The 121896-nt window shown below is 37.5% G+C and overlaps 2 protein-coding genes across 3 annotated transcripts; both read right to left on the bottom strand.

The window, feature by feature from the left end:
* Nucleotides 1-2176: 2176 nt before the first annotated feature.
* Nucleotides 2177-21822, bottom strand: CPB1 (carboxypeptidase B1). The gene is made up of 11 exons (XM_058844032.1): nucleotides 21752-21822; nucleotides 21581-21656; nucleotides 19861-19985; nucleotides 17462-17561; nucleotides 16803-16904; nucleotides 15449-15550; nucleotides 13042-13152; nucleotides 12869-12959; nucleotides 12390-12592; nucleotides 4197-4281; nucleotides 2177-2364 (listed from the first exon to the last, which is right to left on the bottom strand). The coding sequence occupies exons 1-11, from the start codon at nucleotides 21820-21822 to the stop codon at nucleotides 2177-2179; spliced, it is 1254 nt and encodes a 417-aa protein (XP_058700015.1).
* A 16768-nt stretch (nucleotides 21823-38590) lies between these two features.
* AGTR1 (angiotensin II receptor type 1) lies at nucleotides 38591-65388 on the bottom strand. 2 transcript variants are annotated; one of them, XM_058844388.1, is made up of 3 exons: nucleotides 65120-65388; nucleotides 60443-60560; nucleotides 38591-46758 (listed from the first exon to the last, which is right to left on the bottom strand). In XM_058844388.1, exon 3 carries the CDS (start codon nucleotides 46703-46705, stop codon nucleotides 45626-45628), a length of 1080 nt encoding a protein of 359 aa, XP_058700371.1. In that variant the 5' UTR covers nucleotides 46706-46758; nucleotides 60443-60560; nucleotides 65120-65388; the 3' UTR covers nucleotides 38591-45625. The 2 variants fall into 2 exon arrangements, with proteins under 2 accessions (XP_058700371.1, XP_058700370.1); XM_058844387.1 differs by lacking the exon at nucleotides 60443-60560.
* Between the last annotated feature and the right edge of the window lie 56508 nt (nucleotides 65389-121896).

The raw sequence follows: 121896 nt of genomic DNA, 5'->3' as shown, positions 1-121896 counted from the left end.
TCCCACATATTCTTTGACTTATATTCCAAGTTGCATGGATGATGGTACCACATTTGTTTGCTCTTCTCTGCATCTGTGTAATTTGATCAGCAGTGCTAGTGAGTGTTTTCTGGGGAGAATTTAACTGATAAAGCCAGATTTGCCTGCTGAAAATGAGGAAAGCATAAGGTGACCTAATGGGAAGTTAAGGCCAAAATATGAACTTCTGGGGAGAAGGCACAGAAAAGCTGCAGATCACTGCCTTGCTGTGACTTGATTTGTGAATGTCAGAGCCACCAAATGTGTACCATACTCTGCCTCAAAGTCACACATTTAAGTTAACTGGGGTAACTGTAATGTTGTTGGAACTGCTGGGTGCTGTGACCTGGCCCTCAGCTGCATTTGTAGCTGTGTGTTTGTTTGCCTGCAGTCTTACACAGTGCCTGCCTGTTACTGGATCATAGAATGGAATCATAGAATTATTAAGGTTGAAAAAGATCTCCAAGTTCATCAAGCTGATGGAACTTGTCGACTGCACCATAGTACAAAGTGCTGAGTATCAAGAATTCACATTGCAGTTGGTGTAAAACCTGTGACATATTCCCAAATAACATAGTTACAGCCTGGGCAATTGTTAATACTTAGTTAAAATTAGCAAAATATTTTATATTCCGAGAAATTTATTTTCCTGACCTTTGTGACATGTTTGGCTCTGGCCAGTATGTTCTGTTCACATCCTGTGCTATTTTTAGTAACGTTGATTATCCTTCCCCCCACTTCTTTTGCAAAACAGAATGATATGTCTTTTTATTGGTATGTGTTACTTTCACACATGGGTTCAGTTTCACCAGTGATCAAAACCAGATGTGTGAGGAATAGTTTAATCTGAGTGCTGCTGGGCTAGCTGGAGTGGGCTAGTGGATGTGTGTCTTTCTTTCTCTTATACATGCAAATGAAAGTGGAATTTTAGACTGTCTCCCTGTTTCCTTCCACTGAATAGGGACAAAAAGGCAGAACATGTAGTTTTTGATAGGTCTTAAATCTGATGATTTTCTTTGGAGACTCATTTTCTGTAAGATGCAGTTCTGGGACTGTGTTGAGTGGATTAGCTAAGGACCTGCCAGACATGGGGTTAATTGCAGGACTATCAATGGACAGTGGAAGTCTCTGTTCAGAGCTTCTGGCAGTGGCAGGGAGATCAGCCAGGTTCTGTGTTGACATAAGGTTTTTCCCTGTCACTGTGCAGAGTGTGTCCCATATTAGCCCAGCTCCAAACAGTATTAATAGATGCCAAACACATTTTCTGCAGCTCTGTGGGAAAGATGTTGAGTGGCCATTTATCACTTTCACTCACTCTCACTCAATCAGACCCACATTACCTGTACAGAAAATTGATCAGGAGGGGATAATTCTCTACAGCTGTTAGTGAAAGAAACAGTTACTCATTTATCACCAAACTTAGTCTTTATGGCGGTTTATGATTCTTCCACTCATGACAATAGGAACATGTGGGGCCCCAGGAAGTACCAGAACTCTGAGAACACTTTGGGAGATGCTACTGTAGTCAGCGTGAGAGCCTAAAATGCTGGGTAGCATGATTTATATCAAGTTTTGGCCATTAATAGTAATTATAATTTTCATAACAGTCCAGATTGGACTAGCAGTCACTGTAGATACAACTTATTTTTCAGTGATGGGACAGATCCAAGGTAGGTTTTGAGAAAATTCACAAGAACACATCATAGCTAATATAATTTAAAATGTGATGTGAGCTTCCCATTGCTGCTGTTGCCATTGAGGCAATGAATGTTTGGCTGAAAGTCCATCTGTGTGGATCACCTGGTTGTTTTCATTCTGGTTAACAGTCAGGCTGTGTAAGCTCTAATGCTCAGCCCATCTCCTATGTGTAAAGATAATTTTAATCAATAAGGTGACCTTTACCTTAGGTTGTTTAATCTTGTGCTCCTTCTTTTTCAGACCCCCAACTATGTCAGTTGCCTAAATAAAAATGTTTTATTTCTCTTGAATTTCTGAAATTTTTCTAGAAAAACTTGTAGTTCTAGTGACCTGTAATGGACTAAGAATATGAATAAGAACATTAAGTATAGAGAAATAAAAATATAATTTTTAGGGGAGAAAAAAAAGGAATGCATCTTTGCATAAAGCTACTTTAATAGTTTAATTAATTAACTCCATTCTAATACAAGTGCTCAAGGACATAGTTGGCAATGTATTTAACAGCAAGCAAAGTCTCTTCACAGGTTGGCTTTATCTGAGATTCAGGGAGAAGGAAACCATATCTCCCGGTGTCCCGGAGCTCGAAAGTGAAAGAGTACTTGATGCCTTGGTCGTAAGCCCAGTCATCAGAGCCCCCTGCAGCAAGGTCTGTTGGTAAAGAAATTAAATAAAGCTTAACTGGGAAAGAGTGGCTACATATCAAATGAGAAATACTTTGGATTCAAGTCACACAGCTGTGAATATAGAAAGGACAGGAAAAAATACATATTCAGTGAATTGATTGGTTTATCCTGCTCATGGGAAAGCTGCTGTGATTTTAGGCCATTTATGAGCTTTGGTCTAGCTGACTCATGCAAGCAAATGTAAACAAGCTAAACTGCTTCCTCCCAGTCACTATTGTGGGGAAGCCATAGGAGAAATGTCTAAGCAACAGGAGAATGGCATGGTTGCATGGGGGTGTGTAGAAACACTTGGTACCAGCAGCAAATATCCTCTCACGGGATGGCTTTTTGAGGTTCACAGAGTTGGGAAAGAACTGCTTATCTGGGATTTCAGTTCCATCTTTTTCAGCTGGACAAATAGTACCTTCCCTTTTCAGTAGCTGTGTCTTGGGTTGCAATGCAAGATGTAACCAAAAGTATGTATTCTATTTGCATCTCTTAAAACCAGGTGGGGCAGTGTTCTTTATCTCTTCCACGACCCATCCCTCATAACTCCAGGGGCATATCTTCTGTTAATGGGCCATTGAGTCTCATAATAATTATATATATATATATATATATATAAAGATATAAAGATATATAAATTTATAATAAATAAAATTACATCATCCCACTGTGAGATGCTCCATCCAGGGGGAGGAGCCAAGCATTCCTGCCTGGATATAATCTGAAACGTGGAACACCACAGTCAGCCTTTCTCCACTGGATTCCCGGAGGAAGACCAGACCCCTCAAACCACCACTGGACCTTCAGGGGGAAACTATACCCTTCAAAAAGATCATTGCTTCAACAGAATCACATCTGTCACTCCATGAGGACTGCAGTCACCACTTAATTAGACTACCAACACCCTGACAACAGGGTGTCAGGCTGTGTTCTCACTCTGTCAGTGGTGATTTTTTGTACTACCATATTTTCCATTTCAATGGAGGTTCCTGCCTTCCTTAGCAGACACCTGTCTTTTCAAACCAAGACAAGCTGGTACAATAGAAACAGTCTCTTTTGCAAAGGAAGGAGCTTCCAGAATTGCCAAGCATCACCAACACATTTCTAAAGGAAGACTCTCCAAAAATATTGCAAAAATTGGAAGAAACTGTTTTTTAAAATGTTTGGGATGGGGTGGTTAACTATTTGAGGAAGAAGAAACAGGCAAGAGAAATTAGCTTCCATATTTCAGTAAACTTAAGAACTCTTATTAAAGTTCTATAAATCTAGATTTGTCAACCTCAGTTTGGCTTTTGGCATTGCAAAGGCTATATCCACAGCTGAATTCCCAAGAAGGGTAGAATAATTAGTCATTACAAATAGGATTGTAATTAGTATGTGTCTCAGAATGTAATGCAAAGTAAAAGAAATTGGTTGGTAGAGTGGTTGAAAGATTCACATTACACAGTGGAATCAAAGGATTCACATAATCTTTGATTTGGAGATACTGGAAATGCAGAAAATCTCAGGTCAGGGTTTTTATGTTTAAATCTAAGCTGTATATGATGTATGAATTAATGTTTTGCACATGAATCCATAAACATTTTACTACATCTCTTGACTTTCCAGGGGCTCACACACTTCCTGGGATCCCTAAGGAATAAATTATCCCATAATTTAGAAACTACAGGTCCCATATATACGTCTTAGTATATGTATGTGAAGAAAGAAGGGGATTACTTAGAAAGAGGAACGAGAATCACTAGAAAACTGCATTTTATAGTCCTAGTAGCACTTAATATAGATTGTCAGTGTATTCAGGTCAATACTTACAGATCGTTGTCGCTCCTGGACCATATGTATAATCAGTGTTGTACAAACTGGCCAGCTCTTTGGAAGCAGCACGAGCTATGGAGTTCTGTAAGAAAAGAAGAATGTTAATGCAGATTTTCAGAAGCTTTCTGAGTAAATCTAAGCAATTACACTATTGTATGAACTGAAAAGTCATGCTGGATAAGATTTTATTTGAAAACTCTTGTTGACCTCTCAGTATGACTAGGTGTCAGTAGCTGACAAGGCCCAGCTTGTCCTGTTGCTGTGAAAAGATCTTGTCAGCAGAGAACTTGTTCTCAAAGGTTTCACACTGGAGTGTGCTCCAGTCTGTGTATGGTCTGTTGCAGCCTGGTGTACAGTCCAGGGGGGTTTGGACAGATAAGGGGACAAGAGGTAATAGTACTTTCTAGACTTAGAAGAAGCTTGTACAAGGTTAAAACTAAATAAGGAACGTTACTTAGAGGTAAGAGAATCTTAAAGAATAGTAATAACTTGGTGCTGTAAATTGCAATCATAAAATAGCCTTTCTTTCCCTTCTGTTCATGCAGCTATAAATTCAGAGTAGAGTTGGCTCAGTCAGGGGAGTTGAACATTGATACAAGTGGAAGCAGATTAAGGTCTTATAAATATTAACAGCCAAAAAAGGCATAAATTACCCTGAAACCATATGTAGTCTCAATAATTTCAATTCATTTCCTCTGCACAGAGGGACTCATTCAACTCCCACTGATTCAGTGAGGGTTGGATCAGGCCCATCAATAGTACTATGAAACTTTGTATGTTTGCATTAAAGAAAATTACAGACTTTCTTTGGAACATGTGGCTTTTCCAAATCTTCATTATACAACATGTTGGTAATAAAACATGAAAACTATTACTAACAGATGATAAATATGAATGATTTTTGAAAGCATATCTTCAGTATAAGAATAAGCAATGGGTTGCCATCTATTTCTTTATAGCTTGCAGCTGAATGGCTTACTATTCCAGGAATTTCCTCAAGCCCTTTCCTTCTCTGTAGGTTACACTCTGGCTTACTTCCCAGTGGAAGATATATTGTAAAATAGTCTCTGTTCATCTTTATGCTTCAAGTGTTCTTCTGAATTACTCAAAAAGCCATATTAAGCAATGTATTTAGAAAATTTCAGTTAACTGAGAGAACTTTCTCAGCTTCTCAAAAACAACATCACAACATGTCTGCATTATCACTGGCAGTCCATAGTAGCAGAATTGCAAGTGTTTCCCCGTTCCTGTATATTTGGTTTTGAACGTTTTAGAATTATGGGAGTTTGTGGTCCTTTAGCATATGAAGGATATTTAAACAAGGCAGACCAAGCATGGTTGAAGCTTGTCTTTCCACCTATAATGCTCACTGTGTCTGAACGTGGGGTTTGGTTTCTGGCCTCTCTATCCCACAAAGACAAGCAATTGCAAGGAAGAATGTTGTAGCTCTGCATTTCACAATCTTGGATCCAGAGCAAAAGGAGTAGCTGGGCTCTCTCCTATGGTATTCTTTTTGTTTGGTTTAGTTTGGGCTTTTTCCTTTCTTTTTTAATCCCTCAACAAATTGATTTTTCTAAAATCCATAATAATTTTTAACACATGTTGAGGGAATTGTAGAGGTTGGAGTCTGCTATTTGCTAGTGATGCCGTGTTTTCTTCAGCCATCTGTTGTTTATAATATACACATTTAATCAGCAGCTTGATTGAGATTGAGTCAAATCTCTCAATAGCAAATTAATTTTTAAATGTAAACTGATTCTTCCTCTCTTCAAATATATTCAAAGTGGAAATAAAATTTGGAAAGATTGTCTGGTACAGTCTTTGCTCTCTTTAGTTAACTAAAGTAGGGACAATAGAGCTGCAGAGCTTCTCTGTGGGGCTGTTTGACCCAGGGCATTTGATCTGCCCAGCAGACAAATGGTGGCTTTAAATCATACCAGAACAGATACTGGAAAAAATATGTCAGGAAATCTTTTTAGCTGAGGGATTTTTTTATTGTTGGCCAGGAAGTTGTAAAAACAGAGATTTGTAGAAAGAGCAGTTGAGATTTCCAGCTGTTTAGAGGCTAGAATCCAAATAAACAGCTTCCTCAAGCTATCCAGTTTGGAGATAAAGGTGGTGTTTTAAATGACTCTAAGTGAAAAACATGCCTAAGCATTTATGACTTCATCATAAAATGAAGCTTTATCAGAAGTTTTGATATCTTTTTGTTTTCCTTTAAATGACTTTCTAACATTTATTTTCCTAATAGATTTAGAGTCCAAGACCTAAAAGTAAAAAAATAAATTTCAACTTTAGAGGAACTAATGTAATTTCTTAATAATGTAATATAAATCAACAGGAATATTATGTATTAAGTAAATACTTGTGAGTATAAATACAAAATATGTGGAAAATTGGTTTCTTTTTCAAAATAGCTCAATTACTCAAAGCAATCCTTAAGAAGGAAATAATAGGAAGGTCTATGCAGAGGTATATAAAAAATGCTCGAAGTTTTCCAAAAGGGTGAAAAGTAGTTTGCGTTTTCAAGCCTGTAAATTATTTGGAATACACCTGCAAGGAGAAACATTGTTTTCCTTTTGACCTTTGAGGTTACTCTTTGTTGTTCAACAATTTTCTACATCTCTTGACATAATGGGCTTAACTGAATTGTTGTGGTTTGTTTGTTTGGGGTTTTATACTGTTAAGAATCCCTCTTTTGCAAGGAAAATTTTGTTGAGATTTATAGTAGCAGAGAAACAAGTGGCGTCCTGCAGTCGAAGAAATAACTCCAGAGTAATACCTTGTAACTGGGAGCAGAAATGGCTTTTCAGCATCTGACTCCCAGCTGAGCTCTCAGAGCTGGTCATTTCAGCAGAAGGCAGCATTTCCTGCGCTCATCACCCATCTGTGTTTACTTTGCAATTACCAATATTTCCAATTTGCAATTACCAATGCTTGGTCCTGTGTACAGAGTGGGTGAGCCAGGGAGACAGCAGAGTTGTGATCTCAGTTGTCATTATCTTACATAATTAACAACTTTCAAAACTAGTTTTTTTCAGTTATTAGTTTTTAATGAGATATATGGTACTGGTGTCTCTTTCTCATGACACTGGAAGTTTGAACTAACAAGATAAATTATCAGGCTAAGCATATTTTGTGTGTTAATAGGTAATTTTTATGGGAGCATCTCCCTCATTTTAGTCTTTAGTCATTTTCATCATCAGGGTGGATTTGCCAGCAAGCTGTGACCATTTAGAAGCACTCCACAGATGTTGATATGCAGCTGCTGTTTGTGGACAACTCCCTTTGCCCTCAATCTGAGAGCAGTCTGGAGAAGCCTTTTCACTGCTTGACTGGACCCCTTGCTCTCTTCCCTCACTGGACTGCAAACTGATTTGCCCAAGGCTGAAAAATGTATTTTCCCTTCACATCAGTCTTGCACACTTTACTTGTTAAGTAAAGGGACCCTCAACTTCCTTTGTATTGGAAGTCTGAAAATGCAGATTTGCTGAGTGAACTTAAGCCAAGTGAATTGAAACTTCTGCACCTTCTTGTTTTGCCAGTAAAAACAGACTCCCCCCTCAAGGGTCCATGATGATGTGCAATTTAGTTCACTGTTCTGTTGTTGCTCATGTGCTCCAAGAACCCAGGGAATCTAGCCAGTGAGGACTTCAGTGGAATGATTATTTTTTTTTTTTACAAGCCTGTTTTTCTGACAGTTTCTACAGTTCTTAAGAAATCAGTCCCTGGTGAGAGGGTTTCCACCAACTCAGTTGCGCCCTACACCTATTGGAGACTCTTGTATATCAGCCAGACTCACACATGAACTTCATCTGGAAGGTGCTGTTATTAAACACATCTTTTTTACAATTTTAAGACTGCCAGTACAGAACAGTTCTGTTGTGGTAAACTCGGTGGAGGAGCTGTGAAGCCAATTTCAAATATTGCTTTGCTGCCCACTTTCCTGTCTGTTGTGTTTCCCAGTTGATTTTAACAATATTTACTGTAACAAGTAGTGCAATCACAGTAATACAATCTGTGCAATAACACAAAGATATAACAGCAGCAGATTGCAGCTCCTCATTGGCTTGTCTGAGCCTCTTAGATGTAGAATTTCTGCTATCCAACAATTCTTACCCACAGGTCTTCATATATCTTAAGCATATTCAGATCTTCACAACCAGGCACTAAGTTAAATAATCAGACTGACACTCACAGTCATGCTATATGTTTGAAGTTCACTCTTGTAGGATGCACAGACTCTGGGTATATTTCCACTTTCTAATACGTCCTTTTTTAAGCACTCAAGAAGTGGAATGCTAGATTGACCCAATATGGAAGGTTAATTTTGGTGAGTTGAAACAACAACCCATGCAGCCAGTATGCATTCAAGTAATACAGACTGGAATTATTTTGGGTTGTAAATAAATATAATATTCTGTAGGCTGTGAAACTGTAATAACACACCTACATTAACGTGATAAGTGAGTATGAGCTGGCTGTACACATGTATTTGGTGCTGAGTTTAACTGAGAGATGGAGTTGAACTGGAAAGGAAGGAAGGGCACAATGCACATTCCTCTGCTGCCTCAAACTACAGTTCAGAGCCAATTCAAATACAAACAAGAATTGATAAAGCTAGATTTGTCTGCTGAAAATTAGGAAATCATAGGGTGACCCAATGGGAAGCTAAGGCAAATATATGAAGTGATTAAAAAATATGGGCCGAACTGTTTATCAAAAGTCTGATTAAATACATAGTTCTTTACTGCAAGAGGACAAAAATGTGAATAGTAAAATAAAGATGAAGATAGTCTTTTTGGGGTGTGGAGAGATACTGGCCTTGCCAAGCATATTTTGTTATTGTGGAAAGATAATGCTTCTGTTCCCTGTGGGAGAGGGATTCAAGTATGTATTCTGTGTTCAGGGCAATACGCCAGGGTATAGTAAAGAATGAGTCATGAGGATTGTGAAGCAGACAAAATGTGATTCTCCAAAAGGAGGACATATTTCTTTAAGGGTGTCATCACAAGAATATTGTGTAACTTCTGAGAAATTCCTGACCTAGATTTTCCTGTCTTGGGTGTTTTTATTTTTGTTTTTTGGATAACAGTGAAAGTTTTGTGCAACTCCTAGGTTGCAGGGACGAAACAACAACCCTGAATAAATGGAAACAAATTTGGGAAAAATCCTTGTGAGCTGTGGGGTTTATAACCTCACAGACCCTCCTGCATCTCAGGGGAAGAGTGGGAAGTTGTGAGAAGGAAGGGACATACATGACTTTCACCACATTTTACACCCCAAGACCAGGCATGGCTGCGGGACAGTTCTCATCCCTGGCTCTAAGTAAGTTACAATAACTTTGAGTTCTGATTTGCTGAACAATACAGTGGAACATAAAGGGGTTCTCAGAGTGCTCTGTCCTACCCGACAAACCAAAGCAGTTTTTGGCTTTCTGGTGATTTCTTGGGACAGTAAACAGAAAAAGTCTTTTGAGCCCCAAGGACACACTATTCACTACATGCTCAGGGAAGGAAGGTACAGGCATTCTCCGGACCTTTCTCTTCTGCAGATTTAGTGTCCTTAATCTCAGATTACTCAAATTTTGCACCCTTCTCTATCTCAGACACTGGAATGCAACATAAGCCACATGGTATTATGTTACCTTTAATTAAATACAGTGGAACAAAACGTTATTAATGAGAAGCAGACATGCGAGGTTTTGTTTAAACACATGTCCAGTTGCTCACTGAAAGAGATAAGAAATTGCAGCTATATTTCCTTTAATTTATTAGATCTGTCAGGGTAAAAATAATATCTAAGATAAGATAATGGCACTATAAATTTTGCTTCTTCATTTAAAAAATGATTTATGATTATTTTATTTGCCAAAAAAATATCTATTTAAAGTTAAGATTCTCATTCTTCAGCATTTCTCCAAATTCTAAATTTAGACAGAACTTGTAGACATTAAACACAGCAATTTGCATATAAAGTAATTCCTCTTTTGTAGCTATCTTGTCTCAAGCAAGTGTGGTTGTTGGTTGAAAACGTTAAATTTTCTTTAGTCACAGCTTAAATGAATGTATCTTAGTTATCTGAACAAATCCAAAAAGCTGCACTTGTCAATCTGACCCACAGCCTGTGGAAGTCAATTTTTCTATTTAGTTCACTGACACTGGAGTGCATAAGGTCCTTTCTGTTTAATTATCTCAACTACAGGTAATGTTGATTAGGTGATATTCTTGTCTCATTGTCCAAAAGGACTTTTGGCAACAAGTTTTCCCATGTAAAAATCAGATCCTGCACAGGTTGAACACCTCTAGGATTCTGCTGTCTCTGTTGGGGTCACCAACGGAGGAAATCATTTCCCTCAATTAAGATGTGAAAAGTGCTCATAAGGTCACCTTGTCATGATGGTGAGATTTGTGACTGCTCTGTAGAAGAATATAATGGAACTCCATTCACACCAATCAGACAACACACAATCAGTGTGACTGATTTAAAATATAGGATAAAATGATATTGGAAAGACTAATATACAAAGTGAAATCAAATGGCTGGAGAGAAATATATGTCCTGTGTTACTGGGCAATTTAGTTTTTATGCTCTGTGGTAACTGCAGAATTCTTTTCTATAGCAGGAAAGGGGGGGTTTAAATTTTACTACTGTATATTAGAATAAAGCAGCGACAAATTTTAAAATTTTAAGAATTTTAAAAACTAGCAAAGCACATAGGCTCTTCCTTACTGCTAAGGATTGTTTTAGTAATGAGTTGTCAATACACTTTTTCCATTTAATACTGTGAGAAACACACTGTACTTTTAGTTACATTTCATCACATTTGCTCTTCATTCAAAAACTGGAGCCAGAATTTCATGTAAATTTTTGGCAAATAAGAACTTTGTGATCTTGACAACAAAGCATTTTCATGTTTTTAGTGCTATTTATTACTTTAGACTGAACTTTAATGTGTGAATTATGAATCTCTTGTAAAAAACGAAGGCAAGACATTACTACCACTCCCTGGAATAATTTCAATTACAAAATTCCTGGAATATAAATAAAGAAAACAAAATCTTCATTTTAATTTAATTTCTCTTTTAGGCTGTAAAAAAGTCTAACAAGAAACTTCACTCTTGGCCCCAGTTTGTATTTGTGCTCAGAACCAAGACATGTATCTGGGAGCACTCATAAGTCTGTCAAACCTGCAGAACAGAGCAACACACAATGTTGTTGCCTTGGACTTTTGGCAACGTTGAGGAAAGAGGGGGAATCAAAATGTGTTTGTTTTGTCTTGCTGTGTTGTTTTCCCTGCCAACAGATTCTAATTGCTAATATGCCAGAGAACTGAAGTAATTTTATTATTCATGATGGTTGATTCTTGGCCTAGCAAATGTTTACAGCTTTTACACACATTTAATAATTCTAAACTCTTTATCTCTTTTTAAGGATAAAAAAAAAATTCTTAAATGGCATTAGGGTGTGGCTTTTCTCTAGAATTGCTAAAAGAGGCATTGTCCTTTAAAATATCACGTTCATCCTCTCCTAAATCAAATGTTTGACTTTAAATCCAGGCCTCTTGGAAAAGGCCTCAAAACTGAAACTTTTTACGTCTTTTGTATCTGTTTTCAATTATACTTTTGTCAAGAACTGGCTCATTGTCTTGACCCTGTACCAATAGGAGTTTCACCATTTTACTTCAGCAAGAACTAAGGTTCAGTAGAAAGTGGTAGACAGAGATCCTTGCCTGCTGTTGATACCAGTTGAGTTATTTCATAGTTATTTCAATCTGTCAAGCTGCTAGCTTGGCTTACAGGCCATAGTGCTTTTATGTAAAATATTAAAGGTACACATACATAGGTATGTGTATATGTAAGGTACACATAAGCCACTGGCATCAGCAAGAGGCAGTGTTGCACAGCAGAGTGCATTTCTGGATGGCATGACTGGAAGACAGAACTGACATTGTGTCAAATTCATTGTGCATGTGGAAATTAAATAAGGCTCTGAAGTTCATCCTGTGCTTGAGCTAGCTAGAAACCATTATGATTTCCCTTGATCTTGCTAAGACTAAATATTTTAAAAACTGGCAATATGGATTCTTTCCAGATGTTAAAGAAACTGCTTGAAGTTAAAGGGACCTAAGTAGCAACTGATGATTTTTGCCTATTCTTTTCACCAAGACAAAATGACAAAGAGACTTACCAGTTCCTGGTAATTCGGTGGCAAATTGTAAGTGTATGAATAGGGAAACAGTAGCAGCTGGGAATAGGAGTGAATTGTCAAGTATGCCTTGATTGTAGAAAGATGTTCACGAATAAAATCAGCCAAAGCCTTGGTCTCCTTTTCAGACTCAGGTGCAGAGCCACAGTAAGTGGAAGAACAGGGGGATTTTGAGGCCCCAACAGCTGAGAAGAAAGATTAATTTAATGAGTAGTTAGTAAAGAAGTAGATTGTGAGGAGAGTCATGTTATACCACTTTCATATGGCAGCCTTGGAAATCCTGCTACAACACATGCCATATCAGAGGAAGGAATATTTTATGGCATAGTTAGGATGCTGGGAAATATCCCATAGCAATGAATACTCAAGCTGAACCATCAGGTAGGGGAAATCCATAATTAATTATACTGGCTGTTGCACTTGTGTGTAATTACTTGAAGCTCTTTTTAGGAGACACTTACTGCACCAGCCAGCATTAAAATTCCTGTTGGGATCTGTCCCAATGCAAGTGGTCCCAGCATTTTTAGAGCGCGTCTTTCTCCACATGCGGTCCTGTAACAGCATCGTAGATAAAAACCAAGAGTAAGTTCTGACAGTTGACTTTTCCAACGATAAGAAAGAGGAATGTACTTACATTTGTCCAAGTGTAAACGTAACCATCAATGTTAACAACAGGCAGAACATAGAAGTCCAGCTTGTCGAGAAGTGTGGTCATGACTGTATCTTTCCCGTAGGTCTCCACAGCCTACTTGGAGAAAATGAGAAAAAGCTGATGGTGCCTTCACAGATGTGTATCTCCTGTGCGTATGTAAAGGCCTGGGTCTGGGTCAGGAGTTAATGAATGTGGTAGAAGAAGTCATCCAGGTCACTCCAGCATGTAAGATTGCACCCTCGTGTTATTACATGTGCTTAGATTTGCACTGACTCAAACCACACTGCTGTTAGAAAACCACCTTATCCTGCTAGATAAATTATAAGCTGAAGGAATGTTGATTTTGAACAGGATAATAAGTCACTGGAAAGAGATTTCCATCTACTAGCTTCTTGATTCATGAGGCAGAACAATATTTCTGTCCATTCCTACATCCTAACACCTTAAAGGTTTGAGTTTAGTTTGTGTGAGAATGAAAAACCATTATTTCCATTTTTTGTATCTGTTGTGCAGAAATTTCATCAACAGCCAGAATTACAGAGAATATTTCTAAGTAGCATCCTAACACAGTTCCAATCATAATTCTGTGGATTCATTTATTCATAGGGCGACAGATTTTTTCCTGCACTTTTCCAGACACAGACATTGAATAACAAACAGGAACCCCTGCTATATCCTCTATATCCTGATTGTTCATGGTCTGGCACTTGCTCTGCTTGTTCACAGATTCATATCAGTGTGGTGAGACCATACAATGATCGTGGAAATTTACACTAAGTGTGTTGCACCCATGTTTTGTTTACACAGCCATAAAGGGCAACACAAGGGGCAATGCAATGGAAAAAAGCATATTTTGTCCTGTAATTGACAAGTAAAAGGGTAGGATATAAAATTTAGGAAAGCAGTTTCAGATCACTTGAAATTATTTTTCCTGGGTTTTATTTTATGCTTGTTTTGTTTTTTGTTGTTGTCTTGCTGGGTTTGTTTTTTGAGATACCTATAACTATCCACCTTGCTCATGTTTTTCTCTATTGTTTTTACTTTTATGTCTAGAAGCAACCCCAAGTGAAATTCTGATGATGCTCAGGATCTGTGCTTTTAAAGCACTTCTGCCTATGGACCCACTGAGCAGAGGCACTGCTGGTGTCAGGTACACCCATGAATTAAGTGACCAGGCAGTGAAAATGACAGCTGCAGTGACGTGAATTGCTGAGAGAAAAATGGTACCACATACTGTCTGCAGCCTTATTAGGCACTAATGAAATCATATTCCCATTGACTCCACCGAAATGTCACTTCCAATTTCCACTGCTCCCTACACAAAACCGCATGCCTGTCTGATAAGACTGAGATTATATTTGCCACCAAGGCCTCTGCCAGCATGGCTGGCACACGTAGATTGGCTTTCTTTTTCTTGGGTTTTAAATTCCAGCTGCTGCCTCTGGTGTGGCTTTATTTATTTGGTTGTTTGGTTTTTTGGTTTTTTTTTTTTTAATCTTCCAACAGAAGTTATTACAAAATTTGAGAATCAGTCAGTAAGTTGCTCTGCTAAACTGATTGATCTCCACCATCTGAGGAGTCATATACCTGTCTCTGTGAAAATGACTGTGCATCATTTGATAACCCCTGCCTGCTTTATATTGGTGGTGAGAAAGAAAATATAAAGGACATAAAATTGTTTAATTCAAGACCTAAAGTATCCCAGACTGAAGTGAAGCTAATTTCACCTGTACAACTCTTCCTTGAATATGATTTCATATTTTAGCACCTTTCTGTACTGCCTGAGGTGGCAGCTCAAAGGGATGTATATGCATTTCCCTCTTCCTGACTGGAGCTTAGGGAGCTTCATTTATAGTCTTCCTCCTTTCCTGGGTACATTTCCTCAGTGCTGTCCTGAGGGTAGGTTTCCATCCCCTCTGTTGCCTTACTGAATAAAGCTGGTTGCAAGGAATCCACCACCTGGCACTATAGCAAATCAGCTGTTCTGAAGTGCATTCAGGTGCCTTCTGATGTGCCCCTGGATTTTGTTGTTCCTTGTCAGTGTACAGAACATGGCTATGTTTATAGTGTTACTAGAGCTATCTGCTTTTCTCTCACCTTTCTCTGACTATGGGTGCAAAATAGAATTTACAAACTCAGCAACTGTTGTAGTTGTCAGTACCTCTTAGGTATGTTTCACATTGTCTTCAGCTGCTGAAAGATTACAGGTCCAAGCACAAAGGTCTGGTTTAAGTAGTTACACCTTAACCCTCTGAGGTGAGAAGAAGGCATGTGCAGACACATATTTAGAGGGGAAAAGGCAATGGCCTGAGCTCTTGCTGCTCATTTAAGGTTTTCTTAAACATAGTTGCATTTTGTGAAGTATTTTTTTATCGTTAAGCTTACTGACCTCTTTCACAAACCACTGGCAGAAAGCAGGGCTGATCCACTCTCTTGCATGGAAACCACAATCCATAAAGATGGCCTTCTTATCTGAACCGCTTTTTCCCATCTAGGAAAAAAACCAAAACAACAAATCCAACACTCCAGGGCTTGAAATAGTATGCAGAACAAGTCAGTCAGCTTGCTGACCTAAAAAGTCAAACTTAATACAAATATAGCATGCCTTGTTTAAATGGAAATCTATGGAGTGCTCCCAACTCTAGCTGACCATGATATTCAAGGTAAAAATATAATCTTAATAATTTAATTTTTATTAATGTATATAAGCTTCCACCAATTCTTTGATTACTCTTCACTGTTGATTTATTTCTTGCAGTGTCTCTATGAGTTTATCTTGTATGTTTAAATGATATATTATTGTAAATACTTGTGCATTTTGAGGTAAGTACTCGTTATTCTTTTGCCTTTATTTAAGCTATTGTCTTATTAATTTATAAGAGTTATAAAAAAAAAAATAAAAAATTCTGTGGTTTAAACCCAGCTGACAACTAAGAACAATGCAGTAGCTCACTCAGAGCAAACTTGTGGGCTGAAGTAAGCATAGTTTAATGAATAATAATGATGATGATGAAAATAACAAAAACAAATAAATCCCAAGAAAGGCAAGTGATACAAATGAAAGCCATTTCCCAGCCAGTCCCTATGCAGTGTCCCTGACCCACCTTGCCCCTAGTTTGTCCCTAAGCATGAGCCACATGGTTTGGGATTTCCCCTGGGTCAGTTGGGGTCAGCTGTCCCAGCTGTGTCCCCTCCCAGGTGCCATGGCCCTGGCTGGTGGTGTGAGGAGCAGAAAAGGCCTTGGCTCGGAGTAAGCACCGCCCAACAGTAACTAAAACATCTCTGAATTCCCAACACTGTATCCAAATCAGCGTGAGTCTGAAACAGTCCCATACAAGCTACTGAAAACAAAATTAGCTCTACCCCAGTCAAAACCAGCTCAAAATTATATATGGTAAGAGAGAAATTTTGTTTTCTGTTGGCAGAGACTGACATTTATAGATGCTTTTAGAGCAAATGGGTTTACAAACAACAGATGGAGAGAACAGAAAGGTAGATGATCATTCAAATAGCTCTCAGTAGTGTGATTGAATGTATGTCTGAACTTCTAATAATTCATTACACCTCTTTAAAAAAATATAATTTTTTTAAAAAATCATAGTAGTAGTGAAATATATTAGATTTTCTGCAAAATATCTATTACTTTAGACATTTTGTTAGCATCATTGATGTTTTACTACACATCATAATCTTGCAGAGTTTAATAAGGAAAGGGTCTGGCATGAAGAAATCGAGGCACCTACTTTGAGAAGGTACATTGGCCGTCCTTCATATGTTTTCCCAATTACAGTACGAGAGACAAGGTCTGGGTTCTGAGCAGCAATATCAGCAGTCCAAGCAGCTATCTGTTTAATAAAGAGGTTAAATATATTGATGTCTCTGTTCTTCAGGTCCAGACTGATTAATTTGCAGAATTCCAGCCAGAACAGTCTTTCTGAGCATCTAATGTGGCCTAATATGTAATACAATTTGTAGATTTCCAAGGAGCCACTGCAAAGATGTGAAGAGTAACATGGCCATGATTACGTGTCAGAAAAAAAGAGCTTGGCTGTGGAAAAAGAAGGAAGGGGTCTTAGGACATGAAGAACTAGAACTGAGGCAGGGAATGGAATCAAGTTGTTTAGCAGAGGAGATGGGAGAACTAGTGAAAAGGAGAGAGGAAATTAATAGTGAAGCGTCTCGGCCTGGTCACTGGATTTCTGCCAGAGGTTCTTTGCAGCACTGGGAGCAGAAGTAGAGGAAATAAGTGTAGGTTACACAAACTAGCTCAGTAATGAAGAGGAAGGAATGATTGGAGGCATTATCATATCAATGGATGGAGCAGAAGAGAAAAAGGCTGGAAGCACTTTGACTACAGAAGCTAAGGTAGCAAGCTGATAATGTGGTAAATTCTAGACTTTACCGTGTCCCAGTTGTTGTACTTGTCATAGCTGTGGCCACCAGTACGAGTTCTGCTGTCAAACTGGGCATCCAGAGCAGCCTGCAGGTTTTCAATCAGAACTCTGCAAGAAGGCACCATGAAAAGTGTGAAGAGAAACATACCGCAATCCAGCAGGAAAATAAGGCATTTCAAGGTCTGCCCAGCATTTGGGCTGCATAGATTGTGAAAGAAAAGGTGGAGAGGTTGAAAATAAGGTTGAAAATATTAGTTTCAAGTTTCAACCTATGTCCTGTCAGCCTTGCCACCAGAAGGACCAGGGAACAATAGGCTCCTGCCAATTAGCACCTGCCTCACTCCCATACTAACAAACCTCCAGGGTGGCAACAGTCTGGTTTCAGAAAAATGGCAATGCTGAGACAGGCTGTGCCTAAAAATGAGCTCTAGGCTGATCTTATATTGCCAGTTGCTTCTGCCTCAATAGGAAAAGGGCCCTCTTGAACTTTTGGCACTGGAGAAGAGTTAGACTGCAACAATATTTCAAAACCAGGCAGCAACCCAGAGATGTTTGCTTGATGAAATTCCCTGTCAAACCAAGTTTCCAAAGGTTAGATGTGGTTTGATATCTCTATTGCAGGTGGCATTATTCATCCTCCAAGCTATTTGATTGCAAGTGAGGTGAGCTATTAAATAGAACACACTAAAAAAATCTCAATGTCCTGTCTGGATTGGTTGGATCACTTCTGTTCATTTTTCCCTGGGGCTGACACAAAGGCACAACTTATCACTGAGCATGCTCTAGAGGACCTTTTGCTTATATTTCAACCTTGGCTATCAAAAAATAAAGTCCTCTTGTTTTTCCAGTGCCTGTCTTAAAACTTTTACAAATCTTATTCATCCAGGATATGTCCTTGATCATTTGTGATTTGGATAGAGGAACAGGAGGCCAGTTTATGAGGCACCAGCAGCCTTCAATATAAACATTGCAAGTGACATGATGTCATGGCGCTGCAGCTGTACTTCAAAAGAATTGTAACAGCTAGGGTTTTAACAAGGACAATCCACTCAAGTTTGTCAGGGACAGCTTCCAGACATTCTGGCCTTTTGTTGCAATCAAAAGATTTGTGTATGGACATGAAGCAGCTCATGAATATTATAGGAAAACTAACATATATAGAGTTTTCCTTTGCTAAAGAGGAAATTCCACTGAAATGGGATTCCTGTGCTGTATGTGCACTGTGGGATTATTGAAAACCGTTTATACTAGAGTGTTTTCAGATTCTGTTCCTGCAGAGGCATCCAAATCACACGAATTGACGTGAGGTCAGTAAATATACAGATGGATTAACTTTGGATTTAGCAGATCATGAAAGTTATCCTAAGAACTGTGTGAATGAATGAGTTTGGTCTAGTAGCAACAAGAGTGGAGCTGAGACACAAAAACTCCGTAGTCAGTCAAATGAAATAAAAAAACGTTCAGTGTCTGAGTACATGATGTTGACAGACTATACTTTGCACATCAAAGAAGCCTGATAATGAAGCTGGGCAGAGCCATCTTGCAATGTTTAAGTGGAGTGAAAGGAGAAGTGAAGACAGACTACCCCACTTCACTCCAGCTCAAAGTCAATTTCTCATCCTCAGTTAATGCTTACACAGGGATTGGAAGACATGAGGTAAAGAACAGGATCAGGCAATTCCTCATTCTCCTTATTCTTCCATTAGCGCTACTCACTGCAGTGCTTCTGTTCTCAGTGATGTGTAATGTGGCAGCATGCTCTTTTTGCTCCACTGGTGCTGCAGTCATATTCAGTCAACTCTCTCTTTGGAGACATCCTTGCCATGGATCTGCTATGTGACTTCAGTCAGCCCAAGACTGTCCTGGGAATCTGTTTTCCGCACTTCCTTGGCCCTTCACCTGGCAGCTGTCTTCTGTCTGTCACCTGCTGGTGTTTTTTGTCTCTCTAGCTATTGTTCTGCAACTCAGTGGGGACCTGCTCATGGTAGCCCCTGAGGCTCACCATTTTATTTTCTGGCTTCTGTTCCCTATCCATTTCCCTCATCTTGTGGATTTTCTGGCTCTTTCTAGACCTTTGCTGCATTTTGTCTGTAGTAGGAAATATTTTTATTCCACTCTGTACTCCAGCCTTGTGTATTGCAGTGAGTTTGCACCTCAGGGAAATTTCTGGTACTGCATCTCTGCCTCCTGTCTCTTGCCTCTATCAATATTTCATCTCATCCCTTCAATGCAGAGTAGTTACAGTCCATTTGGACTGTCATAGGAAAACTGAGCCCAGTGGAGGCATCCACAGGAGGGATGAAGTTTGTGACAAGAAAATCAGTTGACCAATATGAAAAGCTCAAACACATCCTCCATGATATTTAGTCCCTTTCTATTCAAAGTACAGGAGTGAGAACAAACTTACTGATACTCCATTCCATTTTCTTTCAAAAGATCTTCAACCTCAAAGGACTTCTCAGCTTCAACTCGGAAATCAACTTGCATTTTTGGTCTTACCAGTGTGACAGAGTCTGGCTGCCAAAAGTCAACCTGAAAGAAGACCAAATGAATACATAAACTAATAAATACATACGTGTGGCTGTGATTTTTAGATTGGTGTATGTGTGCTGGTAAGGTTGTGTTCAATATGCTGAATTTCATGCCTATCCTGTTACACTGATTCAGCATTGCTTCCCACAAGTATCAACCCAAATTTTAAATGGAAATTGATTTTCTTAGGCCCTGCATTTTATATGGCAGAATTCTGGAGATGACAGTGACAATTTTACAAGTGTCAAGAATTCTCCAGCAACTACATTCATATAGAACTGTCAATATTATAACTATATTTACAACTTCTTTTGTTTTTACAGCTTCTTTTGTTTTTTTGCTCATGTTTTTGCCTACAAGTGTTAGAGAAATAAAGTCAATATCAGGGGTGAACTGTGTGAATATTTTACATAAATCAGCTGAAATAGACTATTGTCTATATATTGTCTGTATGAGTGTTTTTAAAAGAGACCACTATAGTTGGTATAAGGAACCTGTGCCTTTGAAGATGTTTCATTCCAAGTGGACAAACAGCAGTATTATTACTACTTCACTTGGTTTTGCTGAAGTAAGCATCCAAGCCTCTGAATTTAGTGCCCTGCCAATTGGGCATTAAATTGATTGAAGGCCAGTGGAAGCAAAGCTGATTTGCCAGCCTGATGCCTTTTCACCCTTTCATCTCATGAAGGTAAAAGAAATTTGGGCTGGTTATTCATGAATAATGTGTCATCAAGTGAGGTGATTGTTCCAGAATATACAATTGCATCAGTCCTGACTGACTGCTTTGTATAACAATGGTATTTCAGGGATCTTTTCTTAAAAGAAAAAGAAAACAAACAATCCTTTGATACTTCACACTTAAAAGCAAGCATGGCATGTATTAATTTCCTTAATATTGGCAGAGCCATTCCAATAGTATGTTCTTCTATAGAAAACTGTTCCAGCATGATGTAGTAGCCTGGTGATGATAGGTCTCCACATCTGTACTTCATTAAAAATACCATCCTTTCATCCTACAGCTAATGGTGTCTTTTTCACCAACAGCTATTTTACAACATCAAAGCTGAACAGAAATATTGAAAACACATTTGCTGTCTTTATTAGTTTTCATAGTGTCATTGTGTCATCATATATCTACATCAAGGTCAGTGAGAAACATGCAGCTTAGAGAGAAAGGAAGCTTTGAAGGAAAGTCAGAGAAAAAAAGAATGACATGAGAGACTAGAGGCCAAAGAAAAATTCATTTTGCTGGAAGTATAAATTTTTAGTTTATTTATGTGAGGAAAATGTTTTGCCTGTAATGGTAAAAGTTCTGATAGTTGGAATTTCCTGATTTATCTAATACATTCTTGATGGGCACTTTGACATTCAGATTGGGTAAACCAGATGTTCTTGGAGGGTATTTGAATGTTTTTTATAACTCTAGTTTTATCAACTTGTCTTATTCCTTCAGAAGAAACAATACAGCTGACTTGAATAAAATCAAGATTAGGTCTTTACTTCAGTAGCACAATTTAAAAAAAAAATCTGCTATTTAAGCAAAAGAAGAAATATTTCTTTCAACTGCAATATAACCACTTCCCCAAGTCTTTTACCTCTGTGATGCTGGCAAGGAAATTGAGGATTTCCACCTGCTCATCATTCTGTGGAACCACACGAAACACCTTCTGTCTGTAAGGGGAGAAAAAGGTTCGATTTGAAACAGTTGAAAGCCTTTTGATCATGCAGAAGAAATCACAAATATAAAATTTGATGTCTGTTCTTACCCATCAAAGGAAGGACCCTGCAGGTTAGCAGAAACAGATGCAACACCTATGAGAACCAAGAGTGCCCACATTTTTGTAAGTGGGTTTTTCATTTGTTTTGTGCTGCTTTTATAACTTGTTTTGTCCTGCTTTTTATCAGTTTTTATCAATACACCAGAACAACCCACTGATCAACTGATAGTTTGTTCCCTTGGCCTTGTTTTATTTGCATACTATTTATAGTGTGTGTTTTCCTCTACACCTGTGAAAACAGCTGAAAGTCTCACAGGGGTCTGGCTAAAGAATCTTGCTATTTGAGCTGGATAAACTCTTGATATGAGAAAGTAAATTTAATTTACTTCGTTATTTTCTGTTTCATGTGAATTTAGATTCTTTTTTAATAACCTGGTTGCTGAATTACAAACAACAAAAAAAATATTTTATTGTTACTTTATGCAATGGTCGATGTCCATCAGATGTTGTTGCAGTGTGCTTGGTCTTAATCACAATGTTCTTCTTCCTGAATGATATAGGTTTGACTTTGACATTTTATTGTCAGAGTCTACCAATGGGATATACCAATTAGTGGTTTTGTTTCCCAACAGAGAAGGAAAGTACTGAACTGGTTCTTTTCTCACTTCACTGAAATTTAAGTCAGGCATCTGCAGAACAGAAAGCACAGAAATTTCTAGTAGCAGTAGGGTTGTGCATATACTCCATGTAGTGCAGCTGCTGATTCTCGTACATTCTCTGATTTTGTCACATGCAGGTTGGAGGTAAAGATCTTACAGGTTAAGCAATATTGTGGAATTTACTAAGATCAAATTCAATGTAGTCATACAAAAGCATTTTTAACTTTCATGTTGTGCCTACTCTGAAGAACAGTGGTGTGTTTGCATCAGTGCACTTGCATCTGTTTAGTTTTCATTAATGAGTACTTGGCATTGAATGCAACATTAATTGTCTGTTGATGCTGTGTCCTGATGTGACTGATGTTTCTGACAGGGAGCCCGAATGAATCAGTGTACAAACAAATCAAAAATGGAGTTTATGAGCTCAGTTCTATCTCCTGTTATGCCTAAGTAACCAGGCAAATTAAAAGAGTTCAGACACAGATAATCTCTACATATATGTGTACTGCATAATATGTGACAATTTACTAGAAAAATAATTAATCTCAGATTAAAAGATGTAGTTACAGTTTCAAGGTACAGAAATTTTAATTGTCATTGAGCATTTTAAGAATGAATGTGGCATCAGACTTGATACCTAGTTTTTTATGAGGTTCTCTGAGTCAGCTCACTAAAGCAGCCTTAAATACAGAATAGCTAGAAATATTTTTTTAAATCAATGTACAGTTCATGCTTATCAATATGACTCATAACTAAAAGGAGAGTCAAAAAGTCTACCACGCCTATTTATGGATAACAGTCTTTGCCAAATCATAGGTTTTAAATTTAAGTTACAATTAATGGCCTAATTTGTAGCACTCTTGCCCAGTAATAATCTTACTGAGAGACAAGCCTCTGAAGACAGAGGACATCAGGAGCCGTTCTGACAGTGTCAAAACAATACTACAAAGTCTTCAGAAGTTTTAATTTTATGATGATGAGCTCATCACTACAGATATCAGTATCGGATAAAAGGGTCTGATCCCATAAAGACAATTGCAAACGCAATAACATGGAGATGATCAAGCACAGATCTTGCAATGAATAAATGATCACGAGATGTAATCAAACAATTTGCAGATGTCGTCATTCCTTGTTGAGAAGCATTTTGGAAATAGAAATTGCCAATCTCAAAGTCTGAGTTTATGTTTAATGAATTGCTTCTTTATTCATGCAGTTGGAGATGATGGGGGTTTTTTTGGTTTTATGTTTGGGTTTTTTTCTCCAAACAATCAGTGATGCAGCATTGACTACTGAGTTGGCAAGCATCACTGAATACTAGAATTTGTAATGGCTATTTTTGCAGTTTCCTTCCCAGACTACATCAGAAACAAACACTGACCTGGAATCCTACTTAAGTGATTTATTTTGCATCTCAGGATGGATATTTGTCTGGTTATTTCATAAACTAGCTGTAAACATTGTCTTGTTCTTCTGACTATATAGCGTAAATGTTTATACTTGTATGATAAAGGCGCAGCATAAGGATAAATAAAATAGCAAATCAGATTTGATTAAGCCATCTGTTCATTTTAGCATCTGATTATGAGCCAACACCATCAGTTGGCCATGATTGAGTAAATCTTGGTCTATCACAGAGAGCAGAGCATTACCTATCTCTGCATAGATTCAGAAAGAAAATTTATTTTTTTTTGTAATCAAGGAAGTAACAAAAGCCAAAAGGAGAATGTGTGGTACTTTCCTTCAGGACATACATTTTTTCTTATACTTAACATAACTGAAGCTAAAAACAGTGTCAGCAATTGCAATTTTGTTGTCGTTTTTTGCTTTTAGATGATTATAAAATACAGCCTCCTATGCTGCTGTCACTCACAAAGAATATTCCCTATAAATAACTGGCTATGTTCCAGCTGAAATTAATCTTTGTAATAATTTCTTATTTCAGTTTTTGGAATAGAATTACTCTGGTACTCCACTTTGAAAAGCCTATGAAGGCTAACCACAGATGATAAAAGGAAAAAATACACATCAGTGTTAGCATTTCAGAAGCATCCTGTATCCTATGAAGCCTTTCATCCCATTTGTTATCAAACTGAGTCCAAAAGTCTGAGGATAAATAAGGTCTGTTTTATAGGAGTTTCAGTAAATAGACATTTCCTGAATCCGATAGCTTGTTGATCTACATTTTTCAAAAGTCCACCATCTTTTAGTCACAAAATATTGTCAGTTCTTACAATCCCTGATTGACAAACTTATCTTCTTAATATTGTTTAATATTTATTATGTTCCAAAAGATCAGCAATGTGCAAATCATAACACTGCTTATGATTGTTGCGTAGCAAAGTTCTAGTATATGCCCCAGACTAGGCACGTGTATTTGATGTATGGGCACCCTCTTATGATCATTTATTTGTTAAGGTAATGTATTCTAATCTTAGTTTTGAAAAGTACTACTATTGAATATATTCTGAAGACCTTTGAGAGTACTTTGAAGAGGCCGGGATCAGCAGAATCTGCTATCCGGCATATGATCCAAGCTTTCTTGGTATTTTCTCTTTATTTATATATTATTAATATTGCATCTTTTAATTCATCAAAGGCTTTTTCAACTTTAGGGCCCTGGGACAGGCTCATATCCTACTGTTTTGGTGGCTATGTGTAGGTATCTTCTTTTTAAATTTTTTTTCCCCACATTTTCAGATGCTACTTAATGGGTGAACAGGTACAGGATAAGAAGATAATGGAAGTGATGAGATCAAGGGTATGGAGCAAAAAAAGAGGGAACTCTCATGACTTTGGGATGTGTTTGTACTTTTGTTATTGACTCATTGTGTGAGAAACAGCAGAACTTGTAACTTGTTCTTTCGTAGAGTCAGTAGATTCTTGCCAATGTATCTCCTGTGAAATAAGTATCATATTTTTACTGTTGACCTCTAGAAATCAGGACTGACTGTAGTATGGCAGTTTCATTGCATGATCCATGCACAGCTTACTTAGGATTTAGAAAGTGTTTTGTTACCCTAGATAGAAGTTGAATATATAATATGCATTCAAATTCCCATTTTTTTGAAAAAAAGTGTGAAATATACTAAAATAGATGCAGTGAATAAAGGTGTTTGCAGTACCAGAATTCCCAGAGAGCAGTGAGAATCTGTTTAGTGCCAAACAGAAAAAAGATGTTTAATGAAGCAATGAGAAGGACTGAGCTCACACCCACTGGTTATGGACATCTGCTTAATTAGCTGGTCCTTGGGCTGAGCTTTCTGTCATGTACAAGACTGTGGCCAGTTCTCATACTCGAGCCTATGCCATGGTCTCCATGAGGTTGGCAGGGTCATGGCAGGACTCTGTGACTGCTCAAAGACACGTACAAAAGCATAAGGCTCTTCCCCTTACAAATTTAAGGGACTGAGATCAGCATGTGGTGTGAGGTGAGATGATAGCTACAGCAAAAAGTTCCTACTCCAGAGCAGTACAGGAGTACACAGTCACTCAGTGCTTTTACTAATAGAAGCCACTTTCAACTCCCATCTTTGTGCAGGTTCTATCTGATGGGTCTAGGAGTTTCCCTTCTGGGGTGGATCAGCACATCATTCACATCCATACATTTCTCCAACAATTCCAGAAGCAGATGCTGCTTCTGCTGGAGGTGGTGCTAGAATTATTCTGTAACAAGACGCAGGAGAGTCTGCCCACTGCTGAGGCCTCCTCGGGGTTGTAATTCAGATTTTTAGCCTGTTGTCTTCCTCAGTATTCCCCTAACACCCATTCTGGGCTCTGCAGGGGCTGAAGGTAAAGCAGACTGCAGGTGTGCACTCATCCATCTCCAGTTTTAACAGGAGGATTTTGACAGACAGATGAATCTCCATTTCATCCCACTAAATATGATCCAGATTGTGATGCTCTATTGGTGTCAGCTGAGCCCGGCCGGGTCACCATGGGTGGGAGCAAAGGCAGATCACAGTAAACAGGAGAGTCCAGGTTGCATAAAAAAACATCAGCAGGAAAGGTTCAAGGAAGAGAGTGGACTGAGCAACTTGATTCCAACCTTAGGCCTAACTGAAATTTCTTTCTACAGATTGCTGGATAATTTACTGTTCTGTTTTGCTTTTTGTATGTGATGGCCTTCATGGGGGATGTAAATCATGAACATTTTTCTCCTGCATAGCTTGTTTTTCATCTGCAGGCTTGATAAATCTGAAGCCTAGTGCTTAGACAGTTACCTTCAGCTCTGGATGATTTTGAAATCTGGCACCCTTTGCTGAGAGACAGGTTATATCAACTGGTGTTATACCTGGGCAGAAGTCAGGAAGTTCTACCATTTCAGGAAAACAAGACTATTTAGAAATTAATAAAGTTTTCTGTTCATATCTACTGAAATATTCACAAGCTACAGATGAAAGTAGAACTCTACTATAATCAAATAAAACTTTGGCTAATTCTCTGGCTTCCTTCCCAACAAAACATAGATGAAAAGATAAATAAAATTCGTTCCCTTCTTATTTTCTAGAAGAGTTTGGAGTTAGACTTCAAAAAACATACGGAAAAAAAAAAGGAAAATAAACCAAACCCACACTGAAAGAAACATGTGAAAAATACCAAACAAAAAAGTTCAAATAGATTCTGCATATGAATTTGTTAATGGAAGCATATATTTCTTCTTAAACAGACTGACAGTTATTAATTGATGAAGAGTATTTATAAAACTCTTCTCAAAGCAATTTATTGGACTAATAACCTCTACTTGGACAGCTTTATTAAAACATACTAATTGCAAAAACTAGTGAGAGGTCACACATTACAAGAGTATGGGGTAGCAGATTAAGTTGAATGAATTAGTACTGGCACTCTTTGCTCCTCTGTGAACATGTAAGTAAACAAAACTCAAACTGAGCAGAGAACCTCTCTGACTTAAGTGAGTGTATTAGTTATTTGTGAGATATCATGGGGGAAGAATGAACAACAAATCAAATGTATGCTACTGAAACCAAATCTGACTGAGGTATGGATTTTTTCCTTGGTTCCTTTTATTCAAAGAAGGAGTTCAACTACAAAAGATAAAAGTGGATTTAAAAAAAAAAATAGTAATTTGCTATTTTTAGTAAGCAGTAGGTTTCAGCAACAAAGGAGGAAAACACAGAGTGCAAACAATTTAATCTTGACACCATAGTCAAATCTCATTTCCATTAATTTATCTGCAAATAAATTCAGTTGAACAAATATCTGTTAAACTTGTATGAAAAGGGCTTCAATGAAGCAAAAGAGAAACAAACTTCAAAGCATAAAGTACACCATTCTTGGGAAATACTTTTGCCTGCACACATGGAAATATTAGGCATCATAGATAAGATAGATGCTTTAAATTCAATATCCATATTCTTCTGTATTACACCCAGGCAATTCCAGATGTTTAAATTATTTCCTTTTTTTTCATTGGTAAAGCACGATTGAGAGAAAATATTCCTTATACCAAATTGATTTGAAACATTTTGTAAAACTAGGTTGTAACACACAAACACTGGGACTGAGCAGGTCCAGTTTTAGACACAGGCTTTTTGCTACTAATTTATCTCTGCTTCTTAGTTATACTTTGGTGCACTTCTCAGCTCCCAACCCTGAAATCAGATCTACTAGGAAGGAGTGAAGGAGGAGTAAGGAGAGAAACCATGCTTTGATCCACTGCCTTCTGAAACATCACAGCTACCTGAAATCCTTATATTTTCTGTGAATTATTTAAAACATTTTCTGAAAAAAAAAAAAAAAGAGAAAAAAAAGTATTTTGATGTGGAAATGTTGCTGTTGTAGTGCTTCACAGAAAAGGTAGAAAAAGCATCCTGAGGCCCAGTGCTGTATTCTGCAGCCAGTATGTGACACCCATGATGTTCTGTGACTAAAGACTTCAGCCATGGAGCAGCTCAGCTGTTGGTTGTGTGCAAATGTCATCAGGAAATCTGGTCCAAAAGCCTGGCCAGATAAAATAATAATTAAAATATGGAATATAGAATCTTTAGGTATAGATATAAAAATACTATTTTCTGCCCCCAGAACTCCATAATACTCCTACCTTACCTTGAGAAGTTTCATACTGAAAGGTGATTTTCCTTCCCTGTTGTGGCTAGATTTTTACTACTATGTAGCTTCTAGAAGGGTTGGGGAATCTTTTCCTCTTGGTTTGCTGCCAAAGATTTTCCTACCTAAGCAAATCTGCCTCTTGGTTTGTTCAGTATGTTGCTTACATTTGACTTTGTTTTCTCACTGGAAGACTTAGAACAGAATTTATGAAGTTTGTAATTTTGCTTGGTTTTGATTCATACAGTTTTAAATTAAATATTTGGCTTCCTTAGTGCTGCTTTTGTCCCAGTGTATTTTCTGAATTAGGTAAATTGCTGAAACTTCTCTCATGTTTGAAGAAACTGGTAATTGTTATCCAGTGAGGAAAATGAGAACAGGTCATGATGTTCAATACCTCCCTGTCACTGAATAACAGGCTTCTGGAACTTGAACTAAGAGATTTTGTCATGAAACAAAAATGATTACTTTGTTGTACTGGAAATAATTTAGAATCAAGTTAAAGATTTATGCAGAATAAAAGGTGAGAGAATGCCCTCTTGATCAACTTTCTCCTTCATTATGCTCTAAGATGTGGCCCTAACATCCACAATAGTTAGATTTGTGGCCTATCTAACTTACATTTCACTAAATTCTGATGGCTTGAGGGGGGGGTGGAAGGTGGATCACTTTGTTCAAGGTGGATTTGTCACATTGTGCATGGGAATTGCTTGGAAGAAAAGCCATTCATTTTAAACCATTTTGTGTCACTTCTCCTTTGATGCTCATTCTTGTCTCTTCATAGCTAAACCAAAACAAAAGAGGGGAAGCACCTGCTTTTACCTTCTCCTCACACACCTGACAGGAAAGCAAATCCTGCTTTAGTCATCAGTGCCACTTTAGTCACTTTGCTGTAGTTGCACAGGAATGTGTAGTGGAGCCTTCCACTTAAATGGCTGGTTTCTACTTCTGCTTTTACTTCTATTTTTCCTTTTGGCCCAAAGAACCACAGAAAATAGTGAGAACGCAGATTGGAAGTCAGAGGTATTCCAGACCTATTAACAAAAAATAGCATAATGAAAACTGAAGACCTTGAGTGATAAAAAAATAACTGAGTTGGTAAAAACTCAACTGATGGAGCTCTCATGTGGAACATATTGTGTCTACAATGTCACAGGTAATTTCCTTTGCCTTTTTCAATAAACATGTTTTTCAAACTGGTTTCAAGTTGGTCCAGCTGCTTCAAGCACAGTAAATTGAAAGCATATTCGTATGACAGATAACCAGCAGCTGCTGTTGGAAAATGGACAAGGCGAAGGGTAGATGTTGCTTGGGAGGATGAACTTGTGCTTCAAGGCAAAACATCTACCTCAATATTTTACTCCTCTAGGCGTTTTTCATTGCAAAGCTGGGCCAGCGACACCAAGAGGCCTCTTTCTTTCCAGGTACAGCTCTAGGAAATGTGGCAAAGAAAGAAACAGACGTCCTGGTGGACTCTTTGGTCAAGGCACTGAATGACAGAGAAAACCTGTTCTTAATCTCTCTGGAATTATTTTCTCTGTTAAGGAAGATACTGTCATTTTTAATGACAGTTAATCCTGGTTCTGATTTACTCCTATCCATAGAAGTATTTTGTATTGAAGACCTGGCAGTGGTGTTTGTGACAATACACATACCTCTATTCCAGAGGCAATGTATCACATTTAACTGTGCCCTATCTTCTATTTCTTTGATACAAACTTCCTTTTTTCCCAACCTTTTTTCCCCCCTTCAAACACAGTTTAGTTAAAATACAGGAAACCTACACTTTTAATGACTTAAGAAATATAATTTTCATTTCTTTTGATTCTTGTTGAAAACATTCCATGCTTGTCCTGAGAAGAAGAGAAAAACCCCACAACCCATTTAACTGTTTACATAACATGCATATTTTGCAGTTAAATCCATCAAGATACATACTGCTGTAAGTTTATGGCCATTTTGATCCTACAAGTTCCACAAAACCACTTCTTGTAGCTGTCAAATACTGCACATCTTCCTTAGTAAGAGAGAATAAACATACATGTACTTTGATCTACTTCATTGCTTCGAAGTTTGAAATGAACTCAGAGCTTTTAATGGAATTTTGAAAAACAATTATTGAAAAGAGTAATTATGAAAGTAGTGATTTTCTCACTGATGTTATTAGTCTATAATTGAAAGTTAGGCAATAAGAACATTGTGTTTCTCTCTATTTTTTTCCCTATAGTGTAATCCAGAAAAAAATTTGATTTATAAAAGTTTTCTTTTTTAATTCACTCTGCCCTGAGGAACTGCAGTCAGGCAGAAGGCTAAGAGACTGCAAGAATTGAAGCTTATATATGGAAACAACTGTGAACCATCTGACAAACACAAAATATTAAAAACTCCATAAAAATCTGCATTTCAAATAGGCTTACACCATGAGTCCTTAAGCTAGTGGGTAAGGCCATATGGCTAGAGAAGGACTGATTTGTGTAGCCTGTATCTGTCCACTCAGAAATTGTGCTGACCTTCATTCCCTTCATAATTTTCTAGCATTACAGAAGTGGTAGTTTTCCAATAACTTACATAGACAAAGGGTTTAATGTAGGTTATATTTCATATAATGCCAGGAAGATGCTTCCTGGAGACCCCTTTTTGAGAAGTGCTCAAAGTGAGGCCACACTGCAATACAGCCACAGGGACACAATATATGGAGCTCTTTGCAGATCATTACAGGGAGCTGTGTAATGTTACAAGTTGGTTTTGTTTTTGATATTGATATTATTTCAGGTACTTATTAATTTTCTTTTCCATTTGTAAAAAATTGCATATTCATTAAGTAGCTGTTAAAGCATTATGATCTTTCAGGAAAAATGTAATAATTTAGGAAGTAGCCCAGTGCTGACAAAAAAAGGATTTTTTTTAATTAAAAAAAAAAAATAATTAAGTTCTCTAAATCACAGAAGTGAAACTTTGATAACTTTTACTCTTTTTTTTTTTTTGTCTTAGCTCTTCTGAAGTCTTGTTCCAATATCATTCAGAAGTAAACTCTCTTGGACTGTTGTTTTTAACTCTTGTATGGGTCCTGAATGGAGTAATTTTTCACTTGTTTGTCAGCTAGATAAATTTTTTAAGGCTGGAGGAGAGAAGGGAGTTATATTTTACATGTAGAGTCAAATAGCTCATAGATTTTATAATCTAAACCCATGTTTCATTGTACGGTTTGAAGAATTTTTGTATTTTCTTCAGGTCTCTAGTATCAAGGTTTCCAAGGGGAAAATGATGAATCCTGTAAAACACATACATTCACAACACAAATGGTTCATCATAAATATAGGTCACTCATGGCTCATTCAGAATCTACAAATAACAGTGTAAAGCAGAGGCTATCCTGGCACCTTTAAACTGCATATCCTGATATCAGTGTTTGAAGGCTGTTTGGTGGGAGAGACTGCAAGTTCTGAAAGAGTCAAAAGTAATTCAAGAGCATAGATTTCAAATGGTGTCCTGCGAAACAACACCTGTGGTAGAGGAATGCCATCCCAAGGGACAAGAAACCAAAAAACATTATGCTGAAGCTCTGCCAAGGCCTTTTTTAATTCTTCCAAGCTTATCACAGGCTGTATTTGTCTGCTATAAATTAAAGTTAGTATCATGAACCTTAGCACAAGGCCAGTGCTGTTTATAGTGAAAGGCAGGGGTTTGCCTGCTGGTTTGAACTGCAGCAAGAACTGAGGAAGCTGATGTCCAACAACTGAATTATTCTATCAGCTCATTCTCTGCCTCAGAAGCGTCTCTAAACCCATAGAAATTGTAACCAATTAGTTAGTCCATGGCTTTGTCCCAAAACTGGCTAATCTGTGTCATTCCTGATAGGTATCCAGACTATCTTAAAATTTTCCACTGCTAAGGTGCCAAAATTTCTCCTTATCTGTGTCACAAAAAGAAGTGGTTATATTTGGAAAAAGCTGTTCATGGATGGATTAAACTGGTTTAACTTTGAAATGTGGAACCCAGGTTTGGTTTCCCATCTAATGAGCCAAGAAGAAAATGGTGAAGGAGTGTAGCTGCAAGTTCAGGCTGCCAATACAATACCTGACATTCCTCCTCTAAACCTGTTCGTGCTGCACATTTCTTCCTTACCTATTTTTTAATGCTTGTCAGGTGGACTGCCTAGGTTTGGGAAAAACCTTTAAATCACCTTAAATATCCAACAAAATTCAAACTTGTCCCCAGGCTGAGACTGAGTCTTAAAAAGCAGAGAGATGATAAAATGAGACTGAAATTATTTTGACAATCCTAACTAGTCATTATGAATTATGATATGGGATTTGTGCGGGATGCAATGTTAGTATTGAGTGAGCTTGAGTGGAAAGCTTTTACATCCTGATCTCTTCTAGGCACCCCCTTGGCCCCAAAGACCACTGCCAGAGTAACCTCAAAGCTCTCAGTGCTCATCTTTTGGGCTTGGTGAGGGGCACCTGGGTGGGCACAGCATGGGATGGCCGAGCAGGCCCATGGAGACAGAGCCGGGCTGGGACAGGACCAGAGCTCAGTGTCCATCAGCATCACTGGGGCTGAGCCACAGCCCAGGCTGGGCTGCAGTGGGCTGCAGTGGGCTGCAGTGGGCTGCAGTGGGCTGCAGTGGGCTGCAGTGGGCTGCTGGGCCAGGGCACTCAGGTGCTGCTCCTCAGGCTCATTGAGGCACCAAGGTGTCCCCAGAGGCTGGGAGCGGGTCCCTGAGGAGCGCGGCAGCAGGATGTGTGGGCCCTGCCGTGGGCCCTGCCAGGAGCCAGGCGGGAAGGGCGGCCCCCAGGAACCCTCTGGAGTGACAGGGCACCCCTGTTTGGGCTGGGGTCTCTGTGGGCCCTGTGCTGCATGGGGAACAAAGTCTCTGTGCTGTGACAGAACGATGGAAGTGCTTCCCCTGGAGCGGGACCAAGGCCTCCACCTCACAGCCACTGGGCACCGCACAGCGAGAGACTGCGCCGCTCTGGGTAAGCTGGGGGCTCAGTGGGCTTTGGCAGGACAGAACCACATGGGGTTCCCTGTGCTTGTGGCAGCTGATCAGTGAAGTGAGCAGACACTCTTACTTTGTGTTCTGCTGGTCAGTGTCCTCGTGAAAGGTAAACCTGAGCTTTGTGAGCTCCACGCCTGCAGGGAACATGAGCATTGCCAGCAGGGAAGTTACGCTGCGCCGAGTTTGTCTGCATCTGTAAAAATTTATATAGCAAGGATTGTGCTTGTTGGGCCAGGAAAGCACGGATGTGGCCAAATCCTGATCTCAATTGCACGTGCACAGCTCCCAAGGCAGCAAGGCTGCAATCGTGGCTCAGCACTTGGCCTGATGAGGGCTTGCCTGAGTGCAAATAATGTGCGTGGCACACTGGAGAGCGAGCAAACAACTGTTCCCTGTGTCACTTTGCTCTTCTTGCAGCATCTGTTTTGCTTCATCATTTTTTAAAAGAAAACCACAAATATTTTTCACTAGGGAGTTGATAAATAACAGTGCTTACATTTAAAAAAAATTTTTTAGCAGGGATAAAAGTAAATCTTCTAGTGTATAAAATCCTTATGCTTTGATTTGGGTATTAATTCACACATTGTCTCTTATTATGTTGTTCCTAGCTCAGTAAATCCTATGGGGTTCTCTCCCTCGGGAAACCACATGGGGCGATGTCTTAGTGTGATTTATTTTTATTTGTATGTCTAAGTTTGCACAGAATTATCTTTCACAGCAGCATTTTTTACATGAAGATTTGTATCCCTTGGAAAATTTGGCAAACTGGGGAGGATTTAATAATTTGTCAATGTAACTTTCAATGAAATTTGTTGCAACTTTGTGGATTCACATGATGAGTGTGATGTGGTAAATTAAGTAGGTATTTTAAAAGGATGTGTTCAAAAGGTTATATTACATTTTTTTCATTCTTAAACAGCTTTCTGAGAGGAAATGTGTTGTAGCAACTGGCAGACTACGTGTATGAACACAAGCAGGGCTAGCCTAAAATCTAGTTTGAGTAATTCTATAATGTTTTGTTGTCTTTCTTGTCTGCAAAACATTTAATTTTAAGATTAGATATAATGAGGTCAAGAACAAAACAGGGGAAACAGCATACACATGTGAAATGGAAGAGAGAAGTCTGAGCTCTCTGCTATGAATAATTACGTGTCAGATAGATGCATCTGCTTGCTTGGTTGTGATGGGAACTGCTATGTTTTTACCTTCCTTTATGGTTTCAAACTGATGGTGAGCTCTGCAGTGGTGTTTGGAGTGAGCTGTTGTGTGTCTAAAGTTTAGAGCCTTTTTTTTGAGTTATAGGGTTAGGATTGGACCCTTCTAAGTTTATTGAAATATTGTGATTAGGTCAAAGACAAGATTCAAATAACATTAGAGAATACCAAGGCAGAGAACCTTGGTTGGGAAGCAAAAGAAAACAAAATAGAAAGGGCTATATTTAAATAAAAGGAACAGTATGTGAAACAAAGAAAATAAAACAGACCCTGAGATCTGTGCTTTTTCTAAATGAGAAAACAATTGTAGTAAATTCACCCCCTACATGCACAACCCTTGCCCCCAAACCCCCAAACCAAACAGACATGCAAAAATCAACTGAACACACAGACACACATTCCCCTCTTACCATTTCACTGACAATTTTTCAATATTGTTGTTCTGCATGAAGCAGTTAAGGCAATGTTGCAATGTAGTTGCTGCAGGGATATTTTCTGATTTTTGAATAGGTGACTGGGAAAGAATGTGATGATAGGTCTGAATGTGGTCCCTGCTATGAAGAATTGTAGAAGTACTCTATTCCATCCAAGCCTTGTTGTATGAACTTGATAATGAAAAACCTTTTACATTTCTGAAAGCATAGAAGTAATTTTTAGCTACTAAGATAAAGGTGTATCATGATACAAATATTATTGAAGTGCCTGGATGACTTTGTGTAGATGTGATTTTATTGCAATACTGATTTTTCTTTTTATAACATACATCTCACTGACAATAATTCTGACTGAATTAATTAAAATTGTTTAATAGTAATCTATCTCCAATAATTCCATCACTATATTTGATAGTGTATTTTTTATTGTTACACAGCATGATCTACGTGCCAGGTACTGAAGTGCATATGGTGACCTTAAAAACTCTGACTGGGTGACAAGATTGAATTACAATTATAAATTAGTCCAGAAGTCTCCTATTTGACAGTGGGAGGTTCAGCAAATGCTAGCACTGGTCAATTAGCTGATGTTAACCTCTGAATTCAGTTTTGGATAGTCTAAAGTAGATTTGATGTTTCATTTCCTGAAATAAAAACAGCTTCTGAACTGTTAGAAAAAGCCAGTAGCTCCTAAGAACTAATTACAGATTTTTGTCATGGGGTTGTAGTTGTTCCATGAATTCTGCTTCAATTAGGGAAAAATACTCTTAAGTGCCAATAAAAGTTTTTATGCTGCTAGGGTTTCCTTCTGCCTTCCTCCTCTCAATTTATGACTTTATTCCACTGCCTCTGTTATTAAGTGACACTTTACATGGTTTTAATGCAAATTACTTCAAACTCTGTTAGTGAGGCAGAATCACATCAGGTTATTATCCTGATTACTATATGCTACAAAGAAATGCTGGGTACTGCACAAACCAAAGAAGATGGTTGGGAAGCTGCTTCATAGCATAAGGAAACAGAGTGTTTAATTTTTTAGTGTTTTCTAGATTGGCTTGGCTGTGTTTAAAGCAACCTTTACAAGCAGATGGATCAAATACTTGGCTCCGTAATTTTGCCTTGATCTATTCTGTATTCATCCTCTCAGATGATGGCAAAATGCATGTTGTATTTTCATATCTGTCTTAGAGGAGATAAAATTTTTCAGATGCTAGTTTTTTCTCCATTTCTAAAGTGAACAGTAGCATGTGGTATGTTTTAGAATCTAATGTTGTCTCTTCATTGAAGCCAGTTACTAAATTCCAGCTGATGTCAGTGTGAACAGGATCCAGTGTGTGTTTTGGGCTTATTTGAAAAATTTCTTTTCCACACCAGTACCACTCTAAATATTCTTAAAATTCTTCAATATTGTGCACTAGAGGTGATTGCATCGTTTTCTCTTTTTCCCCCATAATGTTAAAAATGCAAAATCTCATTTAAAAGACAGTTATAATTTTGTTCATACAGCAATACTGTTTTAGATGGGAATATAGCAGATTTTTGCATTGCCCAGCAGAAACCTTATAAGGGATGTTTAGACTGCACACAGGAACAGCTGTGACAGGTTTATAGCCAATGTTTACAGACCTGCTTTGACTTCTCTACATCAGTGTCAGTGCTTGCTATTACAAGGTGCACTTTGAAGGTTGAAATGTAGAATACCAAGGGGTTTAAAGTATACTTAAATGCATGTTTGCAATTTCAATTCCTATAATTCCTGAAGATTTATTCCTTTACAAGAACCTGAAATAATACTGAGCCTTCAGACCACTTCTGCCTTTTAGAGAGGCTCTTAGTTTGAAATCATACTACTTTCAATGTAATGAAATTAATAGTGGGTAATGCAGCTCTAGGAACCACAGCTGCATTGACCTGTCTTCCAGTATTTATTGTTCAGTGTATATTTTATGTTTTACCCTCTGTTAAAAGAATATTTTAAGTCCTATTATTCAGAGGCCCTCTGAAGGAGAAAGAAATACTGGAATGACTGCCAGCAAAATCCTGTCAAATGCGCAGTCAGCAGTTTACATCTAAAATACTGTCTAAATTGTGATTCAAAGCTTGTGCAAAAGAATGTTTGTTTGTTTTCAAATTTGTTAGAGACCTCCTGAGAGTTGCTCTGTGCTTTTGGGAAATCAAACATTTCCCAAATTAAAAACATATAGAGAAAGTCTTAGATTCCTTTGCTTTCTGTGAAAACACATATTTAAAAACAATGTGGGATTAACACAGTGTGTGTTGGAGCAAATTGTTAGTATTGCCCATGTGTTTTTCTCCACTGTTACAGTGAACTTAACCCCCAGAGAGTATTTCCTGCTTAGCTGTTAGGAGAAAAACACAGAATGGAAAGCCCAAAATTTAAGAGTAGCCATGATAAATTAAATGCAAGGCTTTGCTAAACAAAAACAAGCCCCAGTATTCATTCTAGCCCATATTTCCAGTGCAGCAGTGCCAAGTGTATGGTATGTTCTGGCTGGCAGATATCAGTAAGTGAAATATTGTAGGCATTGCAGGTACTGCATAGTAGGTGAAATTCAGGGATATCTCTACCCGTGATAATTTTTGTTCAGGGTGTCATTGCCTCCATGGCTGTATGGGGCCAGAGGAGTAAATTTTATTTTGCAGTAAGTGAAATGGGATTCACTGCTGTGCTCTGTGCACACCAATCTTCTGAGCAAGTTTGAATCCCAGGGTGATGATCTCCTTGTAGCTGGAAGTTCTGGAGCTTTGCAGTGTTGATCAGCTTCTCCTGTGACATAACCAGATCATCAATCAAATGATATGTCAGGAGAGATAAAGGCATGTTCTGTCATGGAATAACCTTGTCAAAATAATTGAACTAACTTGGCAGAAAATTTAGCCTTTAAACAGCTCCAAGATAAGCAGTGAAGTGTAAAGAAAATTTTATCTTGCATGAAAAGTTTGCAGTTGATTTTTGGGCTGGAACTGAGATAAAAATTGGAATATGCCTTTAGCTTTTTTTTTTTTTTTTTAATGTACTGTGTACTTTACTAGTGTCTTGACAGTTCCACATTTAAATCAAATGCATATTTCTGGGTCACAGTACTGAATGCTGACATTTTGGTACTGATCTGTCAAGCTCTTAAAACATGTTTGACATTAGTCTATTTGCATATTATTAGTGAATCCCTCATGAAAAGAATTGTAGAGGCACATCCCTTGGTAGAATGTTACTAAGCTTAAGCAGTAAGTACAGTGTATTTTTTCCAATAAATGTTTTCTAGAATTAAGTGTTCATGTCAGACTCTGTACATGGTTCTCCTCCATGTTGCTGAGTTAAAGATAAAATCACAGTTACTTGTAGGGTTAATCAGAAACAAAACTTGAGAGAAACAGTCTAAACATATGTAGTTAAGAATAAGTTAAACTGACACTTATTTAAAGTTATTTTGTATTGTTTTAATATTTTCAGTATTTCAAAATGCAACCAGTCTGATATAGATGGCTCTGTGAAAAAGGGTACTGGTTTTGCAGTTGTGTTAGACAGAAAGCTGTTGAACATGCGGTATTTTCTGTTTCAACAGAACAGTGCATATCTGCTGTGTACTCTCATGTAAAAATTACAGATAATGGTATAGAGAGCCATCATAGATAAGCAGAGAAAATAAAAAAATACCAGGAATATAATTATTCAGAATTTAACATGTAAAAGTGGCACTGTATAGTACATTCTAGTATACAGAGTATGCCTTTCTAATGCTTTCCATTTGTATCTAGAATAATCACATCACAAAAATCAGGTTCAACATTAATAATGCTCTGGCAGGTGACATTACATCTCACATGCACTTATTTATTTATGTTCTGCCTTTGAAAGGCATCCTGCAAATCATACACATAGCCTCACTTTATAGGTGCTGCTGTACAGAAAGAGGGCTTTGGGTCTTATTTTCTTATTAACTTGCTTTTCATGCTTGGAGATCTTTTTACAGTGCAAAACATAATCCTTATAAAAGCTTAAAAATTACTTAAATTAATATAAACTTGTTAAAACAAAGTTATTTTAGATATTCTAATGTTTCATAGGTGATTTAAAAATAAATATGCATAGCACTACTGTAATACATATTTTTTACAAAATTAATTTATTTCTGTTTTGTTTTCTGGTTTAGTTGGTTTGGTTGTTTTTTTTTTTGGTGTAATTGTGTACCATGTGATAAACTAAGCATGAAGAGGATTCAGGCTAAGCTAAGCAGGAGGAGGTTTCTATGTATGCAAAGCTCATCTAAGCCCATAGGCATTATGTTGTTTCCCTTTCCTAGGCATATAATTATCTGATGAATTTCAAGTGCATAATTCAACTTTTTTTCTGAAAGAAAAGTCAATAGAAGCAAAGTGGCTGCTAGTATCTTACATATGTTAGCTTCAACTTTTCTGTTTATTCATTCAATTTCACAGAAATGGTCAGGTTCGCATTTGCTTGAGAATATAAATTGGATTTGCTTGAAATTCTTTGTAATTCTAAGTGGAATTGAAATTATCTTTCAGCATTTTCTATTCTTTTTGCTATATTATTTTAAATTATTTGTCTGACTTTGGTTTAAAAAAATAATTAAAAAAAATATTTAATGGCAGGGTTTGATGGTTTTATTTCATGGGGTTAATTGTCTTTATAATGTTGTATTTGTTCAGCAACTGTCTTTGCTTTCCACCCTATTCTAACAATTTTTCACCTCTGATCACTTCATGATAAAGTTCCAAGGTATGGCTCTGTCTGTCCTCCTGCTCCAGGGCCTTTGCTTAATTGTAGCCTAACAACACTACCAGTACATAAAGCTGCCAATACACAGAGCTGAGGAATAATTAATATACATGGAGAATAAGTTATGCAGCAGATAAGCTATAAAAATTTCACACGCCCAACCTTTAACTGTTTTTCACGTTTTTCCAGCATGTGACACTGTAAGACACCGTATGAAGTGCGGTTTACTATGGATATGCAAGACTAAATTCTATTTTATTTTCATACAAATTGGAAATGGCAAAATCCAATCTACCATTCGTTTCATTGTCAACTCCTCCTCCCCTCCCCAATCCCTTCTTATTATGCTGGAACCTGATGCTATTTCCACTGCAGCCACAGTATGATGTGGCACTGCTTATATTCTACGTGGTTATATTTACATGGAATTCTGAGCTACAAGCAGCCTGAGTCTGCCTGTTCAAGGCCATTATTCATAATGTAATGTGATCCTGTATTTAACACAGTTATCTAAATAAATCTGTCCCTGAAATTAAATTTAGTTTCTAAAAGGTTAAGCCTAAATTTGGCTTCAAACTCCAACTTCTATGTAGGAAAATTAGCAATTTGCTATGTCTCCATTCCAAGTAAACTTTATTAGCTTAGTTTGTTTTAGGATACAGAAATTAATTGCTGAACTGCTGTTCTACATCTGATTTTGGAGCTAGCTGGGTATCCTCTCCTTTGTGAATTACAGACACAACCTGTTCATCTCAAATATTTAAGGGGGAACTGGATTAGGATAGGGGTTAAAAGAAGGGAGGAAGAGTGGTATAAAATGTTACAGCATTACACAGAAATGAGGATGATATTGCCTAATATATATCTATATATCTATATATACATCTATAGATATATATATATATCTAGTTATACAGATAACAGTATAGTACCTACAACAACACAGTAACAGACCTCTTTGCTTTGGGTGCTTAATACAGAAGTGAAGTTGACTTTCACAAAGACATTTATTGATGACCTGTATGTTTTTAGTAACACTTCAGACAATAAAGTTGTTATATAATCAAGCTAAACTTCTATGATATAAAAACTCTCTCTATTGAAATAGAAAACATTTAACATCCACAAGTCACAAATTACAACTGCACAAAAATATTGAAAAGAAAATAGTACCTAGTTTTTGTTATCTAACTTGCCAACTACAAAGCTGGATGCCATGGCACTAGTCCACTGAAAAGATCACACAATGCTGTTCTCAGACATGATCTGATCTGTCCCTATCCCTCGAGTGTCCTGTCACATCTGCAGAGCTCACTGGTGACAATGAGCTTGACGGCTGGGCTGTAGCATTGAGGATTTGTTAGTTCAGCCTTGGCTGGGAGGTCGCTGGTGAGGTGCTCTCAGTGATTGATAGAACAGCCCTCACTTTGCACAAGCTGGTGGGATGAGGGTCTGGCCAAGCCTATAAAGCAATGCAGAAGAGGAGGGCTGGAGCCCTGACCTTATGAGTGGTACAGAAATGGTTTGACATGTTCTAAACTGAGCAGGATGTTATTAAGAAACTTAGGGTCTCTCAAAACTTTCTGGAAGGTTTTACTATGCTGGAAGATAAATTCTTTTTGTGCCTCTGTGTGTGTGTTTTTCCCCCCAGTCTGCTGCAAAACTAAAAATAAATACTTACATTTAACACTTAATATTTCTAAATTCAACAAGTCCCTGTTTTAAGCCTTCAACCACTCTCTCCTAAGGATTTGTTTCTCATTTCAGTAGCAAATATTTCCCTGGGAATACCTGCATTCTTAAAAAGGAGGTCAAGTTTATCAAAATAAACCTTTGCTGAAGCTATTCAAGCAAAACTAAACCAAACCTAGAAAACTTACTGTATTGTCTGCTGATGTCACAGTTTGAAGTAGACAATGGAAGCTATCACCTAAATAATAATAATAATGCTGGTAAAGTAAAGGACTTGTGCTTACCCTGCAACCTCTTGATGAACAATGGAAATACGAGGAAATTGCTAGGCCAAGAAGCCAGATTAATCCCCACTGCATCTGTAATGGTTTTGTTGGAATTTGGGCTAACCAGTGTAGATTACTCAGTATGGTTTAGGATGGGCATACAATGGACAAGCAAGTAGGGAGCAGAACACTAAACAAGTCATATAAAGTACTATTGTACAATAAATAGAAATAAATATTATACATGTACATGTCAAATATGTAATTCAGTAATTATTCAGCAGAAAAAAAGGTGTTCATTCAAATAAATAAAATTATGGTGGAACAGGGGTTGTAATGCCTGTATTTAGGGTTATATTTCGTTCCCATTAGTACTGACTTGGGTTCCTCACAACAGGAGGGTACAAGGACAGACCAAGAATTTGTAGTATTTTACTTTGGCACCACAAGAAAAGCACTGTGGATATTCCTAAAAATAACTGCATACTATTTATTGCATATTATTTAACTTTGTGTTCTTTAGCTAGTGGGATATTGTCCTTAAACATCTACAGCCATTTTTCTTTTCATATTAAGAGGGCTCAACCCAAATTTCCCCAAAGATAGCAATCATACAGAGCCAAATCTTACTCCCTCCTTTGTTGGCACTGGGTAGGTCCTTGCACCAAAGGATATTCTGGCCATCTCCACCCGCCCCTCAGTAGAGACCACATGGCCAAGGGTCCCCAGCAAAGGCCAGACTGTCCCCTCTGCCCCACCTGTGCTCTGCCTGCCCCATGCACAGGTCTCCAGCCCGCAGGAGGGCAGGGCAGTGTAAGGCTCAGCAATAATGTGTTTCTCAGCACCTGCATTGGCTGCAGATACATGATAGAAGCGGTGTGGGTGTCCTTCCTGTGGGCTCTTCCCTTAGCTGTCAGCTTGGGGTGTTGTGAAACTGCAGCATGTGGCTCTACACAGTAATTCTGTGCTCCAAAAGGTTTACTTTCTGCTGCTGCCCAGTTAGAGTTGCGAGAGAATTTTATCCCTAGATGCTTTTCAGTATCTGCTGATTTGCTGAAGTTTTATTTTCTTTTAAGGAGCTAACATATTTGGCAGCTGATGATTGTTTTCTTACTCCTTAGGAGAAAGAAAATTTCCCTGCATCATTTAGGAAAGCTTTCCCCTCCGCTTTCTTTGCCTATCCATTCAAGGCCAGTGCTGCCCTCAGAGCCCACCAGGTGCAATCCCCTGCTACCCTTCCTTCAGTTACACCGCTGAATGTGCATGCTCCTGCTTTTTCACATAGCAGATGCAGATGACACCAGCCGCTTAGGATACATAGCCTCTTAAAAGTGCAGGATCTGGCATGAAATGATCAAGATCAGTAACCAATGGCTTTGATTTTTTTACGTCTTCTCTTTGAGATGGCTCTTGTAGTAATGCAATCGACGTTTTGCAAATGTGCTCCCTATTGTGGTCATTGGGGACATTGGATTTCAGTGACCAAAGGGATGAGCAGGTGATGAGGAAATGTTTGCTTAGACCCTGCCAAGGAAGTTACTGGCCTCCCAGATGGACAAGTTTGTGTTTTATTTATGCAGGAGTTTTGCCACAGGTGAGTATCTTCAGATCCTTCAGGTGACAGGGAAGTGTGGATGTTTCTTCCTGTAACAACTTCTGAGATGTAAAGCAAATTTGTGGCTGCATCCAGCAGGTGGCAAGCACAGCACGCAGAATTAGGGCTGTACAGAGATGCTTCTGCCAGGGCAAACTCCCGATGCAGCTCAGCATGTGCATGTGTGTCTATGAACAAAACATACAGATAAATGGCAATCTCTGCCAGTCCTTTGTCAACTTAGAGAGTGCTGGGGCACAGGTCCTGTTCTCGGTGCTAGTGATAATGCATGGGGTTATTGCCATATTCCGTTTAAACAAATGTCTGTCGCACATATAAAGATATAAGCTAAACAGAAAATATTCAGTACAACAATTTAAATATGTCTTTAAATGACATAGTTAAATGATGTTCAGGCTTCAAATGCTGTGACACTAGCTTGCAATTAAATTAACTTAAAATGAAGGAGATTTTTTTAACATACAGCTTTAGAAATTGTGACCTGTCACAGCGCCTTACGATGTATATGAGTAGACACGTTCCCATTTTTGCAGCTGGAAGAACAAAGGCAAAACTGAAAAAAACTTTCTTTAGTATAAGTGAATGAAAGACTAGGAAAATTTCTAGACCTGGTTATAGCCCCATTTTTTCCTTAAAAAGTAATAAACTACAGAAATAACTGTTTTGTTAGGGTTTGATTTTGATCATCAGAAAATATGGATAATCCAACCACTCACTACTTGAGACAAAGCCACATTAGACTTAAGATTTTGAAGACTACAAATACTGCAAATTCTTAAGGGGCATGTAATTACCTACATGATATATGTAAAGTTTTGAATTTTTCCTTATGTTTTGTAATCTCAAAAAGTACTTATGAACTCATTTATCTTTGAGGACAATAAATGGGTGTGAATCAAGCATAAATATTACCTGAAGCTCATTATCTGAGGTAAAAAGGACACATATGAGGATATAATTGGTGGAAACTTCCTACAGTGCTTATCACCTTTCCTCTTGATTTGTATTGAGAGTTTGAGCCAGACTTTAGTTCTGATTTATGCTAGTATAAATCTGAATTTGTTCCATATAAATAATAAAATGTTCTACAGGGAGCAAATACCCTGGGCATAAGTTTATATAAATGGAGAGAAATTCTGTAAAAGCCAAGAGTAAAGTTTGATCTCAGATGTTTTGTGATGGGACTAAAAGTATTATTAATTAAACTGATACATAAGCATTGTCAAATTTTTGCTTATCAGTATATGAGTTTACTGAATGTGCAGGAATTTGAAAAACTAAGTGGATTTGATTAATTGGTAACTTCTTTCATTGAGTGTCCTGGTTATAACAGACAAATAGTTTGAAGTTTTCTGATCACCTCTTTCCCAGAACTCATGTTTTCAAATACAGAATTTTACTTTCTTCAAAGTCAGGGTGGCTTATCTTGAGGAAAGGCTGAGTGAACCCCATTTCTGTGTGCTCATATATAGTATTTTTTTTTAACTACTATAAAAATACCCACTGGAATATAAATGTACATTTCTAAAGTAATGTTTGAAATGTATGAGTAGGAATATAAATCTAAAAATATATTTATTCTATATTTAATAAATAAATCTGCATTTTATTGCATATATTATTATGAAAAAATTGCCATTAAAAAAAAATAGTAGCATAAATCAGAATAAGACCAATTTCGAGAACCTTAAATTTCCATTTGAGTTTAAAATTGGGCCTCTATATATAACATATATTTGAAAATATATTATAAATATGATTATAAGACATTTATGTCATTAAAAAAAAACACCAACAAAACAAGAAACAAAGCTCCACTCCTTCAACAGAATAGCTCACATATATGCAAATCAAGTTCTTTGTATTTCATGTTATTTGCACAAGCTTTTCCTTTTGAAACACCTGTGAACTTAAGTTAGGAGTTCGCGCTCCCCTTCCTTCGTAGCTCCAAGCGGACGGTGGGATGCTGGCAGGAACTCTGGCATGCCTGTCCAGCACTTACGCTGCTTTCAGTAAAGGAGAACAAAATGAAAACGAATCTTTTTGCAATGTAAGCTGAAAGGCCACTGCGGACTCTTTACAGTATGATTTCTCGGAGGTGATCCAGTGTTGCTGGAATGAGCTGCGATGTTCAGGACCGCAGATGAATCTTGTTGTTCTTGCTGCTTCGCACACAAGGTTGTTCAAAAGAAGAACTGTGCAAAATGCCTCAATCGGTGTCGAAAGGCCCAGCAGTCTTTTTAGTGTGCAAGCGGATATTTTCTGGTGGCCGATAGGAGAGGGAGCTCATTTTTGTTGTTAGGCTTGGATGTGTGCTGACGTTTGGTGGGATGTATTTTATTAGCTGAAGGAAGTATTTTTTAAAGTTTTTTCCAAAAAAAACATAAAAAAATGGATTCAGACAGTTGTTAAAGTAAGCGATACAAATAGTGAAGGGCATAGCTGTATCCACAATATCGGTGATTTTGCAATCTGTTATTACATGTAATTGAATCAACACATCCAGAAAAGTGAACACTTGATGAGGAATCCAGGAAAAGAAAAAGAAAAACACAATTGCCACAATCATCTTAAAAATATCATCATTTCTAGTCTTATTTTTTTGAATTTGATATGCCTTCTTCAGAGTCTTCCAAATTAAGGTGTAGCTTGTTAATATGATCAGAAAAGGAATCAAAAAGCCCAGCAAATTTTTGGATAAACCTAGCCCGACCCGGAGCGTCGTGTTATTGCTTTCATAGCGAAAGCCACAGACCGTCATGTTCAAATTCTCAGCAAAGAATATGTTGCGGTGAATGATGACGGGCAGGCTGGCCACACCAGCGAGAAGCCAGATGGCGATGCAGGTTACTCGCGCTACAAACATGGTCCGGCGGATGCGCGACTGCACCGGGTGCACGATGGCCAGGTAGCGGTCGATGCTCAGGCAGGTGAGCAGGAACACGCTGGCGTACAGGTTGAAACTTATCCCCGCCGAGGCCAACTTGCACAAACAGTTGCCGAAAGGCCACTGGTACTCCATGGCCGTGTAGGCGGCCCAGAGGGGCAGAGTTATCAAAAAACACAAGTCAGCCAGGGCCAGGTTGAGAAGAAAGATGCTGGCTACTGTTTTTAATTTCATGTAGCAGTAAATGACAATAACGACCAGGCTGTTCCCAAATATGCCTATGATAAAGATGATGCTATAAACGGTTGGAACCATAATGTAGATGTAGCTGTGCCTTCCTGAAACAGGACAGTCCACGTGGATTCTTTTAACAGTTTCTTCAGTAGAGTAATTTGGTATCATCTTGAACTCTTCAGCTATAACCTTGTTTCAGGGAGAAAATATGAAGCTCACACCTAGGAGAGGAAAAGATGAAGGAAAGAGTAATTGTGAGAGGGATTTAATTTTTAACAATTCTCAACTGAGTGTCAAGTCTTCTGTCAAGTCTAACACAATGTGTCTTTGAATTTTAAAATAAGCCATCTTCAAGTGTTTTATCAACCAATCCCTATTTTAATACAGACTTTGCAGCGTAAAACAGGTAAGAATGTTAGGAGTTGGCTGAACATTTTTAGATTCTTTTTAACATAAATGAAATCTTAAAAACCTCAATTAACAAATTTCTAATTTAAAATAATACTGGTTAGCGAACATATGTCAAAAATAATAAGAGAGACTGTAAATAGCAGAGAACTATAAATTCAGCGGAGTCTTTGGATTATTTTCTTTCCATAAATAGGTGACATATTTAATGAGGTAAGTTATTCAGATATCTCAGAAACTAAACTTAAGCACTCTGAATACTAATAAGTATTCAGAGTAATAAAGTATGTAAATACAAACTGCAGTGAATTAAGAAAATAGGTTACTTTAGATTAGGTACTCATTTGTATCTCTTAGATTAATCACTAGAATTTTTTTTCTATATATTGAATTTAATCCTTGAGGAAATTTTCACATCACAGAGTAAGATGAAAACACAACCTAGTATTATGTTCTACCAAAAATACCTTAAATATTCAGGGGTTACTTAGCTCCCCATGTGACTTGGAACTATGGTATTTAACTACTAGTGAGGGAAAAAGAATCTGTGAAAATCCAGTCATGTCCTGATCTGTTGCACATTAATAACTGTACCAAGAGTTTAAGAAGGGTGCAAGGAGGGACATATTACTTTTTCAGTTGCTGACAAAATTTATGTACCCAAGAATTGAAGTTGTATTTCTGGATCATATTAAGTATTCAGGAAGGGTATGAAATCTCCTTTAAAGGGCACCTGTTTGGTTTGCCAGGGCCTGTGTGTTCTGCAAAAATAATTTCCTTATTAATGACTGCTTACTTTAGAAAGCAGGTAATACAGTGTCAGTGGCTCTGATATTCATTACCTTCCAGAGTCTAAAAATAGATAGTCTTCCCTGAAAAATAATGGATGCTTAAAAAAAAAAAAAAAAGAAAAAAGTTTATCACTATTTGCAGGATCCTGACAGCTATAAGCCAAACCCAACTCATGATGCTAAAAACAAAGATTAACTGAAATACTTTGGCTTCAAAAACAAAACAAAGCAAACCCCAAACAGCAAAAAAACTTTATAAATGTAAGATCCACCCTAAGACCCTGGGCAGTATGGATGCATTCAGAAAGCAGAGATGCTCACCATTACAGACACACCAGCAATGTTGCTACAGATGTGGCTGCTCCTTATTTGAGAGGCTCAGCACCTGATGTTCCTTTTAGTGTTTGACTTGCTCTTATCGGAAGACAAATCTTTTTACAAATGATTGTGTTTTTAACAGGGAAGTGAGGCACAGATTTGTTTCAGCAAAGCCCACACAGGAAGTCGGAAGGAGCCAGGAACTGAACCCAGAACACAAGAGGTTGCAGGCAACATCTTGTGAGTAAGGTTACCCTTTGGCTCTTAGTGTTTTGAAGACTTGTTATTTCTCTATCTTAGCTCATTTGTAGCATATGTTTGCATTAATAACCTAATTAATTTCTACAAAGCTAGCACAGTAATGTCAAGATTTAGGTTCTTGATAATTCTATCAAGTTTAGAATATCTAATAAAATGCAACTAATAGTCACTTGGTCAAGATGTGCCATGCAACACTTCCCAGTCTCTTCAATTCATTCTGTTGTTGTATCAGTTGGCATAGATGTCTCAAAATGACATTGACTATTTTTGCCATGTTTGAGAAATAAAAAAGTCAAGCAAATAGAGCTAACACAAAGAAAGGTTCACCATTCTGATCACATGTTACACTCTAGTACATCCTGAGCAAAACCTGGCTTTCAAATTGTGCCTGATCTAAAATACAAGGTGTTTGGCGCTGTGGAAGGTCAGCCTATCCCTGGGACTGAGAATCCACAATAAAAATATTTCAAGATAAATCCTTTTATCTCATCCCTTGGTTATGAAAGTAACTTTGACAGTAACTGATATGTCCTGCAACATCAAGGTCTGGCAACATTACCCTGTCCCAGCTATAGGCTGGTGCTGCAATGTCACTTACAGTCTTTGCTTCCTTATATACCCACTAAAATTACAGCCCAGAACTTTGCAGTAAGAATCTGTAGTGAAGCTGCTGCTCAGGAGATCACCTGTGCAAGTTCGACTGGCAATAATGTGGATCAGGCCCAGTCAAGCTGGGCAAGGCCCTTCTCAGTGACAAGATTAACCAGTGCCTGGTACAATCTGGCTTTGTGTTTACTCAGTGACAGATTCACCATCTAAGACAAATGCAGCTGAGGGTGAACATTCCCTTTTGGTGGGGTTGATTCTGTGCAATGGTAGATGCCAAGGCAATTTTCCCATGGTCTTCTCACACACTCCTTTAGTGTACTGTGTTGTGTTGTTTTGCTTCCAATTTCCCTTTTCTACCCACATGGTGACCTGTACTGTTTCATGTCAGTAGTTTTGGCTGATGCTAATTAATAGCATATGTTCTTTCAAGGAAGAGTAACAGTGATTCTATTACATTTTCAGAAATGTGTTAAAATAAACAAAAAATAATTCAGTTGGGAATAATTGTCTGGCACTCTGTGGTATTGAATTCCCTGAGCATATTCTAGAGTGCTTGGGAAATAAAAAAAGGAAGAACAATTCCCATGAAGAATCAGGAATTTTGTCAAGAAATAGTACTATACCTCAATCTACCTCTCTGTAAGACTGTATAATCCTTCTAGAGTTAAAAGGTTTTGGTGTAACATTGAAGTCAGTGGAATTGTTCAAATGATGTGTCTGGTATTATATCAGTTTTAAATTATACTAAGGATTACAATCAATAAATAAATCATCGATATTTTCAGTAAGGTACAAGGAAGCAGAAATATGTAATGTGGCTGCTTTTGGGCAAACACAAATGGATTGCCATCTGGGTATCTGAAAACAGTCTGAGTGTTGCTGTGCGAATGATCCTCATAGGAGCCACGCATATGAAGCACGCTAAGGAAGGCACTGCTAATCCCAAATGGAATTTTTAAATTTCCTGGAAATTCTAAAGTTTCAGAACTAGCTTCAGGTGGATCTGCTTCCTTGAGCACAACTGTAACTTCAGAGCATTAGGAAAAGCTTCAAAATTGGAGATTTTTTTTGGAACCACAGCTGTGCTGAGTAGTGAGAGAGGGGTCCCACTGCAGTGTGAACTCAACAGGCAATGATTTCTTTCCCATACCACCTTCAGTTTTCCCTGTTATTCTCACTGGCCACAGTTCATCTGCTTGTCCCAGGATCATGGCTGGACACATGCAAAGCAGATACTTCTACACAGGAGGAACTGCAGATTCTTTAAAAATACTACAGAAATAGATGGCTGATACAGGTTTATGCTGCCAGAATTCAACAAAGCAGGTTAAACCACTGGCCAATTAAATTAATCTATTGAAGTTTTGCACATTGATAATTCCATGTAAAGCATCTCAAATGACCTGTGTTAACATAATGATAATTGGATCATTTTAAGGCTGATACACAATGAGCTTTTTCTAACAGGATTGAATTGTGACTATGAATGGTGTAGTGGCATCAATCTCAAACAAATCTGGTGAGCAACAAGCCCCTGTTCTGAGGTACTGTCCTGTTTGACCTTTTATCTTTTTAAACTACAATTATTACAATAAGTCACTGATAATGAAACGCTTCAGACTGCTCAACCAACTATTATTTACTGCTCTATACATTGCTTCTGTTGGGTGAACATGCATCCTAATTAAACTGCTTGTGGAAACAAGGAATGCTGGGCTCATGCAAGGTAAACAGCACTTTGCCTACTGAAAGGTAAGATGGCAGCGACTGTGGCTTTCTGTGAGAACTTCATCAGCTAAAAATAGGTAAGCAGGTGTCACAAGTCAGATTTTGAACAAAAATGTACTTAATATTTGCTTTGACAAAGACTAAGTAAACTCAGGCTGACCAATCCTGCCACAGCCCAGCCACCTTATCACTAGGTAATGTGCACTTTCCTTCTTCTGACAGTGGGTGGCTTATTTGTTTTTCTTACAAATGGGAAGATAGTTCCATGTTTAAGAGGATACTACATTCTATTTTTATGCAAAATTTTTGCACAGAGAGAAAAGAGAATGAAAAATGTTTGGAGCAATATGTTCAGTACATTAGCTATATTTATTTATTTCTGGTGGCGTAAGCTTTCCTTCATTTTAAGAGTTTAGACCCCCCCTTTCCTAATTTATTCTAACTGCTGAGAAAGTAATGACACATATGCTTTACTGCAAAGGCTTTTAGGGTCTTTTTCTATCCAACAGAGTAATCCTTTCTATCCTCTTGGCCTTAGTGAATAGAGCTACTTCTATTTCACATGCACACTTCAGCACCTTCTCTGCTTTCCTGGAGTTCCTGAGCAGTACCATTGTGAAGCCGTAGACCTTTCTCCTAGTTCTTATTTCTTCAGCTAGTTCTAACAGTCTGTGTTTCCCACTGATGGCTTTAATTCAGAGTTGATAGATTAATTGTGAAGGGAAAGAGAAATACAAACACGGGTACATAATTCAAACTGTGGTGCCATTACACTGGGCTCTTGTCATCACTGCCGATACCTTCTACAGACGTCAGCATCTGACTTTGTGGTGGTAAATAAATCAAAATACTACTGAAAAGGAACTGTGATAGGTAGTACAGCACCAGACACTGTCTGTACATCAGCTTATGAACACCAAGAAGACAAAGCAAAACTCAGCAGATGTGTTTTTGCAGCTGTCAAGCTGGCTGCTGCTCTGCAATTTTGGATCAGGAGGTGGTCTGACATCAGAAAAACCAGAACTTGCAGGACCTTGTACTGGCCTTTGCATTTCCTTTTAACAACTGTGCAACTGAGGCAACTGCCAGTCCATTGAAATTGCTGTTAATTTTGTGATGTTTGCTTTATTTATTTAAAAGTATGTATCTTTTTAATGTTCTAACCTATATGTGGATTCTTTGTGCCTTCCCCTTGCAAGAGCTCAAGCTGGTCTGCTTCACTTGTGCTGGCTCTATATAGCTGGAAAATAAACTGCCTGTGATCCTTTCAGGATCTGATTCTCTATAACATCAAAACCTAAATTGGTTATTACTTTTTTTTGTGCTAGCAGAACAGTTCCTGTTACCTTGCAAATGTGAACTGTTTATGTACTCTGACCTTCTCTGTAAGAACTTCTCTGTATTTATTTCCTCTGCCACACTTCAAAAGAGCCTGTCCTTCTGTAGGATGGCTTTATAGCTTATTCTGAGAAGAATTAACATCTATCTTCTGTTTGTTCTCATGGACTACTCTCATTAATTTTCTCTTCACTCCCCAAGTATCTTTCAACTACTCAGTTTCAGTCATAAAATTTATGTGAAAAAGGATAGATGAAGAGGCTTTTTCCTCTGGGAAAAATCAATGCATGTGGAATGCCTGAACGGTGGAATCGGGGTTGTGTATGATTTTAAATGATTATGGGGGAGGAAAATGCAAAAGAATGTAACACAGTTAAGCACTGTGACATTTAAATTGCTTTGAAGCTTAACTCATATAAATTTTCACCACTAGGGGTCTGTATTTCCTATTTTAAAATAAGGGAATTGCTATGTTTTGTACTCAAGTGCTATCAATTTTCAGAATATCCACTTAGTTCAAGATTATTTAAGATGAAAACATAAGGCAAAACATATATAATTGTACCTGTACTTATTTAAATTTAATGTACCAGAGGTAACTATTTTCACTTTATTTTAGCATCTACCAGCTTCTATCTAATTTCCTCTATTCTGGCACATTCCTAGTTTTGCTAACCTTCAGTCCAGTTCTTGCACTTTTAAGACTTAGAATAAGATTCTGATTTTTTATTTTTTCAAAGACATATGCAGCTTAAACTCTCTGTGACCCAAATTAAGAAGAATATTTTAAAGACATTTAACTTTAGCAATGCAGACAGAAAAACAGTGACACCTACTCATTCAGCTAAGGTCATTTTAGATCTAACTAGACATGTTGTTAATCATATAACTCTTTTTCCAAATATCAGCCAATTTTGAAGGAACATGTTTTTACTGTTGAAAATGACACTTCAGAACTACTATTTTCTATTTATTTTTTAAAGCAGCTTAAGGGACTTTTAGAAATTGAAAGGTAACAAGCCTACACAGTGTTATCCAAATGGTGTGTACATTTTATGAATTTCCAGCAGTTTAATAATTTGAAAATAGAAGTATATTTAACAGTTTTTCACCACCAACAACTCCCAGTTTTACTAATATACTTGGATTTGTCATTACCTCTTTGGACAGTGCAAGTGCATGATGCTGTTATTCTGTTTCAAATCACGTGTTTACCTAAATAGTTCCCTAATGCTGGAAGGGCAAACAGTATTTAATTCAGACGGAGCAGAAGGGCTGTTAGTGTCAAGATGAGATTTATTTTATTGAAAAATAGTAGATGAGCAAACTAGAACCAAAAAAATGACATAAACTATACTGTCCTGTGCCTGATGAGTTGGACTAATCAGTATCTTGTCCTGTATTTATGTCCAATGGGTTATACAGCGTCAGTGTATCTCTGTGCACTTAAGGGATGTTTGGGTATAAGCATACAATGTTTATATCTCTAAGCTGCTAAAAATAGGAGCATTTCGAGAGAACAGAAGTGATATATAGAGATGGAAAATCAGCAAGCAGTTGGCTAGATTTAAAATGAAGACTAAAGAAATCTAATCTATTATTACACTTACCCTTTGTGTTAGAAATTGACGTGGCAAAAATTGGCGTAAGTGAAAGGCCACTTCTAAACACTAATTTATGGGGTGGTGGAGTGATGAATAAAATCTTTCAAGTATATTTTTTGGACATTAAATGCTAATATACTACAATGTAAGATGTGACAATTTTTCTGCTCTTTTTAGCAGTCTACGATGTAATGATGTCACAGTTATAAGGTGAGCAGCTGCAGCAGCAGGGAACGTTTGGACTGTTTGCATATACTCACACTGTACATACAGAGTCCAGAAGCACAGGAAATATTTCTTCCTAGTACTTAGCTCTTTGGAGAAAGCTAACTATCAATCCCCAACTCGTGTTTGTTTGTTTTCTGTGTTTTTTTTTTGTTTTTTTTTTTTTTCCAGAATCTGGGAAGCCCTTATGTACATACTTCTATAAAATTTTACTTGTAAAAGTTAATGTCAAGAAAGGATTGCTCAACTTCACTGGAGTTTCTCAACCTCACCAGAACGTAGTGGCTTAGAGAATGCTATCATAGCAAAGATTATGGGGATTTTTTTTTGTACAAATTTTGAACAAAATTTGTTAACTGACAGATCAATAGGGCACTCACTAGAGCTAGCTAAATGTCTTTCAGTTTAGAGTAAGTCTAATTCTTTTAGTTTATAGATTTCATTTTTAGGGTTCTCTAGATTTAATTTTCAAAGTAAACATTGATTTCATCTTATACACATAATTTTGTTTTCTCTGCTGTTAAGGGTAAAGAAAATATTCTTGGGTTCAATCCATGTAGAACTGGACTCCAAAACATTGAAAGATTAACCACTGTCAACATGCAGTGTGTTTAATCTGTTGTGGAGGATCAGTGAGGTGGTGGTTTTAGACACTGCTGACTCTGGCTTGACAGTGTATGCTAGATATTTTAGACTTTTCTACGGATTTTCTTGTATCTTTTTTCCCATTTAAGCATCAGAACAATCTGTTTTCTTTCTTTGACCAAGGCTGCATGAATGTGTTGCTAACTTTCTGGTGTTTAATGTCTTAGATATAATATAACCTTAAGAATATGAATATAAAATTATCCCCAGAGCAGTAACTTAAAACCAAAAAGGTAATTAAACAAACAAAGTAAAATATATTTCTAGATTAATAGTTTATTTCAGTACTTCGGAAACTAAACATCACAATGCTAAGCTTCAGAAAAGATGATGTTTGAAAGGGGATTCTCATGGTATCCTATCACCTTGGTTGGTCTGTCTTGACAGAAATGATTATCCTCTTTTCCTTATCAAGTTATTAAACCTATAGCCAAATCAGTTTTTAAATATGAAAATTAGTTGTTATTGCAGGAAGCAGTCCTGCTCTTGTTTATAACATAAGGTAAAGAATCTTCTCTTTCTGTAGAAGAGGCTGAAGACACTTAGGCATATTAGAACTTTGAAATGAGTGCACTAAATACCATCACCAATCCAGCATGGGTTTTTGCACCTCTTCTCTGGCCATTAGCTTTACCAAAAAGGAAGACTGGCGCCCTTCTGGGAGATGAAAGTGATGAATAATCAGCAGGCTAACCTAATGTCTTCTCAGGATCATGTCATCTCCTCATACTCCTAAAAATGTCATTTACTGCACATTAGATGAAAACAACTGAAAGATAAAATAAAGGTATTTCAGTACAATGTAGGACTAGAATTTCTAGGGTTTTCAGTACTGACATGAAAAGTTTTTTGAATAGCAGCACAATGTAATATTTTAGTATGAATACACATTTTACTGCAGGTTTATAACTTCAAATTTGATGCCGGGTTATGAAGTATCTTTAGGGTATTTGGAAGTACCTGAAAGAATCAATAATTAAGCAGAATTAAGACATCAATCCCAGAATGAATAAAAATTATATTAGCTTGAGCTGTGAAAGGTTACATGCTGCACGGTTACTTTCTCTGAGTGATAGTAAATGAATGAATTAACACATTTCCTTTATTGCAGTTGGAATTGCCTATATAAAATATAGTGTGCCCCATGTGATTGTTTTTAATAAAAGATAGAAATCAAATTCAGGTTTGTTAAGTGCAAGTGAAATAATGTGATGAATTTTAAGTTTTTTTTCAGATAGCTTAGTTCCATGGAATAAGAAGTTTTAAAGTTTTTGTTGGTTTTGGTTTTTGTTTGTTTTGTTTTGTTTTTTTTCCTAAATTACATTGCATGGCACATCCTACACAAATGTAGCTTCTGGATACCTAACCCCACAACTGAAATTTCTCCATTGCTTCTATATGTAACACACCTTAAGATTCTATTGTGAACACCTCCAATCTGAGAAATAAGGGAATTTACATTAAACCTGGCCTTGATCCAGAATTATATTTCAGTCTTACATTAAAAATGCTGTGGACAGGCAAGAAAGAAAAAAACCATACTGAAATAAAAAGCACTGCTGTGAGCATACCTTATGATGGCCAGCACTAACAGCAGAGATCAGGTTCAAGTAGTGAGGTATCTCACCTCCTTTCAGATCATATATAAATCAAAATTTGATTACTGGATATTCCATACACCTATGAATCTGTCCCAAGTTACACAGTCCTCTTCACTGAAGCTTGATGGCTACTTCTTCAGTACACAAAACATAGCAGTAAAACTGTTCTTCCTGCCCAACTTGTAGAAGAAATGCTATTATATTACCATGATATTGAGCAAGTAGAGCTTAATAAGAGGTTACAATACATTTTATGTGCTGTTTTGAGTATCACTGGTCTCTGATCACTCCTATTCTTGTTGGAAGGAATGTTAGCTGGAAAGCATCCAACACTGAAAGAGTTTTTAAGTTTCATTGTCCAGATCTTAGTCAGTCCAGTAGACTTGTCCAGCAGAAGGAAGCTATCACGTGGAGAGTGGCTTTTTTGGGGGAAAAAGGCTACTTCCATAAACTGCTATAATTGCAAGACAGAGCTTGCTTAGCAGCCTCTAGATAAAAACAAGTGAGATTTACATAAGCCTAAACTCTTGGTTATATTAATGGTTGTTAATAATTTAGCAGAAAAAGGTACTTCATGCACTTAAATTGGAAATGATAATTTCATAAAATGGTTACTGCATGAGTGACATGCCCACAGCAATATGCAATCACTGTCAGAACCTTTTCTGTTGCTGGCAGAGATTACAAAGGGAAATGGAATGAATGGAAAATGGAATAGAATGGCCAAAACTTCCACTATTTCCTCAAGAAACAAACCCCCTGCTTCTGGGAGAAAAGGATTTTTCTTAATCTTTGCTCTTTTTTTGTCTTACAGCTTTACAGTGAAAGACAACCAGTAGTGTCTACTAGTATAAATGTAACAAAAAATAATGTTTTAATTAGGTTTCTGTTGCTCCCTCTAGGCAAGGATGTTTCTAAGGGTAGGGGACAGAGCTAATAATTTTGTAGACAAAGTTGGAGGTGATAGCAGTTTGTGGAATTTCCAGTTAGTCCAGATAGAGGCTTCCTTGTTTTTTTCAGTAGTTAGATTATTTATAGTTAGTAGTCACTTTATTCAAAGACCACAGTGTCATTTGCCCCTCTCCCAGAGTCACGTAACTCTTCTGCTGAGCCAGAAGACACAGAGGCAAAAATGAACATTATGTATGCAGTTTATTTACACTCCTGAACAACTTTCCTTAATTAAAGGTGAGATACTAATGCAATCAGCAACAAATTCTGAAAAATAAATTTAATTCTACTTTTCTGGACAAGGAACTGCCTTTTTGTACCTTCCTGTAAAACAGTGGGCAATGTGCCACCAGAGAACTTACATAGATTTACTTCAATTTGTAAGGCAGATCGGTAATATTTTGACATGCACGGCAACATTCTGATGTGTGTTGAAGCCTGACCTGGTATGTTAATTCTTAAAAAGCCATTTTCCTGCCATTGAGCTAAATCACCAGGCTGGGACCATGATGCACCTTTGAGCTTTACAGGTTCAATATGCAATCCTTTCTGCAGGATGGGCTTTTTATTTTTACATCCCACTCCCCACCCAAGGCCCCTGCATCTCCCTCAAATATAGAAAGCAAAAATTAAATTAATGAATAACAAGCTTTAGAAAGGCATTGTGCAGAGCAATTACCTTCATCTGCAATGATGGCTAATCAGAAAGCAGGAGAGAAAAGAAATATGGAAAATTCTCTGCTTCTATTCCGGAAATGGAGAGACCTCCTTCATACAAAGGCGTTCCACTTTCTAATCTAGTGAAAATTAGGTGAGTTGACTGACAGTAGCTCATGTTGCATAGTGTTGCCTAAAAACAATTTCCCTCTCTAAAACCCTTTAATGAATCCCATTCCTGTTACCTTTCAACAATGTGGTTAAAGTTAGTAAGAGAATCTTTTGCTTTAAGTAACGAAGACGTGAACTGAAACACAAACATGTGCAGATGCAGCATTTCTGTGTGAACATGGACAAACCAATGTCTGTATGGTAACTAAACCAGCTAAACTGAAAGCTTTATCTCTACATTTCCAGTGTCATGGCTAGTGATTTCCATGTAACTTCCCACCAGTCAGTACTACAGCTCTGAGGAAAGCAAACCTTCCATTGAACACTTTTTTTCTTTTGACCTAGCGCTGTAAAACAGTGTTTGTCTTACTGAAGAAGCAAAGGCAATGTATTGTGGATTTCTGAGCAAGAAAATGGATGTTAGATTTCAGCACCTTAGTTCAGAGGAAGCTTTGTCTTGTAATTCAGCAATCTGTAATAGGATTTGGTTCACTGTGTCTGACTGAGACACTTGATTACTTTTCTTATTATATAATTAATTTAGACATCCTTACAGTGGGAAAATATCACACAACGGCAATACCCCTCAGAAAAGACTTTTCTTCCCTAAATGAGAATGTTAGGAACAGCCTGGAGGGAAAAGTTAAAAGATTAAAAGCAAAAGATCAGCATGGAGGCTTCTTAATGAATCACTCATTAGGGTCAGAAAAAGGGAACCAAAGGCAGAGAGGAAAGAAAACAGTATGAGTAACTGGCAAAGTACAAGAGTTTATTCAGACAAAAAAAAAAAATCTTTTAAAATGGTAATGTAGCTAAGCCCAAGAGAAGTTAGTATCATTGTAACTGTTGGTAGGTATAACACTGAAAGCATAGTGACCCAATTGTGCTTTCAGTTGCACAAAACTCCTCTTAAGGGCAGATCATTATTGGGACTAGAAGAAAATTTGAGAATATATGAGTCAATTGAACTAGTGAGTTTCTAAGGGGTTAATCAAAGAGAAGGAAAGGTCAAACATAGACACCTTAATCCATGTCAGTGTGAAAGGTATGATCACCCATGGAAAAACAAGTTACTATGATCCTTAGTGCTTTGTCTGGAAGGCGGCATACTTAATAGAATGATCCCAAAATAGATGTTCTGCCAAATTTGTACAGCTTGTTTCCTGTTTTTTCCCCCAAGTTAAAATTTATTGCTCTATTTTGAAAATAAAATTAATTGGTGAACTCTCTCTGCTGTCCTGAGATGTTCCTTGTGGGTACTGAGGACCAGCCAGAGGTAGCAAAACAAAGGCAGCTGTTACAGCTGGAGTGAGCTAATCTATGATACTGTGAATCAGTGCATCCTCAAGCAGGTGCAGTCTCGGTTCTCAAGCAAATAAAAGCGCACAGAAGCCCAGAAGGGGTAGTGCTGTGCCTTCCCAGAGATGCTAAATGAGCTTCACTTTAGTGCTAGGAAAAATACTGTGCAATTCCTTGGATGTGTGGCAGTCCTTTACTGACATGGTGTTTCTATTTTGATGTTATGTTTAAGAACATGGAACAGCATCATAAAATGTATTTGAAGGTAAAATGATTTTGAACCCCTTTACTTTGAAGTGCTTTTCAGGAAGACCATGTGAAATGAAACATTTTTACTTGATTTGAGAAAAAGACTGTAATTGTCTAATCATGGCAAGCTGCTAATAATAAAAACAAGAAAAACAATAAAGACAGCACAACTAGAGGCCCAGTTTGATAACATGTGTTGATTCTTGCCCCATGCCTTCCATTTCCGACTGTTGTACATCAAGTAGAGAGCCTGAGGGTGGAGAAAACAAACCCTGAGCAACTCCAGTGGTAGTGGACTTACCCCTTGTCAGGGGAAGGAAGTAAAATGGTATAAACATTTAGGCTTGGACAACAAGAATGAGTGGAGAAAGGAGAAAAGATGAAAACCAACAGGACTTCTTTAAGAAAAAGATGAAAAGGCAATACACATCCTATAAACCTAGACTGGGAAGGGCATGAATGGTTTCTCAATAAATAAGCTCAGGCTGCATCTTTGTACATCATGTGCTGCCTGCTTCAAGGAAAGGCTCTGGCCAGGCTCTGCTGATGCTAAAGTAGAGTTAAAAGGAGGCCAGCTGCCAACAGAACATTTTTTAAAGAAGTCAACTTGTGCATTTTTCTCCTTGCGTAAGCCCCCCATCATGAAAGTACAGCTGTTCAGTGGTTTTCTGGAATGTTTTACTTATTTGCATGTGTCCCTCTCAGTTAGAAATGCTCAGACACTCCTCTTCAGTGTCTCCTCTCTGTTTTCTGAAAACTGTGTGGATTCAGGAATCAGTTCACTGACTTTTAATTTCTATTTCTGTTCCTACACTTCATCTACTGATTATTGGATTCTACTAGCCAAGGATCTATCAGTAACTCCCAAAATGGAATGACCTAGAAGTAAAGAAAGGAATAGGTGAATTAGCTGAAATTAGGAGTTTAGTTAAATCATTCTTTGTTCTGGCTGTAACCCTAATTATAGCTTTCACCTCAAGCAGTGAAATATTGTCTAAATATTGACCTTGCCCAAATTCAGTACTAGTTTCTTTAGATATTGCCAGTTACCTTTTGCTGTAGCCTGCTTTTTGTCTTGTCTTCAATCATGCCACTCACTGCTGCATTGCCAATCTGATCTCCCTTTCCTGCTGTGAGGCCGTCTTTGGTTATTACCCGTTTTCTGTGCCTACAGGAGAAATGCTACTCAGCTATAATAGAAGGAGATAAACACCACAAATAGTAACCAAGCATTCTAGCTAGCCTTGTTATATAGTGAATACCTGGACAGTTTTGCTATCAAACAAAACACAAATGGAATGAAAATTGTAAAAGACACCTGACTAAAGGCCAAAATGTGTAGTTCTTTCACATGATGGTGCAGCAGAGAATACTAACAGCATGTCATTTGGCACATGATATTTTCCTATCCTTTTTTGCAATTCACTTGAAAGCTCAAAGTAATTTTAGTATAATCCATCATTTATCTGAAGATAAGACCAAAAATTATTAGACCAGCAATTTTATTTCATATGTGCTTTGTCTCAATCACAGCTGTTAGGACTTACAGTCAAGATAACCTCTCTGCATTTGTTTGTTACAGCTGGGGTAAAAAAATGTTAAGTATGAGTATCATAAATTGTTTGTCAAATTGTTAAATCCCCCCAAATGTCCCAAAGTGACAAAGATTCTTCTAGGGTACATCTGTCAATTTTAGTGATTTTTTGTTTTCTTTTGTTGGCAAAGGATACATTTTAGAAAATGGTACAGAACATGGAATGAGTGCTCTGAGTAGAATGACTGTCTGTTAGTAAAAGTGATCCTAAGAGACAAATTTGTTGATGGAAAGGAAATGGAAAAAAATACTGTCATTAGCAAAAGATTACTGGCTTTCTCTTCACTGCAAGGGTGTTTGGGATCAGAAGGAAGAGACAGAAAATGATACTGTGATTAGTAACTTTCTTACATACAGCCACAATTGCACTGAAATAGTTCTGCTGGAGCCTTTCTGCTCTTCAGGCTGCAGAATTTCAGCTTCATGAATGAGCTCTATGCATCTTGAAACTCAAAGTGTACATTAGGTTGCCACCTACTCAAACTCTCCAATGCATTTGAACTCACCTTGTACTTACATGCAAAAATTTTAACTTTTATACAAAGTTAATTCAATGTAAGTAGGTGAGGTTCAACGCTCAGCAGTAGCAACCTCTTTATTCCTGTTGGTGTTGTGGAAACTAACCCTACAATAGTGAAAAGAATTGATGTAATAGTGAAAAGATGATGTAATTTTTTCCTCCATTTTCCTCTCTCTTCAAAAGTGATCCATATTTTTTTATCCTGTTTTCAAAATTCCATGAGATTTCTAAAAATGTTTCTTTGTAAAATTCTGCCATTTTACCTTCTCAAACCTGATCCTAAAATGCAGAGGCTGACTTAAAAACCATAATCATCTTTAGGATTAACCGTACAAAAATGTGAACTGCCATCCAAGAATACTGAAAAATTCCTATTTGATTTTTGAGATGAACACATTATCTGTGTCATTGCATTTCTGATGGAATTGTTGTACAGCTGAGAGCAGGAGGAACAAACTGCAGCAGTAAACTAGATAAGGCTTGAAAAGTGAGCCAAGATTACCCAAAGGCTAGAGATTTAGCTAAACATGCAACACAGCCTACAAGACAAGCAGCTGCTGTGGGCCTGTAGTGGCCAGGCTATACCTTCACCCAACCCTCCCAGCTGTGAGCTCCTAATCTCACCATGCTCTGAAAAGATTCTTAGTTTATGCTTCTCCTTCTGGAGAGAGATAATGGTTGCTGTGCTGCCTGCATTACTATCCAAAATAGGTGAGGGAAGTATTTTGCTTTGCTGTCCACCTCCCTTCTGACCTGGCTATTTGTCCTCCTGTTTACATGCATCCAATATAAAGCCCAAGCAGATCTACTTGTAGGCCAATGAATCTTGATAACCGATCTCCCCAGCTCAGCTTTAGATACAACATAGCCAAATTCAATTTTAGTTGATCTTTCCTCTTATTGAGGTAATCTCCTAGAAGAAAACCATTAAATTCAGTTTAAAAAATGTGCAAGATTAATAATGTAATGTAAGTCAGATGTAGTATTTGATTAAATTAATGCATAAATATCCATGTTCTGAATCTACATCAAGATGAATATGACCTTTTATGAAGTCACCAAAGTACAATAGGATACTTGAGATGCAGAGAACATGCCAACCACTCAAACAATCGTATGCTTCTTGGAGTGTGATTAAGACCCCTACAATTTGGTGAGCAATAGCCAAGGGTGAGCTTATGAATACTGCTGGTGACATTAATAACTTCTGGAACGCAAGAAGTTCCAGAGAAAAAAGAGAGGTAGTGTGCAAATAGGAGTAATTTGTGACTGCTTAAAATGGTTTAAATGAACACTATGCCTTTGCATAAACAAGATTTTAACTAGGACATTGTAGTGAGGGATTGTAATTTATGCAATTTTATATTACCATATTAATTACTGTTCTCAACAATGGGCAGTGCCAGAGAAAAGAACTACCTATATAACAAACATGGAGGATAAAATTACCACAGAGGAGAAAATTTAGGAGTAGAAAAATGCAGTTAGTGCCCATTATCCCAAATAGAACTATTTTAAATGAGCATTAACTCTGACGCATTGCCATGTCGGTCCATAGATTTCTAGAAAGTGTAAATAAATCACCATGTTTACATTCTGCATCTGCCTCTGTTTTTATAGTATGAGAAAGAGTGAAATTAAATATATTTTCCAAAACATAATACAATTAAATATAACGTTATTCAGGATACACAAATACCATCATTCATCTTGTTCCAAGAGGACTGTAAAATGCAAGGTGTTGAGCTGTGATATCTGAAAGGTAAAGGCAGCACTCTCCTCACTTCTGCAGTGCTGTGGGTACTGACACTTCAGGCTGTTATTTGCTGCCTTTTAAACCAGTACCTTCTAGCTGCAGTTTGCACATGCTGTCCAGCCCAAGAAAATATTGTTTCAAAGCAGGAAGGCAGGATGCCTTACACCACAGAAAATGAGCACAGTTCTGCTCTCCCCCAGTGCAAAAATTATCTGTTTCCATCTATTACTGTGACAAAAGTAAGAGTAAAATGAAACCAGCTATATTCAAATTTAATGATAAATGTCACTTCTCTTAATTGTACAGGGCCACTTTGCTTTCTCAGTTCAACAATGAACTAGGAAGCACACAATAATCACAACTGATTTTTCTCTGCTATGTAGTTCAAGTTGTAGAGAGGAAAAGTGTGCAGAAATACCATGTTCCTACTGGAAAGGCATATATTTTAAACTCTTAATACATGAGCAAAAGCTGAATTTGTAGGCACTTAATATTTTTGAAAGATTCTGTAATTTAAAAGATTATGGTGGCAACAAGCAAAATGCACTGCCATAGTCAGGAGTATGAAACATTTGTCTGACACCAAAACAGACCTAAAAAAGCCTTTCTACATCATCATGGTAATTACCTGCTTCAGGCCATACTTAATCCTCCTATTCAGATGAAACTCTAATCATGTTAGTGCTGAGGGTTCATGCAAGTGACAAGAGGCTTCCCTATACAAAAAAATCCCCCTTTATACACTCATCCTGTGATTTTACTGAGCCAATTTACTACCTTGTCCCATGCTATGCAGCACAACACAATCTAAATGAGTGCTGCTACTTTTGGAAGTGATGGAAATTTACAGTGAACTGCAGCATGCTCTGGGCAGAATCCTGCTGTCCCTTATTGCCATACAGCTCATTCATTCTAGGGATTTTCCAGAAATAGGTGTAAATGAATACTGCAATTTTACTGCTTGTACACATCATGACCTGACTTACTTACTGATACACCAGTTGAATTAGAAAAATATAGAGCTTGTATTTGTAAGTAACTGGTAACATAAAGTGTTTTGATGCATGGAGAGGGGAAGAACAGTAAATATATTACAGGACTTCATCTGAACTTGTTGAAGGACTCTAGTCTGGTGTGGGTCCAAGAGAAGTTTAGAAATTGTCTGGGAAAAAAAAAAAGGCAGGGAGGCATTTTAACTTTACTAACTAAAGTTACTAACTTTACTAACTAAAGTTAATCTCTGGTTGTAGATCACTCCAATTCTTGCTCTGTAGAAAAAGGATAGATCTGGTTCTGCAGGAGTGTATGCTACGAAATTCTGATTAAACCAAATTTTGCAAACTGGTGGAAGTTGCATTGCCTTCCGGACTGAGGAACTGTTTGCACAACTCAGAAATCAAGAGCATCACTTGTGGTGTTTGATTGACTTCTATCGTGAGCTTAGCACAGCAATAAAAATTTAATTTCTCATCTGCTCCTGAGCAGAGGTGACAGGGCTACGTCTTGCAGGATGTTGGGATGAGCCTTGATGGTGCGGTGGAGTTACTGCTCCGAGGCTGTCCCCTGCCAAAGGGCGCCCTTGCTTTCTCTTCAAACTGTTGACAAGACTCGAGAGCTCACACGCGGCAGGGTTTGGAGTTTGTGGGGCACTTAGTCCTCTCTAAAATAATTACGTGCAGCGGGTTTAGGGAGCGGGCCTCGCAGGGCAAGCCAGAGCACGGGGGATTAAGTGGCTCCGCTTCGTCCGGGACGGAGACTTCCCGTGCCAACTCTGTCTAAGCCAAGCATGAGGCTGTGCCGCGCTCGCAAACGCTGCGGCTGCCCCTGGCCGAAGGGGCCCGGCCGGGACGCGCTTACCTGGGTCCGGGCGGGGGTGGCTGAGCCCCGGCGGCGCTCGGTGCGCACCGGGCTGGGCTGGGCTGGACCGGGCTGGGCTGGGCTGGACCGGGCTGGGCTGGGATGGACCGGACCGGGCTGGGCTGGGATGGGATGGACCGAGATGAGCTGCGCTCCGGGGGCGCTCCGTGCCGGCCGCTCTGCTCCTGCCGCTCCGGCGCGGCCCCTCCGTTTATAGCGAGGGGCGTTGCGGCACAGCCCAGCTCGCCCGCTGCCTCTCCCCACCCATCTCCCGGGACGGACCCCGCTGACCCGGCTCCCTCCCACTTCCCCTCCCTCCCCGCCCGTCCCCGCCCGCCGTGGCCGCGGAGCGGGCCGGCAGTGCGGTGTGCCCGCGGGGCCCCGGCGGGACGGGGGAGCTGGCGCTGGGCAGGAGGGCAGAATCAGCACTGGGCAGGAGGGCAGAGCCGGCACTGGGCAGGAGGGCAGAATCGGCACTGGGCAGGAGGGCAGAATCAGCACTGGGCAGGAGGGCAGAGCCGGCACTGGGCAGGAGGGCAGAACCGGCGCTGGGCAGGCGGGATCGCTGCGGGAAGTGCGGCCGCCAGCGCGGCGCAGGCTGCGGGCATGGGGCGAGGGATGCGCATGAGGGGCCCCTTCCTTGCCTTTGCCTCCAACTTTCAGGGGGAGGGGTCGCGAGTGATGTACAAACATTCCCAGTTTCTCTAAGACTCCGCCGTGCCGCCAGTGAACAAAACTGAAATGTTCTGATCGTCACTAATGAAGTTAAATGTATAATTGCCATAATAAATCTGGAAAACTTTATTCTCTGGGAGTAGAGGGGAGCAGAAACAGAGGAAACCCCCCTGGAATACATATTCTATAGGAGGACTTTCCATGTCACCGATAATTGTCATTTAAAGAAAGGATTTTGTATATGAGGGATTTTGCTTATTTGTGTCCCTCTCATTCTACTAAACAGGACAGGGAACAACTTTTCAGGCAGAATTTGCGACACTGTCATGCTCATCAAGAACAGGATTTCAGAAGTTATGTTTCATTTTAGGGCCATGGCACCATAGTTATGGACAGAGCTAAAGATTCAACTGGGAGCTGAACAACTGTGGATTGCTTCTTAATATTTTTATACACCTAGTGTGTTTTTGAAGCTCCTCTCTAGAAAGACATTATGGCACTATCCTTCAATGGTTGGCAGTGTAACTTTATTGTGGCTAAGAATAATTACAGTCTATTTAGTCATAGTGGTAGGAGAGGCAAGTCAAGAGGAAACATTTGGATTCTACAGTGATAACAACTAGTTTTTCAGTATCTGCACATGTACAATCAGTAAGGTCTTGTCTGGCTATAATTTGTTTCTGAAAACCTGTTAGCTAAATCAGAGGTTCACATAGAAATGGAGAGCTGCACCATATTACATAAATTCAATTGTTCCAGGCCGTGTCTGATGGGCCATGAGTGTGTTACATGGAAGCACTAATTCACCTGTGACATAATCTTTTGCCCTGATCTTATTTATATTGTGACAAGAAAAATCATCTGCATTTTCATCAGAACAGCAGCCAGGACTGAAGCAAACTATATTGGCAGCACACTGCCCTCCTGCCACTTGGGGAGTTTGTAATTGGCTTCCTCTCTAAAGAGATTGTGCTGAGAGATCTTCTAATCATGTGCATGTTCACAGATTTATCATGGCAGGGACTAGAAACCACTTGCTATAAGTACTGTTCAGCCCTGTACAACACCTAAAGCTGTCTACAGCAGTGGGCTGTGTTATCTCCATTTATGTTGTTGGTTTCATTACATGGAGCTCTCAATATATGGGACATATTTTTTCTATCCAAAACATTCTTTGTACACATATGACTGATTCCCAAACTCTGCTGAGTAACAATTTATTTGGCAGCTATTGGCTGCTTCTACCTCAGTGTGTTCTGTGGTACAACCTGCTGGGTGGAGCTGGTGTGCAGGAGATCTCCATGAGGAGGCATTTGCAGGGCTTTCAGTTCTCACAGAGCTGAAACCAAATCCCAATGCAAGTATCAAACGCTGGCTGCTTACAATGCCTCTGTATGTGTGAATCACTGCCTAGGATCAGCTGTTCCTTTTATTGCATTCCATCATCTCTTCAGGAAAGGATGAAGAAAGTAGATGATAGCTTTATTTTAAAACAGAACAAAATGAAAAAAACCCACAACAACTTCTTTTTCAATTGGATTCTTTCTTAAGAGATGCATGTAAAATTGAATTTGGGTCTGCGTCTCTCTACTGAGTTCAGTCCATCTCTGGGGTATGTAAGAGAGAGATGTAATTTAATGTAATTTTGGGAAAATCTCTTCACTTCCAGCAGTTTTCTGTCTGGAATCCCAATAACAGAATTGTAACATGATGAGCACTGCAACATGCACTCACTATAGATATGTGATTTAAAGGAACATCCAGTGAATAACAGACTTGATGACTAGAATTCTGTTTTCATTGAGCTGCTGTAAATAAAGAGGCTTCTTCCCACCAGAATTGATTGAGGTGTCTGTAATGTGGAAAGGTTTTCAGGGAGCAGGTTTCGTTCTATTGCTTGTGTTAGAGCAAAGAGCTGTCATTAAGAAGGTGACTGGACTGGGCAATTTGATTGCTATGAAATCAAATAAATAGCTCTTCTAATGGCAATATTTATTAAAATCGCTAGTGGTCTAGTGAGAATAAATAGTTTAAAACAAATTCTTTATTGTGAACTCAAAATTACATTGCCTTTAAAACCCTTTATTTTTTAGTAATATGTTTGGAATGATTCACATCTGAACATTTTGGCTGTAGTTTTTTTTACATTTTCAAGGTATTTTATTTCTTTTTTGCTGAAACAAGAAGTACAAATTTATTGTCTTCGTTGAAAGCTGATTCTTCTTACATAGATGCCCATGCTTCTGCATGTCAAGAGCCAGGCTTGAGGAAAGCCCCACAGGCTGAGATTCTGGTTCTCTTCATTGTATTCTTTTGTGTTCATTTTTAATGCATTTTCCCACTGTTGATTCTTTCAGGAAACAGACTGGAGTGTTGCATGTAGAATATATATGTGCATTTGCTTAGAAGAAAATGAGCAATTCAGATGTAGAATTACTGGAAACCTGGATATGTCCTGGTAGCAATCTGATGTGAGTACAGCTGATGATTTTTCTGAAGATAAGACAACTTACGAAAGTTATTTTTTAAGAACACTTCTTGTCAAAATACTCTCCTGCTACCATAAGGAGTACTTCAGTTCTATCCTGTTTATATATCCCTAAACATTTTCTGAGAAAAGGGACCTAGAATTGATTCCAGGCCAATGCATCTGTGATTTAGAAGTTTTTATCTACTTTTGTCTGTGATGAACTTTGTTCTCAGAGTGTGTTCCCTTCTATCAGGTCTACTAAAAATGAAAGTTACTGGGAAATACTAAAGAAATGAAATTTTGGAAAAAAGATACATTGTAATTCTCACTGTCTCTCTCTAGAACCCAAACCTTTTCAACCGCAGGAAAAATGTTAGCTTCTGCTGTAGGAATAGGAATGTATATTAAGGTTGTCATCCACTCTGGTCTCACAAACTAGAACATTCTGCTTGGACCAGCAGAGTAATCTGTGTTTGTGTGTGTGAGAGGAGAAAAGAGCAGGAGAGGGTGAAATGTTGTTTGAGGCAAGTGAGAGAGGTCATTTGCAGACTTTTGAGCAGTGGTGGTGCTGATATCCACAAGGTCTGCCTCTCCAGAGTGATGGAAATTTACATTATTATTTTTTTCTGATGAGCTCTGTGAACAATTAGGATATTTAATATCTTTCCAGGAAGCTATATGCTTTAACTTCTAGTCTTCTTTATCTGGTATGCTTTAATTGTATCCCTCATAATCATAATAGCATACAGCAAAAGGGGAGGCTGGAAAATATGAAGATTCTAAGGAAGTCAATGTTTAAAATCTCAGCATTTTCATAACACTTTAAAGTTTAACTGGTTTGATTTTGATAGATAAATAGTAGATTTTTTTGTTTGGCTTATACTGTGTAAGAAGCTGAACTGAATGAGAAGTGTGTGGCATCATTTTCTTCATTTACTCTTCCTTTGAGTAAATCCAGCTCAGTTGAAACAACCTTTATGTAAAAAAATATGTTCAGGGTAGAAGGGAGTTAAAATTTGAAGGGAGTATTTTAAATACTGAAATAGAGAAATCTAAGTTATGAAATTTGTGACTGTTTTTTATGTGGTTCTTTTTTCTGCAGCAGAAAAGGATAGTTTAGACACTTCCTATTGTCATGTTAATGATGTAAGGCTCTTGTAGGTCAGAAGAACTATCCCATTTAATTTTTAACTGATGATAAAATTATCAGTTTCTGGTAATGGGTGTGGACTAATGTGTAATTAGTAGTTTTTGAAATGTCTTTTCTCAAAACAATAAGCAAGACTTCCCACTGCGGTAAATTTAAATACAGTATGTATTAATAAACCCACATTTATATACTTTGGAACAAGAAGAGAAACAGAAATTGGTGTTTGAGCTGGCCTCTATTTCTTGTTGACTCTAATCATTGTGATTAAAGTTTGATGGAGAGTGTATAGTGCTATCAGTGATAATTACTATGTGAAAAACTCTCTTCTCCAGCCTAACTATGGAAAGATTTAGAGGTCAGTTTCTAGTTCTGGAATTCTGTAAATTTACCAAGAATTACAGCTAGAAGACCCTCCTGACACTATTTACTGTGTTCTTTGAGCTAAACAGAAGCAGAAGTAAATGGGTTTTTCTCTCTGCAGATTGTTTGGAGATAACACTATTTTCTAGTTAGCAGAGAGTTTTGCTGTTTCTGAAAAAGAAATGTAACCAACAAGAGAGTAAAAGATGGTGTTTTTAACACAGAGCACTGAGAAGCATCTTTTGGTTCTCTGCACAAAACCATAATTTATACCCCTTCTCATCAGAGCAGTTCAGAGTGGGGATGATAATTTTTGGAGCTATGGCTGAACACCCAGTGGTTCCAGGCACATATTGCTCATCAGCCTAGCCCTGTCCAGTTCCTGTGGGATGAACAGACAGTGCAGAAGTATTTTCATCACCTTACAGGAGAATTAGGCTGTTTAATCACGCAGTAACTTGATGGTGATCCTCAGAATGCTCATGGCAGACTTAAAATTCAGTCTTCTTACTCCCTCAGCCCCAGAGCAGTGCTATCTGCAAAGCACTGAGAATCAGGTCTGAGAATCAGCACTTTCTAATCAAATTATTATAAATAGAGCAAGCAAGTAAGATAAAAAGCAGCTAAATTCCAATACTCACCAGGCTGATAATGTTAAAAACAGGTGCAAGTTTCCAATAAGGAGTTGTATCTGATCTACTGGAGACAAAGCTCTACCTTGAAAATCTGTCACTTCAGTCAGAAACTAACCAAAGTGACCGGTGTGCTGCTGAAAAGGTGTGTGTGAGCTGTAGAACCAAAGAACCTGACTCTTCATTGTCTTATGTCACTATTCATACCTCTAGGCAGAGAAAGTATGATATCCTGGCAGAGGAAACATTGGAGGCAATTAATACCTAATGCTATAAATAGCTATATTATACATATAAATATATATATATATTAATATATATAATATACAAATTATATAAATAGATAAATATTAATAATATAATACATAATATATTTATATTATATTATATTAATAATATAATATCATATATAATATATAAATAGCTAGAAGATGGGAGTTACTGTTTTTCAGGAATTCCTCACATTTCAACATATGTGGCATATGTGTTTTTCCTGAACTGGAGCAAATAGTTGGCCTCTCTTGTGAAAGGGAAAAGTATGGAAAAGACAGGCCTAGAATGACTGGGTTGATTTGCAAGTTGATAGTTTAAATCTTATATAAGTTGTGGTAAATGTAATAATATATCGTTATGTGTTTATGCCAGCTATATTATTAGGACACCATGGAAAACTAAGGAATATGTTATAAAGGCATCATTGCATGGTTGAAGCAACTTACCTGATCAGAATGATTCTATCATTGTATGAACAAAATTAATTAGAATTTCTCTTTCAGTGTTTGCATGTGTGTGAAATATTTGTTTAAATAGAAGATTACTAACACAAAAATATAAACTTCTGATAATCACCTGGAATCTATAACACTATTTTTGAAGGTGTTTTTCTACTTTCCTGACTCCTATGGATAGATTAACAAGGATACATTCTCAGTCACCATCTGAAATACAAAAGCCTAATTCCCAGTATGTCAGACTGGTGTTTACAGCATTTCCAAACCTGTGAATCTAGATCAGTTTGCAATTTTCAGACACTCCACCAGTTTGGAGTGTTTGCATTGGAACCAGAACTTTGGTTTTGATCCAAATTTCGCAGCATAAAATCCCCCAGAGATTGACAGTTTCACACACGGAGTGTGCCTTTTGAAGTCCCTCCACGTGGAGCTGGCGCAGCTCCTGGGTGAATAGGCTGTGCTCTGTCCTGGCCCACACAGGAGCTCCCTTCTCACCTGCCTGAGCTCTGGCTTTCTGTGGCTGGCCGAAATGGCACTGCTGGCTGTCCTTTTTCTCTCTGCCCCTCCACTCAGTACCTGTCTCAGGGAGTGGAGGGCTGAGAGAAATGTTGGGACCATGTAAGAAACGGAGAAAGCTGCTGGGGCAGGGTAGGGGAATGGCGCTAATTAGTGGTGCTAACTGCCTGGTTGGAATTGTTGCCTTTTATAATTAATGAATGTCTTGAAGACCTAGTTATTTGTGTTAATTTTGGTTTTTAATGGTGCTAAGGACATCTTTCTATGATTATATATGATTTATCAGTCTAATTTCGGTGGCTACTTTTTTTGTTTAAATCTTGGCCAGCCCATGCTGTCATCCCTACTTGTAAGCCATTATCTCAGTGCTCTCAGACAGCCTGGCCAGGCCAGGGTGTGCCTTTGGCACTCTGGTTTCATGGCTTTCAGATGTTATCTGTTTTCACTGCACATTTTGGAGGCTGAATTGTTTATGCATACACTGTCTGTTTTTCAAAAAAGTAAAAGTAGTTCCTAGGCAACCTTAATGAATGGTAAGAACATGTTAGTTTGTTCATAATTGAGATGATTTTAGCTTATTTACTGTGATGTTTGGTTTATTACAAGGGGCTGGCTTAGCTTATTGATAGTGAACTATGTAAATATGAGGAAGAGAATAACAAAGCACCAGAGGATCACAGAATGGTTATCAGAATTTTTTTTTTTTAAATAATTTTAAAGTTTTTTTATTGAATAGGTTTATGCTGTGAAAATTTTAACACCAAAGAGTAACATTTAGAATGCTTTACTCTTTAGAAAACATGAATTACATAAGGTGAATCAGTTTCCTAAAGCCTTCCTTAGTGCATCTACAAAGAAACAGAAAAATGTATAGATATGTAAACATATCCATATAAACTTACCTGTATTCTCTGTACACATACAAAAACATCTGTATAAAAGCATGTGTATTATAACTGCCATTAGTTTTTTTTTTTTTCTCTGAAGTACAGTTTTGCATTTTGTGGTGTACCTTTATTAACAGCAGCTTGGACTACTAGGCTTATGAGGGAAATGCTGGTCATAATGACTGATGTTCTTAATTTTCTCCTCTGAAAGGGTCAGGATCACCCTGTCAGATGGTGCAGTCAGCAGTCATTAGATATTGAATTCATCAAATGCACGATGTCAATGTGTTGAAATGTTACTGAAATCAAAATACTAGCACGAATATATAAATCCTTTCACAAAAGTACTGACTGAAATACATGAGCTTCCTACAGGTATCTGGGGAGTGAGGTTCTATTTATGAACACATTTAATCAATAAACTTAATATTTGAAAAGTCTGGGAAACAGAGTATGTTGCTGCCATTCCCAGTTTATATTCATTCCACAATATGTTCTCCTGACCTATCTGCAAGTATTTGGATGCATTTTCTGAAGGAAGAGCTGACACAGCCCAGCTGGAACAGTGCTGTAGCACTGAAGGAATGTAGAGTGCTTTAAATTATTGGTGAAGAACATACTTATTACCTCCCTGTTGTGGCATGTTAACTCTAAAACATAAGCACACATAAGTCTTAGGGAGCAGACACTACCTTATAAACCTCTCTTTGGAAGTGCCAGCTACATGACTTTGTTCATATTTCAACACTGTTTATAGACATCACTATTCTGCATGCTTTTCAAGAACTGTTATTTTTTTGCAGTGTTTGAGTCTCTGTGCACGGAACTATAACCATAAGAAATTTACTTCAGCATTAGGGCAAGTCAACTGGAAACCATGTCTGTTCTGGGTTAATTTCATTAAGCCAAAAAAAAAGAGAATCCACACAGGAATGTGTAGCTATGTGATATAATAACTCTTTATCACAGAATCAGCAACATTCTTGGTAGCTTGCCTTGTATCTGAGCAACATGAGATGGCAGACTATACTTTGTTCTGATTTTTGTTTCAGAGCCAAAACACAGCATTCCTTCTCTCACAGAACTTACATTGTTTTCTTTCGCTTTTGCTTACCTGGAAGTTAAACTGTAGTGAGCTCTCCAGAACTGCATGTGGAGAAGCTGGCAGGACAAGAGTTATCTGACACATCTGGCAGGTCTCATTTTCACTGCAAGATTGGATATTTCACAGGATCCAAAATATAAGAAAGTCACAGAGATGGGAGGAGGAACATTTGCTGCCTTACTGGGTAGATTGTGTACAATGGCTTTCAAACCATGAAATGATGCTTTGCAGTCCAGGGTGCGAGTCTGCTTCTGTACACTAGACTACCGGTAGCACCCAAGGAGAGATTTTAATAGCTGGGGAAATTATCTTGCCACATTCTTCTGTGTTCACTATTCTGTGTCTGAAGCAGGGATGAAACAGGAATGGCTGTAGGTTGCTCCAGGAGCTGGAGTCTCATAGTGGTCAGCCTCTGGATGTTAGAACAATGCTCCTGGGCAGGCTGCTCCAGGGAAAAGCAGGACCTGGTTGTGCATTCCTTAAACTTCCATCCCTAGGCATCTTGATTTGGAGGCCTTCTGCAACCAGTTTACCACATTGGCTTTTTGAAAGGATGTTCCACTTTTTAGCAGTGATCACATCCCTTCTCTTTTGTTGTGATTTCTTTCTGATTATCTGTGTTTGTCTGCTTTTTATTCCTCATAATGTTGCTCCCTTTGCACCTATGACCCTTTCTTACTGAGGGAGCTCTTAAAGGATTTGTCTATCTCTGTGTATTGTTTTGGTATCTCTCCTGCTTGTGTGCTCTGAACAAAGTAAAAACATAGAGTTTGTTTATTTGTTTGTTTTTAAGAGCTATTTGGAAGATCATTAGCATTGTAGAAAAGCTTACAATAATCAGGAAATGAAGGAGAAGGAAGAACAGCAATTTAGAAGCAGATATTTTACCTAATTCTTTGCAGTATCAATTTTAAAAGCTTCTTAATTGTATTTTATTATTATAGTGCCCCAGTATCCTAAAGCAGCATTAAGGTCTGTTACTCTTAAAATACCTTCTGAAGTGCTCAGCATTTTCATCTGTATTATTGATGAGAAAAGAGTATAGCTGAATCCCAAAGCCTAATATAGGGTGGTTCAGGCTGAAAATTGGTAGCAAATACCAGTGTCATTATTTGTGTCCAGATGTTTAAATTAAGATTGAAAGAAAATGGCTTGGAGTGTTTTAGCTTGGTGGCAATGCCCTTTCCTGGAGATACAGTCTCTGCTATAAAGAGGTCACAGAGGTAAAGTCTGTAAAATAAAGTGACAAAAGTATTATTGAGCATTTTTCTTCCTGGTTTTAGTGATAGGTAGCTTGTTTGTAGTAGGGAAATTCATAATAAAAGCAAGAGTTCATCAAAGTAGAGTAGGATGTTATAATAGGAACTGTTAGTTAAGAGTTTCTTTTTGCTCATTGAGTCGGAACAGACAGTCCTGATCCAGAGGTTCAGCAAATCAGAAATTATTATGGCTTTTTTTTTCTCTCTTGACCATTTTTTCTTTTAACTTTGATGGGATTTCAATGCTTACAATATTGTAGCCCCATTATCCCCAAGATTCATTTTGAGTCTTTCTTGCAAATGTTTGGGATTTGTTTGTTTAATTGATTTTGTTTTGTTTGGCTTTATTTTGGTGGAGTTGTGTTTTGTGTTTTTTTAATTACATTCCTTTATCACCTAAAGTATGGCTTAGAAGAAAATAATCTGCTTTGAGGGAAGCCCTTAATTCTGTTTAGGTTAAGGGAAAGTGGTAAGATGAAAGTTAATTGGCCTTACTAGTGAAAGTTGTAAGTCAGAATTGAAGTGCTGCTGCAGGCAAAACTGAATTCAGTAGAACAAAATTGGCAGAAACAAATAGCAACAGGATTTTATTTAAAACATTATTTTATTAAAAAAGTGGTGGAATTGGTCAAGAATAAAATATAATTGTAAAAAGAATTCATCATAAATGAAGAAAATTTCTAGAAAGAATACCTGTGTGTTCAGACACCTGAATTCTGTCAATGGGTAATTCTCATGCAAAGGTTATATGAACATGAGTATTCCATGTTCCTTTTTCTTATGACATAACCCCATGGAAAATGGTGTGAATCACTATCTGATATCTGATGTATTTCATGTTTTGTCTCTGGGATGCCACAATTACTGCCCAGAGCTCATTAATTTTTTAATTTGTTTTTGTTCATTTTAAATGCCGCTTTATGGAGAATGTGGGATATTCCTGAAGTTTTTTTTTTGTTTTTTTTTAATGTGTTCAACTTAGCAGTTGGCAGGTAACCATTTGGATTAGAGATACATCATGCTAGAAATACACATTTAACTCAACGGGATAGGAGTGAACAAAGAACTGAGATGGCTCAGTTACCACATCCAAAAGGCAATTCATACGGTAGCTTTTGTCTGAAGATTTTCACAAGGTGAATAAATGCTTACAAATCCAGAGTTCTACTCAAATACAGTGGGAGGACATAGAGATGGCAACTGAGGAACAAGAGTATTTGAAATGTATGAAAGGTTACAGGAAAGGTTTGGAAGATGTTACCCAGAGGGAGTCAACACCCTGTCCCTGGGGAGGGCAGGCTCACCCTTCCAACTCCATGGCTTTGAGCAGACAAACAAAACCCAACAGTTTCCAAGAGCCACAGGCAGGACTTATTGGTTTTTGAATCTGACTACTAAAACTCACAACTGGGGGAGGTGAATGTGAAAGTTCTATCATTAATTAGCTTGGACTAGGGCGTTCCTGAGGTCTGGTGAGCCCTGTCATGCTCCATGAAGAGTCCTAGCTGGCGAAACATCTGGATGGAGGATTTTCTTTTGCAAGGGATAGAAGAGTGTTCTGGAGGCTTAAAATGTAGCAGAGCAAGTTGGTTCATGTTATTTGGTTGAAAAAGGAATGGCAGTGATAAGACCCAGTGTTATCACATCCACCCTACCTGATGTAGCTGTGGAAAGGTGGGAGAGGGAGCTAAGTTGTAATGAGCTCACCAAGGTGCATCCATGGGCCTTGCTTTAGGAGAAGGACAGAAAGGAAAACATGAGAGGAACTTGGTGGGGGCCTGTTCTAATAGTGAAAATACAAGGAAGTAGAAATTAGTCATATCTAAGATTCATTAAAGAGAGTAACTGTTGTCTTCTTCAGAAAAATGGAAGTACTACTTCAGGGTTAAATTTTCTGGCTCATGAGAGGCTTGAATGAGTGGAACTCCAGCTGGATGGATTGGAGCTACAGCTGCAGAGCTTGGGTATAGAGAGAAGCAATGACTTAGAGGTCAAGCAGCTGAAAAGAAACAGGCTTTATAAAAGGTGAGGATGAAATGCCTGTTCAAGAGTGGGGAAGTAAATAAGTTAAAAAGGTAGGTGGCTTATGGAAATAGAAACGTGTATCTGACTTTGTAGAGTTTCGATACTGCTTGTAGGATGTGTGAAAAAACATTCCTTCAGCAAGGCATAAAGTCATTAAGTTTTGTGGCTGACCTGAAGAAATGTAATGAAACTCTTTTCTTAAATGCAATCAATACAAGAGAAGCTCTCAGATGGTGCACAAGCACTTGGAGGAAAAAAAATGTTGGTGATCCAGCTAAGAAAAGTGGAAATTAATGAAATCTATTGTGGTCACTACAGTGGTTTTTTTTAGAACTAATTTCTGTAATAATTTTATGTGCCTGGAAACATTAAATGTAACTAGTGATTAAGAATATAAACTGCGGGAGTATTTCAAAAAAGTGGCATAAAAAGAGTGGCAAAAGCCAATTTGCAATGGTGATTTTCAAATTAATGTGCATTTGAAAGACAGTAATGTCAGGAAAAGGACTGGTAACTTGTCAGGAGCCCTGAGAATGCAATAGGTAGACGATAGGAAAATGCATTTCCTATCAGCCTTTTTAGACAGCTTGCACTCTGCTTGTGTAGTGTTAACCAAGTGAAGTCTTGAGATGTGGAAATGTAGAAAGTAAAACTTTCTATCAATTAAAATTCTCTAGTTCATCTGCACATAAACTTGAGCTTGGTTTTACATCCCTAGATGACATGATTATGATATTGATCCTGAAACCTTTGTGAGTGTTTTAAAATTTGTACATGAGAGCTTGGTAACTGCTGGCTCCAGACAGCCAAGGTGCATATTTTGTGTGAGGTCTTATCCACTGACATTAACGAAAAAGTTTCCTTTAGCTTTGGATCATATAAATCCTTGTGTCCTGAAAGGAAACATAAACAATTATAATGGATTCAGCAATGGCTCACAGACATCATGTTAACTAATGTGAAAAGGATGTTAGCAGTGTGATTAGCTACTGTGAACTGTGTTATCAGCCATTATTTCAGCAATGGTCAGTGGCAGATTAAAATCGCAGTGGAATTTTCCTTCTTTCAGGCAGCACTTGCAGCATGTTTGTCCCCTTTGTAAAGGGTTTATTTCAATGAATATGTTACAGTTTTTTGCAACAAAGTAGTGATCTCTTGTGAAATTTTATGCTATGCAATGCTTTTATTAGAAGGGAATGCAGAAAGAAATTGGTACAAGAATCTCCCTCCTATTTTTCCTGAAGAAATCTACAATCAGTGATAAAAACTCCTTTCCTTCTCTTACTTTGTCTGTATCTAAGATATTGAAGCACTTTACAGATGTTATTTAGGCTTCACAACAGATCAGAAAGTAGAAAAAAATTGTTAGGTTCACTTCAAAAACATTAGGTTTTGAGTGGAAAAACAGTATCTGTTTTAGTGCTAATTGTGATGCTATGAAATAATCTGAGGGAGGGAATCACACATATAGTGACAGTCAAAATGTTTGAGAAAATTAGGAAGGAAAGCAGTAATTAATTGGAAAAAATTGCTGTCAGCCTGGAGCTAACAAATCAAAATTTTAGAGAAAGTACCACAAATTTCATAATGAATATATGCAGAACTACCCTTCAAAATTTTTCCTTGTACCAATAACAATTTTGATAATCTAAAAAATTGTTTTATAAATCGAGTCTGAGATGTAATTATAAATACAACAACAGCAACTTAATGTTGCCTCGTAGCAGTTTTGAAAGCAAACTGCCACATTCAAAAAACAGGAACAAGATTAATCTATGCTGTTCCTACAAAGTCAAATGTTCTGTTGGCTTAAGGCAAAATCCTTCTTTTCTGTCATTGTGCAGTGCACTGGTGGCTGATGGGGAGGTGCAGAAGCTGAGGGTTGAATGTTATACATTGCACACTTTAATGCTAATCCTAAAAGAAGCAATCAATGCACTGTCTGCTTTCACCTCAGCATCTGTTTCCTGTCTTTGGGGCTGCAGCTGAGGTGATGAGAGTTTGAAGAGGTGCAGGGGCTCGCACCCCCCGTGCAGCAGTGGGAGAGCAGTGCAGAGCACACTCCCCCAGCTGGGGCCTCAGGTCACTCACAGCCCTCTGCACTCCGCAATCCATGGATTTGTTTTAGTTTCTGGGAGCCATGGGACAGGTCTCCAGTGTTCAAAACCAATTTTATATGACTTTTTCCTTTCATTTCTAATGCATTGAGATAGATTAAAACGTTGTTATTACCTTCCCTACAAATTAAATTTTATTTCCAAAAGGTGCTAATCCTTGCTGGAAGCTTTCTGGAATAACACTATTGGTTGAACGTTAATGGTACTTAAAATCCATGCAATTAATATATTTATGGACTTAGAATGATAGATATTGTCCATAAAGTCTGAAATTGTTGGAGGGTTATATGCGCTTTAGTCAGTGTTTAACTGCATACATTTTAATAAGATTTTAAATGTCTAATTTGTGTTTTTATTTCAAATAGCAATAACATAACAATTGCGTACAAAGGGGATTTATAAACTTTAAAAAAAGCCCAACCCACATAAATTTCATGATCTGCACTAATGCTTATTATCCTAATTACAGTGGTCCCTTTTGAGGCAAGCTTTGGTGTAAAATAATTAATTTTGATGCCTGCAGCTTAACATGTGTAAGTTGCTTCCGCCAGTTGTCTTATTATAGAGCCCACAAGGGTGGAAACTGATACTTAAGTATATTTTGCTATTATAATCAGTCTTTTCATAGATTTATAAGCCTTATCTGCCTTAGGGGGATCAGAGCATACAGCGTTATTCAAGGTTAATATGTTCCCAGGTAAAAATAAATGTAGGAGTTCTCTAAAGTATATAGGAATACAGAATTGTATTAATTTTGCCTCAAGTCAGGCAAATGTTTGCATTTCCAAGTGCTTTACTATCTTCTTTCCCCAAGCTGGGGTTGCTGGTGTTACATTTAGCAAATTTTGCACATTTGCTCTAACACAGGTTAGAAGTTGATCTTGGAAAGGCATTATCAGTTTGAAAAGGACTCCAAGGCACTCCCCAGTGATTGTGATTGATGGGGATAGCAGATGATTAAAAGTACTTGAATATTGGAAGCAGCTTTCAAATAATGGCAGCCCGCTGGGGGTTAGGTAGGTGCTGTGAATGCTGGTAGCTTCTCCCTGCCCTGCATTTGTGGAAAATGCCAAGCACTGGCAGTGAAGGTTTAAGTGGGAAGAGGACAGCCCACCTAGGTAGGCTTCTTTTTCCTGGTGTGGTGGTTCATTTGGTTTTAGTGTCATTTGGATCCCAGTGACATAGGAGGTTATGAAGCATTGAGACCCTTTCAGCCTGCTGACAGACTGAGAATAATAAAATTAAAGCAGTTTGCAGAAATGTTGGTATTGACCAACTACTTTGTTGAGATAGCCCTTGATACCTCCAGCCAGAGATCTCTGACTGACAGCCTGTTGTCCAAGACCTTTAAAGAGCAGAAAAGAGGCTCTGCCCTTCCTTAGTAAGGCAAGGTGGCTCACTGTGATTAGCCTTGCCTTAGGGAGCTCACACTTAGCTCAGTGCTGGCAAATTGGAAAAAACATTGTCTAACATTGGCAGGAAGAGCAGCAAAACAAGGGAGCAGAAATAAAATGAAAGATAATATTTTAACTATCCATAGAAATGGATTTGAAGGAGACAGTGTTGGGCACATACATATTTGTCTTAAGTGCAGTTTCTGTCAGAGAGCTGTGTACTGTTTGTCTGCTTTTTAGTAAAAAATAGGTATTGTGACTTAAAAAAAAATAAATTCTATAATTTGATTTGGCTCATCTGTAAAGATGAGATCCATTCTAAATTATTCTTTGTCCAAGAGTGGATAGAGAAATTTGGATCACTTTCTCAGAATATGTACTTTGTCTTACACCTTTACACTTTATGAAACTTCAATTGAATAAGAGCTGAAGTATGTATGTGGGATCACAGATATTTTAGTCTTGTTTTAATTTATTGTCCTTTTTGTTTCATTTTTTTTCACTCTTAGAGAATGCAATGTTACTGGAAAATCCCATTCTCCTTTACCTAGACCAGCTGAACTCTAAATCTATGTGAAATTAATGATGTGTACAAAATCAGATTATTACTCAGGAGGAAATGCTACAAAAGCTAAATGAGAGTTTAAAGGGAAGGGGCTCATTTGTAACTTTGATGTCAGACTTGGGTAAGTCTTCTGGCTCTTTGGAGAGCTTTTTTGTATGCTTAGGGATTAAGAGCCTTGTTGTAGCAAGTTGTAGAATTTCTGATATTCTGCTTGAGGACCTCACCTCTCTGGTGCCTCCTGGCTTAGGCAGGGTTGATTCTACAGAGGCAGTTGCTAACTTTGATCTGAAGTTCAGCAATTAACTTCTTATTGCACACTTATTTGTATCTGTGAAAAGATATAAAGTGACATTGCTTTTTCTTGTATTCTAAAGCAAAATGTGAAAGGTTTTGTTGTAAAATTTCAAAGTAGTTAGTGCCAGATGAGTCAGCTGTCTGGAAGATCACCATCCCTTTGGAGCCTTCATGTGGCTAATAGAGAAATGATGCTTTTTCCCCCAACACTACTAAATGTTAATAGAGAAATGCTATTGAAATGTCAGTTAAAGGTGGGGTTTTTTTCATCGCTGTTCAGTGTAAAATCTATATTGTATTAATGACTTTATATGAGCAGCCGGGTACTGAAGTTACTGGCTTTGACTGTTCCTCCCAAAATTAGTTTCAGATTAGATAATGCAAAAATACACCTTCCATTAATAGAAAGTGATATTCCTGATAGAAATGTCACTTATCTAACACCTTCAAGTTGTTTCTCTGGTTTTGGCACACTCTTAGCTATGGGTGAGCAGCATTTTATCTAATGTTGCTCATCAGTGAGGACTGCAAAACTGAAAACAGAACTGCAGATGTCCATATGGCCATCTCTTCCAAAGCATGTGAGTAAATGGCCTCTGAACAGAATAAAGCACAAGGTCTGGTACTTTCTGTCACTTTTTGTTATAACAGTGAAATTGAGCAAGATATGGTATCATGCAGGAGAGGGAGAGACAGGATTTACTGCAGTGGTGAAAGCACAAACCCAATAATAAGTTAATCCTTTTGGTAAATTCTGAAGTATTACAAATGTGGGATGTTTAATGGAAATCTATCCCCAGTGGCTCTGTGATCAGTTTTCTGTGCTTTGGTCAAAGTAAACTTTATATCCTAGCTCAGTATCAAGAAAATTCTCATCTGTTTGACTTAACACTTTGAAGAGATTTGAGGTAGGTTGAGGTATGGTCTTGCCATGCCTTGTTTTGTATGTGAAAAAATTCTCAAATATGGCAAAGTGCACACTTGTGTATTTTGCAGCAAGTGTTAAAATTCCTTGTCAGTATCTTTCTTGTTTCTGATTTCCTACATATTTGTCAGTCTGCTAATAAAAATGAGTAAAGGGCACGCAGATATCTGGTTTTAATTGTGGTACTTATTGGATAATATGTAGCAGATTCCTCTTATTCACAAGTGTTCTGTCAAAACATGTGTTGCATTGTTCTCTTCCTGTGTAAGTGTAGTGCAGTGGTCACAGCCACAGTATCAGATGTGTTTGCCAAGGTGGTCAGTGGCAGCACCAACAAGAGGTAAGGGCAAAAAAGGGATCCACTTCTAAAATACTCCCAAAATCAGAGGGAGTAACAGTGATAAGTGAGAGCTTGACTAAAGATTAAATGCACATACAGTGGTTGATGTATTCTGTTCCTCAGCCTCAGAAAATTAATACTTGACCTCAGTAAGTGAATTAATGTGATTCTTTACAGTGAATCTGTCTCCTGTGCAGAATGTGGGTTTGAATGGCCTGTGAAACTGAATCACTTCTGTATAAGGGGGCATGGTACAGGCTATTGCTAAATCTTGCTAATGAGTCCTGATGAAATGATGAAATCAGTTTTAGGCTAAAGTGCTTCTCACTTATGGAATAAATTTTTGGAAGATGCACCTTTCATAATGTTCTCTGGGAAATCTGTTCCATATGGAATTTCTCAATATTTCATTATTCTGCAGCCCCTTGTACAGACAATATCTTGCAATTTATGAATATTCTTCTGTGTTAGTTACCATGCATGGGTGTTAACTTTGGATATATACACATTTTTTTAATCCCGTCCTCTTTGTAGCTGCTGTGATGACTCATTCTTATCTGATAGCTTATTGGTTTTGATAATAAGTTTTCTGCAAATAAAGGACAACATGTTTTTAAAATATAGGGCTGAGTACATTGTGTTAGCAACAGCCATGTGTTGCCTTCTAAACAGTGAAAACTTTACTCCAGGTCACCTGGGTTCTTCTGAGCCTTGCAATTACTTTCAGTGTTTTGTTGAAGGTCTCTGCCTCTCTCTGGACTCCCTTCTGCACTCCAGCTGCAGTGTGTGTGACGTGACTCCCTTGGTTAATTATCTGCCTGTCCTACCTTGTCTCATTGTAACTTTACACTAAACCATGGTCTTCCTTTCTTCAGTACCAATGCAATCTCATCCTTGTGGCAGTGAACCTTCAACTTTTGTGGCTCAAAAACAGACACACAAAGCACAATCTGACCATGGTGGCCACCTGGCTTTGCCTGAGCTAACGTGGCCTAGTCAGCCTTACAATCCTTGGAGTCAAGGCAGAATTTGCCATTAAGTTTAGCATTAAGGTGGCTGCAGGAAAATCTATAGGTTTGGTTTCTGAAAGAACTGCATAACATAGATGTTCCCACTGCAGATCACTTTGAGTTTGGCCTTTTAACCAGTTTTACTCAGAGTTAGATTCTCTTATATACAGGAATCATAGCAATATACATTAAATCAAATTTATCTACATTTAATTATTTTGTGATGATTTTGTCCTGTTTTTCTATCTATTTCTTATTGTTCCTATTTGCATCATTAAATGCTGTTTTATCTTTAGGCTAGAGCTGTGCAGTGTTTACTGTTCTACATGGAGAGGATCCTGACCTGAAAAGACATTTGATTTTCTTTGGCTGTGCTTGCTGTTAGGAATTAGCTTTCAGAAAATCAATGTGTTGTGTGATTTCTAGAAAAATAAAAAGTGCCTTCCTGACTGAATCTTGTCACAGCCTGTGTGTTATATAATATTTTGTTTGGTTTTGTTACCTTGTACACATTTTTCTGCATTGACTGAGGTATGGTTGTCCTGAAGAATAAATGATGCAAATACAACACAATGTACATAAAAGGACTGTCAATAAATTCTAGTTTTCCTGGTATTATTTTTAAAAATGGTTAAAATATGGCATTTGGTTTCAAAGTGAAACAGGGTGACTGTGGGCAAATTGTTTATAAAATTGCATCTCCTTCAAAAAATATTTTGAAACCCTCCTTGCAAAACAATTAGCCTTTTAGCATTCTCTGTATCTTTTTTCCTTTTCCCATGTACACCCTCAAGAGTATGTACTGGAGAGAACTCAAATCTGTTCTCACTAATATCTGTTCCTTTCTTAAAAATCCCTTAAGTCCCTCTTAAATAACCTGACTGACTGGCAGTTTATTATTATTTTTCCCTGCTGTTGGAGAATTAGTGAAGAATAAAGCCAACATTTCCTAGCTAAAGAATAGGAAGTCCAAATTTTCAAAGAATGATTCTTATCTAAATTCTCATGACCACAAGAATAGTTGGAATATCCAAATACCATATAGGCTTATGGTATTCCAAAGTGTCAAAAATCATCATGTTTCTTCATGAAAACTGTTCTTGGAAAGTAGAGAGAGTGCTTAAAAAAATATACAAATTATTTTTGTCTGCCATTTAACCATGGCCTGGTTAAACACACAGTTGTTTTTTCTGCACCTTTTATTAATGTTACTGTTGAAGAGTGCATGACATTTCTACTACTAGAATAATTCTGGGTTTCAATTTATTATTTTTATGAATGAGGAATATGGGACTGGGCTATGTGTAGTCAAATATTGACTTTACGTGAAATTTGGAATGTGTGTATGGCTAATAAGAAAAATATCTTGGCAATGCTGAGCCTTCAGAAACTTCCAGGTTGCTTATCTGCTGAAAAGTTTGCATCATTCTGTTTTTATTTTTTGTTTCCAGTGCTTCCAACAGAAGGTAAAACCTTGTGAGCTGACAAATACCCTCCCTTGAGTTAAGGAGGACAAACACCATTTACTGGTTCAAACACAAACCCTGTTATTATTGATGCTTTCCTTTAAATTATGTACAAGTTAAGTTATGTACAAGTTATGTACAATTGTGCATTAAAGAATGGGTGATGATACTGAGCTGTAACCAGCTCCTCTGTACTTGATGAGTCAGGTAACTCCCCAGGGATCTTTCTAGGCAATGTGACTCACAGATATTTTGGTGCAATGTGCTCCACCTCTGGCACCTTGGGAATCATTTCCCTTCTCACAAGAGCAGGGATTCAGCGGCACCTGAGTAAGGAGTCCTTGAGAAAGACACGCAGCCCCTTCACTGAGCAGTCCCCGTGATGCCACACACTGACAGAAGGTCCATAGGGAGCTCATACCCAAACTGAGCGGGGCAGCACATCCCCTGTTGTGTATCAGGCTGTGTCCTGGTGCCTGTCCTGTCCTGACAGGTGTTAGTTTCCACAGAGCAGACATGAATGCAAAGCCTGTCCAGAGGAAAGTATGGTTTCTCCTAAGAGAGCATTGTTACTTCTGTGGATTAGTATTTCTTTACACTATCTTGGATTATTTTCAGAAGAAGCTCATCAGAGAGAAGGGATAATAGAAATTTTAAAAAGCTTCCTTTTTTAAAGAAAAAAGAATTTCTATGCTGGATATGTCTTTTGGGCTTTCTGGCAGTAGGTTTTATATATGTTTGTTTTGTTCTCTCAGGCTCACCTAGAAGCTCTTGGTGGATTCTCTGCTGTAGTCATCCCAGCTTTGTTGTGTTGCTCTATTCCCTTGTCAGCAGTGACAGCAGGTTCTAGCTGATAAAAGAAAAAAAGTTCTATTTTTTTTTGTTTATTTACTTGCTAAAATATAGTCAATTATACAGTTGCTCTAAAGGAGACAAGAAAGGGCTTCAGACCTCCATTTCAGTACCTAGAAACAGCAAGGAATTATATATTACTACATCAGCTCTAATGATTAGTCATGCTGGTAGTGATACAGATCAAGACTGCATCTCCACCTGGGTATGAAAATTGCTGTTGCTGGTTGGAATTCCTGCTCCCTGGTTTCCCGTAGCCCAAAGTGATGCATCTTGTGCCCACGGTGTCTGTCCTGGGGCTCGCGGGGGCTGTGACGCATTTCTGTGCTCGTCGGGAAATGAGTCTCGTTACCTCTGAGGACACTGTGTTGTCATTGCTGTCACATACACATGCTGTACTGCCAAACAGCTGTTAGGAATGGGAGATTCGTGTTCTGCTACATTTATTTCACACTTCACACATTTGTTCTCGCCTCCAAAGTATTACATGGTGCTGTGTCTAATCATATTTTCATTTTCAGGCAAAGGAGATTTGCAGAACATCTCAGTGTGAATGGTTTACATTAGCAATAAAATAATTTGGTGTATTTGAGGAGGCTGATAAAGTGGATTCATGCTATAATAACAGACTTAATGCTGAATTAGTAGATTCATACCTCTTGACAATCTATTGAAAAACAACTGCTAATGCAAATATTGAAGTGAGTTGTGTATATATTTAATTTTATACAGCCCTATATAAAATCCTTCTTATATACTTTTGATACATTGATTTCTAACGTGACCTGACAACTACTGTTTGTATAAACAGCTGCTATGTATATAAATGAGATTAAAAATAATAAAATATCATAAATATAATTGGGAAAAGCTTTTTTACTTTCAATTGCAAAGCATCATAAATACCAGTGACTGCAGTCTCTTCTACTACATGCTGTGCTAGAATCTGATTTGTCTGATTTATTTAATGAATTGCTGAATAATTCTGTTCTAAAATACGGGAGACGTTGTACCAGTAATGCTTCAGAAAGCAAAATATTTTAAATATATTGTAGTATAGCAGTATTGAACATATTGCAAAATAGGTCCCAAACAGCAAAGTCTTGTAATTGGACATTATTTAGGGGTATAACTGGACATCTTAATTGTGTAATCTCCCTTCATTTGTATAAACATCTCTATTGGTAAACAAGGACTTAACTTCATTTAACACCCATAAAATTAATTATTACTTCAAAGCTGAGCAATTTAATTCCTTTCCAGAATGGTAAAAGAGGAGATTGTCTTTTGTTTCTTTTTTCTTATTGCAAAGAACTCAAAGAGCACCTTCCTCTTAATCAGAATTAGATAGCAAAAGGAAAGTAAAGAGAGACCAAGAGGCTCCAAAATGGATTAAATGAACTTCTAGTGAGAGTCTTTTGTGTCTCTGCTCTGTTTTCCAGCACGATGTGTGTGAGGGAGCAGGGTTACTGTCCTGAGAGAGCAGCAGAGTGAGTGACCCCCCTGCAGCTCTGCTGGCTGCTCCCACTGGCAGAGTGGCCCTGCCTTTCCAAGGGTGCAGCTGCTGCAGGGATGGAGCTATAAAAGGCTGCCAAATCTCACACTGTGGGTCAGGTTTTTCCTGCTTTACTTATTGTTTCTGTGGAGCGATATCAGGGGACCTGTATTTGACCCTGTTGTGCTGTGTATGAGCTGCTGTCCAAGTTAACCTTAGGTGGTACAAGTGTGGCCAAAGTCAGAATGCAGCAACTGACCTGCCTGTGGTAGGTACTCACTGTGTCAGCAGCTAGGGTTCTTCTATTTAACAGAACCCCATGAGGTTTGCAAAAGTGACCTGTACTTTTCCCAGTACTAGCTAAATGAAGAGTATGATAATAGTAACTGGTGGCTTCTGTCACCCTTTCTAGACTAATGCCACCATCTCATTCCTGAGGTTTCATAGTCAGAAAGAAAAAGTGATTTTTATTTTTTCTATGTCTTCTAGATGTGGCAAACACAATTTATTCCTTCAACTGCAAGTCCTAGTCACTTAGTGCGTGAAAGGAATGACTATTTTATAAATTCCTAATTTACCAATCTAATAATAAAATAATAATTGCCTATTATCACTCTGAACAAAATTCTCAGTTATAACAAGAACAACCCTGTGGATTTCCCTTTATTCATTTTTCCACTCAGTTACCAGATATTTCTTAACCTGTCTGTTTTGTGATCGCAGTGCCTTGACTGATTCTTAGAGCACATGGGGAGGGAGCTCTACATGGCTGTGTGAGTGCACAAAATGGCAGGAGATAAGTCTTCAGAGAGAGCAGCACAGGTAATGCCTGCCTGACTTTGCACTTGGGGCTGGCAGTTAAAACTCAGGAAAGAGGTCATTAAGCCATCACTTACAGTTCCCTAAAATTGCTGTGTCAGTGTGTGGTGGTCAAAAAGCCAGCAAAATATTGTGCAGCCTCAGGAATGTTATTGAGAGGGAGGCAGAGGCTACTGCCTGTATTTGCTGGGATGTTAAAGGGAATAGGCAGAGGTGTATTCCTCTGACATTCCCAATGGAGGTAAATCATAGATACTGGGCAAAGCAGAGGGGCTCTAGAGAGTGTGCTAATGTGTTCTTCCCAAGAGTTTCTCTCAGTGCTTCCATGTGGAATATGTTTGCAGTGTATGCACAGGGGCCTGGTTCCATTCCTTACATTATCAGTTTAAATCTTACTTTTTTCTTGAGTGGACATATTGGAGCAATCCCTCAGCTGTCAGGTAGAATAACTTCAGAGCTGTATGTCCACATTTGAAGATAAGAGTTCACACAAACAAACCAAGGCTAATATGTTGCCTCTTAGTGTATTTCCCACAGTAACACGGAAGCCCATCCTTAAGAAGAGATGCTTTTTATATTTAAGAAAAATGGTTAACTACTTTTCTGTATCATTGTTAACATTTTCCTTGGATAAAATCCAGTGATGAACAACTTCCTCATGGAAGAGGTCAAGGCTTTTCCCTCTCCCATGAGTATTAAATGTCAGTAATATATTTGAGAGTAGTGATGCAGATAAAGATTTAGAGTCATGAGGCCAGTGGCATTAAAATAGTAATGTAAATTGTCTGGTTTTAAAAGAGGTACAAAGCATGTTTATTGTTTGGAGCAGGGCATGAAATTAAAATTCTTTGAATTTCTTGTTGTACCTACAGTGCTCTAAGCATGGCAGAGCTTCTACCCATGCATGGTCACGTGTTAGTGGAATTCTGTTTGTGCTGTGTAACTGACCAGAACAGTGGCATATCAGACACAAGATGTTAAGGGGGAAAGAAAACCTTTAGCAATTTTCTTGTTATTTGAAAGTTGCAGAAGTTTAGTCAATTTAAAGTCCTTGTGAATGTCCTATATGGATGGATGGGATCTGTGCTGCGGCTGACAAGACCCTGCAGTTGTTGTCTGTGCACTACCATACACACAGAATGTGTTAATTGAATCACAGAATTGTGAACCTTCCTCATATTCCACACTCTTGTTTCCAGAAGGATTATTTACTTCAGCTACAGTGTGGGTGAACATTTTAATTTAGATAAAGAACTCATTTATTTTTGTGCATGTATAGTAAAGCAAAGTATTATTTTTTTTTTTGCATTGGTCACCCAAAAAATAGTGTGTTTTCTGATTTTTTTTCTTGGTTGATATCAGGGAACTTTGATACATTGAGAGAGAGATGTTTATTCATGCACTGAAGACAGACTAATTGGATTTTTTTTCTTGCATTATTACTGGGAACCTTGTCAGAATTTAATTAAGAGTTTAAATTTAAAAAAAATTATTTCTAAGTGAAACCTTTATTAAAGTCTTTAAAGGGAAGATTTTGGTTTCAGAAAACACCATAAAGTTAAAGTGATGCTTTTTTCTTTGACAATCCATCAGACTCATGTGGTCATTTCCCCTTGGCGTCAGACCTAAAGTGTTATGAGATTTAAGTTTAAATGTGTGAAAAATGAAGAAATGAATGGATGATTCAGGACTCTTGGTACCTTTGTCTGGGGCAGAAGAAAAATAGCTTTCAAGAGAAGTATTTGGATCAATTATTAAATTCAGTAAGGGAGATGAGATTTTATTCTAGAAAGTGTCCAAATTCAATTCAGACACTGATGTTTTAAGGCTTTCTTCTCTATACCACAACACAATAAAGATGGTGTTTCCAGGGAAAACCACTTTGCTCCTGAACCGCTATATGGGGTAAATTCTTCTTATTTCATGTGATTAATACCAGGCATTTAGGAGAAATATAAATTTGTCTTACTGATGGATAGTAATAGGCATATTTGAAACGTTCAAACCTTTTAGCGAAATAACCCCAAGCTAAACTGGGGCCAGAGAGCTACAGAAGAGCAGAGACTTGGGACTTACACGTCTGACTTGAATAGAATCAAGATTTTGGTCCAGTTAACTGTAAGTACAGAATGAATTATTAGAGAGCTGGAGCTGTGGGCTGCTCTTGAGTGTTCTGGAGTACAGTCCAGGAGCTGGATGTTTGTTTCCTGTGACTCTTTTTGGATGGCTGCAACATTGCCATATTTTGGTGTGCTCTAGGTGTGCTGCTGTTTGCCATGATGGTTGCCCATATGAAACCAAAAAATCATAGAAGATTTTAACTAGAACTTTGTATTGAATTCTGAGAGAATCTGTTTTCATAATATTTTTAAAAAAAAGAAAGATGTATTTCAAGGAACTTTTATGCTGGAAGCCCTATGCTTTGGAGAAGGAGCTTCCTGTGTGAAACATAGTCTTAATCAATTTTTATGTATGCTGTTTTGTGGAAAAAAGAAAAAGCCAGTTCTTATTTTCTAACTCCTTATGCCTGACACCTGCCCTTTCTGTGTTAGGCCTGAAGGCAGAGAGTGTGTGCTCTGATGCCTTGTGGGGAGAGCAGGGAGGCCACAGGTATCATCAGCATGCAGTGTGAGTGGTGGGGATTTCAGTGTAGATATGTAAATTCCAAATCTTTCCTCTGTGAATTTTGTGTTCTATGTTCTGTGATGCAGGAGCTGATTTTTCTCCTACTTATGCATGCATCTGCAAGCTGGTGACGATGATAAAAAAAATTAAATTAATTGATGGATTTTCTGGGAAAAAGTTGTTGTGGAAAGCTATTGCTAGCAAATACTGTTAAAAAAAATGGGTCCAACCACTTTTATCTGTTATTTTGCCAGGTTTTGTAAAGTCAGCCTAATAAATGTCTGGAAGCAGAGAGGCAGTTAAGTGTTCTGCCTTCACTTCAACTAGCATAAGGCATGGTTTAAAGTTTCTCGTCTTTCTGGAAATATACACAGAAATAAAACTTCTCAAATGCTTGGTTCTGTAAGCATTCCATTGGCCAAAGTCCATGTAACTAAATGAGAGCCCCAGCTGTACTCCTATTTGGAAGGCAAAGTGGTTTACACACGTGAAAGTGTATTCCAGCCCTGGACACATGAGACTCTACTCAGTGTGCAGGAAGGTGCACTCTGTTCTGCAGTCCTGTGGTCTTGTGATCTGTGCTCAGCAGTGAACAGCCAATGTAATTTCCTGGCTAAGAGGCCTTTTAAGAGGTGTTTGCATGTGCTAAAATAGTTTCTACAGAGCTTTAAACAGAGCTAAATTGTGGAGAGGCCTTTGAGCATACACATCTGACTTCATCAGCGCTGACTCATTAGAGATACTTGCCATGATGCATATCTTCATGTAGTGATCTGCCTTTTTTACTAAACTGTTCTAAATGAAAGACAATGTAGAAATGATATAGAAGGATATATCTGCCCTTCTGTGAAAGGGTTCTTGCTTCACACATGTAGTCCCTGTTGCTGTGCAATAAAATCAAATAGTAAATTCTAAAATCCATAGAGTCAACTGAAATGTTTTAAAGATGAAATTGCATCTGGTTCTCTTATCCTTTGTGCTTTACTGTCTTGTGTCACCAATCTAAATCTATTTGTGCAAGTTCTGCTTGTAGTGGCAGAACTATAAAATAACCTAAGAGGTATCCATGGAAATGTCATAAAGAGTTTATGATGTTCATAAGGAGACTTGTCACTGCCACCCCAGTCTTTCATTTAAGAACAGCCTGCTTTGCAGACTGATGGAGTAATGCACAATAATTCTAAAAGGGTCTTCAAGATGGAGTTCTTATGAAGTCATGTGGTATGGTTGTAATTTTGATGTGTCCTGCCAGCTCCTTTACTGAGCATGGAAGTAGGAGGGGGCTTGGCACTGAATTGCTTGGGCCTCCTCAAGTCCTTCTTCCAGAAATTTGTCAAATTATTTGGAACAGGATCCTTTAACTGTTAAGCAATACCTGATTTTTATAGTGAAGCTGTAACACTGAGAAAGAGACAAACAATTTAAAAAAAAAGAGGCAACCAATAGAAATGACCTATAAAATACCTGACAAGTTTTTTTCCATTGCAAAATTTATCTGAATTAAATATACTGAAATATATGAAGGGGATGGAAATATTTAATTATTTCTACACTGCTGATATCTTTCCAAATGTGTGTTACATTGACCTGGCCAGCTTTAAAAGAATGTGTTTTCCTTGGCACAAGAGATCTCTTAGTTGTTTAGAAAAGTTGTTCTTGGTGAGATACATTCTCTAACTATAGCCAGTATTTTTCTTTTTATGATGAGTTAATGCTGGCCTTCTATGACCACTACTATTTTTTTCAGGTAATTTCTTTATTCTCTACTGGTAATTTCTATAGATTTTATGCCATTTAGGTGATCTGTTTTCATGGAAGAGGTTGTGCCCATCCGGGAATATTGCAGGGCAGTAATTAGGACAATCTTGAACCACCAGACAAGAGACTCAACCTGAAGCTGGAGCTCCCAGAGTGAGGTACAAATCTTTGCATGGTTACAGCTGGTATCACTTGTGAAGGCATCGTTTTCTTCTAAGACATTGTGTGGAAACCAAAATGCATTTGTTAATGCATTGAAGTGTTAGTCAATGGGCTCATTAATTCTTTTGTCTTATGATATTATAAAACCTTATTGTTGGACAAAATTTAGTAAACTAGAACCAAATGGATGATTTTGTTTCAGTTGCCATGAAATGTGTGGGATTTTGTGCGATTTTTTTTTTGCATACGTGTGTGAAGTGTCTAGTGTTATAATTTGTCATCATTGAGTGATTTCTATGGAGTGTATTTGGTCTGAGCACAAAAGATTGTTCTCTTCTATGTGCATTTGAAGGCTTTAATGCCCAGCCTTCACCCAAACTGTGAGATTTAAATCTGTTTTCCTTTAAAGTGATAGAAAGTCTCCCTCCTCTCTTCAAAAACTGGAGGAACCTAAAGAGTTAATAATTTGGCTCCTTACTTGAATTCAGTCAGAATGCTTTAGCATTCCAGGACAATTTTTTGAGGTTTTTTTTTTTGTTTTTTTTTTTTTAAATGTCTTTAGCAAAGTGAAATAAACTTTGTTTCTTACACTGGAAAGCTTCACTATCCACACTAGTTGGGGCGAATGCATGCTGGTTGCTTTAGAAGCAAAAATATTAGGAGACTGTAATGTCTGTGCCAAAGCTCATAACTCTGGTCATGTAGCAAACATACAGATTTCAATTAAACTAAAACCTGGGAGTCGTTCTGTCTTTGTTTTTAGATGTCATATCTTAATTTTTGCTTCTTACAGACTGTATGTAATCTCCTGTTCAGCTCCATAGAGCTTTGACTATGTTTTGCCAATCTTAATCTGATTCAACCCTCATATTGGTTTAAATCAGGAAAATCAGGATGTATTTCATCAGATGGAATGATGTGAATGGATGGCTGGACTCTCAGGTACACTGCTGTACTAATAAATAAAACACCCTTTTAGATCATGAAACACAAAATATTGATATTTAGTTCCTCCATATGTTTAAAATAATGGAGACTTTATAAACCAGTTGCTGCTTCTAACCCCCATCAAGGCTGGCTAAAATGAAATCATAAGCATTGATTCATGAGGGGAAAATATAATATGGAAAAAAAAATCAGTGCTGCCAGCAGTGCTGCTGGCTCCTGGCAACACGGAAATATGAATGGTGGCAGGTATGTATGCCTAGATAGACATTGAACTCTATATTCTTTTTATATAGTTTGTCAATTTTCTGTTCTTGGGTTGCTTTCTACCATAATGCCCATTTTCATTGTTGTAAGAACTGAGTAAATACTTTAAAGGAAAAGAAATAGTTTACAACCAGCTATCCTGCCCTGCATCAATACAAACAATAAAAAGTCTGCGTGTGTGTGATATCTCTTTTGTGGGTTCTCTTCTGCATCTGAGCACTTTCTGAGCAATAAAACTGACGAAGCTTGGCTTCTCTCTGCTATCTCTTCATTTCTGCCTCTGGACAGGAGGACACATCAGAGCTGTCCATGTGAAGTCTGACCTGCTGGTTTCTCCCAGAATTGCTGTTTCTTTTGACAGCCTGGGAAAGCTGAGAAGCCCTGGCTCTTTGCTGCTGCACATTAAATTATTGGCTTTAGGGGTATGTAGGATGGAAATTGCCTTGTATGGAGATATGATCTACACCATGATGGAACTGAGGACTTTGTCTTGTTTGAATAACTTGTATATTTGTGTTTTATCATGAAATTTGGACAGACAAAAACTAATATGTTCCTTCTACAATATCAGAGAATTTTAGAGAAACTGACATTAAGCAACAGATAGTGACAGAAACAAAACTAAAGCATGGATTTTTCAGTTTCCAGTCCTCTGCCTGCTAAGTCATGGCTAATCATACCAACAATGGAATTGGTAAAGCTGGAACAAAAACCAGCTTTAACATTCAATGAAACCTCATTCTTCAGTTAAAATGCAATTTTTAAATTTATACAATTTAAGCAAAAAATTGGTTCCTACTAGCTCAATTTGTATTAGTTAAAAGAATAAAAATCCGGAAAAAAAGATCAAACCTTTATATTCAATGTGTAGGCAAAAAATAGTAAGTTCTGAATCAACTTCCTTTTTATAATTTTGAAATATTTTTCTATTAATGGAACTTCTTTGTTTTGAAAGTGCCTTTTTTTCCCCCTCCCAGGAGATTTCTTTTAACATGGGAAAACTGAAAAAAAATCCGTTAAATAAAGTACATGATAATTTCAAAGGATTCTTGTCAAGACAATAAAAATAAATGGGGAGTTACAATTTAGATTTATTATAGAGTTGTGGAGGGGGAAAGCCATCTGTGTTATCTGATTTAAACAAACACAGCAAGCACTTCTTAAATACAAGATATATAAACAGTTCTCAGTATGCTAAATACTGTTGTGGTTTAGTGCATATAAACAGAAAATCCTATAGAAAAGTCAAAACATGGTTTAAAAATGTTACAATCTGTAACAAAGGGATTGAACTCTTCCTTCACTGTTGATGGATCATGAATAATACCAGGCTCAAATTGCTTCTCTGTTCGTTTAGTTATTATTTCTTCTGTGCAACCAGAACAAAAATTTCAAGCAAAGCAAATTTGAAACTAAGATATAGTTAGTATGGAGGAGTCAAACAGAAATAGATTTCATTGTCTGCTCCAAAGCCCTTGTTTTGGATTTGGATCCTTGTTAAGAATTTGGTCTTAGTGAAAACCTTGAGGCTCCAAAGAGGAGTGAAAGCAGATCTTCATATGGGAAAAGCATGACAATAAAACTGTATAGAGAAATTCCAGTGTAGTTATTAAGCAATAAGGATTTACAGGTTCATTTTTTTTCCTAGTTCCTGTGGAAACAGCTTCAGTACCAGCCTATTTTGAAGTAGATATATAAAGCTTTATTTAGTAGCCACTTCTTAAAGACAAATACTATAGGAGAATCAAATGGAAACCAAAATAGTGCTCAGAATAAGAGATTTTTATTATTTAAATTAAAAAAAAAATCCTATCTAGAGACATCAGTATCTCAATAGCTAGGAAAAAAAGGAAATTAAAGATTATACAGGTACATTCATGCTTTGATTAATATTTGAATATTTTTAAGTGGGAATAACCATTGCTTTTCCTTTGTGTCTGTGGAAGCCATGTGACATGGGAATACTTGGTTGTCATGCATTTAGTATTTAAAGTTCATATTCTGCTGGGTGCTCTGAATCCTATATGGAAGAAAGTTCCTATATATGATAAAATTGTTTCAACACCCTCACTTTTAATATTGATGCTTTTGAAGGAAAAAAGACATTCTTTCTTATGACTCTTATTCTCTCATCATTTTTATTTACATGTGATATTTACAACCTCTAGTGCATGTAGGCAACCTATATTCCTGCACAGTGCTGGAAACCCACATTAAATGTATTCACTTTCAGAAACAAAATTGATTGTTTGGTTTGGGTTTTTTTTTTCAAATGAAGTCAGATTGAGCATTTGGAATCAGAAGAATGGCATTGCCAGTATCTCTAAGTTTTCATCTGAGAGGGATTTGGAACTGGAGAAGTCCAGCTATGCTATTGCTTTGCTTTGAATTGTGGCATGCCACATGCTTTATATACAGCTGAGTGAATAGAATTTTGGAACAGCGCTGGGATACTGAATTATGTTTCTAGATCTGCTGCTGAATGTGGAATTGCTGTGGAATGTGATTATATACTTTAATTTCCTCTTTTCTTGATTTCCCTACCTGCAGAAGTATTATAATATTACGATGATTTTTGTATAAAAGAAACTCTCTAGATGGGAAGATATAATTCTTACTAGCTAGCAGTAGCATATCATCTGTTCCTCTTGCATAATTTCATTTTACAAAGATAAAAATATTGGATGGTGCTGGAGCAATAGCTGTTCTATTAATTCTGATGTGCCATGTGTGGGCATGTTTGGATACTAAAATATGAAGGATTTAAATGGGCATACATAAACCACTGACTCCTGTTCTGGCTGTTTATGGAGTGAATAGATGCAGGAAGGGCGTTTATGGCTTCTGCTCAGGATTGAATAAAGTAACAGGCAGATTACTTCAGAGTTAGAGGTTGACCACAGCAATCTGTAGTGTCCTGCCAAAATCCACTCCAAACTTGTGAATGAAATCACAGTTTTTCATTTAGTTTGTTCTCTTGAAAGTTGCTGAGAACATTACAGTAGCCAAGTGGTAAACTCTGCGTAAAGTAAGCAATCACACAGCTTCCCGTTGTTCCAGTTTCTGTTTAGTAAGTACTAATGATATAAGGCAGCCCACAGTTGAACTCTTAAAATGTTTTGTTCAGCAATTTTTTTTCTTTCATGTGCAGTTGACAGTAGAAGTGTTCTTGTTAACTTCTCTGCAGTACAGTTCACTCAGTTGCTTCTAAATCCAGATGTGGAACTGTGGTCACTGCACTAATGAACTCCACATTTAAGCCAAATTGTGGGTATCTGTGAACTCCAACATACAATATAGAAAGATATGCCTTTACATAAATATTTCTTGGTAAAGTGCAATGCCTTTTCCTTGATGTGGGATAAAATAATATTTTCCATTTTTGTATCTTGCATTCTTTAGGAAGTGATCATTAAAATTATTTCTATGAAGTTTTATCTCCTTATGATAGCACACTCTAGAAACAGTGTAAAAAGTTAATACTCTGAAAGTTTGCTTGTGCCATTAGGTGGTGCTTTCAAGCTTCTCTAGCATGAAGAAAGAAGCAAAGGAGGGCTGAGCTTTGTGCAGGACAGGCTTTCACAGGGCTGAGGAGGGTGCAGTAACCAAGCCCAGCTGTGTTGGAACAGGATACAACTGAGGGGTTGTGGGAGAAAGAGGTGGGTGAGGCTGAGATTTGGCTTGTGAAAGGTTTGATGGAGGAAGTCACATGTGGTCTGCGTGCTGTAAGCCTAGAAGATGATTCTGAGCCAAAGAAGTTAATGCACATAGTGCTGGTTTGTATTAGTTGAGTATTGTATTGGCTGAGTGCTCGTTGATTTTGGATGTGCCCTAACGTCTTTAGCTCTCTCACTTTGCTGTAGATTGCCTGTTATGCTGCCGTGTTTAGAATGAGATTAAGCCCTTCTCCCCAAGACATACACACTTCTGGCTTCAAGGAAGGATTTTTGAAGTGTGTACAGGCTCTTGCAGAATGTATAGGAGTATTCTGGGGACCGGTTTTACTGGGATTGGTCTTAATCAGACCAATTTCCACCTCCTCAGAATCTCTTTGTACTTGAGGAAAAGATATAAAATGTTAAATCTGAGCCTGTCAATGCAGTTGGATGGCTGATATTATTTACCCTGGTCACTCTCCTAACAGCGTTATTTGGGCATTGTTGAGAAGTTAAGAAAACTTGCATAGGTTGCATATGATGTACTTAAATCTTTGTCATTGTGTTAAATGATAGGATGGGGACTGGACAAATTGTTTAGGTGTTTGAGTGGTCCAGATGTGAGTATGAAGATGTCTTTGAGCTCCTTACTACTGCTCTGTAGGTTGTCTGAGGTACCTGCTTAAGAACTATTTTTATTGCTGCACCTACAATACACAAATAATGTGTGGTTGGAGCAAACAGACCCCTGAAATAGGGGCCAAAGCATCCTTTCATGGTTCTCTTGCCTTTTGTGTTAACCACATGAATGGAGAATGTGCCCAGTGTCCATTCACAACTAACATCCGTTTTAATACGCTGCCATGAGTTTCTTTCTCTACAGGAGTCTGTGCTTTTGCACCTTTTATTTTCTTTTTCAGTTTTCATGGAAATCTTACCACTGGTATTTCTTCTAATTGCTTTTGTGTGCTACTGATGCTAGTTTTCTTTTTATGGTGAGATGTCTTATGTGGTTAACACTACAGAATAAAATGATCTTATTTTTAAATCTAAGTTTAAATGAGATTGGTATTCGTTTGTTCTGGGTTATTTTTAATCCAGTATCCAACTTTCTATTTCTGTGGTTGCTTCTCAAATGGTTTTCCTGGTATTTGTGGCTGGGATCCCAGGGGATATACAAGAAGTTATTTCACCTACAGTATTTTATTTATTAAGTGCTTAAACTATTTTTTTGGTTACATTTTTGCACCAGTATTTATACTAAAATAGTACTGAAATACTATATCCAAGACTGAAATCCTTTTCTGCAAGGTACTGTAAACATGTAGCTGGAAAAACACGCTGTGGAACTCCTCAGAAATGCACTCCATTGCAGGAATTAGGCCTACAGAGAACATGAGTGATAAAGTCTGGCTCTAGTATTGTAGATGAGGAAATGAAACATAGAATTAGTCTTGAGTATAAGACAGCATGAGTGATCTAAAATTATTTATGTATTTTCATCATGAGTTCATAGGACTTCCTTATTTAATGTGTGTGCTAAGTTTTAATGAGATTTCACTTGTAGTGAAAGTCTGCTGTGGTATACAGTATTGTAGATAGCTGGATAAGAGCAACACCTCCCAGTATTTTTTAAAATAGTGAGACAGTGACATTTGGAGCTGTGAAAAGTTTTATTAATAGCAAGACAACTTTTAAAAAGGAATTTTAGAAGGTCTTTGAAAGAGAAGATAGAGGACATAAGCTTTGGTAAGGGAACATGCTTCCTAGTGGTGGGAGAGCTAAGGTATTTTTGTCGGAAAGATATGAGAAGGGAAACAGTGAACTCCAGTCATTCCTGAGTGGGAATGGATTCCCAAGGAAAGGCTGTGCAGAAGGTTTGGTTTTTTTCTTTTTTTCTTGGAGCTGGGATGGGGATGGTCTCTGAAAGAAACTTCACCCAGCTTCATGCAGGGTTCTACTTTATAGGAGCTAAATGTTTGCTTAGGAGTTTCTTCAAAGAGAATTCCTAAATGAAACATAGAAATACAAAATTGCTTTCTGGATTTTATGCTGATAAAATTTCAAAAATAAATTGGGAATTTATAAATAGAACTGACCATAGTAAGGATTCATTAGGAACCTGTTTCAGACACACTAATGCAACATGGCATTTTTTTTTACATGAGGTAGTCCTCTTTGAAAAACCTTTAGCTCCTTGTTGTAGAAAACTTTCCAATCCAAATCTTTGGATTTCTATTTAACTTGCTGGATATTTTTAATATTTTTTAAAGTTCTGTTTCTGTGGTTATGTCTGCTCTTTACCTTCAAAGTCTCACTGCAGTTGGGATCTACATCTATCTTTGCATAAAGAAAAGAGAAAATTCATCTCCAATGAGTTGAATGAGACAGTTAATAATTTCAATACAGGAATTTGCAGAGAAAGTTTAAATACTTTATGCTTTTTGCCTGAGTTTTTGCAATTTAAATCTAACTCTGGGAATCACTTAGGGGCTGGAAATAATGGCAAGTTATTTGTTATGTTGATAAGTGCTAAAAAATGTACACAGCACATAAGGAACCATTTAAAATATGTCAAGAGTGAATCATTATGAAAAACATTGGAGGGTTCTTCTCATTTCCTCAAGGATTAACTCGGAGAGAACTACTTTTTCTTGTTTTTTTTTATTAATGACTTTGGCATAAACAATAGGAACATGTTGATGAAATCTATTTATGACCAAAATTTAGGAGGAACCATAAAGATGGTTATTTTACATTATAAAAGGAAGAACTGCACAGGCTTGGAGACCAAAGTAATGGAGAATCAATAATACAAACCCTTGGTCTGGGCACTTGGGAATTAAGGCATTTCTTCCAGAGGCTCACAGATGGAAGCAGTCAGGGAAGAAGAGGATCTGGGTGCATTGATTGCAGACCTTTCCTACACAGGAAGTGTATTAAGCCATCGATGGGACAAGGCCAAGGAGAAATGAAGTGTGTATCCAACAAAGTGCTCCCGAAGAGTGAGTCCTGGCACCCACATTCAGACACTTGAGGGACCTCTTTGGGTGTGTTGCGAGCAATTCTAATCAATCATGATCAAAAGATGTGGATACACACTGGAATGTTCAGCCAGAATCATTAGAGGAATGTGCAAGGGGAGATGGAAACACACTTATTCCATCTCAGAAAAGAAAAGCTGAAGAGGATGTTGTGGTTGCTTATATGAGGAAGAAGAGGGTTTTTTGTACTTAGTCTATTATTGTCCAAATGGTACCAAATAGCCTTGCATAAATTTACAACTATTTGTATTTAAAAAATATTTTAAGTTATGAAGTGTGAGGGTTTTGGAATTGCCTAGTTATTTTAGGTTTTTTAAAATTATTTTTAAATCAGAAGAAGAGATATAAATATGTGTGTCAGTGTTACATGTAATCCTTTTCTCTTTAGCTTATGCAGGGTAGAAAGCTATATTTTTGAGACAAGAAGAGAAGGATGATTTTCCAGGTAACCCCAAGTTCCCAATAGTCAGCAGACAGTGGATCAATACTTTTGAAGCAGCAGTTGCTTGAACACCTTTTTTAGGCTGAGGCTTCAGCTTCAGCTTCATGGCCCAGGACAACTTATTTACGTGATTCTTAACAGTGCAGTACAAAGTGTTCTGGGAAGGGAAATAAAGCTTATTCAGCCATGCTGAAATAAATATTTGGCAAATACATCCTCCTAATTGATATAATTTCAGCTTTTGATTCCTGAGAAGTTCCTCAACTCAGCTGTATAACTACTTTTATGTGGACATCAGACCAATTGCAGGTCCCCATATCCAGCTGCCTCTGTAGATTCAGCTGCTATTTTGAAACCCTGTATTGCTGTGGTTATGATTTTAAGGCCTCAGTAGTATATGTGGAGAAACTAATGACTTAGTTCAATATGATTTGACAAAAAAACCTCCTGTTTTCAGAATATTGCAGTTGTGGTCAGCTCTCCTGATATTTTTGGCACATTACCATCCAGGTTTCTGTGGCTGCTAGGACTGGGGTCTAGGAGAGAAAGGAAAACAAAATGTTCATTTAGATTAGAAAACAGGGTAAATTCTATCTGTTCTTTCTATTTATTCATTTCTGACCAAGCTTCACCAGCTTGTGAATTTCAAAACACTCTCAAAATTTAGAGGGCTAAATGCACAGTCCTCTAAGCATCACATGTAATCATGTTACATGTGTCAGTGGCATGGTGCTTATGCAAACTTCTGTATAGAAGAATTCTCTTTAGCAAAAGAATGTGACACAGAATGTTTGTGTAGAATTTTAAAATGAGATTTTAATCACAGTGCTAATAAGCAGCATACAGAACACAAGATTGTGTTGAATATTGTTTCAGTTTTCCTTGACATATTAAGATCACTTTCTCACTGGGAAACCATACAGTCAAGGACCCAAAGCAATGCGACTTGAGTTATCTCAGCAGCCTGTGTATTTCAAACTGGAGACATGAATTTTGAAACCTTTGTATCCAGGGCTGCTCTGCCTTTCCTTTCCCAGCTCTCCCCAGGAGAAGCCACCTCCTTCAAACTGTGCAGCCTTAACAATGATATGTGTTTTAATTTCTTCGGAATCTCACTGTTGGGATGATTTTTATGCCTTATAGATGAATGGGAATTTAACTGGCTTTGGAAGACCTTGGACTGAAGCTGTAAAGCTTAAGTTTTTGATCACATTAATAACTATATTCTTTGTGTCATTGAGGTATTTAATTTGATGGTTTCATTTTTCCTATGATCAGTTCTCTTTTGTCTGGGGACTTATAAGACAGCAGGCTTCATTTTTTCAACTGAGGACCTCTTAAATATGTTGTTGGTGATTGCATAGAATAAAATAAAAATAAACTTGCAGGTAAGATAATGTTCAGTTTTGTTGTCTGTGCTGTGGGCAGTAACATCTGCCTATCAGAAAGGGCAATATCAGCAACCTACATAACTGCAGCTTCAAGATGTTACTCTGGGGCAGATCAGAAATATCTTTGCCAAGATAAAATAAATTTTATAATCATTAGCACCTAAACAGGAAGTTCAGCCTCAAAACCAACAACATTATGTTCTGTTTCTGTACAAGAGTGCTGATCTCTACCAGCAGCAATGCATTGCAGACTAACATGGAAATGTTATTACATTCTGACTTAGATTTCAGATGTGGCCCTTGATAGGTTTTTTAGTTTTTCTCTTCTTTGTTATTTCTGTGAGCCCAGATTTCTATGTAATTTGATCACTTTTAATCTTTAACATATGTGCCATTCTTTTCCCATGGTTAATATATAAGCTCTGTTTCTCTTCTATGAAGCATTATTTTACTGTGCTGTTGGAAACTAAAAATGTTATGAAGATTTAATTTTTATGCAAATGAATGTGGGGCCAGAAAAACTATATCTTAATTACCATTTACAGTTAGGTTGATCCTTTTGAAATTAGAATACAGTATATACTTATTTGCTATGCATGTCAACATATGAGTAGAGAGTGCTGTGAACTCACGTAGCTTGTGTGTCCTACAGAAGGAATGCAAAGCAGAAAAACAGTCTGCTGCTGTTTCATTGTGGAAAATAAATAATTTCATTTTCTGTACAATTACTTCCTCTTAGATGCATCCTCATCTATTGGATGATACACTTGTGGGACTGCAGGATTGGCTGCCCACTCCACACCATTTTCCACGCACAGTCAAAAGGAAAGGGAATTGTTAGACAAAGTCTTATGGCTTGTATATCAATGGGAGCTATTTTTCATAGGACTTCAATACTGCCAAATTAGTGCTATGTGCTTACCAAGTGAAATTAATGACAACAGTAGGAAATAATTCTCCTCAACGTAAAAAACTTGTAGGAAAAATTCAGTCTTAATTTTATTTAAAATCAAGGAGGGTCTTGTTATCAATGTACTTTCTGTACTTGTTAAGACATACATTTGTTTCACAATTTAGGGATATATATATATGTTATTTCCTCTTGAGAGTTAACCACTGTGAGTATAATAGACTTGTTTTGCTAAGACTGTACTGAAAATAAGGATGAAATTACTTTATCTTCCTCTTCTTTTCTAAATATACAGTATAATAAGTTACAATGTCAGTGTAAGTGAAGCATTTCTGGCTTGTATTTGCCCTTTATCTCATTATAATGATGCCGGGGATCCAATGTAAATATCCTTCTGTTCTGTCCAGCAGCCCATACTTTAATTTGGTGTAATCAGAAAATAATAACCTCTGTAAAACAGCTTGTCAGGGAGAAATAATAGGGCTGTTAGACATTTGGCAAAACTCCATTATATACTACTGAAATACAGCATCCCAGTTTTGTAGGACGTTTGTCAAGACACTTGGTTTCTGTAATGTGCTGGGATGATCTTTCTATCATCAGACACCTGACAGAAGACCATGAGCAGCCAACTCTTCACAAGTTAATGAGCAAATCTGGAACAGTAATCCCATCAGGAAGGGCATGTAGTGTACCTCTGATTACTATATGTGCCACTAGTTCTGTACTTAGAGTTTTCATATGGTTCTCTTTTTCATTTTTTCCCCTCTCAAGACATTATTTTTCATGGCAGTAACTGTGAATTAACCAGTCTCTGTGGAGAAAAAAACTTTAAAGCATATTTGGTCCATTCAGCTATTTTTTTTCATATTTATAAAAGATAATATTTATTTTTCTGAGTAGATTTCTCTTTTTTATTTGTGGTACTTCAGGAACACCAATTAGTCTTTAAAGAGATTGTTGGAAGAAAGTAAAGACTTCTTTTAGCCATGTTGTAGTGACTGGCAGCAATTCAATTTGTTGCAGTCAGAGGACTTTTAGTACATCCAATATATGGACACGTGTAAAGTCTTGCATATGGAACACCATGTCTTGAGAAATGTGCCACTGCCTTCTGTGCACTCCTGAACACATTTCTATAGGACTTGTAAGTAAAAACTGTAGGGGAAAGGGAAGTTTCTTAAATGTTCAATAAAGGAAAGACAACTGAAGGAAAAAACCCCATGAAAATGCAAACAAAAGCCGTTCATTTAGTTACACAAGGGGCAAATTAATGGAAAAATGGGATATTTTTCAAAACATACTTCAAGACCACTTTTGTTAATCTCTTTTTCAATGAAAAGCTGTTTGAGTTGCAAGCTTTCCCAAGTGGAACAAGTGTTGACATTTGGGGAGAAAGAAAAAAATACAAACTTGTTTTTTCACTTAGAGGGAAAATATTCTTCATAGCACACATAATGTTGAGAGTTCTGTGAATAAAAAGGAGACTTGTGCTATTAGACATGGCTTTCTGCCTTTTTTTCTTAAAAGTACATCCTATAATAGGTTCATAAGTGGTGTCAGGGAACATTTGAACCATCAAAGATAGGATTTTTTTTTTAATGTTTTCTTTTTGAAATCTTATTTCCAGAGTAGTTAAAATTTTAATCTGATTTTAGTGTGTAACTCAGTTGTGCACTCTGTGCTATTGAAAGTCTGTCCCGTGGAGTGGGGTCTGGGGAAGTGTTGCTTTTTCTGCTTGTGGCAGGAGAGCAAGAAAAACCAACTTTATCCATGTCTTTCATCGTATGCTGAGAACAGCACAGAGAGCTGTCTAACCTTACAGCACTGAACTCAGTCCTTGTCTGCTTGCCTAAAGAACTCCACTGTTGGTTGCAGAAATGTAAACTCTACTTGATGCTGTTAATTTGGATATCAGCACTGACTGATTTCCCCAGTTTATGAAAGAACTGTGATTGCTCTTGGGCTGGAGGTTAAGTTTCAGCTCTCTGGATGGGTGGTATTTGAAGAAAACTCAGCCTTTGTGTTCTTGAATAGCATTTTTGGGAGTTGCATGTAGCAGAAGTTAACAGAGATTTAGCACACTGTAACAGATGTGGAAGAAGACAGGAGTGATCAGTGTATGGACACTTACGCTGTGATAAAATCTAGGTCTTGCAATTTCTCTTGGGAAAAGCAAGCTGGAGCACAGGATGGGTCCCATGGTGCTTGCAGCTTCCTTTCCTTCATGCAATTACACTCATCACTCTTTCTTCTTGTCATTGGCTTGTCTGGCTCCAGAGTGGTCCCATTAACAACATGCCCCCATTCTTTCCTTTACTGGAAGTGAGGTAATTGCCTTTGCAGTACTGGGAGAACGGTGTTCCCACAGTCTGTGCTCTCTTCCAGCTCAGCAGTGTCTGGGTGTTGTCTGGGATTGACCTGTGGGTGATGGACTGTGGAGATGCTTGTTAGTTCAGTCAGCCTTCACTGGTAAGGGCAAAGCTGATCAGAGAACTCATTCTGTCTGATCCAGACAGAAAATTTAATTCTGAGGAAAATGTGAAAGAAATATTAAAAGCTTGTCAGGGCTGTGGCAGCTCAGTTGGTTTTCTCAGCTTGTCCTTTTTATTAATTTAAAGGTATTTGAATTTTCTATCTATAAATTATTTCATTAGCAGAAAGTTTTTTTCTGTTTGTGTGTACTTTATGTAAAAGTCAGGATACAGGATTTTTCTTGTAGTACTTAGAGAAGTCATTCAGTTGGAGAAGGTATTGATTAATTGAATTTGCCCATCAGAGAAAGTAATGCATGCTTCAGTTTATATATGTGTATACATATATATAGATACATATACATATGAAATGAGTTATTAGCATTATTAAAAATGTTTATTATTGTTTGAATTTTCCAACTTAGTTATTAGAATTATATTACATACTTATGGACTATTTTGAATAAAAGAAAATGCATCTAGGGAAAAGAATTTTGAAGTATCCATTTAGATTTACTTATAGTAATAATATCCTCCTACAGGGTTACCTTACAAAAATAACAGCAATACTTTTTTGTCTTATTAATTTGGTGAATTAGATAAACACTGGCTGTGGAGTAACATATACTATGTGTTATATTAATGTCTGTTATTTAAAAATTACAAATAATTTTAAAACAAGGACAATCTAAGCTAATGCAGATGCATTATTTATTAGTTTATCAATCTGTGGATCCTGTGACTTGTTTTTTCCCTGGTATTTTGCCCTTGTACTGTTGCTGCCCCATCATGGCTTATTTACTGGAGTTATTGGAATAATGTACTTTATACAGTATATAACGGCCTTCTTCCTGCTTAGTTACAAAGCCTTGCTAGTGCAAGCAGCTTTCTCACCTGGCTTGTAAATCTCAGTCAATTGTGAAAAGTTCAGTAACCTTTGGGTATAAAAGGGAAGTATGATCTAGTAAAAACCCTGAACATGACATCTTGAAGCTGTAATAGAAGTTACAATGTTTGTAAAGTGGCAAAATGGCCAACTATATTCTTTTGAAAATGAGGGTGCTAGTTCCAAGAACATGGTATTTAACTAAAAAAAGATTATTTGTGTATTGAGTTGGTTTTGTTCTGCTGCATCTGAAACTAGCCTTTATTATACAACTAGAGTTAAAAATATATATGAGAAATGTATAATTCGCTTGAAAAATTTTCCTTGATCTGAAGACCAACCCTCACTGGTTTTAAAAGACTGATTCTCTGATGTGAATTAATTTTCTTAATGAGTACTTTTGTTAAAACCAAGTTCTTTTACTGTGGATATTAATGTCTTGTTCAAATAAAACAAAATAGATGAACTGAGGTTTTTTTTCAGAATCCTATAAATAACTTGCTGTATTTCATGTTTGGTTGTAATCTATATAAACTTACAAATGTGATACCTACAGTCTCTGCTATTACAACACCAAAGGCTGGTTCTGTGCCCTCCCTGGGTACATTACTATAATGTGCTGATAATTGATTCTGAGAGAATTTGAACTGAAGGGCCTTTGCCAAAATACATCATACACCTTTCTTCATTAAGAGAGGATAAAAGGTAATGGCAGATTTTGGTAAGATTAAGGTCCATCAGACAAAGTTGATCTTGATGTCTGCCTCTGATAGGTGAGTTGTTATTAAATGTGCTTCTCAGAATTGGAGATGCATCTGTGCACAGGAGCACTTCCAACTTCTCAAATAATTTTCAAACTTTTTCCTACCCCTATTCTCTGAAAACATTGGATGTAAGTGCTGAGTGTATTTTAGCATTATTGTATCCAATAACTGAAGTGAAAAACTTTGTCTATCAAGAGACTGATGCTATGTTGTAGCCATCCTTTTTTGGACCCATGCACATACACACTGCCAAAACAGCCCCACCACACCCGTAATATTTCTTAGAAAAGCAAGGGATTTTCTTAGCCTTTTGTTTCTATTATTTTTTGAAGGCTTTCACAATAGCCAGATGGTTGAACTTTGTAGAAGATAAATAATCTTTCAAAGATGCATGCACTAAAAAAATAAAAAAAATAATTATTAATTTAAAAATATTTGTTGTGAAGGATTTACATCTTTAAAAAAAAAAAAAGAAGTGACACACATACATGCGTCCAACATGTTTTTCCTCTGTGTTTAAGAGCAAGCACAACTTTCGTTTCTGAAAATCTGAAAGTGAGAGACTTTGAATCTGTAGAATACTTGAAAAGCAGAAGGACAAAACTTGTTTCTATAATATCAGTGGGGTAAAGCTCCAAGGAAGAAGGGATATTATGGCTGTATCTTTATGAATGTATCAAAATGAAAGTAGTAAATAAAGTTGTTATTACATTTGAATCCTTTGTTAGGGATTTAGATTATCTTATAGAAGGAAAGAAGAATCCTCTGTTGGGAATGGGTTCCTGGAAGCTGGTTTTCTTAAAAAAAAAAAGAGTTATATCACTGTGGATGCATTAATTTTTTTATTAAAAATATCCGAAGAACAACTAATGAGGTAAACTGTGTACTGATGCTTGTAAACCATTGTAGGGAATTTTACTAGCTGTGAATTATTGCCTCACTTCATAGCTCAATTAACACTTCTAACTGTAGATTAATTAAAATGTCAATCAGCTCTGAAAAGAAGCAAAATTGCATCTTTATTTGATTTGCTGCTGGGAAGGCTAAATGATGGAGCACATCAGACACCCAGGGCTCTGCACAACTGGAGTGTGCAGCCTACCCATAACTTCACACAAATGCTTGTAGTTGGAGAATGGCCTGTCTCTGATGGGCTGGCACGTGCTGAGCTGCATCTTGCACTGAAAAAAACAAGATTGGGGGTTAGAACAGATTCTCCATAAGTACTGGCTTAGAAGGTTTTGCCATATTTTGTGCATGAAGTTGTGTACTATGACTTGGCAGAGTGAAATATTGCTGCTTTTTTTTCACACTAGGCCCAAACTGTAGAGATTTGAAAGTAGTGGGGAGAATAAGCCTTGAAGAAAAGGCCATTTTATTTAAATATTTTTTTCCAATTTTTTAAAATTTATTTTTAGTTTTTTAATTATCTTTTTTTGGTGAATAAAATTTAGGTTGTGGTATCAACATAAAGTTGTTATTTTGACAAAACCCCTAATTCTGGTAACTTCATGACATTAGATTGTTGAAATACGTTCTTCTCAAAATAGTTCCTAATACTTTTTTCATCTGTCGGAAACTGATTATTAGTAGTTTGCTTTTCTTAAAGATTTTTATATATTTTTATTCTGTCTATCCATTCCTTGCTTTGACTGATCATATAAATGAAAAGATGAGCGCTGTGGGGGCAGTGCTGGTCCCAGCTGTGAATGAGGGTTTTTAAAGCCAGACGCTTGGATGGGCAGATTTTATCACTGTTGAGAGATGCAATGTTCTTTGTTATTCTTAGCCTCTGATCTTTACTAATGCCAAATGTTGCCCACAGTTGAATGTTGTTTATCCTTTGAGTTGTGGAATCTGCTGTTCCCCTAGGGTACCAGGCAAGGGCTGGTAATTTATGGGATTTTGTTTCTTTGTGTGAATGTCCTGTTCTAGTCTTGAGGACCATTTTGAGATTGTATGTCTGCACATATTAGATTTTTATCCTGTAGCATGATGTCCCCATAGCCTTCTGAAAAGTAATTTACATCACAAAGAAAAACTTTGGTCTTAAACAAGTTGTTTCTTGTTAAAAGCATGTCATATATATGATAGCATTGTTATAATTCGAATCCCCTAATTGAATTATCATTCTGTTTTCATTATTTCCTTTAAATCTAGAGCTGAGTTCATCACATACACTAATACTTTTATATAACTGGCTCATATAATACTTTATTTTTAATAACTTTGAAAAGCCTAGATATTACCAGACATTGAAAGTGATCACATCTGCTGGGGTAAATGTTTTCTCTCTGTATTATAGCTGTGGTTTCTGTTAGGTAACACTCTTCCATTTAATGCTAACAAATTGTAGTTTCTTAGCATTACACTGCAGACAGCACCCTCTTGGATGAACAAGAGTGCAGATTACATAGAGTCTAAACTTATCCTTTTCCTGGAAGTGATACATAGCACTGATTTGTTCCTCCTGAAGTTCACTGTGTAGCAGAAATAGCTGAGCATTTTTCAAATGGGTATTTGCTACAGGGGAAGTAGTAAGATAGATTGTATCATGATTTTATATTTAGATTAGGTGGAAATGAACATGACTTGTCTTCTTGAAACAAGGATATCCATGAGTTATGTGATTTATTCACACCTACTCCTCCCTGAGTGCAAAGGAGATGTGTCTTTCAGTGTTGTCCTCTTAAACAAGTCTCTGTGATTGCCTCTCACTAATATCATAACTTGCTTTCTTTTGAATTTACTATCTATGACTTGAAAAACAAAATAATAAATTCTATATGTTTATCTATTTCACATTTCCAAAGGTCAGCATGGTGGTCCAGTATTAGAAGTAGGTTGTCAGTGTAAAATGTGAGCATTTATGACATTATTTGATGCGTCTAATTTTGTAAGTGCATAAAAGTGGCCCCGTAGGACCATCCCACTGTCTGCCTAGTGCTGAAGCACTGCCTCTGTGGCCAGGAGAGGAGGCTTTGTCAGAGAAGGCAGGTGTGAACATGGTTAGTGCATGGTGACTTCTTGCTGGTTTGGATGCCTCGTTATCAAACCAAGCAATGAAGTTTTGCCTCACAATGTGCTGCTCAGACAGGGTATATCTTAAAAAGTTCCTATCAGTAATGGGTATAATTTAAAGTAATTTCCATCACTTAAATATTAACAAAAGGCCTGAATAAATAATGACTGTATGTAGTCAGATATAGCCATTAACAAAAAATCTGCATTTTTATTCATTATGATTGTTTTTAAAAAATTCAGGTGGAAATTAGGGCAGGAGTGACAACATAAGTTGTCCATGTTTGGCATTTAAATAGCCCTTGTTGGTCTTATTGACGTTAAATAGTCCTTGTTTCAAAATTTATGTGGTCATCACTCATGTTCTGGGAAGATAGCATCTTTGTGCCAAGACTGTAATTCAGACTTCTCCAAAATTTATATGAATTATGCAAGGCAAGAGAAAAGAGTAATGCAGGAAAAATAAGGGTCATATTTCAATATGTATTTCAAGAATAGTGCTTCCAAAAAATTCTGTGCTTAATCTAACAAGATTGAAGCTTTGAGTGCTTGACATGTGGAAGTATATTTCAATATTTTTCTTTATTTAGCTCTTCAAATGTAATGTTTTGCCTCTGTGAGCAAATGGAATGAAGGAAATACTTGTAATTATTAATGTTACTTAGGTTTCTCTTTTTCTTTTATTATAAAGTACACTCAAACATGTCAGGGATTACTGGACTCTGCTGTGCTAGAAAAACGGAACGTGCTGTGTTATTTGGATGTAGATGAAGTGTTTATTTAATTGCACTGTGATAATAGATGGTTGCTATAGCTTGTAGCTCTATACAACAGAGATGGATTCTGTAGTGCCACAGACAATTATATCCAGCTTAACCGAAGTTTTCATGTGACAAAAGGGAAGAATAAACATCCTGTGTTTGAATTGAGTTAGAAGGCAGAGTGAATTATGAATTGATACTTTTCTACAAAAGGCTTGGCTGACAGAGTAAGCAATTAAGCCTTATGATTACTGAAGTAAACTTCATAGAAAAAGATTGGTGGGTACAAGTGGTTGTGCTGCTTTTGCTCTTATTTTGGTGCAAATAGAAAATTACTTTTGAGAGGAGGGATCACGTAACTAATAAATACTGGGATACTGCATCTCTTTCTGGGGTTAAGATCTTCAAAAGACAAAGGACTGGACAATGTCTGCAGAAGAGCTGGAAGGATTTGTGGGCTGGTGAAATGCTATTGTACTGAGGGATATCAGAGTCAATCCAAAGTTTTTACAGGACAATGACACAAAGAGTTGAATTTTTAATAGAAAGATAAAAGAAAGATCAAAAGACTTTCTAAATCACATGGAGAAATTCAGAGATGTGCTTGGAAGCTGGATCCAGAAAAATTCAATGGAGAATAAAGGAAGAGTGTCTTTTCTAAAACAAACAAGAGAACACTGTAGTGTTCATAAAAACCAGCAGGCAGTGAGAATGGTGTGCTCTTGCTTTGTCTTCAGACATTGTGTATTGCTCTGAGAGATGCATCAGCAGCAAACAAATAACGGGAGCAGGACAATAGGATAAAATACACAGTGTCACAGAGAGCCTCAGGGGGCTTCAATGCCTGAGAAGATCGGTGGGAATTTGTTAGTGTGTGGTACTGAGAATATGCAGTTAGTGGCTTGTAGGAAGTATCACCCTGGGGAGCAGATGACTTCCATGTCTGTGGGTCACAGCTTTTGCCTCAGCATTTAGTTTGAGTTGGTGTGCTTGTAGGAGGTACGTATTTACCCTGGCAATTAAGTAGAAGAAAGTAGGCTCTTTGGAAAGGAACATTGTGTTTTCATTCTTAGATGGAAAACCTTCATCCGTAAGATTATTTCAAATCCAAGCAGGGCTTTCAGACAGGGATTTCTGAGAGTTTTTTGCACAAGTTTGTAGTGGCAATGCTCTTTCATTGGTTCCATATGATGAAATTTAAACTTTTGTTTTCACAGATGTGAATTCAGGAATGTTTCTTTCTGTCAGGTTGCATAACTAAGGTAGAAGCAGGGAGGTGCTATTTCATTTTTTAATAAGAGACTCCAATCTTTAGTGATTGTACATGGAAATGGAATGAGTCTGTTCATATTGAATGTTGCTAACAAAACTCTGGCAGGAAGAGAATTATTAATTTTTAAAGATAAATGATATTAGTGACATAAGGGGAAAAGAAAGGAAGAGCGAACTTTGAAAGTACTTAGGACCCCTAGAGAGTTGGACTTTGACTTTATATAAATATAAGTATGATTTGTAAAGGGAATGTTGACTATTTCCTCCATTTTTCAATTATTTCAATTAATCTACAAGAATATGCAGTGGTTAAAATGGTTCTGTAGTTAAGAAATGCTGAGGAGCTTGGACTTCAGGCTGAAAAGAGGCCAAATTTGGAGTCAGGCAGGGAGAGATAGGTATAATTAGTACTGGAACCTGTGGCAGCAAAGCACAACATCATGCTTGCAGTAAATTGCCAGGGTAGAAACAAATTTCTTCAGCAAAAGTTGCCAAGCCTAATGTCTAATTAACACAAGTTTTGGGTTAATGAGGGAAAACTAATGATTCCCACAGCACAATCAAGTGTTGTAGGAGGATTAACACCTCCAAGGTGCTTTTACCTCCTACAAGGACAAACAGGGAAAGAGAAGGGGCCATCACAGGGTTCCTTACTCTTACAGAAGGAAGCATGTTTTGAAAAGATTATCCCTATGTTGTTTTCCCTGTGTTATTTCTCTTGGTGTGGGGTTGTTTTGATGATGATGATGATGGCTAAAGATACAGAATATCAAACTCAATCTAAATTATTCATACAATTGTTGAATTATGTAATACCAACCTTTCAACCTACCATAAACCCTTGATTTGAAAGGCTGAAAAATGGTGTATTTCCCCTGAGATAAGTGGCTAGGAGTACCTGTTGCTTGACTTGCTTTTTCTGTCATTTCACCTGTTCACAACAAAAAATAGCTTGAACAACAAGAGGAGAAAAAATTTAAGGCTCACACTGTAGATTTTAAAGATGAATGGTGTCAGGAGTGTTCTGAGTAGTCTCAGCTGTCAAGCCTTTATCATAACTTCAAGAAAACACAGAATTTTTGTAAATACAACATATTCAATTTTAATATTCAAATTTAATTCTCAGTGTAATCTCCTTATCTCAATACATTTACACTGATATTATTAGGATAATTTTGCATTTAGGCATCACTCTAGAAATATTGTATTGTTTTGGTGGGGGAGTGGGGTGTTTTGGGAGGTTTTATTTCTTTGTTTGGGTTTTTTGAGTATTCACAAAGGCTTTTTTAACTTCAGGTTACAATGTTGACAGGCTGTGGATACTTTTAATCTTGGCACATAACAATGTTTTCAAAGACAGTTCCTTAGAGAAAGACTCAAGACACAGACTTGAGACATAAGTTTATGGCTTCAGCCATTTTCTGTAAGGGACTGTGTGTAGCCTGTTCTCTTCTAGAAGATCAGAGATTTAGGTTTCTGTATAAGGAACAACTCTATAAGTAAAAGGAAACCTTAAGCTAAATAATGAAATTATTTCAAAGCCAAATTGCTCATTAAGAGAAATGTTCTTTATTTGTTTTTACAGTTAGCTCTTTGTTTGCAATAAATTAATGTGTGCATTTTTGTAAGAAGGTTTTCAGAGCAGTTTTATGTGGCATTATTCCTGCTGTCTAACACTCATTATTCGTAGTCCTCTAGCAAAAGTACTCTGTTGAGTAAAAGAGTTCCAAAATGTTCCTTTCCTTCAAGGGACTGTATTTGTGTAGTCTTAAGGAGCTCTTGCTTTGTATTCATCAGAGCCCCATAAACATAATGGAAATCCACATTTTTGTAGGGCCAATCCACAAGCCTGTTACTTCTGCCAAAATTGCTTTCAGTGAAAAGTAGTTACATGCTCTAGAGAATTAAATGGTTAGAACAAATATGTAGTAGGAAACAGTTCAGTATTTACATTCATTTCAATTCCTTGTCAAAATTTAGAGACATGAAGGGAAATAAAACAAAAAAGAATGTTAACTGTATTGTATATGATTTTCAAAATGTGATGAGGTAAACTTTCAGAAAACCAATTCTCATCTTGAACAATTTAATGTAAGCAAAAAGCATCTACTAATCAATGTAAAAAGCAGCAGTCAATCCATGAAACAACTTACCATATAATTGAAAATATATGATTGAGAAAGGCTCTTATATGAATTTGAAAATTCTTTTGGAGTATCTCTTAGAGGTAATTTAGTAACCTTTAAATATGCTGGCAGTGAAATGAAATGTTTGCCCTAAAGGAAAAATAAAGTTTTTGGGTACGGAAGGAGAGTTACTAGATTACCTAAACTTCTGTGTGCAATTCTTGTACAATAAGGGTTAGCACCTTAGCTATAAAACTCTCAAGAAAAATATGCACTTGGGTTACAGAACAGGTAATTAATGGTTGCCTGTAACACTGAGCCTGTTCAGTCTTTGTAATTAGAGCAAATCAGGCAGAAACACAATATCAGCTGTGAAATGCTATTGTACTATTTCATTTCTCCTTTTACACTTGAGATGGGACATGACACCTTAATTGAATACATCTTGATGTTGCTGTCCAATTTTAAAGCAGATACAAGCCTGACTTCCTCTTACCAAATGATGGTGAAGAGTAGGTGACACCATCCCCCAGCGAGGGGGGCAGACCACGATGCTCAGGGCATTGATTGGCATCACAGGTTAATGTCTCTCCTGGTCAATATCCCTGTGACAGCATCATTGGTCAGGCCTTTACTCTACTTTAGCAGCTCTTGGCATTATAGGGTATCAAATATACTATATTTTATATATATATACACATATATATATAATATATATTCGTGGTGGTGGATCTTGGAGTCTGTCTGCAGTGGTCAACCCTTTTCACAGGCAGGCTCTGGAGAATGCTGCTGCCTGTGTATTAGGAGCTGTCACACACAGTCTCCTTTTCTTTCATCTAGGCCAGTCTGTGAAGCAGGAAGGGTGAGGGATGCAGGGAGAAATGGGCTGGGCTGCAGTGGTGGAAATGACATGAAATGGTACAGATACACCAAAATTGTGTGGAAGACACGGCTCAAATGGCTTCAGCATTGGGCTCAAATTTGATCTACAGGAACTGGTGATGAGATCAGCACGCTAGGCGACTATCCACGATATGTATCCATGATATATAATTAGAAATAAATATTTTTCTACCATCAGTGTGAAAATGTCTTTCATCTTAATGCCACTTGTGGCAGCAACAATTAATGTTGTAATCTATAAGTAATCTGTAAGTAATCTATAGCATCACTTATTTTTGTATCAAGACCATTCAAGTTTACCAAAACAGACTCCAACCTGGCATAATTTTTGTGTGTATCTATGTTTTTCCAAACTCCTTTTTTTTGGTGAAAGTTCATATGAACATCTGCAGTTAGTGCCTTGCAATGTGTTGACTTCTATGTTTGAAGGTATTTGCTGTGTGCTATTTTAGTCTTGTGCTGGATTTTCCCACAGCAACAAAATCCTTATATGTCTAAATTATAACATTTAATGACTTTCATGACTTTCCTGTTTGCAGTGGTCAATTGCCATGACAGCAGCATTGAACAGGATGATAAAATGTGTCTACATGCCTCTGGGATATGCTTTACTTGCTGGGTCAGAAGTGAAGACTGGTTCTGCTTAGGAGCCCTTGCCTTCTTTGTACCAAGCTTAAAATTCTGAAATGCTAGCCTAAATGTTTAATGTGTAGAGAAAAAGTTGTGAGTGTGTGTAAGCAGGGAAAATTCATTAATGAAGGAGCTACAGGTTTCCTTAAGCAATATCAGGAAAAAATTAAGAGAAAAGGGGAAACTCCTTACTCTTTCCTTAAGGCAGCTGGGAAAGAGACACTTCATCATGATCTGCCAACAGAGGCACATGCAAAAAAAAATCTATTTCCTGAACTTTGTGGATTTCCTTGTTCTGTAATGTAACCAATTTTCTAAAACCAAATAATAATAATAAGGAATTGAAGTAATACAGCAATTGTTAAAAGGTAGCCACTGCAGGAACTTGACAACACCTGTCTAGTTAGAAATACTCTTTGTAAACTGGTGCTGAAAATCAAGGAAAGGTCAGGGAAAAAACTGAAAAGGTGTGGGTTAGGAATGTTCATGGGTCTGATCTATGAATTGTACTACCCTCAGCCCTATGATGCTATCTTCCATCATTGCATCAAGACTAAACCTGACCTGATCAAATAAAGTGTTTAAATTCCAAGGTGTTACTAGCAGTAAATAAAGATGAATAAATACACCCAATGTAAGATCTGTGTTTGCTGCAGAAAGTGTCTTGCAGCAACAGCTCCAATACTTCAGTATCACATGGCATCCCCTGAAATTAGAGGAACCCTATATCGGTTGTGCTGTGTGAAGATAAGGTGGACAATTTTGAGGAATAGAAATATGCCATCCTATTTTTGGATCCTCTCAAGACCTCTCACTTTGGCTAGATTTTTCATACAGAACACATGATGTTTCTGCATTACAGTACTTCAGAGTAACCTTTCCTTCTCCAAAGAGCTGCAGGGTCCTAGAGAGAAGCAGTAGTTTCTCTTTGAAATATTGCCAATAGAGAAATGCCATTGGTAACCTTTCAAAAAGAGATGAATTCCCCTTCAAGGCCAGCTATGTTATTCCTCAGCAATGATAGGAGAGAATACTTTGAAAATAGTGGAGATCACCTGCAGAGGTATTGCTTGCTAGGTTATAAATGTTATTTATTAATTGTGGAGAGGGAAACCTGTGATAGAAACATCACCAAAGATCAGAACCATGTTGTGCTAATTGATGATGAAATTGGCTCTGGTTCAGAGTTTTCTACTAGAGGAGTCTGGGTTTTTCCCAGTCTTATGGAAATAGTTGGGGTATATCTGTTCCTGACCTTCAGGACCTAGCAATGTAAATAGCATTGCCTGAGTGAGTTCTCCTGGCAGAATTCAGTTTCTTTTTTGAACATTAGCATGCAGTTATAGTTACTTATTTAAACTCAAAATAGACAGTGAAGCATTTTTTATAATCACTTCTAAGACCCTGGACTATGAACGTGTCCTTATCTTTTTCTGATTAATAACAATAGATATTAATCTCAGTGGAAAAAATATTTTCATTCCACATCCTGTGAATATCTAAGTAGCATCTTTAAAGCTTTTCTGATATTCAAGAAGTCTGATCATTTATGATTTGGTTATCACACATACTGTTGAATATATATTAACTTTGATTTATATCTTCAAACCAGGGCACATACAGGGAATTGACATTTTTTTCTTGAAAGAAAATCTACTAAAAACTTAAATGAAAATAATTTGAGAATTTATTTTTCTGCCTGTTTCTAGAATGGCTATGAATTTATCACATATAACAATGAGTTCCCATCAATTAGTCATTCATTGTTGTGGTTTGAAGCCTACTCAGTCCCAGTCAGGGCTCCACTGGGATATGTCTGCTTCAATTTATAGCCAAGAGCAGTTTCCCCAGCACAACCATACATCTAATCATAAGATTTTATACAATAGAGTGTTATGAAGGGCAGAGGGAATGGGGCATAACAGGAGAGTTAAAACATCCTGGTGCTTCCTTCCAATCTGGATGTGCTCAGGTACGTGGTATTTAATTTCTGTGCTTCTTCCAACACCATGCTCCTACCAAGTTACTAATACCCGAATTCACCGTGTGTGCTGGGGGTTGCTGCAGCGCAGATCATGGATTTTCCTCATAGCTTTCCTTGGGGAATGGCTGCTTCTCAACTCTTCATGCCTATTGTTCAAACCACATCAAGGTGGTTCCCCACAGGGGAAGGTGAATCCACTCTCCAGTGGAGCTCATACCAGGATATTATCATCTTTTGAAATTCCTTTCCAAATCAAATTTTCCGGTGATGAGTGTGAATGGGCACTGAGGCTCAGTGATTGCATCATCTGTGTGGTTTAACAGAAAGATGACTGTCCCCCTGCTCTGGCACTGGCTTTCTTGCTCCTGCCACTTTCTACTCTTGGAGAGAAACATCCTTGAATGCACCATTAATTATTGTGCTGTTCTGCACAAAGCCCTCCTGGTTTTAGAAGTCTCTTTTTATTAGGAGAAGAAACGAGTGGCAAAAAAATTACTGAAAGCATTAGCAAAAATGTCCACTGAGCTTGAGGCTGGTAATCTTGGGGTTTATATTTTTGCTAAGTGTTTTTGGTGGTTAAGCAAAAAAACATCTGTACTGGAAATGAGTTTGCTGTCTATGTTCCTTATTTTTGAAAAGCTTCTTTCTTTCCTTTCCTATGCCTGTGAAAGAAATAATGAAATGCAATTTTTAAAAATTGAAACACGTAAAGAGATCATTGTTTATTTAATGTATTTTTTTGAGGACATAACAGTTCTTTAGGAAGTAGTAGGGTACTTTTTTTGGTTCACCTTTTACCAATGCTGGCCTGCAAAAAAAGTTTATGAACATTTTAGTCCATTTTGAGAATCTTTGTGTGTGTATATATCTTGGTTTTATATCTAGGTATCTCTTTGCATGCTTTTTATTTAAATTTAATGCAGACATCCAAAGAATCTTGACAGCAGGTCTGCCTTCTTTCTGTCAGTATAGTCCTTTTGCAAGTTGTATTGCGTAATGAGTTTTTAAGCAGAACTCTCCACAGAATTAGTGGGGTATTCTACTTAAAATCAATGTCACAGGATAGTTCTATGTATGTGCATACATTAATTATATAAATGAATTGTGAATCTTAATAATTATATGATTACATGCCTGAATTATGTAATTACAACTACTTATGCTAAGTGCATGACCAAAAGCATGAAATTAGAGGGTGTAATTACAGTATATACAGTATTTGACAAGTGTGATTTAGATTTTTGTGTACTAAATACAACTTAAAAATAAATAACAAGTTCTGCACTTTACATAATATTCTCTCCAAAGATTATTATGAGGAAACTGGTAACAAAAAGCCAAAAAATGCTTCACTTTTATGTGGAACACGTGTCTTGATTTTTATCCTGCATACTCTGCCAAGGCAAAATTTGATACCTGCTGTAAGAGAGATACACTGTAAGACAGTGACCCTAAAGAGTGATCTTAAATAAAGTAGTTATGCAAAATTAATAATAAATCTCTCATGATCTTCACATATTTTTAAAAATCTGTTTCATGATTTTTGTGTCTATTTGTCATATGTTCTGATGCTGAAAGTCAGGAGTTCTAGGATCATATGAAATGACAGTAACATCAAGGTAAAACAAGTCTTCTCTTAGCACCATGGAGCAAGTTGAAGTTGTAGAACAGTGTTTTAACAGGAATTTTTGTATAGGAAGCTCAGTAATAAAGTATAGCTTTGCTACCTGTCTGATCTATTGCAAGATGGCTGACTGATTCTTCAGCTTAGCTTTGCAAGTATTTTAAGATGATGACATAAAAAAGTGTAACAACTGGGTTGTTTTGTGGATTGATCAACTTACTTGGAACTGAAAAATTTCTGGGGAGTTTGTAAAGGTAAGCTTCTTCTATTTTTTTGGAAGAGTTTTTTTTCTCCAAATACAGAGTGTCTCTTCTGGACTATGAACTTTTTGTTACCTTGAACATCTTTATTTTTCAACACCTCAAGTTTTGATGTGCACAAAAATATGATATGCTTTGCTGCAATGCAGGAGTGTTGTAAGGACACTGGAGATTGCATAGCTCAGTAGGAGCTGTGTGAATACCTTTTATAGGTAAGGATGAAATAGGGGAGATTGCTGAGGGTGAAACAAGTGTTCCTTCTCTTTCTTCACACAATTGGAGGTGGCTACAGTTCCTGTATGAAGCAGTAATAGGTTGTTGTATTCTCTCTTCAGGAAGCTGCCACCAGCCTTACCTCCTGCTGTTGACCAAGAGAGCTACTCACAGCAGGGACAGACCTTCCCAGGGAGAGAGGAACAGGTCTGGAGCCCCCAAATGGCAAAAATCAGTTAAATGAAAAAGACCCAAATTGGTCATTTATTCACCAGGGCCATCACTTTGCTGCAAGAAAAAGGTCACCAGGAAAATGGTGCCTGCTGTGCCTTAGATCTGATGTGTTCCTTCATTTCTCAGCCCTGTGTGAGTGGATCTATTTGTGTCTGCTGCCTTCTGATTGTGAGAATTGTTTCTTAAGAATTATATAACAAACTTTCTGGTTTTATCCAAACCCAAGACAATAATACCTGAGTAGCAAACAGCAGAGCCACTCCAAGTCCTCCATCTTCAGAACACAATGATGTGGTTTATGTGGTGGTAATGGTGAGCTTAGACATCGAAATGACTGCAAAACAGATTGTGCCTTATTCAGAAAGGTGACTGCTTAACTTCAAATAGAACTTCAGGTTAAAATAAGTTCTGGCTGAAGATTCCTAAAGTTTTTTTTTCTCATTGTTGTCCTGAGAACTGATGTTTGCAGAGATGTTGTCTCCTAAGTAGGAGCTGTTCTGATAGCATCTGCTATAATTCCTTGGCAACCCCAGGAAAAGGCAAGCATGAGTTTTCTGAAAGAGCTCATAAGATGCTTCTGCCAGTATTCCTGTGTTTACTGTGCTTTAGAGGCAGGAAAACAAAAGCACAGGTGGCAGGGATGTCTAAAGGATCATATGGAGTAAGGATTATGAATCCCTTGGACTTGTTGAATTGTTCTTTTGAGAGATCTGAAATTTTCCATTTGGAAAAATGGTTTCCCTCAAGCATTACAGTGATCCCCTAGGAAAATTAGTTTCTTTAAACTTCATAGAAAATGTGCTGTTGGATGAAAATGCACTGTACTTCTTCTGTAAACACCACTCATCAACACCCATGTATGTTTCAGGAGGTTTTTTACAAGATCCATAGTCACATTTCATTTTCTGAAAATCTTCACCAAATTTCTCCTGGAACTCATCATGTACATGGACATAATGTGCCATTGCATTTTTGGGATAAAAAACCTTGTTTAAGAGACTTTTAGTTAATCTTAAAGCCTGTGCTTGTTTTGAGTTGGCAAAAGTAAAGCCATAGAGGGTTGGGGTTTTTCTGTTTAAAGAAATGCAGGTTGCCTAATCATCCTCAAACTTTAAAAGAAAAATGCTCTGCATGGATTAATGGCAACATGTGGAAGTCTGATAAACTGGAAATTTTTGCAGCAGGGCCTGTGCCTTGAAAACAGGTGCCAGGGTTATTAAAAGAAACTATTTTATAACTTGGACTCTTCACAGTTCCACTAATTCAACAATACATTTTACACTTTCAGGAGCTTGTTCTTCCTATTTTGTATTCTAAAAACATTTGCATATGAGAGTA

Source organism: Poecile atricapillus, chromosome 8, assembly GCF_030490865.1.
Source record: "Poecile atricapillus isolate bPoeAtr1 chromosome 8, bPoeAtr1.hap1, whole genome shotgun sequence".
NCBI classification, from domain to species: domain Eukaryota; kingdom Metazoa; phylum Chordata; class Aves; order Passeriformes; family Paridae; genus Poecile; species Poecile atricapillus.
This window is presented reverse-complemented; position numbering and strand designations above follow the sequence as displayed.

Excerpts from the sequence above, each read along its gene's own strand:
- AGTR1 (XM_058844388.1), bottom strand. The coding sequence starts at position 46,705 with ATGATACCAAATTACTCTACTGAAGAAACTGTTAAAAGAATCCACGTG.
- CPB1 (XM_058844032.1), bottom strand. The coding sequence starts at position 21,822 with ATGTGGGCACTCTTGGTTCTCATAGGTGTTGCATCTGTTTCTGCTAAC. Across the intron at positions 17,562-19,860 it reads GAAAATGGAATGGAGTATCA|AGTTCTGATTGAAAACCTGC; the intron begins GTAAGTTTGTTC and ends GCCTTCTTGCAG. Across the intron at positions 12,593-12,868 it reads TTTTAATGCTGGCTGGTGCA|CTGTTGGGGCCTCAAAATCC; the intron begins GTAAGTGTCTCC and ends CTTTCTTCTCAG.